Raw genomic sequence first — 143,595 nt, 5'->3', positions numbered from 1 at the left:
GAAAAGTTTTGAGTATTCCCAGCAAACCAGTAGCAAAATAAACAGCAGAGAGTCTTCAGCACCAGATGTGCTTGTGTGATTACAGTCTGAATTTACCTAGGGCTATTTAGGTTTGTTGGACTGCATTTGGTGCAGAGCCTCTCCATGCCTCAGTTTCCTCCTCATTTACAAAGGGTTAACTCTGACTCCAAGACAGCCAGAAGTTCCTATTTCCTCCTGTTTCCATCTCTTCCAACGGTAATAAGCAGGTCCCAGGAGGAAGGAAACCATCAGGCAAAAGCCATCACTCACATCAGCATTGCCAGCAGACACAGCACAAAAAGCTGCTCTCCCTGACCCCTTCTCCCCACTCAACACTGACACAGAATCTGATACAGCAGCGAGTACAGAGCCATCCCAGGCTCCAAGAGGCACCCTAACCTAGCACAGGGATGGGCCAGATCCTCCTGCCGGCCCCCAGGGTCCCACCTTCCATCAGAGCAGCCCCTCAGCCCCTGCACACAGCTCTGCATCTCACAGCTGCCACAGCAAGGGGGGAGAACACAGAACCATCTCCTGAGCTTCCACACATTCCTCTCCCAGCCCCACTCACTTGTTGGGAATCCACAAAATCAGAGGGTTTTGGGAAAGCTGCAAAAAGCAGGCCTCAGAGACAGCAGAACTGTGACTAGAGCTAAGCACCAGCCATGAGATTGGTCAGCAGAAAAATTATTTAAAGAGTAAAAAAACAAGGACAAATAGAACAGTGGTCTGTGTATTAATGCTTGTCTAGAATAACTGAGCTACAGAAAAGTTTACCTAGCAAGATATTAGGAAGTTTGAGGCTTAATAATGGAGCTCTGTGCATTGTGTTTTAAGGCTTACAAGCAGGTATTATATTCAAAATAAGCAAGCATTGTTTTAACCAAAGGTAGGTGTGCTTATAGTGGTTGGGTAGAACTACTGTCAATGTGCTTTTGCTTTGTGTGATTAGTCAAAAAACTTATAAAGTAAGTTATGACATTAAGTTCTTCATCTGCTGCCTGAGATGTGAGCTGGTGGCATCTTCCCATTGTCATAACCATGTAATGAGAGTGATACTGGAAAATAAACCAGCTCAAGGCACGTTCTACAGCAGCCCCATCCCGTTTGTGATTTGCGCATAGCCCCCAGCCGGCAATAGGAAAGAACCAGAGCAGAAGAAGAAAGATACAGCTCTGGTTTTTCCTTACAAGTAGCTGAACAAGCAAACACCCATCAGAGAGCCCTGCGAAGGCTCCCTTCTCTTACCTGCTTTTGGGAAACCTTCTTCTGGGTATTTTTGCTTGTTTCATTGCAACCTCAACCCACAACACATCTCTCTTGGTTGTTTTTCGATTCTTCCACTTGCCTAATAGCACAATCCCAAATCATGATCAAAAAACCCAAAACAAACAACACCAAGAAAGCAACAACAGGAAAAAAAAAAAAAACGAAATCAATAACCAAACCCTTTCTAACAGCAGCTATTTCCTTTTCCAGCCTCCCTTTAGTAAGTTCGGTGAGGAGGCAGCTTCCTCCAAGGCTCCCACCAGAGCTTCTTATCAATTAGGGTAATTGGCACCCAGCTGAGCCTATCTCCCAGCTGGGACCCATTAACACTCAATCAAGAGCAGCCCAGGCCCTGCTCCCCTCTCTGTCAGCGCCCAGCTCTGTGCACAAAGCCCTCTCGAGGCACTGGGGCTGTCCATCCATCCCTCCATCCCTCTGGAAGGGCAGGATGATGATAATGAGTGTGATGAGCAGGCAGAGCTCTGCTCGTGGCTGTTCTCAGCACCAGGGCCATGCAATTAGCCCTGCCCCCGTGTCACAGGCAGGACAGCACCGGCTTTTCGAGGGGAAGGTGGAGATCTGGGAATTGTGGGGTGCCCCAGGCAGGGCTGCCTTGCTCCTGATGGCATCAAGTGGGGGATCAGTCCCTGGTGCTCTCTGCTAAGCTCCAGGTCCAGTATCTTGTGCTTGTCAGAACAGCAGCTCTAATTTCCATGGCCCTGAGCACACCTAAGTCACCTTTTCAAGGGCTTTCTTCCTTTTATCTAATCACAAGGGTCAGAAAGCAAATAGCAGCTACCCGACAGGAAACAAAAGAGCTCCATAATCTTCTTTAACCTTGTGCTTTCTTTAAAGTCTGGATTTGCTTTGCTTGGCTGTTTGGAGCTGATGTCCTGGGACACTTTCAAGTGGTTGTATGAGGCAGAGGGCTGGCCCAGGTGTTTTCTGCGTCCTCTGTCCACCACTTCCATAGACTCCCCAAGGCTGCAGCCTCTATTAAACCTTATAGCCATGAAAACCAGAGAAACCAGCTTTCTTCTCCCTTCTCCTTGCCATGAAACCTCACTTGAAGCTGTCAGCATTGTGCTGAACCCCCCAGCTTCTCCCTGAACACCCTTTAAATCTCTCAAACCCATGGGCTCACATGGTTTGATCTGCTGTAGGAATGTGCTTTTTGTTGAAGGAGTTACAAAACTATCGTTTGCCTTCAAAATTATTTTTAGTGATTTTGTGTGCTCTTTCTACAATAGATTGACTTGCAGAAGAATGTAGAATACTTGCAGTGTGTTTGATACTTTAGGTTTTAAAAAACTCTTGTAGTTTGTTAGAAACGTAAGCTAGTCTATTGTCGGGTTTAGCTTCTTAAAGAATGCCTAGAGATGCAAATGCTTGTAAAAAATGTTTAATTACATCTGTTTGCATGCACCTGTCTCTTCCAGAGCCTTGTCTTGAGCAAACCCTTGCTCTCCTCTGTGATTTATTCCCGTGCCACACATCTCCAAACAGCACACCAAGGTCTGGTCTACTTTGAATACATACAGTGAAAATATCCATGTGCGTACAAAAGCAGGGGGACAGGGAAAGGGAAATTTGTCACATGGCCCTACAGCTCAGAGGCAGCCAGAATCCATTTCTGCTCCCTTGTTTCTGAAAATAACCGGCGCACATTTGACTTCAAAGCAATAAACAGCACAGACATTTCCCAGCCATATTTTTATCACTGTAGGAGAACACAGCAGGAGACTGGGTTAGTGTACAAGTTTTTCTCTCTGCTGCTCATGTTCTGGATGAATTGAAGCAGTACTTGCAGAAAAATTATCTGTTCCCAGGCAAAAATCGCTTTTCTTTGCCCCTTCCCTTCTCTGCTGTTTCACATCAAGCCATAGTCCCATCTCCCTGCTGCTGTCCAGCCCACGGGAGAGGGAGGGACTGGCACTGCTCTGGGAGATGGGCTCTCTGCCTGGTGTGTGGATACCATCTGTCTGGAGTGTCTGAAGTAATTTACTTCCCATTTTGAGGTGTTTGAGCTAATGATACTAATTTATGTCCAGCATATTATACTCCTAGGGATTCTTGTTGGGACTGACCTCCTGATCACTCTGCTACTTAAGCCTGACTGTATTCTGCTCGTGTTTTGAGGCCAGCCATGTGATGCCTGAAGCCCTTAATGACTGTGCTGCTGCTCTTGTGAGCAATCTCCTAATTGGCTGCCCTGCAGTCCCAATGCCAGAGCCCACTGACAGCACCACCCAGGACTGCTCAGTCACACAGTCCTCCTGTGTGCACCATGCCTGGCATTGCTGTGGGTGCAGGGAAGGGGATGTGGGTGTGCTCAGGGTGTCCCAGACCTCCCCAGCACAGACAGCAGTCAGTCCTTACATCAGTGAGCTCATTCACAGGGAACAGACTCTCCCCTGTAAGAGCTCTCTGAGGAATTCTGCACCAAACTGTGGGTCAGGGAGTGCTAACTCAGCCGAGGAGAAATGCACAACACATCTGGGACCTCATCTGGGCTCTGTGGGCTCCATTATTTCCACCCCATACAGATAATAACAAGAAAAGATGACTAAAGAGATGGCCAAATGTAGCCATGATATTTTCTGAAAAATCCTTACCTTAGGATTTTTCCTCCTGAGAAGCTGAGAGGCCTCAGGAACAAAATGTAAACAATGATTATCTGCTGCTGTGGAATGCAACAGGTGCATCTGTGATTGGTCTCATGTGGTTGTTTCTAATTAATGGCCAATCACAGTCCAGCTGTCCAGACTGTCTCAGTCACAAGCCTTTGTTATTCATTCTTTTTCTATTCTTAGTCAGCCTTCTGGTGAAATCCTTTCTTCTATTCTTTTGGTATAATTTTAATATAATATTTATCATAAAATAATAAATCAAGCCTTCTGAAACGTGGAGTGAAGATTCTCATCTCTTCCCTCTTCTTAAGACCCCTGTGAACACCATCACAGCCACACTGGCCTGGAAGTAAGAATCTCTGGAGATCTATGGCCATCCTCAACACTCACTCTTTCAGCAATCTCAGGAAAGATATTTAACCATGCTCTCTCTGGTTTCCCTCCTGCAGCACAGCTCATCTATCACACAAAAATATTGTGGCAGTTCAGGTTGTTCCTCGGGTGACTGTGAGCAATGCACCCCACTCTGCTCCCTCTGAGCTGCCCTACATCAGCCTGGGAGCCTGAATCTCCCCACGTGGCACATAAACCACAATTTATGGCAAGGCAGCAGCGTTTTCTAAGAGTCGTGCCCTAAAATTGAGCCAAAAAGTCATCGGACCCGTCCATAAAAACACAGGTTCTACATAAGGTTTCCTTTTGTATGAGTATGGACTGGGGAAGAGCAAGTATACACTTCTGGATGAAAAGTAAAAAATTATTTCTATTCTTCTCATTAGATAATTTTGGTATTAAAAAATTATTTCTATTCTTTCCATTAGATAATTTTTTGTATTAAAAAAAAAAATCACAGCTTCACCTATTGCTGAACTGCAGTGATTTTTAGGAAGAACTTGGCCAAAAAGGCAGGCAAAAATATCTCACCCAGGGGAGGAACATCTCTTCCCAAGGGAAGGAACAGGTGAAGGGGCCATGCAGCACCACATCAAAGCAGAGCTCCCCCCTTTGTAGTGCCATGAATGAGCCCCGTTTTGTGCTACTCACAAGTGGGTCCCGTGTGGAAGAGGCTCACACTGATTCTCCAGCCCATTTTTAAGGCTGCGGCAAAACCAATCAACTTGATGTCATCCACGGCTTTTGAGAGGCTGAGCGAGGATCTCCGGAGGGAACAATACAACCTGGAAAGCCCTCCTTCCTTTCAGCCTGCCCTGCACTTCCCCTCTCGCCTTGTTCTCCCTCTCCTCTTTATTAAGCCGCTTTTGTGGGCTTTCACCCATTCTCTCCAATAGTGAAAAAGTCCAAGCGAGCGAATCTCCTCCTCCTCTTTTTTTTTTCTTTTTTCTTTTTTTTTTTTTCTTTTTTCCCCTCCCTTTTCTCTTATCCTTTTTCTAAGTGTTCTTTCAGAGCCCTGGGGTCCCTGCCTGGCTGCTTTGTTGGCATTGTGCTGGCTGGGGCTGTGCAGGTGCAGGGGGTTTTGTCCGGCTGTTAAACACGGGATAATTAGCCAGAGGGAGGGGAAAGGGGCTGTGCAGCGGTTCCATTCATTACACTGAGACATTCAGGTTCTGCAGGATCCAGGATCTGCCCCATCCTGGCTGATTTCTGCCCCTGCTGTAAAACAGGAGATGTTTTGGGAGGCAGCATCACGGCTGGTGTGGTTCCATCGCCTCCTCTCCGCTTGTGTTTGCCACAATTGTGGAACACATCTCTGGTGGGAAAGATAAATTGCCATCAGCTCTCCACACTCCAGGAATGATGAAATGACATATTGGCTAAGGAAAATCCTCTTCAGGTTCTGCAGGATCTGGGATCTGCCCTATCCCGGCTTATTTCTGCCCTTGCTATAAAACAGGAGAGGTTTGGGAGGCAGCATCACGGCCAGTGTGGGTTCCATCACCTCCTCTCCGCTTGTGTTTGCCACATCTCTGGTGTAAGGATAAAATGCCATCAGCTCTTCCACACCTCAGGAATGGTGAAATGACACATTGGCTCAGGAAAGTCCTGTAAGAGAAACACAGCCTGCACATAAAACACCACAGACAGCGCCGGCATCGAGGGTAAATGAGTGAGGGTCTGCCCTGACTCTCTGATTGCAGTTTTTCTTTGCTAGCTCTCGTGAAAATAAATCTATAATGCACACCATATGCAGTTTACGTGGCATTGGGTCTGGATATTTATTTTGAAAGACAAGATTCTTCACTTAGTTTCGTCACTAAAAAAAGAAAGAAGAGGCATAAAACAAGCAAAAATGGGATTACTTTGACCCAAACCCAGGAGAGGTTTAGCAGCAATTCCACAAAGCAGCAGATATAAGTTTCATCCCAGGTATGGCTGTGTGCTTGCTGCGAGCTGTTTGGCACCAGCTGCCTCCAGAGCAGCCCTGGAACACTCATGGAACAAACCCAGCGATGGCCCAAGCCCAGGAGAGGGGCACAAACCCCCGGGAGCTGCTGGAAACAAAAAGGGAACTTGTTGAGAGTTGAGGACTCCACATCCCCTCGGGTCCTCCGACCTCATTTCCAGGGTGTGAGCTGCTCCTTATCCACACCTCCCATCTGTAAGCCCAGCCAGGTCAGAGCAAATCCCGTGTTGATTTAGCAGCATTTTACATTTACTTTGGACTCACGTTGTGCTGGTGTGAATAACTGCATAAGTGTCAGGCAATCAGGGGAGCAAAGATGTGCACGTAAAGCAAAATAAACCATGCAAAAATCTGGAAAGGAACAGTTCCAAAAAGTCACTCAAATATTTTTGATCTAAAGAAATTAAGCATTTACATTAAGACTAAGTGTCTAGGTGACAGCTGCAGATATTTCTCTTGCAGTCCAGGTCAGATTAAAAATCTCATCTTTTATTTCCTCCATCAAGTAAAGGATAGTTCAGCACAGTCTGTGTTTGTGGGACTTTTCCACAAAGGGTTTCAGGCAACATAAAACGTTCCTGGCACCATTTTCAGCCGTGTGTCCCAGAGACACTTAACTCTGTACTTAATTCAGGTTTAATAGGCTGCGATTATATTAAATAAATACCAGCTGAACTGATTATTTAATACCCAGTTATAGCTGTTTTAACAGCCATGCAATTGACTGTTACATCTCAATAAACGTATGTTTTTCATCGATCACCTAGTATTTTATTTCACATCCCATAATTTTCCTATATAACTCTATGACTTTGAAAGCATCGCCGGCAGTTGCCCCAGCTCTCCACGCTGGTCCTGTTGGCATCAGGAATGAGACCAAGAGCTGCTGCATTTCCAGGTGCTGCATTTCCAGGGCCTCTCTGCAGGTTGGGTGACTCCTTCCCACTCCTCCCTGGTGTTCAGGTGATGTAAAATCCCTCCCTGCATCCTTCCCAGCCCTGTCCAGCTGCTGCAGGCCGGTAACACAGCTGCATCCCTCCACCCCTGCGCTGGCCTCCCCGCAGGAAGTCAGAGATCATTCCGCTCTCAACAGGCTGTAAAGAGTTTTAAACCTTCAAGAGCCTCTAGAAACGTGTAATCCGGATTTTATCCTTTAAAATTCATAGTTCCTCGCCCACTGACGCTTCCCGACTGATATTTGTGCTCTCCCCTCCTTGCCTGCAGCTCTTCCCGAGGTGTTTGCTCAGCTGAGTGGCATCTTCATCCCGTTGCTGTCAGGCTTTTGGAATGATCATAAGATACATAAATAAGAAATTGTTTCTAAAAGCTGCATCTCTTTGCAGCCCAGGGAGGGGAGTAACAAGCACATTTTATAAAAGCACATTTGCTGAGGTCTCACACTTCAGAACCACAGAATACACTTGGATTGTGTGCAGAGCTGGTTTACCCCAAGTAATCCCTGCATTTCTCCAAAGACAGTGTCAAAATAAAAATGATACATGTGCAGATTTAATTACCTGCTGGTGTTGCTATAAACAAAATGGGTTTTTTAAGGGATACATTTTACGAAGGCTTTTAGCTGAGCATCCACAGAAAGTGCAGGCAAATTTCCATTTCCATGTATTATAGCAGTGGAATTTCCATGTTCCAACAGAAATTCACAGGGAAACAGCAAATAGCAGGTTGTTTGTCTGATTTGTGTGTGTCACTGCAAGGTCAGCGAGCCTGAAAATACAAATGTGATTCAAAAAGTGTCAGGGAAAAGAATAAAAAGATGTTTTGCACTATTTAGCACTGCCTGTTCTTTCAGAATAAAAAAGACAAACCCCTTTACATTCCTGGCTGTCACAAGCTGCACTTTCCTATTCAGATCCCAGCCCACCAAAGCCAGTAGTTATAAATGCTGAAGAGCCAATAAACAGTCCTCAGGATTTAGCCCTGGAGAAGCCCATGATAAGGAATAGACAATTCTTTGTTATTACCATACTTAGCCCCCTCCTTAAAATGCCCTGACACGATTTCTCAGGCAATAAATCAGCTTTCTTCTGCTGATGTGCTAAAGCCCATCTACATCCCATAAAAGCTTCTTTTTCCCCCCCACATTCAATATCCCTACGATGGCTTTAATCAAAGGCAAGAGCACGTGCATGAGAAGAGAAAATGCAGATCTTGCATTTCTGAGAAATAATTCTTTTTGCAACTTAATACTCCTCTGAGCAAGTGGAAAAGTCCCATCCTCACCCAGCCAACATGATCTTTATTTGCTTTATATTTTCCTGACACAGTCACAGCTCTGCACTGTTCCATCATATGGTAGAGGTATTAATTCACTATTTCCTGCATTATACAATCCCCACTTCCTTTCCAGTTTTCTCACCATAATGATGCTATAATAAAAAACAGAGGTAATAATGAAGTTGGAAAATAGTGTAATTTCTAGCTGGCTGGAATAGAGCAGAGCTCTGGAAGCTGCCTTGCTACTAACTTATTACATGAGGTTTTGAACAGGCTCTGAATGACTACCCATGAACTGCCTGGAGAATCTGCCAACACAGCATTACAGGATCTGCAGAGCAGCACACCAAGGACTGACTCACTGATGGACAGAGCCAGGTAGACCAAAGATTCAGCAGCTGGGGGTTGTGTTCAATTCCGACAGCAAAATTCCCCCAGATGGGGCAGATTTTGGGGTGAGTTATAGCTGCTGGGTGCTCCAGCACAGTGAGGATTCCTAGAGGTAGGAATTGCCTCTGCTCCCAAATTCCTCCTGCTGCACCACCTGGGTACTGCCACATCCCTGGCATGAGCTGTGCTCCTCCTGATTGCCCTGGAATAAACAGGATCTGAATCAGGACATTTAAATGAGGTTTTTAATGAGCAATTTGGAGATAACATTTCCTTTCAGCACGTCCAGAGACACACCTTTCCCTGTAAGCTCTGCCCCTCATGTGATTTTCAACACTTCATTCAAGCATCCACGACAATTCCTTATGCAGTTCCTTTTCCCAGAAGAGGTCCTCCTGATATTAAGATACTGATCTTCTGGCTGCCTGCAGCTTCCAGAACTCCCAACACCAGGGGAAAATGGCATTTCACAAGCTGGATGCTCCTGGGAAATGCAGAAATACCAAGGAGACAGCTTGGATGCTTTTCTCAACCAAGCAGAAGAAATGCCCTCGTGCTCCCACTGCACAGCCCCTGGAGCAAATGTGAGGGAGGAAATGCCATCTCCAGAAATTGTGACAATGACAGCTCCTTGTAACCAGCTGAATCAGGAATGGAGAAGTTTGGCAGGTACCAATGGAGAGCAGAGCATGGAGAAGGCTCTCTCAGTGCCAAGGATGATGCAGTTTTCAAGGTCTCTGTTCCAAAGGCCCCTCAAACTGCACCTCTGGGCTCACTCCCATCTTCCATCAGCCCCTTCCAAATGCCTCATTTTATGTCTCACCTTCCACCATGGGAGAGCAGAGTCAATCAGGACAGGCCTAGCCTTACCCTTCTCCAGCAGAACAGTGGATATACAGAGGAGAATTTACCTCTTCAGCTCTGCAGAGAACAGAACAGAAACACAAAATGTGGGATCTCTATTATGGACACCAGCTGAAGCCTCCCTCCATCACAGAGGTTACACTTTCACTACCCATGAGGAAAGGCTGGGCAGAGATGAAGAGGGGACAGGGGCTTTTGCCAAGCTCTGTGAGCTCACACTGAGCAGCCAGACCTGGATCTCATGCAGGGACACAAAAACCTCGTGTGGAAGAAAGTGTGAGAGCAAAACTGAAACAGGAGCCTGCAGCCCAGCCCTGCCCTGCTCCTGCAATTACAGAGAGCTTTGGGGGCCATAAACAGCACCCAGCTGGTTGCAGCACAGCCCAGAGCACTTGGGTTTCCGTGTCTGGAGTCTCTGCAAGCTTTGCAAGCAGGGATTTAATGGGGAAACACATTTGCACAGGTGAAGTTGAGCTGCAGCTGGGAGGAAGTGGTGGATGGCTGGATGGACAGAGTGGGATGGATGCAGGGACAGTGGAACTCTCACTGATCAAAATGCTGCTAACCCTGATTGCTAGCACAGCTGGAACTGAGCTCCTGGGGAGCAGGAGGGCTACAGTGCAGAGAAAAGTGGCATCCTGCACCCCCTCCCCACAATAAAGAGGTGCTGGGTGTTCTGCACTGTCAGAGCTCAGTACATCCCTTTGGATGTCCAGAGTTGCCAAGGACCCCGCCAGGGGAGTTCAGAGACCCTGATAGGCTGCCCAGAACACCTGGGGATTTGATTTCGACCCCTGGAGCAAGTTGCCAGCTTTGTATGAGGACCTGAAAGTCACAGACATTTGAATAGTGTAATAAGAAAATGATCACAGGGTGAAAATGTAGATTTTAGGATTCTTGGTATAGGGGTTATGGGGACAAGATGGAGGAATCTGGGCGTGTCCAACCTTTCTTCTTCTTCTTCTTCTTCTTCTTCTTCTTCTTGTTCTCCATTTTCTGCAGTGATGTTGGCACTTTGTGATTGGTTTAGAGTAGAAGTGCACTGTCTAACATAGGTGTTAGGTGTTGGGAATTAAGGGTAAATATGTTATACGTAGTTTGTAGTATAAAAGGACAACACAGAGTGCCTGTGGCTGCCCTGCTGAGCAGACCTCGGCTGGGCAGAAAGAAAATTTTATAGATAAGAATTAATAAACAACCTCAAGACCGAAAAGTGAAGAGTCCAGACTCGTTCTTCAGTTGCGCGGGCCGAAGCAGAGACACCCTGCACATCTCAGGGCAGCAATTATCAACCAAAACCCGAGACTGCACCCCTCAACTGGCTGCCAGCACTCTCCATAGGTCTGTGCACCTGTAGAGACAATTCCCCACAGTAGGAGCAGGTCCCAGAGTGCCTCAGCTGCTCCATGCATTGAACAGAAATGCACACCATCCATCTTCCCTCTGAGGGGGATTTCATGCCACCACTTCTGCTTTTTGATCCAGTGGCTGTCACCTGAAACAGCCAGTGCTGCCAAGCACAGCCACAAAGAGAGAGAGAGACACTTGCTTGGTGCAGCACTATTCAAAATATGCCCAAACACATGATGGATACAGTGCCTGAGTGTTTTGACCTTCAAACCTCTCCCTCAGCTTTTCCACAGTCTGCAGTCAGATATGATGGTTGTTTCATTTATTTGGGGTGTGTGGGCAGAGATAGGTGTCTGTTGACTGATGGTATCAGGCTGCATAATTTGCTTTTAATTTATATCTGTCCTCCCCAAGTGTCTAGTGGGGAGAATAAAATAGATCTGAGGATAAAAACAATGGCTTTGGGGCGGGAGGGATGCACAGAACACACAGTCCTCCTCTCCCCACACACGTCAGCCTCTGCTGAACACCTGAACCGACATCAACAACTCCTGTGGGCTTCAAACTATCATGTGAGCTAGGAAATTATGCCCACAAGGACACAGCACAGGGCATCTTGGAAAGGTGAGAGCAGCTGGTGGGATTGCCCAGCACCTGTGCCACCACAGGGACTGGCATTGGTCTGGAACTCATTCTTCAGATTGGTCTGGAACTCATTCTCCAGGCAATCTTTTTGAGACTTTGATTAAGACAACAATCTCTTCGTTTGTTGTTTCATTTACAGCTCCTTCTACTCTGCAAACATGACAGCAGCTTGTGTTTGCAGGGACTGGCAGAATGTGTTAATTAATCCTGAGATGCTGAGAATTCTCTCAGCCTTTGTAGTCACACCTGACCTCTGCATCTGCAGGAGAGCATTTTAATGCACTTATCACCAGATTCCATTGCAGCCATACTCAGCCATCCTGGCTGTCTTGGCCCTCTGGAAGCAGGCAGATGCCATCTCTGCCCTCCTCACCTACCCACACCCATCAGCAGCTCACCTTTCTCCACATGGGGGGAAGGACACAGGCACTGCCTGCCACCTTCACTGTGTGGCCACCTGTTTGCACTGGCAGATGAGTAATGCTGAATTCAAGCACAAGGGTAAAGCATCTCTGCTGGTCCCTGCCAGCATCCCTGCCTGTGCACAGGAAAAGTATCTGTGTCCTTTGCAGCCCAAGACATCCTTATATGACAGTGGTGATGAGCTGACTCTTTACTTTCTCTATAAAACATGTACCCAGATTTAAATTGTCCCTGTGCACAAAGCAGCACTGGTGCATTTAACCCCCCTGGATTCCCCTCTTTGCCATTCAAGGTTTCCCAGGACTCTCAGTTCATGACAGGCAAGAGCCCTTAATCATTCACACAGTGAATTAACTTGTCTGAATCCAGTGAAGATGAGGAGCCAGTATGTAAAAATGCTCCACGTAAGCCAAATGTTCATCCAGTTTGATTTGTTTTTAATGCCTCAGCTCACGTCAAGTCTCAGCTGGGATCTGACTGCTTATTTCCACTGACTGGGGTAAACCCAAATACCTCAAAGAGTCAGGGAGAAACATTCAAAATCATTTTAATAAGAGTGCTGGTCACTCCCAGCTCCAATGCTCACATTGGAAGGAAGGAACTCTTTTTCCTTTTTATCTCTCACTGTTTGCAACCTGGTCCTGCAAGAAAAGCATGGCCAGCAAGGAAAAAATATCCATCCCAACATCTGAACCTCTCCATGCCTTTGATACCTGACTTGACTCATTGCCTCATTACAAAGCACAGCAAGACTGTGAGCAAAACTGAAGGGGAGTCTGAGATCAGCAGAGATTTTGAGCTCCAGAAAGTAACAGCTGCTTAGAAATAAAGCTATTTGGAAGTAAAGTGAAGTAATTTAGCAGTCAAACAACATAAAGAAAGAAAAGTAAGGTCCAGAGTGGGATCAGAACCTTTTCAATGTCCATCAGAATTTGAATCCTGATCCAGCAGGTGGATGAGCCACCCAAGGGATGTGGTTCTATGAGAGGGTGAGCAGTCCAAGGAGCCAGGTCAATGCTCAGACAGAGAACAAAACTGTCATTTCAGCAGAGCTAGACAGAAAGTTACATTTGGTCATACAAAACAATCTCTTTTGCTCTTGGTGAGTGTTGGATCCCAGCAGTGGGTGAAGGACCCCCAGGTTTTCAGGTTTGCTCCATAGACAAGTGATTTTCAGGAGAGCTGGGATGGGGTGAGCCAAGCTCTGTACCAAATTAACTTGATAGCCAGCATTTGGTTATTCAAAGCTAGCAACTGTGGGAAGCCCTTAGAGACTTCTCCCTGGGGTATCTGCACTAGTTACCTAGAAACCCAGGCTGAGTTTTATGAGCAGAAAATATGTTGGGAGGCATGTTTGCCTCATCTGCTTTAAAAAAGAGCTATTTTCCCCTTTTCCCTACCCAGCAATTTCATTAGTTGAGAACTATTTATGGGCTTTAACTACCCCTGGATTTCCCAGCCTTAAGAACATCCCTTTCCACTTCCAGCATTGTGGCCTCACCCAGAAGCAATCTGTGCAAGCTTCCAAGGGATCCACAGGACTTTGTGTGAATAACAAACCCTTTATGGGCCCAATACCCCCTGCATGCTGTGCTGAGACCTTAGAGAGAGCTCCTTGTGAGACTGGTGGGGAGGGGAGGGTGGCAATGGTTGGGGCTGAGGGCAGCTGTCAGAACTCAGTGCATCCCTTTGGATGTCCAGAGTTGCTGGGGGGCTCAGAGACCCTGGCATGCTGCCCAGAACACCTGGGGATTTGATTCTGACCCCTGGAGCAAGTTGCCAGCTTTGTATGAGGACCTGAAAGTCACACAGGTTTGAATAGTATAATAAGAAAATGATCACAGGGTGAAAATGTAGATTTTAGGATTTTTGGTATGGGGGTTATGGGGACAAGATGGAGGAATCTGGGCGTGTCCAGCCTTTCTCCTTCTTCTTCTTGTTTTCCATTTTCTGCTGTGATGTGGGCACTTTGGGATTGGTTTAGAGTAGAAGTGCACTGTCTAACATAGGTGATAAGTATTGGGAATTAAGTGTAAATATGTTATATGTAGTTGTAGTATAAAAGGACAACACCACCCCGAGGGCGGTCAGAGTGCTTGTGGCTGCCCTGCTGAGCAGACCTCGGCTGGGCAGAAAGAAAATTTTATAGATAAGAATTAATAAACAACATCAAGACTGAAAAGTGAAGAGTCCAGACTCGTTCTTCAGTTGCGCAGGCCAAAGCAGAGACACCCTGCACATCTTGGGGCAGCAATTATCAACAGCAGCCCGAGAGGCAGCCAGCCCATGGTTGAACCCAGCGAGTTTTCCAGTTGATTATCCTCCCCTTTTGTCCAGGATGGGCTGAGATTTCCTTGCAGGCTGTTTGTTGACCATCACAGAGCAAGGAGCCCGCTGCCAGCGCTGGTTCTCCCCGCGCACAGAGCCATGGGCTGTGCCTGGCAGGAGCGATTTCCCAAAGTCAGAGCATCGCTTTAACAAAGCCCAAGGCAGGCTCGGTGGCTGGGAGGGAGGCCAGAGTGTTAGCCTTTCACCTCTGGAGGCCGTGGCTGACACCCTGGCTCAGGTTACCAAAGGAAGCAGCCCTGATGCGCTCCTCCCTCCGCAGCAGATGTGGGATCAGCATCCTGCATCCCTGCACAGCATCCCTGCAGAGCATCCCTGCAGAGCATCCCCGTCCTGGGGCTCCATTCCCGGGGAACCTGGCCAGGCTGACAGTTCCATGGCTACAAATTGCCACTGCAAAGCCAGCAGCACTCAAGGATGTGAAGGTGAAGACAGGCTGGGAAATATTTCCCCACTTATTTTCCGTGGGTTTGCTGATCTTTCTTCTCCGGTCCAGCTGGACCAACAAAAAATTTACTGACCCTTTCTCATTATATCATCCTAAAACTCTCTGTAGGTAAAAATATAGGAAAAAAATAGTTTAACTACAACCTAGTTAGGATCACCACATTTCTGTGGGGAACTCTGCTTTACATGTGCTGAGCTGCTGGGGGACTTATTTCTTTAATTACATCAGAAAGAAGCAAAAAGGATTGATTCTGAAAAAAAAAAAAAAAGCCCTGAACTCAAAAATCATCTCAAGCTCCTCAGACTGTTCCTGGACTTCTAAATTTCCTGCTTCCTGACTTCAAGAAAAGTGGGATTGCTGAGATTTGATTCATGGTGAGGTAAACATCCAGATGCTTTCAACACCAGGTTGGATGGGACATTAACCAACCTGCTCCAGTGGGAGGTATCCCTGCCCATGGCAGGACAGTGGAAACAGGGGAATTTTAAGGTCCCCTCCAACTGAAACCATGCTGTGATTCTCTGTGCAAGTGCCAGTGAAGGATGGGGCAGGAGGACAGCTGGAAGTGGGCTGCAAATTGAGTTACCAGAGGGGTTCACCCATTTTCAAGACCAGACTCATTGACCATGCACAAGATCAGTCCCCACACTTGTGTTCCAGGAGAAGACAATTAATCTCAGGTAGACCAAGCACACCAGAGGCTCATCCCTCCACCAGCACAAACCTCCAGGGGCTTGGTGACCCTGCCTTGATGTCCTGTGCCAGCTCAGACCTTGCACATCCCACTGTGGGTGCTCCCAGCAGACCTGCACGATGGATACAGACAGAGTAGAGACATCCAGTGTGAGCACAGGTCTGAATTTGGAGCTCTGGGCTTTTGAACCCACCCATCTGTCCATGCAGGCACCCCACAGGGGCTCAGTGAGTTTTTCCTGCTTTGCAGGAAGCAGGGACCACCATGGCTGTCCAGCAGACACGACCCACTGGTGCTATTTTAACTTTAGGTATTTCTTTTCCCTCCATGGAAGGAAAAAAACAAATACAAGACCTTTTGCACCTGGTGAGGAAGGGCTGTTTGTTTAGACAGCCAAATGAAGTCATCGCTGAGACACGATGCCCTCACACCCCCTTCAGTACTCACTTGCCAGAAACCATAATGGAGTGAAATGACCCATCACCATCCACAGCTGTCTGATACAGCCAGGAATGCTTCTGCCTCCTCCTCAGCCTCCTCCAACCACACAAAAGCCAAACTTATCATTGCCACTAAGCACAAACAAAAAAGTCATCTCCCTAGAACGAAAAGGAGGTGGAAATTGCTGCACAACCAATTTTTCCTGCAGATTGCCCTGTGAACCTTCTAATGAAGGCTGCAGCACTCGAGCCTGCCCTGCTCTGGGGTCTGGCCAAAGCATTACACTGACCCCCAGCCCAAGCAAAATTGCCCTAAAGAAGCTCCAGACTCCTCAAGACAAATGGAAAACTAAACATTTTTAATTTGCATTTTAAAACAAAGGCTGCTAATATCCAGACCATTAACTTGGCAGTGAGGCTTTCACAGCAAAACTTGTTACCCAGTGTGTGCTTTGTTGTCACTAAGGTGTATTAAACACTATTAATTGTGCTGCCTTGCTATTATGCTGTTTGGAGACTTGCCACAAGCCCTCTTCCGCCCAACCTGTATTATGCTGTGAACCTTGGAGGCATTTTAAACATCTCCTGCAAAATTCATGAATGTGAAAAGGAGCCTGTCGATGCTTCCAACATCTTGAGGGGATGGGGAGCCTTCCTGAAGCCCAGCTCAGTTCAGGGTTCATCCTTGGCAGCCACTACATCTCAATCCAAGCAGCCCAGCCCCATCTCAAGCCCTGATTGTTACCAAGGTCCATATGCACCTTCCTTCTAATGAATCCAGGCTTAGGGACATCTCATGCATTATTTACCGAGGGGTGCTTATTATGATTGCAGTGATTTAAGGCAGTTTGTTACAGGCACAGCTCTGAGTGATTGCGATCAATAGAAGAAACAAGAGCGAGCCAATCTGCATAGAACAGCAGCCCCGGTCCTCAGGGGCTGTGCCTCCCTGTTAACCCTTCCCAACCTGGCACAAAAGACAGACACAAAGAGCTGCTTCCCTCCCTCTTGCTCTCCACACTCCGTTCAGGGGTTCTGCAGCTGCTCCAGCTGTTTTTTAGGCAGGATCCCAGGTGCTGGCACAACATTCCTCATGGTATTTAAGGTGCACCTTGGATGTGGCTGTACTCCATCATTAGCACAGATCACGGCCCCTCCTTGAGGCCCCACATACAAAACCTCCATCTCTTTGCCCAGACACCAATTTAGAAACAATGGCTAAGTTGTTTCTAGCAATCTCTAGTTGAATTGCTAGAATTCAATTCTAGCGATTGAGATCCCAGGTTCAAGTCCTGAGGATGGCTAAGGCAGCAGGTATGAAGCAATTACTGCAGACAGGTAGCTGGACACTGATCCTGCCTGCCTGAAAGGTGGTGGGAGCTCCCTCAGCTAGAATGTAGAGTAGTTTTGTGACTTTCCGAGTTTACAGACTGAGAGGTCAAAACTCTTTGCACCTGGTACCTCCTAATGCACAGAATTATGGTTCAGCATTTGCTCTGTGCACCCTGGGAGCTGGAGCACATCTCTGGGCCAGCCAAGGTGACCCAGAGATGCTGCTGCAATGTCCCACCACAGCAGCACGAGGTCCCAAATGCCAGAAACTCCCTCCCTGAAGCACAGGGAGCAGGTAACTGTGTCCTCTGGGCAGGGCTGGGGTGTGGTTTAAGGACAACCAATAAACACTGCTGTGTGTTTATCCAAAACTGCTCACATGAGGTGACTCTGGAGGTGTCTTTCCCCACTGAGGACACCACTGGACTCAGCTCCCTTCACTTCTCCATCGGACCCAGCACAGGGGAAATATATTCATTACTTCCAAGGGGAAGCAAACAGGATGTCTGGACAAAGCACCGAATAAAAGGCTAATGACACAAATGGATATTTAATACAATGACTTCCTCTGATTATCCTATAAGGAAACACTTCAAATGCTGTCCATTTTCTACATCCTGCATCACTGCAACGTGGTTCAGAGGCTGGCAGGGAGTTTTCCACACCCCACACTGCTCAGGTGCCCTTACCTGCCTGCTGCAGACAGTTTGGCACATCATGTACAGCCTGGGGGGCTCTGCCAAGCAGCAGCATCGGAGCATTCTTCCCTCTCACCATCAGTGCTCAGCATCACCAGCACAGTGAGAAGGGTGACCAGGCACTGATCACCTTGCAAAGAAATCCCCAGTGATGCAGAGGAGACCAGAGTTACCTTTCTCCCTGCTCTCCATCCCTGGGATAGCCAGCAGAGCACCAGGAGCTGGGGATAACACTGCCCTGCCTGTGTTCAGCCCCCAGCCTGGCTCTCCAAAGGTCTGTGCCACAGCCTGAACCATCCCCAGGGCACCTCTGTGCTGGGGGGTCACTGAGCAAACAGAGTTTATCCCAAATCCCTGCTTAGATTGAAGCAAGGCAGGATTTCATTAGCACGGCACTTGTTCTGCTGCTGCTGTAATCTCTGGAGAACACACAACTGAAGCCTTTTGCTTCATAGCAACTGGAAGGAAGAGACAAGAACAAAGTAGTTCAGTTAAAAAAAAAAAAAAATTGTTTCCAGAGTCACCGTGACCCGATGATTGCTTTGGGTTAAACTAAATCCAACCCAATTGGCCAAGAGGCCACAGACATCACTATGTAGGATTAAGCTTAGATTTCTTTTTGCTGGTGAGAGAAGCCTGAAAAACTTCTCTGTAGAAATTACCTTTCATTTCTCTGTAATTTTTGATGTGAAAAATTCAAGTGAGAGTTGAGCTTTATATGGTTACTAAATAGCAAAATAATGACACCATTAGGAACACAAAGCTGAACGCAGAAAGTTCTTTTCTAGTTTAAAACTCATAGGTTTTGTTAACAGTTATTTCATTCCAATGTCTGGCCAGCACTTTGTTTAAAAGAGGTCTTTGTTAATATTTTGATTAAGTTAATAAACATTATTAGGCAAACTTGCCTCTACACAGCTAAGGAAGACCTCCTAGCAAAACCAGAAGAGAACATTTGACAGTCCTAGAAATTCTAAGATAAGGAAATACACAGGAAAAACAAAAAGGAAATTCCCTCAATATCAGCAGTCTTTAACCATCCCAGCAAAATTAAATACATAAATTAAATGAAGTCTAATTAAACAGCAAATTTTATTACAGGCTATTTTCAAGGCACTGTTCTTCCAATAAAGGAAATCTATAGTCTGGGGAGGAAGAGGAATACTTTCTAATGTCTTTTGAAGTCTGACTTTCTTCCAGCAATTTGTACACTGTTTGCTGGGATAATTCCACTGGAAAAAAAAATTAAAAGGAAAAACCAAACAAAACTAAAACCCCTTTTCATTTCTCAGCAACATCCTTGGGATATAACTTGCTTTCCTGATGCAATAAAGAAAGTTGTGCCCAATACAGCCATTGCTGGTAGTAATCAGAGTCTGGTATCTTTGTACATGGTGTGAATTATAGTTATTTCTGTAGCAGTGATGCAATAGCAGCTTTCTACCCATCTTGAGTTGTTCCTAAGCTCAAGGGAAAGAGGTTCATTCAATCCCATCTTTGCTGTACAGCTGCTTTAGGAAAGAAGCCAGTTAATGTTCCATCCCAGGCCAAGAAAAATAATTTTTAAGGATGAGATAAGAGAGAATTTGATCCTGTATTTACAGCCCCCATTGCAACAAAGGCCAAGGCAGCAGACCTGTGGGAAAGCCTCTCAGTCTCACAGAGCATCAGTGGCACCAAGAAATGTTTGCCCCAGAGCAATGCTCCTCCCAAACACCTTTCTGGAGCTGCACAAGGGATTAACCAGTCTCATTATTTGATAGCTCAAAGCTCCCTATTGATTCCCAACTACTGCTGACACTAAGGAATCACAATTAACTGTGGTCAGTTTTCCTGCTGGGACAAAGCTGCAGGCAGAGCTGTGCTCCCATCACCTGCTCACACAGCCTGACACCAACATTGAAATCAAGGTGCAAAATCAGGAAAACACCTTCAGTCAGATTCAAGGCCACCTCCTTCTTCTCCCACAGGAGCCCTGGGCTCCAGCCTGGGAACAAGTCCCTGTTGGCTCACAAAGGAGCTGTTTCCCCAGGCAGCAGCTGATGCTCAGCACAGGCTCAGGCACCTCCAGCTCACACAGCCCGACACCAACAGAGAAATCAAGGTGCAAAATCAGGAGAACACCTTCAACCAGATTCAAGGCCACCTCCTTCTTCTCCCACAGGCTCCATCACACCCTCCAGCCTGGGAACAAGCCCCTGTTTGCTCACAAAGGAGCTGTTTCCCGAGGCACAGCTGATGCTCAGCACGGACCCAGGCACCTCCAGCTGCTGGCGGCTGGCTCGGCACAGGAGGGGAAGAGTCACTGGGGCTCAGCAGCAAGATGGGACCTGCCCTTCTCCAGCTGCATCCGTTGTGCTCTTGGGGCCGGGCCAGGCTCGAGACAGAGGATCTGACGGGGTGGAAAAGGAAATTCTGAGCATTCCTCATCCAGAGTCTACATGCCAAGTGAAATGCAGCCACGGAGCGCTCGTCTGAGGGTTGGGAGAGCTGCAGGAATTGCAGTGGTTTAGAGCACTGCTGTTGAGCTGGGTCCAGAGGAACCAGGCTGCTTGGGGGATGAAATCATCAGCCTTCCAGTTGTACTGCTGCAACAGGTGAAATATCAGGGGGAATGTAAATCCCGGGATACACCCTCCAAATATTGAATTCTGGTCTAGGAAAAACACCTGCTCCAAAATGTTCTGAGCATGTGATTTTAATTTTCTATGACCTTTTTACATCTCTCCTTAGCCAGGCACAAAAATATCCTCCTCAGAAGAATTTCTGCCTGGAAATGATGGTCCTTTTTCCCCAAGTCCTTTTAAAGGGAAGAAAATTACTTGTCTTCCAGAAATATGCTGCTATGAACAAGCAGTGCATGAACTGCCTGTTAGGGGGAAGGAAAAAAAAATTCTTGTTCTGCATGAGGAATTCTTCAAATGCTCATCCATGCCCATCCCAGCTATATTCTGAACAACCTGATCTCATGGAAGATGGCCCTGCCCATGGTGGTGGGGTTGGAAATGGATGATCTTTAAGGTCCCTTCCAACTCAAATCATTCTGTGATTCTATCCTAACAAACATAACTGTAATGAGATTAAAACACAACAGCAGGAAAATCCAACATAAATGTGTGTGACCTTGCTAATTAACAGTTGAAAATATCAGCCCTTGGTTGCCTTCTGCCTCCTACCAGTGCATTATTAACTTTCTAAATGGAAATATCCCACGAGCAGAGTCATGGCTACTGTGATTACAGCATCATGATAAATGCCCTTTAGTGCCCCATCTGCCTTCAGAGGGTTTTGGGAGGGACTTTACTCCATCCCCGCAAGAACACCAGCTCCTTTTCATCCCCTAAAGCACTGTGTGGTTTGCGGGGTTGTTCCAGATCCAGTCACATCCCCTCAAGGACTGTTCACCCCAGGTAATTCTGGTCCCATGGTGTAGCTGGGGATCTGCAGGGATGAAGAACATAAAAACCACACAAATATATTCCTTTTATAAGAAATGTTGGAGAAAGGTCTGTTCAATATTCATCTCCAGGGGTGCCTGTCAAGTATCCCATGGACTCAATGATCCTTGTGGGTTCTTTCCAGCTCAGGACATGCTAATATTCTGGGTGCACTCAAACCTTTAAAACTTCCAGCATGGGGGAGCTGGAGGCAGCAACACTCCTGCCTTGGGGAGAGAAGACTCATCCCCCCTAAAACATAACCTGTACCTTCCCACCCCAGCCTGACAGCCAAAATATCAGCCAGAACCACTTCAGCACCTCACCCACTCTGTCCAAGGCTGCTGCTTTGATGGGCCAGCAGCTCTGGTCCAGGATGGCTTGGACAGAGCTCCCAGCCAGGTTTGGGTCCAGGCATTTCTGGCAAATGTACCTCTGATTCAACAACTCACTGGGTTTGGAGACCTGGCTTTTGAAAAAAGCTCAGCTGAAATCCCTAGGGAACAGAATGGAGAAGGGTGCCAACAGCCAAAGGGAAACAAATTGCTCAAAGACTCTTCCAGGAAGCTGGATCACGCTCTATTGGCATTGGCCACACAATGTTTTTTTCACCACAAAAATAATGTTCCTGCCACTGCTACCACTTATTTCACTCCAGCACTGGGAAAACACTCCTGTCTTTGTAAATCTGCTTCCTGAAAGGGTTCATAAGCCTCCCACTTGCACCATTCAGTGTGGGACTCATTCCAGGTGCATGGCCCAGGTGCACTCAGGGGTCACCTCTGGTTGTGGCTGTGTCACATCGGCTTGGAGTAAGGCGCAACCCTCTTTGGACACCTCTCCATTACTGTGAGCAGGAAGGAGGATGACCTTCAGGAGGGAGAACCCAAGAAAAGCAAAATGTGAGGCATCATTATTAGGGAATTCTCCAGAAATCTTAGTAACATACCCAAAACTCGAAGTGCCTAGAAATATAGGTGTATACTTCCACACTTCTGGTGTACTAGAGGTATAAATTATCCCCAAGCAGCTGATCTAAAAGCACTTCTGCTCCCACATGAAGAACAGTTTCAGGCTGAGATGACTGTGACTTGAGCAGGTCAAGCTGGGGGCACTGGCCCCACAAGAGAAATGGGTCACAGATCAAACATGCAGGAGGTTTGTGGTGGGGATGTCACTGACACTTTGTCCATCAAAGGGCTCAGTTAACAGCTGTACCTGCTGCCAGCAGCAATGCACCAATGCTGCCTAAATGGCTTTTGGTGTTTAAACTTGCTCACATGGATGCTTCTTTCAGCTGGATTTGTTACTCTCAACATCCTCACTAAACCATGCCATCAGTGCTCTCTACAAACTGAAGAAAAAGTCTCCTTTCAGGGCTGATTTCTGCCAAAACTGCTCAAACTCAAATTCACATTCCTCTAGCCAAAATGGCCAATGAAAAACTTTGGGATAAATATCAGTAGCAACTTGTATTTCTTGGGTAGAGCAGAAACCTCCCAAGGCAGGATAACCTACATGCCTGTGGGTGCAGCAGATGGAGCTTGTGCTGAGCTGGCACAGGGCTTGCTCTCTTGTTGAAGGACAAGTGACACCAGATCCGCAGCTTTTCTTCCACATTTCTTCACAGGAAACAGTTGGGCTCCAGGAACAGCCTTGCAGCACATGTGCTGGGGGTAAACAACTGCATTGCTTCTAAAACAGTGCAAACATGGGCCAAAAATCCTTGCCCTGAAAGGGTTTTTCCAGCCCTGTGTCCTGCGGTCCTGTTCCTTTGACCTTGCCTTTCTAACATTAACACATACCACACATTTTTCAAAAAGCAACCAGCAAAATGAGATATTTCACTGCATCTGATCCTCCCAGGGAGGGATGAGAACAAAACCTCCTAATGCACGTTAATCCCATCACTAGAGCACTGCTGAAAGATGGCTGATACTTGGGACAGGAGAAGGGATAGGAAAGGCTCCCACATCCCACCCTAGCAGTGGCTGCCTATCAGTGGATGGGGAAAATATTCTCAAATATAGTTTTTCCAGCATAAATAAGTCTGCAGCAAGGCTCACAAAGCAGGCAGCAGGCTCTGCAATCTGCCTGTGTAAGGTGTTGCCTCAGGCAAGGGGTGGCCGGGCAGTTTTTGGGTGATGGGAAGCAAACCACACTGGTTTTATTGGGTGATGGGAAGCAAATCTCACTGGGTTTTTTTGGGTGATGGGAAGCAAACCTCACTGAGTTTTTTGGGTGGTGGGAGGCAAACCTCACTGCTGTGCACATTTTGGGTCAAATCCCCTCCTCAGCAGGAACCCTTGTGTGTCCATCTCAGAAAAACCCAGAACAAGACAATTTGCATCCATGGGACTCTCAGCCACTGGACTGGGGGAGAAGAAAGCCTCTGGCAAATCCATTGAAATACCAAGAGAGCCTGGATGAAGGGTGAGACCTTCAACAGGAGGAAGGGAGAGTCAAGCAGCAATTTCCATCCTGGGGCCGGGGCAGGTGGCAGCAGCAGCAGCCGGGCTGAGCACAGACTTGTTCTCATTTTTGTCCTTTGACCTTCTCCCCTCAGCAGCTGAGCCTTGTTTACTGGCATTTCAGCAGCCCATCTCCTGTTTCCATTAACCCTCGGAGAGGTGGGAGGCACAGAAAGGAATGGGTTTGCACACTGGGTGGTTGGTGTGAAGGGCAGTGAGCTGCCCTCAGGACACACCACAGGCACAGATTTATCCATGGGGGAAGCACAGGGACAGCAGCCTGGCATGGGCTTGCTGCTTTGCCTGGTCCACAGCACGCTGGGAGAGGAACAGCAGTTCTGAGGGCTCTGGAGCCACCAGCTCTGCCTCTGATGCTGCACATCTGGGGGGCTTCACTCTTCTGACAATTAGACAGACAGTGTCAAAACCAGCCTTGCTCTGCCCTCAGGCTGTGTTTATTCAGCACAGAGATGAGACATTTCCAGCATTCCTCCACCAGCCTGACCTTGTAAGAGAATAAAATCTGAAGGATCTGTCCCCTGCAAATCACACCGTGGAGACTTCAATGCTCCTGAGCAGCCATGCTCCATGGGTTAAATCCAAGGGTTTAACAGAAAAACACAGGGAAAATATTGCCTTGCTGACACTGAGAGCCACTGAATGCAACTGATCTGAGCCACTTCTGGCCAAACAGATCAGAGATTATACCTGCTACAGGGAGGAAGGCACATCACTCACTCTCCCTCTTGATAACACTGCAGTTACCACAGCATGTCTGGTACCTGGGTTATAGATCAGGATTTTTTGTGGGGACAGTCCTGGGACAGTCCTGAGCCATCCTGGCTCTGAGGCAGGCCAGTTGATGTCCAATTAATTAATGCTCCAGGAGCACACATCCAGGAAAAGCCCTCCCAAGTATTTCCATTTTCAGCGCATAGTGAGAAATAAGCTCTGCTTCCCTGCAAAATAATTGAGGTTTGGTTTTGGGGTATTTATGTTTATGGATTTTTTGCTTATCTCTTGTCTTTTTCCTTTCTCTTTATGGAATCTATTAGTAGCAACAAAGAAGAAATTTCATCTTGCCAATTGCAAGGCATCAGCCCTCAGTTTGGAGAAACCCCACAACCACTCTCCAAGATAAATGCTGATTTTAATGACAAGCTGTCATGCAGTTATTCAGGCTGGACAGACAGACAGACTGAACCTCCTTCCACTCCTAAAGTGTTTCAGCCAGGTCACAGTCAGCCAGCCTGGCTTAGCTGTGGGTTTATTTGCCATACAGGGATGGTGAAGGGCACAGATTTATCATTATTTCTGCAAGCACAGGCTCCCCACCCTGTGCCTGGGAATTAACACATGGCACAAAGAACAAATTGAGGATTACAAGGACCCCTCAGTCCCTGCAGTGTCCTGCTCTGCTGCTGGCCCTGGGGACTGAACGCTCCCCTTGCCTTTGTCTGATCCACACTTGGGCAGGTGGCAGCCCCTGGCTGGACCAGACACCCTGCAAGCATCAGGGTGCTGATGAATATCCATCTAATTAGAATTAGGGATTCTCCAGACCAGCCCGTGGACTGCAGAAATTAGCTAGTTTATTCCAATAAAGATGCTAATACGGGGAGCTTTGTGAAGGGCGAGAAATTCCCATTGTCATTCAGAAGCAATTTGTAGCGGATTTGAAGCCTTTGAAAAGGTGACGTGCTGGTGGCTGGGTTTGTATAATACCCATCCCTGAAACTCACAGCTGAGCATTCTTCCCCTCCATATGCTGCAGTGCTGCCCAATTTGTATTCCCCGTTGTATTCCCTCGGTGAGGAGGCAGTGGAGCAGAGCAGGGAGTGAGAGGGGGTCAGTGGCAGTGCCACAGGGGAGGGTGATGTCCCAGGGATGGGGGGACATCAGCCCTGCACTGTGGGGCAGAAGGGTTTTGTGTAATTTCAAACTTGGCTGCATAGCCTGAAACGGGGAGAAAGGTCTAAGGTGCCTCCAGACATTTGTATTTATTATTTAATGCTTCTTTGGAGTCTTCACGCAATTTTGGTGATATTGTGACCCTCCACATTGCTCCTTTGCTTTTCGAGCTCAGATCTTCATTAATCTTTATTTCTAGTGATTGATGTTGAACACTATCTTTCCAGAACAATCCCAAAATCCTTGGCTGAACTTTTCAATTTAATTTAATTTTACCTCACCGCTCACTCCTCCCGAACTGGAGACTCTTCTGGTGGTGTCCTGCATGAATCTCCTGATGGAACTGAATTATCTGCGGAGGCCTAAGCTCTCCAGATTGTTTGGCAGGTGACTTTTTCCTCACCTTGTAGCCAGACTTGCCTCTAACGCACCAGTGTCTGCAGCAAACCTAATCAGCACTTTAGGAACAAAGCACTTGTGCAAACTGCAACCTAAACTCACATAAAACCCTAATGCCTCCCTAAGCTCCTCTCCGTGGATCGCTCAAGGAGACATAACGATGTCAAAATGTTTCTCTAACAGCTGCCTGGAAACGGAGGTGGAGCTCTGCAGCACGGCAAAGGACTATTTTTGTGGAGAGGGCATCCTCTTGCCACTGACGTTCCATCCTCTGCTCTTTCCATCCCGTGACATGGAGTCAAGGAATGACAGCAGAAGCCGTGAGCAGCTGGGGCTGCTCTCCAGAAGCCCAGATGCACTTGACTCCTGTCCATCTCCCTGTCTCTGCAGCTTTATCCATGCACAGCCTGGCACTGAGTCTCACATTTGCTGTGGATTGCATTGCTCTGTTAAGTCCATTAAGTGCCAGGGGTTGCTCTACTGTAAATGTCACTCCAAGGCTCTCAGTCAGGTATTTCAACCCGTGCCTAAATTTAAACACAGCATGGCCATGCTGAACCCAGAGGACTACTCCCATGCCTGCTGCAAATTCTTTAAGGTCAGACAGTTTAGAAGCACAGGTGAGGGAGGAGAAATATTTCCACCTGCTCAGGATCCTGCCTTTGCCCATAGGCCATGGCCCTGCTTAGGAGAGGACAACACTGCCCAGGTCAGAGCCCATAAATGCTTACTTTCAGCCACACTGAAGAGTTTCACATCTCTAGGAATGAGACAATCAGCAGCTGCAACTGAACCAGTACCAGGTTTTGATGCTCGAAGCAAGCATCAGTTTAAAAGTAATAGGTAGAAGAATATTAATAAATAGCTGCCTAGGCAAAAAGGAGGTTTGGTCCCCAGCCAGGGCAGCTGATGCATCTGTGGGATGTTGTTGGCTGTGCAGCCTGGCTTGCCATGGGTCCCTTGTGTGACCAGAGCACAGATGAGGATCACACAGAGTAGGAGAGCAGTCTTGGCTGAGCTCAACTTTGTACTCTGAAATAAGCTAAATTCAGCTCTGAAACCCCCTGAGTAGGGATTACAGAATCTGTTTGTGATCACAAAGTGCTACATAATTGTAACTGAATACTTCTTTTTCTTATCTTATTTGCAATGTCAATATGAACTTTAATTAAAAGGAGGGGAAAAAATGTTTCTCAGACATTTTGGCCAGCACTGAAGCAATGCTTTACATTATCTACCCAGAAAGAATAGCTTCACTAGCAACACAATGAATTTTTTTAACCTCTTGAAAAACAGAGCAAAGATAGTATTTTATTTTTGGTTTCCAACTAGCTTAATTTTCTATGTGGGGCTCAGAACTGGGGAATTTTCTCTGGTTCTGGATGAGGATGGGGCCATGGTACCTTCCTATCAAATGCAATAGGGAAAGGAGAAAAGAATCAGTATCACCAAAATGTCCAAAATAGGTCAATCAGGCTCAAGCGAAGGAAAAGTGTAAAGATGAGGACAGAGACCCAGCAGCACATGGTCACAACACCCCCACACTGAAGCTTCCACAGGGAAGAGGGGAAAGGAAAGGTTACTGTGCTCCAGGCAGCAAAAGCTTGGCCTGGCAGTCCATCCCTCACTCCAGTCTGGTGACATCCACAACCTTCCCATGGTGTAGAAACCCCACAGGCACCCCACAAAACACAGGTGTGACCTGTGAGTATAGGTGTTGGTAGCTTTGTGCACTGGAGGGATGAACAGATCCCCCTGCTCCCCAGCTCATCTCCTCGGTGGCTCTAGCTTTAGCTCTGCAGCTCAGGCTCTTTGGACCCCCATTTTAGTGCACTGAATGCAGGAGAGGGGCTGGAAGGAAGAATGCCCTCCCTTGGGGACACAGGTTTCCCAGTGCCACCATCAGCCCTACCAATACAGCTGGGTTGTCACCTCCTGAATGGTGCCATTGTTCCTGCCTCCAAAACAAAACAGACACAGGAGGCGTTTCCACCCAAAGAAAACCAGTTTCCACTGGTGACTTCTTCCCCCCTTGCTCGAGAATCCTCCCTCCCTTTCAGGGCCCCTGTAGCTTTCCTTTGTGCCTCTTCCAGGATGAAAAGAGGTAGTCATTGATTGTATTAATAATTCAGGGCCTAATCTCACAGACGGGTGTTCACAGCCCGTGAGGTGGCAATCTTTCATCTCGAGATCAGGATCAGCCAGATCTTTTAGAGGTCAAGGAAGATAGCTGCAGCATGGAAAATGCCTTCAAAATAATAGGTTTAGGCAATCCTCATGCATGGATGGAAATGGCAGATGAAAAGCTTGTGTGTCTCATGGCCTCAGTTGCACCTGCATGTCAGCCTGGTAATGCCCAAAAACTACTGAAGATGATTTCCATCAGTGTCAGTGAGCTGTGATCTCTGCCACATATCCCATGGCACGGGGGCTGGAACTGGATGATCTTTAAGGTCCCTTCCAACCCAAACCATTCTATGATTCTACGGCATACGCCAACCCATCAATATTCCCCAGGTCACCTGAGTCCTCCTGCTTCTCAGGACAGCCACCTGCCTCCTGATAATGGGTCTCATGTTCCTCTCCTCCCATGGCCAAGCTCCTCCTTTAACTGCCTGTTCACTCACGTTGTCTTAATCATACTTGGAAGGACAAACTCTACTGGTGCTGTTTGCTTGTTTGGTTTGTGGCCAGGAAGGTCCCTGCGCAGGCAGAGTGGCAAATTCATCTCCAGGGCTAATAAACTGCTCACAGGCCCTAAACTGGGGATTCACCAGACAAGCAAAGAAATGAGAAATCTGAATATGCTGGATCTAATTTTAACCTGGGGCCAAAATTTACATCAGTACTCCTGGAGTTTCCCTGCAAGGACAATGAAGGCCTTTTCTTGCCCCAGGACCCTCAGTCATCCCCACCACTGCCCTGCCAGCTGGGTGCTGCTGTCACCACCGGGGCTGAGCTCCCCACAAGGTGCCCATGCAGGGCCGTTGCTGCTCTCGCACCTCGCAGGGAGTTTATGGAGGAAATGGCAAGGTCAAAGACATGCACCTTGCACCTGGAACTGGAGGTGCCAACTCCTGTTGTGATGCCAAACATTAACGGGTGCGCCGATAAGAGCCGGGGGAAGCGGCCAGCGGAGACTTCTGAGAGTTCCCACGAATGCAGCTGTGCCTTGGTGGAGCCTCCCCACTCTGGGGCTCCTGGCTCCCAACAGGATCCGGGCCCAGCACCAATTTGCTGCTGCTGCAATGCTCTGCTGCTGTTACCAAGGCACCTCAGCGCCCCGTGCATTAGCATTCTTCTGTCTTGTGCTTTGTCTTCTCAGGGAAGCCCTTCCCCAGCCCAGCCAGAGCTGCTGTGGTGGCGGTGGCAGTGCCCCCCAGCCAGCAGGGGCACAGTCCCCAGAGCTGGGATTAGTAACGCTCCAGTGTACAGTATTTTACAGCCTGGGACTCGCGCCCGACCCACTGTGCACACCTGCAGGAAGGCCTGGCCTTGCCATCGCTTCTCCCCCCTCCTCTTTGTCTGCTGCATTCACTTGGGCTCCTCTGAACAAGCAGTTTACCTTCTCCCAGGCAGGGGCTGTGCCTGGTTTCCTGTCTGTGCAGCATCCCAAGCCTGACAGAAGCTGCTCTGTCTCTTCTGTGGTGTCCAGACATCAGAGTATCCAGAGCTGAGGACTGATTTGCAAATAATTATTACGGAAGGAAGCCGTTCCTTCTATAACTGATAACTTATTTGGTATACATCAGGCTTTCCCCAGTCTTCTCTCTGTTCCTGCTTTAATAACCCATCCCCAAACACGTTGTTCCTTTGTCAGGACTATACACTCACTGTGCCCACATTTAAGAGAAAGCCCTCTTTGATGGCAAGGTTTCTGTAGCAGGGCTGTTTAGATTTGTTGTGATTAAATCACATCCATTTTCTAATTTGTACTTTACACACACTCAAATCCCTCCTTAAGCCTGAGCTGTACAGGCACATTTTGTCTTCGCTGCTGACTTAATCAAGCAGTGGAGAGCTGCTGTGCGCTCTCTGCACTCGCTGTCTCTTGCACACAGAGGAGAAAGGGGAGAAAGAAACACTTTGCAAAGAGCTGCTATTATCCACGCGCTACGGCGACGGCATATTTAGTGTTTGTGGCTCTGGGGCTGCAGTAATTAATTGTGTGTCTGACACTTGGGTTGGCACAGCCCAGCACCCAGAGCTTTCCCATCGCCCTGGTACCCGTGCCTGCCAAAACCAGCCCCCACAGGCCTCTCCCCAGGAGTGCTGGGGGGACTGGAGGGCGAGCTGCCACACTGCCCAGCTCTCGGCAATATTGGGTGTGGGGCAGCTGGGCTGGGCAGCTACACTGAGAGGCTGAGAGCAGCCTGGGGTCTCCATCCCTTCCCCATCGCACACTTCTGCTGAGGGTCGTCCTCCCGCCCCCAGTGCCAGTCTTTGTCACCATTCCCCATCAATGTAAAGATGCTCTCAGGGGCTGGACAGGGGGGTGCCCCCCAAACCCCACTTCCCTCCCCTTCATCCCCTCCTGCTGCAGGTGGAGCATCCCCGCCACTCCGGGAAAACCCTGAAATCCTCCTCCACGTCCCCCAGCCCTGTCTGCCTGCACACGGAGAGGGGGTGCTGGGGGTCGGGGGTGTTCCAGCAGAGACCCCACAGCCCCCCCTTTCGCAGGGCTGCGCCTCCCTCCTTCGCTCGCTCGCTCCCTCCCTCCGCCGCTCCTTGCGAACGACGCTGCCCAGCGTGCGCGGAGGGAAGGAGGGAGGAGGGAGAAGGGAAGGAGGGAGGAGGGAGGGGACCTCCCTATCTGGCTCTATCTCCTCGGCTGCCTCTCACATGCTCCGGGAGGGCGATGCGGCTCCCCGCGTCCCGCTGAGCGAGGCCGCCTGCACCCCGCCGGGGCTGCCCGCAGGGCGGGGGGCTGCCCGCGCCCCTGGGCCTCCACCGCCCCGCCACCCCCGCTGACACCCGTGGGGGCTTTTACTCTTTTGTTTCATTTGGGTTTTATTTTATTTCGTTTTTTATTTTTGTTTTATCTACCTTTCTTGGAAAAAAGAATATAAAACAAAAGCCGCCGCTGCCTGCACCGACCCCCGCGGGGCTGGAGAGGCTGATGCGGCCGCCAAGGTAAGCGGGGAGGGGGCTGAGGACCCCCCGGCCGCATGTCCCCCGGTTCCCTGCATGGCCCTTCCTCCTCCGGACCTGTTGAGGCTCCCGGTCCCCTCCTGGCTCCCCCTTTCCCGGCCGTTTCTATAAAGAACCTGGATTATTCCCGCTTCCCCCTGCCCGGCTCGGCGCTAGCTGGCATGCATGAGGTTATTCATTTATCCTCCCTTCTGATGGTTGCCACTAAAGCTGCTCCCTGCTGCGCTAAGTCAGTCGAGTAATTCCTTGCAGACCACTGATGAGAACTGTAAACATCCTCCCCAATATTTCCCCCCTTTCCCTCGGATTGCTCATCCCGGGGCTGATCGCGGTTATCGGGACCGGAGCGGGGACACAAAGCTCTCCCTGGTTCCGAAGTGCCTGGGGGGTTTAGGAGCCCCGAGGGGAGGAGGGCGGGGGGTGACAGCTGGACAGATGTGGGACACGGCTGGGACGGGCACATCTGTGCAGGGAGAGGACGGGCAGCAGGAGTGCGGCAGGGCAGCGGGAGCGACTCCGTTCCTGATGTCCTGAGACCGTAAATAGCCCAAAAATCTCCTCCAGGAGACGGGGGGGACAGAATAAAGCCCCCAGACAGGACAGGTCAAACGCACCCGGCAGAGCAGCCCCTGTCCGAGCTTCCACTCTGGGACATGCACGTTGCCCTTCCTAAAAACTCCATATATTTATGGAAACCGGGCTGCGTTTGCAAGACAGGTGCTTTTTTGTTGTGGTGGTGGTTGTGAGGCAGGAGATGAAAGTTTGGTGTTGTTTTGATGTGATTCTTGATTGCTGCCTGTTGGAGTAATTGCATCGCAATTGCTCAGAGGTAGAATCAATTTCCCCAAATTGAGATTTTAATGGGAGCTCGCAAGCTGCTGTTATGTCATGTGGTTTAAGGCGGCGTTGGATTGCATTTATTTTATAAACTGGATACTTTTGCAGGCGGCGCAGGGATAACAGCACCACCCAGTGGGGCCGCAGCCCCGGCCCAGCCCAATCCCAGTACAGCCCAGTACCAGCCCAGTTTATCCCAGTCCCAGCTCAGCTCCAACCCTGCCTTAGTCCCAGCTCAAGCCCCAGCCTTAATCCCAGCCCAACCCTAACCCAGCCCAGCCCCGAGCCAGGCACGCCCGGGAGGACTCCTGGTGCCAACTCCACGATGCTCCCTCTTCACAAAAACTCCCATTTCCCTGGCCAAAATACCCTCAGAAGTGCTAGATTAAAGTTGTTTGGGTTTGGGGGTTTTCCCCCCATAAGAAGGAATGTCTCTTTCTCAGATATTCAGGACATTTTAAATCAGCTGAGGTCACTGTCACTCAGTGCCTCACAACTGAGAATGCAGGAAAGGCATCCTGTGTTGGGTTGTATTTCTGGCCACTGCTGCTGCAAATTGACAGAAGGAGACCTGGCAAGGCTGATTGGGTTTCACAGAGCTTTTTCCAGAGGATCCTTCAAACAGCCCTTGCTCAAAGGGCTGCAGATGTAGGCTTGCAAACACTCGATGCCATCTCCCACCTTTAAATAGGATGGAGGAGATGTCCTTAGCTGACCTGTCAGTCAGAGGAGGGGAATTGGTGAGCTATGTTTGCACTTTCTCGACATGTCAGGAGCTTTTAAAAGCAGCAGAGAAAAACTGTCCCATCACACAGTCTGGCTTCTGTCTCTGCTCATAAGCACCCTGTTCTCTGCAATTCTCCTGGTGTCCCTGCCCATGGCAGGGGAGTCAGAACTAGATGTTCTTTAAGAGCCCTTCCAACTCCAACCATTCTGTGATTCTGTGATTCTGATCATTTTTTGGCAGTTCAGACTTAGCCATCTTTTCTGCTGAGCTGACTTTTGGCCATTTGAACTTGCTCTAGGGAACCTCCCAGCCCTTCTTCTGTTTTTGCTTAGAAGGGAGCCCAGATGTGAAGAAGATACACTACAGAGATACTGCTTGATATCTACCCCAAAGAGGAGACTGGGCCAGGCAGACCAGCTGCCTGCAGAGAATGAAATATACAGCTGGTGAATTCCAGCCAGCCCTCCAAACCCTGCCGAGCAAGGGATGGTTACATGTTCCCATGTGTACGAATTAGGCCTTGCCCCCCCAGGGCTTTGCAGGCTAGGGAAAGGGAGAGACACAAATGAGTGTTAACAAGTCCAAAAAATAGAAGTCAATGTGATGAACTCTATTTGCCTTAAAATATCCCTGCTTGTTTTGTTTTCTGTCATGGGTAAGACTGGGAGTTCTCCACCAGCCCATCTTCCCTTCCCCTTATACAGCCTGGCTGTTTCTCAGCATTTAGAGGTGATTTTTATGGCTGTGGGCTTGGAGCAGGCAATTTGAGGAGAGAAGGTTACCCACTGTGACTTCAGTGGGGGTTGCTGATAATCAGTTAATCTGCAGATGCAAGGATGCAGGTCAACAAAGAGTTCTTACATTTCATTTACTGGTGGCACAAAGATGTAATTTTTTTCCACCTTTCACAACTGGCCTCTTTTTACACAGCCAGGTTGGTGAGGCTGATGGAAAGGAGGATTTAGATAAACCAACAAACTTCTCTCTGCACTTTGCTATGCAAGAGTGGGTCACCCTTCGAAGCCCAGCTCTGTGCCATCCCCTCTGCCTGCCCCATCCCACTGATGCCAAAGTTCAGTGCAGGGCACTAAGGAGATCTCAGGAAGACATTTTCCTGCTCTACCTGCAAGGAAATACTGATAGGGAAGAAGTTTAGATGCGTATTTGGCAGCTTGGAATGATGAGTAAAAGGAAGGTCTTTAAATTTCACTGCAGATATCAGAGGTGGCTTTACTGCATAAGATGTTGGGGTATGTTTGGTTCTTCTTATTCAGGTTTTTTCTTTAGTAAGGGAATTGTTCAGTGCACAAATGTTTGCTTTTATTTTCACAAACATTTTGGGATCAGTTGTCAAACCTCTCCAGGCAACAACTAGGGGGTTTCCGTTCCAAACTTCCTTTCTTCCTCCTTTAAGGAGCAGCTTGCTTTTTGCTGCTCGCCCCAAACACACACATATCCCTGCAGAGCGTTTCAGGATTAGCTTCCTGCAGGAGTGATTATGGCTTATCCCAGACAAGCCACGAGTTGAACACCGTGTCCTGAGGCAGAGCAGGAGTGTGGAGATAGTGGTGTGAAAAGTGGCCGCACAGAAAGTTCACGGGAGAGTCAGGAGCAGACCAGGAGCCCCGACATCCACTCCTCTAACTACCAGTTGCAGCCCTCAGAAATACCCATGTTTACTATTTTAGCCATATAATTACAGGTAGTGAATGATTCCATTAGGAAGGCTGTGAGGGCAGCCCTCATCTGCAAACCTCTGGCTTCAAATCAGCCACATTCACTCAGCCCCACTGAAGCCCCCAGCCACGCAGGGCAGAGAAAAGGAAAGTTCAGCCCAGCTGAGTGTCCCATGGGATCTGAGAGTCCTCCAGCATCCTGCAAATGCCTCGGAGAAGGCTGTGATTTGCATGTCAGCTCTCCACAGTGACAGCAAACACGGCAACAAGGTGCAGATGACCACGGAGGTGCCTGTGCCCCGGAGCTGAGCCGCTGCCGTGGTTGCATGTCAGCGGTGGGTGGTTTCCCACATTCTGTTTGCAAGGAGCATCAGGCTCAGCCCTGCCTGAACAGGGAGTCCTGCATGGGCTTTGAGAAGGAAAGAAGTTGGGGGAAAGGCAGTAGTTCCACATTTCCAAGCCTAGCTATCCCCATAAAGCAGGGCACAAATTTGAATTTCACACAGCATCTGATTCAGAAGAGATTTAAAGTCCAGAGATTTGATTCAGCTAAACAAAAGGTGAAGTTTATTTCAAAACCGTGTAAGGGGGAGCAGGATTTCAGAAACACACCTTATTTGGGGCCTTTTCCTCCCCGAAGTTACGGTTTGGACACATCTGTTGTTTTCTCCAGCGAAATCCGCTGCTTTGATCAGTGCCAAGAACAGCAATCCCATTTGCAATGCATGATGCAACGGAGCAAAATCAAGGAGAAATTTTTACAAACTGGAGCCAGGGGCATCCGACCGTTGCTTTATGGCAGCACAGTTTTCCCTACACCAAAGGCAGAATTTCCATCAAGGGTCTTATTTTAACTGTAATGCCTCAGACTGGATTCCAGGCTATCACTGCAATGTGTCAGCCTGCCCCAAAACGGCAATACCAAAGTGGTGCTTTAGGTCAAACCATCAAAGCAGCCTCGCAGCAGCTATTTAACAGCTGGGTTTTAAAAGTTCGTAATTCAGATGGGGTTTTTTTAGTTAAACAGATCGTGTTAGATGTCATCAGGCAGGATAACAGCAGAAATTATGATTTTTATTTTGAAATAAAAGCAAAAGTCGCATTGCAAGAGGAGAGGGTGGGAGCAAGAGGAAGGGGTTTGAGGTCTGGAATGCCATCCCCTGGATCTCCTCCCCCTTCCCTGGGCTCTCCCCAGCTCACAGACCCTCTCTCTCCTCCCCCTAGGCCCCTTCCAGCTCCAGCTGCCTACACATCCCATCAGCAGGCATTTCTTCTTGGGTGGTAGGAGCAGCTGGCAGGGTTTGGACATACTTGCCCCTGTTTGACATCCCCCACAAAGAGGTGCTTCGAGTCGGCGTTCCTCCCACACTGCCTCTGCTACAGGTCTGGATCCGGCCTGCCAGCTTTCATCTCCTGCCCAGCTCTGCCCACTCTGGCAGCTCCTCTGCACACAGAGCTCCCTCTGACTTTAGTGGACACCATCTGAGCACAGCTCTAGGACCAGCAGGACCAAGGCAGATATTCCGTTAGGCAGGCAGGGCCACAGGATTTTTGGATCCCATCTGGGTCCCAGATGGAAAAGCTGCAGTGTTTTAATTCCTGTTGCAGCTTGGATAAAGCCCCAGAGAAGTTCCTCCTTCTTTGGAGGCATAGGGGCTCACTCCCCTCATGGAGAAATAGATAGGTGTTAAAATAGATCTTTGCTTCTTGGATATCTATTCCCATCTCCTTTTCCTTCTCTAATGGGATATTTTTTGTACTGAATAACAGATTGAATCCATGACAGGAAGGAGATCACAAACTACTATTAGAGATTTTTAAGCCACACCCACTCAAAAAAGCATCCTTAAGGATGTTTATGAGCTAGAAGAGGAGGTTTCCAAGAATAATTAGAAGAAATGTCAAGGAGTATCCCAGCCTATACCAACCTGCAGGAGGAAAGAAGCATGGTCTTACAGAGTTGGGAGAAGGGTGGTGTAAAAGAACCAGCATCCTTTTATTTTTTTGCATAAGAACCCCAAAAGAAAGGAGATGAAACATCCGGATGGCAAGGGGACACGCCATCAAAGGGGAGCTAATGATCCAAAACAGGGAAGTCATTAAAGCCTACACCCGTGGGCACCCTCATTCAGAAGTGGTCTTAGTTCACTGTGGCTAAAACATCCCTCAAGGGGAATTGTTAAGAGATCCAAGCTAAGTGGATGCCTTCCTCCCAGCCTAGCCCTCTCATGGGTGGCACAGACCCCTGGGATGGTGAGGATGCGGATCCAGTCTGCTCACCTCCACACAGTGTGGCATTGCAGGAGGGAGAAAAGAGCAGGATCTTGAAACCCAGCAGGCAAACGCCTGTGTGCTCCAAGCTGCTGTTCCATCTGATGGTCTGTGAGCAGGCAGGGCAATCCCAGGGTTGGTGCCTGCCTGGGACTGCCCAGAGGGTCTCTAAGGGAGGCTTAAAAGTGAGACCCTGGGACAATCCTACCAACATAATTAGTGAGACTTCACCCCAGTGAACATCCAGGTCTGTAAGTGCACAGGAGGCAGTAGTGGTGGCCCTGAGTGAGTTTAGGTATTGTTATTCATCTCTATCTGTCCTTGGTGGGCTGGCAGCTGGATTTGGGCACCTGACAGCCATGCCCCTATGCAAGGAGTGCCAGTCTAATGATAAGGATCTATGAGAGTTGCTGTTTCTGAGTCACCTGGGGTTACTTCACCCTGCCAGTGCAGGTGCGGGTGAATGACCTGGAACTGTTGTGAAACTCTCACCTACCATGGTGCCAGGGCTGGGAAGATATGGAGGAGCTCCATGTGCTGGGGGAACACCATCCCCCAGCAGGCTGGAGACCTCAGTGATGCTGTCACAACCCCTACCCTGCACCAGCTGCCTAAAGCCTCCCTGCCTCAGTTTCCCTCCTGTGCTGTACCACAGCCCCTTTACCCCAAACTGCTTAATTTTTGGGCGCAAGATCCCAGGGCCAGGCTACCCTGTTCTTTGGATCAAAGGGCTCTTGGAAGGCCCATGGGAGAGGGGCAGGGAAGGCACAGTGTGTGTTGAGAACCGATGGGGTGGGAGAAAGTCCCTCTCCCAAAGTGCCACCAGAGCTGCGATGCTGGCACACATCAAGAGCCCTTCCTTTACCCATCCTGCGTGAGACCACCGCCACCCCCTTCCCTGGGGGCACACACAGCAGATCTTGGTGGCCCCATCCCCATCTCCAGCCCCCTCTCCGGGTCCCTCCCCGGCTCTTTCTGGCCGCTCCTCCCAGCCGGGCTCCCATGGCCGCGGCCGCTCCCGCCCCTTCCCGCAGCATGGCCGGGGAGGCGGGCGCGCTCGGAGGAGGAGGCGCAGCGCAGGATGCAGGCATTGGGAGGCAGCGGGATGATTGATGGCTGGGGCTGGGTTGGAATGGGAGGGAACGGAGAGGAGGAGGAGGAGGAGGAGAAGAAGGAGAAAAAGTCTGTGTAATCTTTCGGTGCAGAGCCCGGAGCTGGGGCCGCCCGTGCCTGCCGCGCTCCGCGGAGTCATGCGGGGCTTTTGATTTCATTTTTTTCCCCCAAGTTCTTTCGATTGATTTATTTTTCCCTTTTTTCTCCCCTTTCCTCTCTCCCCTTGTCCTTTTTTTTTTTTTTCCTTTTTAAACTCTTCTTCCAGGGAGAGGATAGTGGTTAAAGCTCGAGCTGGATGGATGGGTATGGGGAGAGGGGCAGGATCCACAGCCCTGGGACTTTTCCAAATCCTCCCTGTCTTTCTCTGCATCTTCCCTTCAGGTAAGGAACAGCCTCTTTATTTTGCAGACTTTTTCCTTGTGTTTCTGGCAGCCCTTGGATCGCCGCCCCCGTTCCCCTGTCCCTGGGCCTCTTTCCCTCTCCCTCTCCTCGCAGCAGTTTGCCACATGTTTAAAATAAGCAAGTGGGGCTCGGTTTTGGTGCGTGCACCCCCAATTCCCCGCTCCCCAAGCAGTCGCGGTGGGTGTTTCTCCTTGACCTCATCTTCTTTGTCTCCCCGCTCCTCATCCCACAAGGAAGGAGATGGTGGAAATCAAAGCGGCGAAGGCAGCCGGGAGGAGGGAGGTGTTCCTGACAGCGCCAGGTTACCTCGTTCTGCCCTTCCCGGCTGCCGCGAAGGGAAGGGGGGACACCGGTGGGGTGACCCACGTATGAACACCTCCATTGGAAATATCTACCGTGGGAGCGGTGTGTGCTCCACGCTGCGAGCCGCCGCGGCGGGCAGAGCCGGGGAGCGGTCTCGGAGGGGCTCGGGGGGTGTTTGCGGTGTGGTTTGGGGTCGGTGGGGGCCCGGGGGTCGCACCCCACAGAGCGCGGGGGGAGCGCGGCCGCGGGGCGCACCTGGGCGGGCGGGGGATGCGCGGGCGCTCCGGGCGGCCGCCCCTTCTCGCTCAGCGCCGCACGGCTCCGGGGGCTCGGCAGCCTCGTTTGCTCGGAAAACTTGTCCCTGGCTGGGCCGGGAGCTGTTGTGCTGTCCGAGGGCGGGATGGCAACCAAATGGTCCCGCGAGCATCGGCACCCCCGGGCCGGCCGCTCGCACCCGCCGCGGGGCTCGGCCCCCCCGCCGCCCCCGGCCCCGATGTTTGTATTGTGTCAGAAAAGGGGAGAATTTCAGAATTACAGCTGAAAACGCCATCTGTTTCCAATGAATCCCCCATAGTTTTTCACAATGTTTTTGGCAGATCTCTGCCTGCAAATTCCTTCAAGCCCTGAGTGCTTGTTTTTGTTGGGGGAGGGGAAACCCAGTCCACAGAGGCGGATTTGTTCCTTCCAAAACTCTCCAGTTTCTTTACCTCTTTTTTTTTTTTTTTCACTTGCAAGGGGGGGAAAAAATTGAGAGAAAGCAGGAGGGCGAAGGAAAAACTCTTAAGGCTTGAATCTCCCTATCTCCCTTTTTGTTTTTGTAAAATTTTCATTTGTAAAAAAAAAAATCTAATTTATTAATTTTAAAATCTCCTCTGCCTTTCTTTTGCATAACCGTAGGTGAAGTAGTCTTGCACACACATGTAGGAAATAAATAAATAACTGCTTTACGCCCTTCCTCCCATCTTTGCCCTCTTCGCCCTCTTCCAGGAAGACCTTTTCAACGCTGCCCTTAGCACCGAGGTGTCTCTCTGGGCCCCACTCTTCCCACGAACCTTCCCAGCAGGCTGGAAACTGAACCCCCTGTTTTTTGTTTTTTTTTTTTTCTGGAAACTCTGTAGCTGCTCCCTTATGTGTTGCTTAACGCCCTTTTTGGAGCGGTTGAGTTGCAGAGCGTCGAGGCTGTGAGATTTACGGTGCAAGAAAGAACTTGATAGGAGATCTGGCTGGCTGCTTTGTTTGATTCTCCCTTCAGCAGTCAAATAAGGTGCAAAGAACTGGCAGAACGAGGCGATCCAGAGCCCGCGGGAGCGGGGCGCAGGCGGAGACGGGGCTCCCCGTGCCGTGGGCTGCGAGCAGGCTGGGGGCTTTTTAAAAACCTTTGTGGGTGGGAAGGTAGGGAAAAAGGGGGATTTATTCCCTGCCATGTCCTTTTTGCCCCTTCTTCCCTGTGCTTCCTGGGAATTTGTGGGTTCCCAGCGCCAAGGAGGCTGGGGGCCTTTTAGAAACCTTTGTGGGTGGGAAGGTAGGGAAAAAGAGGGGTTTATTCCCTGCCATGTCCTTGTTGCCCCTTTTTCCCTATGCATCCTGGGAATTTGTGGGTTCCCAGCCGGTTCGCAGCACCAAGGAGTCTGGGGGCTTTTTAAAAAGCTTTATGGGTGGGAAGGTAGGGAAAAAGAAGGGTTTATTCCCTGCCATATCCTTTTTCCCTATAGTTCCTGGGAATTTGTGGGTTCCCAGCAGCACCAAGGAGGCCTCGCAGCCCTCCTGGGAGCCCCAGGTGAGCAGGGCCGCTGGAGGCTGCCCAAGCGGGCGCTCGGCGTGTCAGATCAGTGCCTCGCCGAGTCCTGCCCTATTTATTTATTTGCTTAACCCCCCCTACGCTCGCAGCCCGGGCTGGATTCCCACTTGTGCTGCTCGCACACTGGTGGCTTCGCCCTGCTGCCTCCTGGGCAGCCCCAGCATCCTGTGCCCTTGGGCTGGGTGCTCTGGCCCTAGGTCAGGGTGACCGTGAGGCAGCTGGGGAAGGAGGTCTGGGCAGAGCATGCCACTGGCTCATTGTTTCCTTGGCAGAAATTCTCCTTGGAGCTTGAGCCAAGTCCCAGTGTTGGATGCTCATGGGTGCTCTCCCAGCTGAGACCCTGAGCTCCTGGGTGAACCAAACCTGTGCCTCCCAGTACAGGCTGTGCTTCGTTTTCTTGCAAATCCTTTTGTACTTCCAGAATCTGGCCCCCAGTGTTTTTGCCCCAGGTGTGGCAAGCCCAGGTTTGCTTTGGCTTTCCCTGTTTGTTTCCAGCTTGGCTGTTCTGGCTGTAATGCACTTCTGCCTCTGTAAAAATTTGGAGTTTTCTGCTCTTGGTCCATCCAGACAGTGCAGTGGTTTCCAGATAAGGATCCAACCTTGTTGAAGGGTTGTCAGTAAATGGCTTTTGTCTCAGCAGCAGGAAGGTGATGGCATTATTAAGCCAAAATTGAAATGGTTTAGAGGCTAAAATAACCCCCAGAGTGCTGTGAACATGGAGCCCATCCTGGGCAAGGTGGAGGCAGAGGAGGAACGCGCCTGTGCGGGATGTTGTCAGGGCAGAGAAGAAGGGAGGGATTCAAACGTAAACCTGGAAATATTTTGGCTTCCCTGTTTTGTTGCAAGCTTGGAGCTGGTCTTGTACTTGGAACAGGGAGATCTCTGCCATTGCCAGCAAGGCACGTTTTGGGGCTGGAAGGAGGCGCCTTGTTTTTGTTGTAGATGGGGTGGATATGTTGCTTTTTTCCACAGAAAATCATGGAATTCCTGGCCCTTGGTTACTGGGGACAAGGCAATGTTAGGAGTGACTGGGTTTATCATGGGAACAGTGGAGGTTTCTTTCTCTGTGGCATGGACAGCTGTGCTGAGTCGGATGTGCACATGAAAGTGCTCACAGGGCTGGGCAACCATAAAAACTTCCTGGCCTGGGGGCTCTTCTTGGGCTGTGCCCTGACCTGCTGTCCCTGGAGAGCCAGGCTGCGGCCCCAGTGACAATGAGCTTTGTGGTCTCTCTTCTGGCTCCCTGATGGGCACAGCCCATAAAGCATCCTCCGTAGGCTCTGGCGGGGCAGTGTGTGGCCCAAGCAAGCCCCTCCTCAGCCTGTCAGTCCTTCAGGGGATCCCACAGCCAAGCCCTACTGCTCCCAAGGGATAAGTGTTGGTGAGACAGTGAAAGAGGTCAAAGATGAGGGCTTTTGATCCATCTGGATGAGTTTGATTTGGTCTGATTTGCTTTTCCTGTTGGAGCAGACACCAGACTTGGAGTAAGGGGGAGTGAAGGAAGCCGGGACCAAAAGAGCCTCAGGGTCCCAGGTGGTTGGAAGAGGGCTGGGATGAGCTCAGGGCTGCTGGAATCCAGGAGTGATGTGTGCTGGGGTGATGGAGAAGGGGTTTGGGGGAAAATGGGGGTTGCATGGAGATGCTGCTGTGGTGGGCAGATGAGGGGTGCCCTGACCTGTGTCTGGCTGTCCTTGCAAATCCTATCCTGATGCCACAGATCAGGAGTGAGCTGTGCAGGCAAGGTCCTGCCTGACCGTGCACAGCATCCAGAGTGCACTTGTTAGAGGAGAGCTCCTAAATGCCTTTAAAAAGCTCTGTAGCCTGCACTTGGCAGCTACTGGGATGAAAAGAAGAGGATATTTATTCCCTTGTCTGTGAGCTCTCAAAATAACAGTGCGTTCGATTGTAGCCTCAAGATTGCTTTGCACTCAAGTGCAGCCCGGCTGAGTAAATCACTGCTCCACCAGCTGAAATTCCTGCAGCAAGGGGGAGAATTGAATTATAGCCAACTGCAAAACCAGATGCCATCCCCTTGATGAAGTCATCGGGCTCTCACTGCAGAGAACAAGCTGGCTCCGACACACACACAGCCCTGGTAGGCGCAGACTGAGCCGCTCTGTCTGACTCTGCCGTGGTGTGTGGGGTGGCCAGGGTCTCATGTCCCCACAGCTGCAGGGACAGCAGGTCCTTCAGAAGGGTGTTGAGTCCCACTTTGTACTACATGAGCATCCAGAAGTGTTTGGCCATTCAGTTCCTAGCAAGCAGAGCTGTCCCTGACGTACAGGTTTTATGGGTCAGGCAGAGAGCAAGCTTCACTTGAGGCCAAAGAATTTTCTCCTCCCTTGGTTTCCTCTCCTTCCTGGACAGCTGTTGACTTTGGTCCCCAAAGCCTTAGTAATGATCTATGGCATTTTGGGTTTTGGACAAGCTACCTTTTTCTCCTGCTGTGTGACACACTCCAGCTGGCCCTTTCTGAGATGACAGGGGCATGTGGCAGGACATGACTCCAAACTTTGCCAGCCCACAGTGATGAGAAAGAATCACTGTGCTGGGGTACAAGTGGGACTGGGGGAGAGGGTTCCAGTTAGAAAGTTACTTTTTCTTCTTAAATTTAAAACCTGAGTCCAGGAGAGGCAGCATTTAAAAAGCAAATAAACCTCTGAAGGTCTGTGGCTGTGAAAGATGAACAGACTCTGTGGCTTCCATGGGGTATGAGCGATAGGGAGCGAATCTCGGTGCTCGGTGGGAGCCCAGCCTGCAGGAATGGATCCCCAGGGTCCCCTGCATCCCCAGGTGGGGCTCCAGCATCAGTCAGGTGTCTTGATGGGCTTGTGGGGCTGCTGCCTTCCAGCCGGGCAGCTGCCACCCCACGCCCTGCTCAAGCCAACGCCTCCGATTGAGATGCCGCAATTTTTTGGCAGACATCTAATTGTATAAATTTGCCTCATCCAGATTTATGTGCTCCGGGCTTTTCTCCATCTCCTCGTTTTGTATCTCATTTACCTCTGCGTTTGAAGGGTTGAAATTTCACAAGAGCACAGTGGGGATGATTATTCCTAGAGGGAATCCACACCTGTGAGCAGAAAGCGTTTCCCTGCCAGCCCCGCCGCGGCCCGGGCGAGGGGGAGGAGGGCGAGGGACCCGCTGCCACACCTGGGGGGCCCCCAGGCACTGGTGGGTGGCAGCGCTGCCTTCAAAGGCTCCCTGGGAAAACAGCTTTGGCGTGGGGAGAGAGATGTCTGCTGGAAACCTGAAACACTCGGCGGCGGGGGTGGCTGGCAGAGGTGGCCTTATCCAGGGACCGCTGCTCCAGAGGGATGGGGACATGAATGGCTGAGGAGGAAGGCGAGGGTGATGCTTCATGCAGGGCATGAGAGTGCAAATTCACCTCTCTTCCCACGGTGCTCATCTTGGGTGAAAGCTTTAACATCCTTTAGTGTCCTCATCTCTAAACTGGACCATTTGCCTGAGGAAATTTACCAGCTCTTGGGAACTGTTGGTGAAAGTGTCCGGGTGCACTCCCAATGGGTAAAGTCAGGTGTGCAGCTCCAGAAAGGCTTCCTAAGCTGCAGCACCCAGTGCTGCTGAGCGCCAGCTTTGTTAGTGCCCTTCTGCAGATGAAGAGTCAGAGATCGCTGCTTATCCTTCCCTCCCTGCTCATGCTCCATCCACCAGCTCATGGAAGAGTAAAACCTGCATCTCCTGAACCCACCTAATGGCCCCGCATACTCTGAGCAGGCAAAAGCTCAGCAGCTGTGGCAAAGGCAAGGCCCAAATCCCAGGAGGAAGATTCAAGAACAAAGTCTGTGATTCTGTTGCTGTGCTGGTTCCCCCTCTCAGCCCATCGTGCCTACTGAACTCCCCAAGGTTTGCTGGTAGTTCTCAGAGCTGCACGGCCCTGGCTGGCAGCTCCATGGGTATCTGCTCACCCTTCTCCCTGCACATGGATGCTGAGGTGAGCCTGGAGGAGCATTGCTGGCTGGGGGCTGGGAGAGCTGCCCTGGCTGGCGCAGAGCATGCCGGGTCAGCCGAAAGCCGAGTCTGGAGCCAAAAGAGCTGACTAAGTGACAGCAGCGATCAAGGGCTCCTTCGGCGGCGTGCAGCAGTTTGTGCTGGAGCTGCTGAAGACACTGACTCTGCTGGTTTCCTGCCTGTACTTGCCCCGTGTCTCTGTGATGCCTGCAGAGGAGAGATGGGGGGCCGTGAACTCGGTGCTGAGGACAGAAAGGAGGTGGCCATGGCAGGTCCTCCAGAATATTTAGTGATTGACACGGGCTGAAACGAGAAAAATCCTTCTGTGTCCCTCTTCTGACTTCAAGGAGCTGGTTTCTCCTTCACCCAGCATTCTCTCGAGCAAGACAAGGACTGGGTTTAAGGAAGCTGCATGGTTTGAGGTGTGCTCTGGGGTACGTCTAAATCACTTTATTGTACACAAAGTAGGGCCTTTGCCTGGATTTAGTGCATTTGCTGCTTTTGCCAGTGGAAATGAGCACATAACCTCGGCCCCAGCGTTTAAGGTGGCCCCTCCGCCCCAACCTCCCAACGCGCAGCCTTGCAAAATAGGAGCCCCAGCTCTTTAAGAGAGTCAGGTTTATTTTTCTCCTTCAGTCCCCTCCTCCTGGTCCTCCCCCCACTTCAGTGCAACTGAAACCTGATCTAATCCCTTTGCACATGGGTAATTTATTGGTCTATTGGGCTTTTCTTGATGGCAAATTGCATTGTCTTTCTTCCTGGGTTGAGGCTTTGGAGCAGTTTGCTGCATTCCTGCAGCTCTTTTCTCAGGGCTGATCTTTCACACCCCCTCTGAGCACAGTCAAATCAGTTTTATTGGGCCTCTTTGTTATGCAAACAAGGCAATAATAACCAGGCTATTATTCTGCAAGATTGTGCTTGATTAACAGTTCAAAGGAGGTCGCTGGAAGAGCCCGGCGCTGCCTTCCCGCACAAATCCTTTCACCGAGGCTGGGTCAGGTGGCCCTTGGGTCTCGCTCGCCCCGCGGTGCCCCGTGGGGTGCGGCAGAGCTGTCCCCGCCCGTGACATCCCATCCATCAGGGCTGCCCCAATCGCTCCTTTCTCTCCCTGGTGTGACAAGGCGCCGGCTGATCCGTGTCATAAAATAGAATCGCACAATGATTTGGGTTGGAAGGGGCCTTTAGAGGTCACCCCGTCCAACCCCCCTTCCATGGGCAGGGATCTCTTCAATGTCTCCGGGGGTGGGACACCCACCACCTCTCTGGGCAACCTCTGCCAGGGTGCTGCCAGCACCCTAATTGTAAAAAAATTCTTTCTTTGTATCTAATCTCACAACCCTCATGGGCATCAAATGTGGGTCCAGCATGGCCACCATGAGGAATGGCTCATGGGGACAACCCTTGGGACAGGAGCAGCACAAGGGGCTGCATACAAAGCACAATGTTCATTCCCTCAGTTTTTGCTGGGGACTCCTGATACCTTGCTGGAAGCAGTCCCTTGTGCCGTGTTTTTAAGGAGCACTGTGATTTATATTTTTTTTTAACACTTTTGGGGTCGTTTTCATGCTGGTGGTGACTGCTGTCTGCCTGTGAGCAGAGCAGCCCACATCTCCTTGAAGCTGGCAGATGTTGCTGGTATTTAGCACCTTGGAGAATCGTGCCTTTCCTATTGAGGTGTCAGCATAAATATGTTTATTTAGATTACTTAAATAAATATGTGTTTAGGAGCCTAAGTCAGGGTGCTCAGATCTGAGGCCAAAGGTAATTACGTTTTACTGTGTTCTCCAAAAAGGCCCTTTACTGCCTGTGTGAGGCTTGCACATCTACACTTCAATCCATGTATTTGGAAAAACGCGGGATGATGTATTTGCATCACATGTGGGTGATGAAATACTTTCCAGCCCGTTAGGAACCAAGAGGATATTAAAAAACATTGCTTAGCAGTGAACACTTTAAAATTAACAGGTCTGGTGAATGTGCATTCAGGAGTCTTAAAAGAATTGGCTTTTGCTTACAGAAATTAATTTCCAGTAATTCTCTTTGTTACAGGAATTACAGGAGAACAGATGAAATGTTGGTTTTGTGCTAGTTTTCTGTAAGAGCCTGATTTGGGTAAATGAAACCCAGGTTACTTGACACCCACTGAAAGGAGAATAGGGGGGCACTGATAATTAAATGCTGTTAAAGTTAGATGTGTGCATATGTTGAAACACTTAATTTGACATCAGGTTATGCAATGTACTGATGATGAGGGCATCTGATACCCCAGAGCCCTGAGTGTGTGTTTGGTGGTCCATGGCATGTTTTTGAATGGAGGACCAGGGCTTTCCAAACCAGGAGCTCAGGAAAAGGTCACAATTCATTCATTGCCTGCTCAATGGGATGTCCTGGTTAAAGGGCTGACCTCGGCAGAGTTGTGAGCGTGTTTTTATCCTCGTGTCCTGTCGGGGTGGCAGGTTGTGCAGGAAACAAGGCTGCTGGAGGGAGATCTGATGGTGGGGCTGGGCAAACACCTTCCAGCGAGAACTTAAAAGTGCAAACCGTTTAGCTTATCTGGAGGATTGACAAGGGACTTGATTGCAGTGTGTAAATATCTTTGTGGGAAACACACTCGTCACTAACGGACCTTTTACTGCTTTGGAGAAAATCGCTGGTTCTTTTTATGTCCTTACAATGAAGTCAGATAAAATCCACTTAGAACCAAGACCCGTGTTTTGTGAAGGTGATAAACTCCTGAAACAGCCTGCCCGGGAACGGGGTGGCTTTTCAGTGGGCACAGACCTTACGGGAAATGTCCCTGAACAGATGGGGGAAGTGGGAGGGGGCTGTCCTAGTCCAGGTGGTTTTCTGATTTTTTTTCTGGCTTTAGCTTTCTGAAACCGTTGGTTTAGAGACAACAAAGGAAATTTTGTTCTCTGGTTTGAGTGGCACCTTTCAAGGCCTTGAAAGAAGATCATGGGGAGGGTTGGGAGGTGGCTTGGAGGGGTTGAAGTCACCTGTGTGAGATGAAGGCTGCTCTGCCATGGACGAGAAATCACCCAGACCTGGGGATGTCTCACAGACCCCAGGAGAGCCTTGCTAGGTTCCTGCTTGAGAGGGATTTGTTTCCATGCTAAGTCATCTGTGGTTGAAAAACAGAACCATTGTGAGTCGATGGAAAATAGATTATGCGAAATTGAATAAACATCGTTTCTTGGCCAGGGTACAAATGAGCCTGCACCACTGTGCCAAAGCTGCTGCCAGAGGGGACGAGGCAAGGCTGCTTGGGAGGGGTGAGGGTCGTGTTCGCTTTCCTCCACAGCCTTTGTCAGCTCTGCTCCCTCTCCAGCAGCGTGAGGGGTTTGCCATGAGGGTGGCTGGGGAAGTGTCCATGGAAAGGCCAGGCACACATAGGCCCCGCTCACACAGCGCCGGGGCACCTGGATTGGGAGATCTGGCCTTATATGGGGCCCTGAGCGAAACAGCCAGAAGGGGCTCGGTGCCAAAAGTGCAGCGATAACATCGCAGGGCAGAACGCTCCCCCTTCAGGCGCAGGGAGGAAGGAGATGGGCTTCCCTGCCCTCCCTTCGCTTGGGGCTTTTTAATTCAGGACCTTATAAAGTCATGTGTGACCCCGGGCAGGGCAGCAGTGGGGGATGCTCAGCTGGATGTGGGGGGCTGTTCAGCAGGGTCCTCTCTGTCCAGTCTGCATCTCCTCGTCCAAGCAAGTGAAGCAAGCCCTTAAAGAGCAAGAGGTTGTGGGTTTGTTCCTACTAAAAAAATCCTCTCTACACAGCAGCTGAAGAGCTGGAGCAGGCTAAGTGCTCTGCAAGCTGCTCCCGGGATGATGGGATGCTTTGTGTAGGGCATCCTGGTGCCTTGCTGAGCTGTGGGGTGTGTGTGGCTCCTGTGTGTCCAGGGATGTGTCCTCCAGCTTCTCCTGGGGCTGTGCAGGCAGGTCGGCCTGCAGTGACAGCACCTTCTGCCACATGGAACCCCAAGGCATCCTCAAGCTGCACATTAACATAACAACTAGGAGAGCAATGACTTTAATTGCCTGATGCCACAAGGGTTTGGGATAACCAGCAGTGGTGGCACTGGTCACACTCCTGCCGTGCTGCGCCTTCTATTATGATAGTCATGGAAAACCACACTCCTGGGATGAACAAGAGAGGGATGTGAAATGATAAATATTTTTAAATTTGACCCCTACATGCAGAGATATGAGCCCATGTCCCAGGTCAGAACCTTGTTGTTGAGTCACTTCTGGTCAATGATGAGTTAAAGGCTTTCCACAGAACTTCTTGCAGGTTCAAGTGGGATGCTGCCAAGACAAAACAGCTCCTGGGTTCTCGGTGCTGTTGCTAGCATCTGAGTTTATTAAACATGAATTTTAAAACTGTGAGGAACCTGTCACCATTTCCTATTTGCACTTTAGTCTTCTTCAAAACAGAGAGGAGACTGGCTTATTTCTCACAGCCAAACTGCTCAGTGTTTTATAGTCTTAAGTCTCCCTTTCTGATTTTCCAGCACCAACTCTGTTTAGGTTTCCAGCTCTGTGATGTTTAAAACTCAAACATACTGTTTTCTCTGAAACAATACTGGGTTTTGTAACTTTCTTTCTAAACAAATCTGAGATACTTTTGGCACGGATGCCCTGCCAAGCTCCTTCTAAACAAGCCCCAAGACAGGAATATATGGGTACGCCTGCAAAAGGCACCATGAAAGCATCTGGAAATGGTGGGACTTGTCTTTTCCTCCTGCTGCCTTTTCTGCCTGAACCCATCCTGTTCCCAAGCACTCTGAGGGAGTCGATTAAAGAGGAGAGGAAGGAAAATGCCGTGAATTTTAAGTAGTGTGGGCCTGGGTTCACCCAGCAAGACTCCAAATTGGCAGGGCCAGAGCAGTGTCTGCGACATTCAGCGATGGCCATGTGCTTTTCGCATAGCTGCTTTCAAGTCTGCTCCGGGGAAGCCACACTGCCCCAGGGAGCAGACGTTGTGTGTGGGGGGAAGAAGCAGGATCTGAATTTTTTTGCCTTCCTCTGCCTTGCCAGGAAGCACCAGGGCTGCGGCTGAGCCCGGCAAAGGCCCTGCAGCCTCTGGCTTTGCTCCTCCTGGGCAGCGCACAGCGGGTGGGAAGGGAAGGCAAGGCGGGGGCTCGCTGGCATCCCTGCACCTGCTGTGCCGGTTTTTCTCCTCCAGCTCTTGTTCTCTCTCAGCGAGCCGTGGTGGGGAACAGGCTCCCAGGGCTGGGCAGAGCCACACAGATGTCAAAAAGAGGTTTTTTGGCTCCCATTTCTTTCTGGAGGCTCAGGCAAAAGTGCTGCAGCGTCACTGCTGTGGTGCTGGTGATGGTGGATGGCCTCTGGCCATGCTGCGGGGTGGATCGTGACTCTGGTCCTGCTCTAACCTGGGCACAGTGCTTGTGATGCTGCTCTGTTTTCCCAAGCTCATAAAGGAGGAAAAGGGAGAGAACTTTGTGCTGGTAGAGATCAGTCTGGACACAGTGTCCAGTAACTCAACCAACACAGAGCTTAGAATGTCAAACCCTAAAAGGGCATTAAAAACCCCATTGCATTAACGATCCTCCCTCATCACTGCTTATGAATATATCCCATTCTTCCACATCATGGTTTCCCCCCATGATCATTCATCTAAAGGCTGCATGTTCTTTCCCTTTTTGGCTTCAATCGGGGCAGATCCTGTTGGTTTCTTCGGCTTTGATGCATGAGAGTTGGGTCATGTGAGAGGGTCACGTCTGGTGAGCGAGGCCCCGTCACGCGGCCGGGCCGGTGTCATGAGTTTGGGCAGCGGGAGGGGGATGCGGCCTCAGGATGGGCTAGAGTTGGGCAAACCAGCACTGACCCCCTTGTTTCTGTTGCCCTCCCACAGTGACATCTCCATGCAAGATCCTCAAGTGCAACTCTGAGTTCTGGGCGGCCACGTCGGGCTCGCACCACCTGGGCGCGGAGGAGGCGCCCGAGTTCTGCACGGCGCTGCGGGCCTACGCGCACTGCACGCGCCGCACCGCCCGCACCTGCAGGGGAGACCTGGCCTACCACTCGGCCGTGCATGGCATAGACGATCTCATGGTGCAGCACAACTGCTCCAAGGATGGCCCCACGTCCCAGCCCCGCCTCCGGACATTGCCCCCCGGGGACAGCCAGGAGCGCTCCGACAGCCCCGAGATCTGCCACTACGAGAAGAGCTTCCACAAGCACTCGGCCGCCCCCAACTACACCCACTGCGGCCTCTTTGGGGACCCCCACCTCAGGACTTTCACGGACACTTTCCAGACCTGCAAGGTGCAGGGGGCTTGGCCGCTCATAGACAATAACTACCTGAATGTGCAGGTCACCAACACGCCCGTGCTGCCCGGCTCCTCAGCCACCGCCACCAGCAAGGTGAGCCTTGTCCCCCTGGGCAGAGGTGGGCAAGGGCAGAGAGGCTTCAGAGCAGCTTTTCTTTCCTCTGTGTCTTCCCCCATTTCCACATCTGTTTGGGGAGGGTAAGACAGAGCATGAGCTCCTCTGAATTTGAATGTCTGGCCCTCAATATCAGATGTCCATCCTTCTTTTGTCTCCAGCCTTCACTGAAATGTGGTTCTTGTTGAGCACATCCAGCCCCATCACAGCAAGCAGGCTGAGGTGCAGGTGCTGGACCTCAGGGGGCCTTCATGGCCAAGCCAGGTATTGCAAATTAAGAGGACTCCCACCATGGGATTGCTGTGAACAGCCACATCAGGAATGGTGCTGACACCTCTTGGGGGACCCCCAAGGCCCATGCAAACCCCAGGACTGCTCTTCAGGGAGGCTCCAGCTTGCAGAAAAAGCCTGGAGGGAGCTGAGCTCCTCACACTGCCTTCCCCTCTAGCCAGGCTTGTAATTGTCTCTGTGGTTTCCAGCCAAGTCAAGACATATTGTGGGGAACAGTCTGTACTGGAGGTGCTTTGACAGACTAAATAAACATCCTGAAGGTACAAGGCAAACACGGAGAGCCCAAGGGAAAATGTGCTGCTGTGATACAGCAGGACTTGTGTGTCACAGGCTCAGCTTCAGGAGGGACCTGGAGCTGAGGAGCTGGTGTGCTGCCCCTTGTGCAGAACTCTAAAGCTAACAGGGCACTTTTTGTGCTAAAGAAAGAGGGCGGCTCAGCAGGAGGCATGCTCTTGCTTTTGGAAAATGTCCTGTCCCACCATGTCTGGGAGTTCTGCTTCTCCCTGTGTGTGGGGAGAGGAGAGAAGCACGTGTAGGACAGGGGCTGCTTCTCTGCTCTCATGTCACCCCTTTATGCTGAGCTGGAACTGGCAGTGAGGTTCTGACCTGTCCCAGATAAACCCCCTAAAAGATACTTATCTGATGTCCTTACCTGCTAAAACACATCAAAACCTGCTGAAGGTTGCAAGGAAGTCTGCCTTGAGGAAAGTGGTCCTTAAGGATCCCAGGACCTGCTGGGATCGCAGGATCACCATCTTAATTGAGCTTTTCTCTTCTTATCTGCCTCAGAGGCTTGTGGTGAGGAGGGATTAGTCATGAGATCTGCAGCGTGAGCTGTGGGAAGCACTGCTGTGGGCACTGTGCTGCTGGAAACCATGGGAGCACTCAGTCCTTGGGGCTCTGTGTGTTCTCTGCTCTCTTCTCCAGCCCCACCCCACTCTGGCCAGGTCTCAGTCTCCCCATTCACAGTGCCCACATGGCAGGAGATCCCCTTTGCCTCTTCTCCCTCATGGGCAGAAAGGTGCAAGAGCAAATCTGCAAGAGCTGAGAGAGGAAACGTAGTTTGTACTGTTTGTACATGCAAATTCTACTCATTTTCCTCCCCAAGTCTTCCCTCCAAAAGCCAGGCCAGCAAGGGAAGAGCAAGCACTGAGGTCCTTCTCTGGAAGGGGCCTGTGTTTGAGCCCAGCCAGGGGTGAGGAGGCATGTTGGGCTGTGTTTGTGTCATAGAATCACAGAATCATTAAGGCTGGGAAAAACCTCTTTAAGATTGAGTCCAGGCATTAACCCAGCAGTACCAAGGCCACCCTGAAGTCACCCCTAGAAGGGCTACCCCACTGGAGCAGGCTGAACACATGTGCCTGTGGGGCTGAGATGGAGCAGGACATGTTTGAGGGCCCATGGGAGAAATCCTGTTGGTCTGCACTTGGTTAGGGAAACAAATTGGTCCAGCCCTTGGGATGTAAATGTCATGGGAGTCAGAAGAGAAGCTCCACCGCCTCCAAGGGAGTCAGGGCTCATCCCTGCTGCCATCTGCCAGCCCTGGAGGCGAGGCAGTGCTGCGTGCACGGGCATGCTGCCACAGGCCTGTGAGCAGGGATACTCCACCCAGCTCCAGCTGCAAGGAAGCTCCTCTGCTGGGCCTGGAGATAACAGGCAGATCCAGGTGGTGCATTCAGTCAGGCCTCTGGGTCTTGGGTCTCTACATAACGTTCTCACCCTTTGGCTGGAGCACGATCACCATGTGTGGAGGGCTGAAAGTCAGGGCCACTTCTTAGGATGAAGGACTGTGAGAATGAAAGTCATGCTCGTGTCTGGAGTGAGCATCCAGCCCTTCCACCTCCCACCCCACTGCTGGCATCTCTCACGTAGTCATCACTGGCTGTAACCATGCTCATTTTCCTCCCCCACAGCTCACCATCATCTTCAAGAGCTTCCAGGAGTGTGTGGAGCAGAAGGTGTATCAGGCAGAGATGGACGAGCTCCCCGCCGCCTTTGTCGATGGCTCCAAGAATGGAGGGGACAAGCACGGGGCCAACAGCCTGAAGATCACGGAGAAGGTGTCGGGCCAGCACATCGAGATCCAGGCCAAGTACATCGGTACCACCATCGTGGTGAGGCAGGTGGGCCGCTACCTCACCTTCGCCGTGCGCATGCCGGAGGAGGTGGTCAACGCCGTGGAGGACAGGGACAGCCAGGGCCTCTACCTGTGCCTCCGTGGCTGCCCAGCCAACCAGCAGATTGACTTCCAGGCCGTGCGCTCGGCCCAGGCCACAGAGGGCCGGGCCCGCAGGAAGGGGCCCAGCCTGCCCGCCCCGCCTGAGGCCTTCACCTATGAGACAGCCACGGCCAAGTGCAGGGAGAAGCTGCCCGTGGAGGACCTCTACTTCCAGTCCTGTGTCTTTGACCTCCTCACCACGGGGGATGTCAATTTCATGCTGGCTGCTTACTATGCCTTTGAGGACGTGAAAATGCTTCACTCCAACAAGGACAAGCTGCACCTCTATGAAAGGACACGGGTGCTGAGCCCTGGCAACACGGCGCCCACAGGAACGCATCCCGCCCTCTGGGTAGCACTGCTGTGTTTGTGTTGGCTGTGCTTGTTATAGAGGTTTGCTCCTTCACACCTTGGAGAGAAGGGAAAGGGGAGCAGGAGGCAGCCAGAGATGAGATGCAGGTGTTGGAAAACGAGAGGTTGGACATCAGAGCCACGCGGGTTGTCCTCAACTCAGTCTCTCTCTTGGTGCAAGTCCTCCATCTTCCCAGCTCTTGCCTGGGAGCAATGTGCTGCCAATGGGACCAGACAGGAGTTTTTTTGCTGGACTGTACCTTGTCTGGACCTTGCTCACTTCCCCCTCCTCCTGCTGCCATTCGAGGGGGTGCTGGGGAGCCCTTGTAGCACTCCCCTGGTCCCAGCCATGCACATGGTGACTGTGACACTGGCGTGTGTGAACATGGCTTTGTCTGCAGAGAGCAGAGCCCACGAGGAGCAGTGAGACAGGACCAGCACAGCAGGGCAGGATGCCTGGCTCACCAGGGCTGGGCTCTGCTTTTCCTGCTCTGCCCACAGCCCTGCTGTTGCAGAAGGTGCTGCAAGGGGCCAAAATGGTGGGCAGTGATCCCATGCTTGCTTGGCTGCTGGTGCCAGGCACCTTCTGGGTGGAAGGAGGACACGTTCCTCAAGCCTTGGCCTGCATTTTTTGTGGTTCAAAGGCCTCCCCTGTTTTAGCCAGTTCACCTGGCTGATTTCACTCAGTAGTTTGATTCCTGTCTCCCTTGTCTCTGCCTGGACCCACCATGGACTCTTGATGGCAACGGGAGAAACCTGGCCAGTATTCAAGGGGTTTCTGCAACTTCTGCCCAGCATTGGATGAGTTCCTCACACCGTTCACTCCCTGGTCCCCTGACACTGGCAGCAGGGTGGCTGCTCAGTGGGAGACCCAACTGCACCTCCCTCCAGCCCCTCCCCGCCTGTGGCATGGCCTGGGATGGAGCAGGAGCATGGTGCTCTTTATTTTTGCTGCTAGGTCTCTGCTCTGCTCCCCATCCTGGGGCCGCGACTTGCAACCCCATTGCAGACCAGTTGCACCTTAAGCCCTTGAGGGCTTGAATCAGAAATGGGGCGATGTCAGAATTCAGCCAGGAGATGGGATGCAGCAGAGGACCCCCCCAGCTGCCTCCTGATGTCTGTTCCCTGCCTCAAAACCATCCATAATCTCCTTCCCCCACCACATAGTGCTGCCCATCTTCTCCACTCCGTGTTCCTCTGTGGTTCACCCCATGGCTCACTGAACAAACATCAGGACCACCTTTGGTCTGCGCCTTCAAGACCTCCTGGTGGGTTTCCCCCACCTTTCCTCAGGGGGAAGTTCCCAGAAACAAGCCCCAAAACACATGTCACACTTGGGGCACCTCCTGCTGTCAAAAGGGAGGTCTCTGGGCGTGATGAGACAAGCTAGCACCAAAAGAGGTGGGAACAGGCTTGGTTTGGCAGTCTGAACTGGTGCCAAGAGGCAGCCTGGTGTAAATACTGAACATGACTATTCATTGTGTCCTTACAGCTCTAGAGCTCCATTTGTAAAGCAGCAGAGAAATGCAAACTTGTGTCAATTGATGTAATTTATATTGTCTCTTTAATATATAGAGCCCTGGCATTGATCTCGTGTGACTGTACAGATGAAAAGATGTAATTGGTTTTTAAATGTTTAAGGAAAGAAAAGAAACAAAAAGATGTGTTTACTACTTTGCTCCTTGCTTTGTTTGCTGATGCCCCAGATACTCTGTTTAGGGAGATTTTGAAATAAGGATATCACAGTTTGGAGGTGCTGAGGGGAGCCAGCCACTGGACCACGGCACTGGACAGTTTCATTTCCCAATGCACTAATGCTCAGCCAGGCTGATTTGGACTTTCCTTTGTTCTAGAGAAAACAAATTTTTATCTTCTCTAGAAGTTTAAAACACACTTTTTAAAAGCTAAAATCTGTCTCTGGGCAAAGAGGTTTACCCCATAGCTAAATGCAGCTGTGCACAGCCTCCCTCTGAGCACACCGTGCTGCTTGAAAGCTGCCTGAGCTGGCCCAGCCACAGCGTGCTAACAGGTCAATAATCCCCTTAAGAGCTCCCCTTCCTATAAAACAATCACCCCACAGCATGGCACGCTGTGGTTTGGGGACAGTTTCCATCCAAGGAAAGTCTGGTTATGGCTTGGCTCATTCCCTCTGTCCAGATGGGTGCTCCAGTGGTGGCTGGTGGTGTGAGGTGGTTGTTGGGGTATCCCTGTTTTAGAAGCAAACAGTGAAGCACTTTATTTTGGTTGTGTTTGACCCAGTTCTGGTTAAAGGTGAAGTGTGGCCAAGAAGGACCCGATACTTGGAAACAAATAAAACAAAAAAAATACATAGGCAAAGGAGGGACATGCTGAAAATGGCCCCCCAGCTCCTCCCTGTGCTGAGACCCACGGGAGTGTCACTGCCTGTAAATATTGTAAATTATTTATTGAGAGAAACACAAGTAAAGTTTGAGGTTTTTTTGACAATAAACGAGTGGGTCTCGCTTTGTTCCCCATGTGTGTTGCCTGGTGCTGTTCTCCACTCAGGATGAAGTGTTGCCCCATTTCTGCACTCACTCCTAAGCAGCTTTCTTCCACCTGAAGGACCCTCTGACAGCTCATTTCTGTCCTGAATCCTACTGAGAATTTCACTCTGGAGTTCAATTTATCTATAGCCAAATGATAAAATTAAAAAGGGGATGGGGGTGAAAAAAAAAATTATATATGGGGGTAATAGACCATTACAGCCCTGCTTCTCTGGGAAGGGAAATGTGCAGCAATGGGGTCCCAGTGGGTATCACCACGCCTCCCCTGGTCACCACAGCAGATTGGGGTGTATATCCCAGTAATGGCAATTCCTCCCTTTGTTGGGCAGCTCTCCTGTCCCTGCTGGGTTTGTTGCTGCCCTCTAATGAGGAAAAACAAAATTGCATTTTTTTTTCTCCTGTTAAATTTTCCGGTTTTGAAATCTGAAGGGACTCATTGTCCCAGCAGCTGGGGACAGGGAGCTGCTGAGGGCAGGTGGGGCACCCACACCAGCTCAAAACACATTATTTGGGTGAATCCATGCAGTGATCCCCAGCACCAGAGATGTGATGGACATCTGGCCTTCCCCTCATTCAAAGCCCAGAGAACTGAGCAGTGTTTGGAAACATCCAAATCCACTCCCTCTGCCACTCCTTGCATGGGAGAAATGGCTAAATCTGAAAATTCATCTGCAAAGTGTCCAGAGTGCAGGGGCCAGGGGTCTCCCTCACTGACTATTCTGCTAGGAGGTCACCAATTGTGCCCTGCTGTCCAGCCTGGGGCAGTGAGCAGGCAGCCCCTGCATGTTCCAGTGGGACCAAGTGCTGATGTGACCCCTGAGGCACAGCAATGCCACGTCCCCATTAACCACACAAGACAGTAAATCATCCCCAGGAGCTAAGTGGGGATGTGCAGGGACATTGGTGGTGGCAGTGGTGGCCTTGTGGCACCTGGGAGAGGTTCAGATTGCTCTCCAGACCATGTTGAGGGCCGGTGAGGGGGCAGCCCCTGGGGGATCCAGGGCCCCATCCCATCACTCTGTGATGGGCAGCAGCTCAAGTGCCACCACCTGGGGCCTGAGCCCCACTTTGGCTGTGCCTGCCCATGCCCTGGCCTTTGGCCACTGTCCTGGGCTCTGAGTGCTTGGGGTGAGGCAGGACCAGCTATCCAGGAGCAGCCACAATGCAGAGGAATGTTGCTCACCAAAAATGAGCTTTTTGCTAGGAACCAGCTCCCTCTAGAGGGTCTGCCCCTCTGTAAAGCACAGCCCTGTCCCCTGACTGGGGTGGGTGCAAGGCAGGGTTGGGGGAGACACCTGGCAGCATCAGGGTGCTCACATCCTTACCTGCCTGCTTAAATAAAAATAAAAATGTTTAAAAAGTCACTGGTAGACTTCTGGTAGATTGACCCAGGCACGTACAGCCAGCCCAGCTCCCTGAGCCCCTGTGCCTCCCTGCAGCTGAGCCCCATGGCCAACAGCCAGTCACTCTTTCCATTAGGAAATCCATTTTTCAGGAGCATATAACTCAGCTGTGAAATTTCACTCTTGGCTGAAACTTGGCTCAGCAGCAGAGAGACTGGGAAGGGCTGGACCCAGTGGCTACAGGTGTGAAAAGTGCGTTTTACAATGAGCTTTTATAACTTGGGAGAAACAGCTCCAATCCCTGCTCTGTGTGGGCCTCAGTGTGAGCAGTGCAGGGTAAAGACCAAACCAAAGCAGCCACTGGATGCCATCACATCCCACCTGGAGAGGCACATCCTGCCCAGGAGGGGCTGGGGACAGAGAGGAGAACTCACTGATGCAGCAGCAGCAACACTTCTCCTAGAGAAAGGGGAATTCTCCCCAGAAAAGGTAAAAAAGAAAATTTACACATCCACAGAGATCCATAAAACACAGAGGTGGGATAAACACATAATCATCAGTATCATCTCAGTGAAATCCTGGTGGGTCTGGGTTAGAGAATGTACAGCTCCTTCTGATCAGGTGGAAATTCCCATCTGAAGAAGCTTCCAAGTCTTTATCAGCACAGACTGTGAAACTATGCAAAAACAGCCAAGCAGAACATGCTTGTTCCTGCACAGTGAAAATATCCATGGTGGCTTGGCTGTGGATGGCAGGAAAGGGCCCTGTGATCCCAAACCAGCCCCCAGAGACACCACGCTGGGGCCCTTCTGAAAATCTCAGTAACACTTTTTAATATACAAGAATCAAAAGTACAGCAGTTTTACAATGTAGGAAAATTTCATACATACTATATAAACAACATATTTACATCAGAAATCACTAGGACAGTGGCATTTCTTTCACAAATATAAATTAATATTAATTACTGTTTTTAGTCAACAGGTTTAAAAGTCCGTATTTTTACAGTAAGAGTCCTTCTCTCCCCTGAGGGGAGGCAGAGGTGGGGAGGAAACGGGTGAAAGCAGAAAAATATTTTTGTGTGGATCACAAACCATTCACACAAGGACTTCAGCACTCGGTTCTGTGTCCATTTTGGTTGGGACCACATCGCCTGTCCCCACAGCAAGTTTTGGTCTGCAGGATTTCCACCATGTGAACTTGTAACTTTACACCATCTCCAAAGCGGTCAGGCTGAAAAACTCTTTTCTTTTTTTTTTTAATTTAAATTGAACCCCAGCAAGTTACTGCTATTTTCTGCAAAGAGGTTGGAGGGAATCCCACAGGTGGTTAGGAAGGAAGAGCTGTACCAAAGCTGTCACAAACACCACAGGGAAGTTCATGGCTGTGAATGTGTCCCCTCTGATCCCACTCCTGTCCCCATGACTGTGTTTGGTTGTGGTCCCTATGCTGAGGGGACATAAAATGCATAAGTGTGTGTGTGTGTGCTCAGGGAAGACTTTCTCCCAAATCTCCTTCTCCAGCTTCACTAAAGCCAAACCCAGCAAACATTCACCCATCATGAGTGGACGTGATGTGACTCCAACATCAGGCTAAAGTGACAGTGGGGACAGCTCTCCAGTGGATATGGGTAAAGCTTTTGCTGTTGCACAAGAAGGAAATCCCAACCAACCTCAGATAAGCAGAAAACCCCCACATCTCAACACAGAAAATGCCTCTTGCTGGGATCCAAAGTTCTCCTGCACCAGCCCTCACACTGGTTGCCAGTATTGCCTTTGCTACACGAGTATGGCACAAACTTCCCACCGTGACAGCACCGTGACAAAAACAGCAATTCTCTTTGCCCCTCTGAGGCCACCTCCATTTTCACATTAAAAGCTAATACCTCTGAAAAGAAAGGACCTCTTTGTTGAATACCACAGCCTGCAATCACAGCTTAGTGGGAAACACCACGGAAAGGTGCTCTCTCCACACCTCCCACCCCTCGAGGGGGACTGTGGAAGACTTGCCTTCACCTCACCCTGCACAGGTAAACACAAGTGTAACACTATCAGGGCAGCAGATGCCCCAAGGAAACAAAACTGCCCTGAATTCGGTGGAAATCTTGCAACATAAAAACAAAAGGGGAACAAAACACTTCCTGTGTGTCCCCTTGGAGCAGCGGGATGGGGAGGAGTGATGGCAGCAGATTTCCAGGGATACACTGCATGGAGGAGTTTTAGTGTCAGTTTGCATGCACCTTCCAAGGCACTGCCTGGAGTCAGGAAGCCAGCCCTGAACACCCATCTGCCCTCAGTCTTTTGGGGAAGGGACATCACAGCTTATTAGAGTCAAATACTGGCATCTTAATAGGAGGCCCAGCTTCTGTGCCCTGCCAAACAGGAGTCTGGAACAGCCTGGTCTTTAATACTGAGCTCTGGGTGGTGGTGGTGATGGTGATGCAGCCCCCGACACCATGCTCAGGGCAGCCTTTGTGGTCTCCAGGGAACTCCAACCTGAAAAATTATCACCCAAGGTGCTTCTGGCCAGCAGGATGTGCACACCAACCCCTCACCACACCAGTGTCCAGGATGGATGCTGGTTTGCAACAAATACTGTGGTTTGAATACTTGGAGTGTTTGCCCTGAAGTTCACTGAGCTGGGCTGCACATTCCTCTTTTCCCTCTGCCACGCTGGGCTCTAAGACATTTGCTCCAAGGAATTCCTCATTCTGTCCCTGCTCACTGAGGTGCAAAGTCCTCAGGTTCATTTCCAATTTAGACAAACAAAAGGTCTATAAGTGCAGGTACTTTTAGCAATTCAGAGTCACTGCTGACTGCTGGAAGGTGACCATTCCCTGAGCAGTGATCACTCCACTGGATTCCTATTTCACTTTGCTGTACATCCCCTATCCTTCAGTCACAGTAAAGGTTTGTGATCACTGCTTTTTGAAGCACAGAGAGAAATGATTTGCCCAAAGACCAGAGGCAGGAAGATTAGGAGTTCCAGTATCCCCAGAGCCATCTTTTGATCTTGCACCTCCCAGCCAGCATCTATTAGTTCCTGGACCACCCAAGCTGCCCATGCCAGAAGAGAAGAGTTTTGTTATGAACTTCTGAGCCCTGTCCACTGGGAAATACTGTTCTCATCCCAATTTCTTTCCTGATGGTTAGAAGTGAACTAAGCCTTTTGCTGGCCTTTTTTTCCCAGCTCACACTTACCCCCAGAGTCAAGATTTGCCAGTTCCAGCCCTGGAGAAGGGAGGAAGATCCCCCCACCTCTTCTGTTGCAGGGGACACAACAGCAATCAAAGCAGAGCCAGTTTCTTGAAATGGATAAAGACATGAAAATGATAACATGGCCAGGAAAGTGATGGATTGTCACCAGCATGGCTCCAGCTCCTCTGGAATCATTCTGCAGGGACATCAAGGCCCTCTTTCAACCAAGTTTGGCTGCTGAGGGACTTTCCTGTCCCTCCTTGAACATATCTTCCCATTGCACCATGCTGGTGACACACAAATCCCAGCCCAACCAGTTCATCCCCAACCCCAAAGCAGCATCTGTCACGTAACATCAAGTCATATCAGGCACACAGCCTTCTGCACCATCCTAAGCAGCATCAATCTGCCTTCTCCTTCTGAGGAAACACTGGCTGGGGAAAAACTCCCTTGGGTCCATTGGACTGAGGAAAACAAAAACAAAACAACAAACGAGGCAGCAAGGCTGGTTCCATGACAGAACAGTTCAATGGTAAAAAAGGGGAAAGGAAATGGGAATCTAAACCAGAATCAAGAACTAGGGAAAATCTTCCTCCACCCACTCCCCCAAATTCCTCCTTGACCCAGCCAGATGATAGCAGCATGTTCAGAGTTTCTGGTTGCTGGCTTGGAGAAAGCAGCCACCGTCGCACCAGTCCCAGGATCTCGGACGTGCCCTTCGCCCTCTCCGTCGCTCTACGCTTTCCGAATGTTCCAGTTATAATCTGGATTGTTTTTCTGTTCCAATGACCTATCCAGAGGTGACCTGTGATCGAGAGGTGACTTGGAATCGTGGGGGGATTTCTGCGAGGGGGGCGAGCGAGGGTCCGACACCGGAGGGTGGGATGGAGGGAGGGGCTGTTTGTAATCGCCCAGTTTGTCTGTGTGGAAGGACCGGTAGTGGTCCGAGGGTCCTTGCCCGTGGTAGCCCATAGGTGGCCTGTGGTCAGACATCCTCCTGAAATCCTGCTGGTGGTAGTTCTGAGGCCTGAAGTCCTCGGACCGCCGGCGTTTGGAATCGTGGTGGTGCCTGTGCAGAGAGAAATGGATGGAGATCAGCTCCCCAAGCCCACTGAGGTGAGGGCAATGTCTTAGGTTGGAAATGGGTGTGTGTATTCTATTCCTATCTGTGGAGCGGTTACCTTCTTAGTTACCTTCTTACTTTTCCTTTATCTCTTCCACAACCAATCCTCCCTCTGGGAAATACTCTTCTGTTAATGGCCCAGTGAGTGTCACTGAGTGACTGATAAAATTACATCATCCCACTGGGAGAAGCTCCGCCCAGGGGGAGGAGCCAAGCAATCCTATCTGGATATAATCAGAGGTTTGGAGCACCACAGGCATCCTTTTCCACTGGATTCCCAGAAGAGCAGTGTTTTTGACGGGATTCCCAGAGGAGCAGCCTTTTTCCCATTGGATTCCCAGAGGAGCAGCCTTTTTCCCACGGGATTCCCAGAGGAGCAGACTTTTCCCACTGGATTCCCAGAGGAAGACCAGGCTTATCTACACTATCACTGGAGGTTCTACTACTTTCCTTCAGAAGAAGACTACACCCTTCTACAGGACCACTGCTCCAACAAAACCACACCTGGCACTGCAGGGGGGCTGCAGCCACCATTTAATGGGACTGCTGACATCCACAGGGTGTCAGCTCTATTCTGACTCTGTCAGTGTTATTTTGTATTACTGCACTGTTTATTTCGTTTTTTATTTTCTTCCCTAACAAAAAACTGTTATTCCTGCTCCCGTATCTTTGCCATAATTCCAAAATTACACCAATTCAGAGGGAGGGGTTTACATTTTCCATTTCAGGGGAGGCCCTGCCTTGCTCAGCAGACCCCTGTGTGTCCAGACGCAGTCAGACCGTCGCTCACCTGTCGTAGTAGTCGCGGTGGCCGCGGTGGTCGCGGTCGCTGTTGTACTGCTCGTAGGGCCGCTTGCGGGACAGGTTGTTTGGTCGGTAGTTGCCAGAGCTGCGGTGGGGGTCCCCCCGCGAGCGCCGCTCCCCGTAGTGGTGGTCCTTGTACCAGTGCTGCTCGTACTGGTGGTGCCGCTCCCCGCCCCACATCTGGTTGCTGTTGCCGCCATAGTTGAACTTTCGATCCCTCTGCCAGTCTCCTCGGTCTGCCGTGAGCAAAGAGCACCTCTGAGTCTCTGTCGTGATTTGGTTTGAGCCCATTTGCTTCCCTGAATTCTCTAAATAACAGCTATTGACACCCCTTTAACTTTCTCCTCCCTAAACAATGTGGGCCCATTTTATTATTTGAATTTCTGTCACAGACATCTTTCATGAAAAATCCTTTCCTTAGGATTTTTCCTCCTGAGAAGCTGAGAGGCCTCAGGAACAAAATGTAAACAATGATTATCTGCTGCTGTGGAATGCAACAGGTGCATCTGTGATTGGCCCATGTGGTTGTTTCTAATTAATGGCCAGTCACAGTCATCTGGCTCAGACAGAGAGCCTGAGCCACAAGCCTTTGTTATGATTCCTTCTTTTTCTATTCTTAGCTAGCCTTCTGATGAAATCTTTTCTTCTACTCTTTTAGTATAGTTTAAATATATCATAAAATAATATCAAGCCTTCTGAAACATGAAGTCAGATCCTCATCTCTTCCCTCATCCTAAGACCCCGGTGAACAAATTTCTTTATCACTATTTCTTTATCATCCTCACAAATCTTACTCATATTCTTTTCCTCACTACATCACCACGTTTTCTAGCCCAGCAGTAAGTACAGTGGCAGCATATGTTCTATCCCATCCCCTTTAAACCTGAGCAGCCACAAGTCCCAGAAGGATTTGTGTCCAGGAGTGTTAGGTCAGAAGGGAAGGTTTCTCCTGGCCTGCCAGCCTGGCTCACCTGTGTTGCTGAAATGTCTCTTGTTTGGGTGGCCGTAGTTGTCCCGGGGGTGGCCGTGCATCTGCTGCTGGGTGTGGGAAGGGGGCATGTGGATCTTCTGGGAGTGAGGATTGTGAGGCACATGGGACTGGGACATTACGGAATCGCGGCTGGAGCCTGATGGCTCTGGGCGGAACGGCTTCTTCATGCTGGACATGTCCTCCTTCTTCTTCTGCTCCTGCAAGGGGGAACAGAGGGATACAGCTCAGCTGCTCTCCCACCAGAAGAGCAGGACTGTGAGCCAGGCTTGTCTGCCAGGTTCTGGATTTTCCTGCCTCTTTGAGGTGAGCCAACTCTGTGCTCAAGAATGGCACAAACGTGGTGGAGGACAGGCAGAGTTTGGCAGCTCTGCTTCTACACCTGATCTCTACAGGGCAGCATGCCCAGGCTTTTCACTCCACAGGGAACTGAACATCACATACCACACCAAACAATGCTTTTGCTTGGTCAGGACAGCCAGGACAAAGTGACCAGAAATACCACATAGAAAAGAAGGCAAATGCAATCAGACTGTTTAGACGTTGAGAAAATCACAGTGACAACAACAAAGAACACCCACGGTAAGAGGCAGAAAGAATTGGCACTTCCAGTGCAACAACTTTTAAGGACAGAAATTAAAGGGAAAGCACTTCATGTCTCACCTCCTCTTCCTGTGATCTTTTCTTATGAGCCATCTTATAGAGTTTGTGTAGTTTTCTGGCATCAAATTCTGTGAATTTTGACACAAATATCCATAGGTTCCTAGAAGGACACAAACATTTTCTGTTAAGTGCTACAGCAGCAGTTTAACTGCCAATGACTTCCAAACCAACATCAAATTCCTTCTACCCTTTCGGGAAAACAGTCTCAGCTCGGGACAGGATGATCAGGAGGGCTGGAAACATATTCTTCAAAGTAAAATAAAGAGGTTTGGAGTGGTTTGTATGATTTAGCTTTGAAATCAGTTTTAATGAAACTAGGACAACTGGAAGACAAAACATTTGTCCGGGACTGGTGATGGAAGACCATCCCTGGAGGTGTTCAAGGTTCAGGCTGAATGGAGCAATCTGGTCTAGTGAACTGTGTCCCTGCCCATGGCAGGGGGTTGGAACTGGGTGTTTTTAACCCAAACCATTCCATAATTCTGTGAATTTGTAGGCTGAGTGGAGCAGAAATCACAAGATTTCATGGGTTAAATAAGAGGCAAATGGCACATCCATCCACAAAATATCCAGCATCCTCTGACTACCATTTCAAAATACCTAGACCAGCTAAGGAAAACAAAATGATCCCTCACCTTCTCCACAGCTTGATGTGATCCTGGTCAGTGTAGGCTTTAAGGCACTCAGAGATGCGATCACCGATTTTCAGGAGGCAGTTTCGTGTGTGCTCCAGCTGTTCTTGGACTGTCAGTCCCTTATCAGGCTTATCAAGTTGCTTCAGTGCTTTTTTGACTGGTCTCATCCTTTCCTTGCACTTGAAAGAACAACAGAGAGGAGAAAGTGATTAATTTGGCAGAGGGCTCTACATCATTGCCCTGTTAATTGAAAAGAAGCTTGTTTAGCTTTATCTGGCCATTAGGCAAGGAGAAATCAGCTATAAAATAGCAAATTGTTAGACAAGCTGCAGACAATCATCAATAAAAGACAAGATTTTCCCCACCTCCACTGCCCCTGCCTTTTAGGAGGGAACAATTTGCTTTGCAAGCAGTAATCACACATAGTCTGTCCCTGCATGGATCCCATGGCAGGCAGGGAAGTACATCCAAGCCTCCACACACTGAACCAGCCATTTCAGCTGAAAAACTGCTCAATTCAATCCTGTCCAATCCCATCTTTGGTCACTTTAATGCTTGCTTTTACCAAAACTAGCAGATATGAGATGAAAGCACCCTGGTTTTCGGCCTGGGCACATCAACACCATGCACAGATAAGGATTCAGACAGGTTTTTTGACTGCCTGCCTGGATCTTTTGTACATCACAGAAGGAAAGTTAAAGAAAAAGACAAAAAACCCCACAGGACCTTCAACAATACAGAGATTTGCACTGAGAGAACTGCTTTTAAGAAGTGGTATTTCAGCCAAGGAGAATCTGCCATGACAATTTTACTAAAAGGCAATTTTTACAATGAGCCTTCTGGGCATGTTTGCTGTGAGAGCATTTACACAGCTCTGCACCTCCAACAAGGTCACCCTCAAAACTCCCCTGCTTTTCCTGGCCTGAAAGAACTTCAGTGGCTCCTTGGCTTCTACAAGAGAGGGAATGTAAGGCTGCAGGGTGCTCTGTAACTTCGCTGGGCTCTCAGCACTGCCCTCCCATTTCCCAAGGAAAATACAAAATACTCACTATGCTGAATGTTTCTTGGTCCAGATCATCATCCTCATCTTCTCCAATGGGGATTGGCTCGCTCCCTGCAGTGATGTGGACAGGACCCTGTGATCTCTTCCCTTTACTTCCAGATTTGGCCTCTGCACCTTTAGGCTTTACAGGGACAAATTACACACATCACACAATGAGCCAGGATGGAGGATCCCCAGTGACCCAGCTAACAACCTCCACACTATTGTTACTGGCAGCTGCTAAACCTGGGCACTGTTCCTACAACTTTCCTCCCAAAATCTCCAACTGTTGAGCTGCAATGGCTCTGTTTAACTTTATGTCATCCATGAGGGAGAAGTCAGAGCCAACAGTTTGGACATGAACACAATATTCACACTCATGGGGAGAAACCAATGTTGAAGACTTGGAAGAGAGGTTAAAATAAAGAGTATCTCTCCCTTGCAAAGGACAGAGCTCAGGGTAGTCTCATGTCTACAAACATCTGCAACTTTATGTGATATCACTAGCTCTCAAATCATGGCCTGTTCATGTACATTTTTACCTATATGACTTACTTGCAGTCAAAGCCACACCAAAAATCTCTGGAAAGCAAACTTTCCCCTACATAGGCAACAAAACTTAGTTTGCACTTATGACCTCAGTGTCAAAACACACTGGGCATGTAGTACATACCTGTTCCTTGGACAGGTACTTCAGGTCATTATTATGGAAGCTTTTACCCCCCTTCCAATTTGCACCCAGCCTCAGGGCAGTTGTACCCAAAATTCAAGAGACATTTGAGTCTCCAGCATACCAGTGATGTTGAAATACTCATTCTGTTGAGTCCTGAACAGTGACAATGACAACTTACAGTCTTGATGGTGTGGACACTTGGGTCATTGGGTGAGTTTAAATTAAAGGGGAATACAGACAAGGACCTGCCAATCCTGTGATAAATCACAGCTGGACAGAACTTTGATCTGAGTGCTCCAGGCTCTTTCCTTAGCATCAGCTCTGTGGCCATATCCATGTCACAGGGACAGCTGTACTTTAAAGGCAGCCTGACAAAATCTCTTCCGTTCTGGTCACATTCCATGAAGCTTTAGGACATATTACATTTTCTACTTTTTATGGCAATTCAGAAGGGCTGAAAAAGGGATACCCCCTCATCCCACAGGGCCTTTAATGAATCCTAAGTCCCACAGTTTGTCCTGCTCAGGGTCTTCCCTATCATGCTGCTCCTGAAAGTATCCCATACCTTCTCTTTCTTGTCTTTTGTCTTCTTTTTCTCCTTATCGCTCTCCTTTTCTTTCTTAGAGGATGTCTGTTTTTCCTTGTTCTCTTTGTTCTCTTTCTTCTTCTGTTTCTTTTTCACTGGGCTCTTGTCCAAGCCATCCTCCTAGAATATCAGTCACAGCACAAAGCTGGAGTCCCTCACCTCATGTACATTTTCTTCCATAAAACATCCTTAAAACACAGGCAACTTTTGAGGTCCATCCAGATTTACCCTCACACCTCTTTAGGCAGACATCGAGCCCTGCTCAAGCAGCTGCCATCCCCCCAGAGGTGACAAAAGGGTATGAAAAGCAGAGCAGCCCCACTCTGTGACAAGCTGGCAAGCTGCAGAGCAGCCCTGCTCTCCTGTGCCAGCTGCACTCCAGAACGATCAGCCCCTGAGGTAGATACTGATCAGCACACGAACAAAAAGCCTCAGACTGCAAGCCAAACCACTCAAAGTCTGAACATTTTCTAAGCAACAGCATGACCTTGGTAAACTCCAGCCTCACCACGGGCTGACGTGCCCAAAAGGAGAGGGAAACAATTCTTCTTTCTCTCCTTTATAAGGGCAACAGGCTTTGTCCTGAGACAACCTTTCCCCCGAGTCAATGTGTGGATGTTTGTGGCCATTCTGGGATGCCCCAAATCCCTTAAAGCACTGAGCTGAAAGAATAGGTGGGAAAGGTCCTTCTTTCACACCAATAGCTGTATGGGTGGTTTTGTGAGTTTGCCAATCCTGTGGGAATTCACTCTTAGTGTCTCTGATTCCTGGGGGCTTTGCTGGGAATGCTTCCCAAGGTGAGGTTGGGCAGCAACAGCAGAGCCCAAGGAAACCTGGAAAAGCCACCAAGGCTGACTCACCTTGACTTCACCCTCTTCTGACTGGTTGTCTGAGTGCCGAGGAGAGGAGAGCTCATTCCCATGCTCATCTTTGACTTTGGGAGCCTTGTTCTCCTTCTTCACTCGGGGTTTCCTCTTCTTTAGCTTGCCCTGGTAAAAACACAGAACAAGTCAGGGAAAGCAAATAGCTACAGCTGCTTCCTGGGGACATTTCCCATCTCCTGAACATTGTGCAAACAGCTGCAGGTCCTGCAGGCTGGCAGGAAACCTGATGAGCCCAAATCCTTCAGTAAGAGCAGTAATAACCTGCCTCTTATTAATTATCATTTAAATGAGAATTATCACAATGTAATCAGACAATAGGTCCATATTCCTTCATAGAAATGATGTCTGGTGATCTGAGAGAACACAGGGTGTCTCCTGCCATCAGCCAACCACTCCCCCTGAAAGCCCCAGAATCAAGAGGCCACATCTCACCTCTTCCCCGTCTTTCATGTTTTCTTTCTTGTCCAGATCTTTTTTCAGCAGTTTCAGTAGATAATCAACTCGGGTCTGGAGCTGTTTTCCCTGAGGTTTCTTATCTGTCTCAACTGGTAGGATCTTTAATAAAGCAGAAAAAAAATAATATATATACACCTATAGGCACAAAACTTGACAAAAGATTTACACATTAGCAGCAGCCCTTCCAGGCCCAGCAAAGGGCAGAAGATGCTGCACCTTCTGGGGGAACAAGAAGGCTCAAGCCTTCCTTCCCCCTGTCCCTGTCTGGCCAAAGGCAAAGCTCCTACCCAGCAAGCATCCCTGCCCTTGGAATCCTATACAATTTAAAAGATCCCAAAGCTTGCTAAGCCTTGCAAGCTTGCTAAGGTCTCTTGAAGGAAAAACAAATCCTTCACAAGCTATATTTGGGACTTTGAGTTGCCAAACTGAGTCCACTGGCCTTGACACCTCGGATTTGTTTGTGGCAGCTTGGTCACAGCAGCCCAGTCACTCTGGTAACCTGAGACATTGCTACAGCAGGGGCACAGATGCACAATTTTTAGTGGAAAACAAGGCTGAAAGGTGACACTTTGTGGAGGAAATAGCTCAGCTTGCCAGCTAGGTTTGCTACACACTTCACTGGAAAATGGGTGGCGTGTTTCAGGCAGCTGTTTCCATTGCAAAATGCCTTTCTGAGCTCCACACATGGAGGGCTCTCGGGCAGAGCCTGATCTCTGCTAAAAGCACCAGCAGGGGTGTCAGGGGAATGCTGCAGGCTGGCAGCAAAGCTGGTGTGCAGACTCCCAGTGCTCCTCAGCCCTGTGCTGCAGTTTCCACACTCTTTCCACCACACTGACACAACGGATGGCGGATTATTTTTAACCCAGATCATTTCAACATGGTGCCTGTAAACTGTTCTTGTGGGGATGACTGAGGAACAGAGGAACTAGATGGAGGCTTTCCAGCTGGCTGTGCTGCCATTCCCAGTCCCAGTCGTGTAACCATACCCTCAAAGCTAACACGGACCAGCCTTGACATAAGCACTGTCAAATCTGTGAGAAATTATTTCCACTCAGAAATTCCCACTCAGCTTCTTGTGAGATGCTCAAGGAAACATCAAGCCACAGCCTCTTCCATCCTGTGCATGGAACCACACATGTCAGCACTGTATCAATTGAGTGTGGTTCACCTGGTACTGCCCACCAAACAACACAACTCTGCCTTCCATCCAGCACGCAACATTCCATGAAGGCCACTCTTTTCCTCATTATCACTGATCATAGTTTTTGGAGTAGTTACAACCATAAACATCTGTTTCTGGAGTACATGAGGTGTGTTTGCTATGAGCAATGGGCCCAGTGGAAGCAGCAAGCAAAGCCACCTACCTTATCAGACAGCTTCAGCTCCGGGTCTGTTTTAATCAGCTCCCAGTTTCCATAGCCATGCTCGTAAATTCCCACCAACAAGCGAGAATCCTCCTCCACTCCCCAGTCTACATCAAAATGAGCAGCTTTGACACGGCACGTCAGGCGGTACCTAAAGGCATTGCAAACACTGCTTTTAATGCTGTGGAGGATAAAGGAAATCCACACATCCAAGCTATTCTCTTCCCACTACAAAATCCAAACTCCCTGAGCCTCTTACTGTGTTGCCTACTTAGCCAAACTCACTTCTTCCTTTCCTCTGGGTCCGAGGGAATGGATTTGTGCAGCATTTCAAACTCCTCCTCGTGCTGGATGATGGATTTCACATTGACTTGGACACCAGAAATCTTGATGGTAGGACCTCGTCTCTTTCCAGGTCCTTTCCCTGCTCAGCAATAAAACACAGCATTAATTAAAGGAACTCTTACAGAAGGAAGTGTCTCTGTAAAATGGCTCCACAGACAGTGATCAAGACCTTGCCTGCAACCTCTTATTTAAACATAAGGCCCAAAATATAAGTTTTCTTCCACTAACTCACTTAGATCTGCAATTTAAACACCTCCCAGTACCATTTTCTTAAAAATACTTCTAAGTACACTGGAGCTGTTGATTCTGCAGTCTTGGTCAGCTGCAACAGGCAGAGACCCAGCAGGAAATCCATCCCTGACTCTGTATGTCCAAACAAACAGCAAAGAGCAGGCAGACAGAGAGTGGGTGGTGATTCCAGCTCTGGGAATTGCTGTGGGCCCAGCTTTACTGTGGAGTACACAGCACCAGTTTGATTTCCAGTTAAAATAAGATCTGCTTTGCTTTGTAGCCCAGCATTCCATGAGTTGGTCACTTCAGCCTCTCCCCACAAAAACTCATGTCCAGCAGAAGCCAACAGACCCAAGAGGCACTGTCCAGTCGTTACAATGTCACCTCCCTGTCCAACACTGGAATGGTTTCCTCACAAGCTCCATGGAACACTCCCAAAACCACCCTAACAACCCCCTGGCCTACCTTCTGCTGGATTTTCCTTCAGCTGCTCCTCATATTCCTGCATTGCTGACACACAGCTGTTGTGGATGAGCTCCCCCAAACGCTTCAGGTCAGCCACAGACTTGTCCACCAGCTCAGCATCCCGGGCAATGCACTCCAGCCTGGGGAACAGGGACAGCTTTGTGTGAGGTACAGCAGCTCCTCTCTCAATCATTTCCTATTCCATTGTTTCACAGCTCAGTGCTGTACACATGTGAATGTATAAAACATGCACGAGGAAACAACCCAGGTTTGTCTTTATTTTGGGTCTAACAGCTGCAGTGCAGATGTAGAAAAACTGATCCAATCATGTGGATTTTTTAGTACCAAAGCAAAGGTGAGAACTGTCTGTCTTGGGGACAACAGGGACCCTCTGTGACTGTCCAGTATTCCCTCAGGCTTTTTCAGTTCCACATTAACTCCATTTGATGGTCCAAAGCTGCCATCTGCTGTCCCTTTTGCCTGCCTGAAGTTAGTAACATCAACACTCACATGCAAGCCTTGTGTTTCATACCAGGAGAGCTGAACCAGCTGAAAAATCACTGAATTTCTCCTATAATACATTCAGAGAACTCTGCCTCAGCCCTGAGACCTTTCTAAAGCCAGATCCATGTTTAAGGATGGTGCCTCTCTTTGTTTCCCTTCAGGAGGGACAGAGCATGGAAAGACACTCCCAATCCAGTCCTGAGGCTAACGTGCACAGAGGAGCTTGGCAAGTGTTTTGGGCAGCATTTGTTGTTCTGACAGCTGCTCCCTCTCCTCTCTGGGCAGAGTGGGAATGCCCCAAGGGCAGGACTGTGCCAGCAGGACCCTGCTGTGTCACAGCCTGGCACCACCACTGCTCCAGCTGGTTTTCAGCCAGCATTCATCAGTGCCCATCAAGAGAGGCACCAGGGAGTGCCCAGCAGTGCCTGGGGTCTGTGGCAGGGCAGCAAGGCTTGTGCTGTCTGTGTCAAACACCCAGAGCAATGAGTGCTGCAGTGCTCAGGAGCACAATGTGCCTCCATGGTCACCCCTGGAGGAGAGCCAGGTTGGGACTCACCTTTCAAGAGGCAATCCAAACTTCTTGTAAGCCTTGATAAACCTAAGGAGAAAAAGAAATTAAAAAACTAAAATAGCTGCCATAAAAAGTAGGTCCTATATCACAAATGTGCTTGAATATATTAATTACAGCCTGTCACATTATCACCCTTGCATTCCCCACTGAGCAGCTCAGCATCCCTCAGCACTGGGAAGCCTCATCCATTAGCCCCCACAAAGAGTTTTGTGACCTTGGCTGAAGAAGAACACAACATTGTTATGAATGTTGAGTGTTTGACAGATGAGGGGTAAAAAAGAAAAGGAGAGTGGTTACTGTAGGGCAAAGAAAAAAAAAAATAGAAGAAAGCATTGGCTCACACCATGTTGGTAATTATTAACTTCATTTTTCCAGGAAGAAAAGAGGCATTAAATCAATGTCATTAGTAATTTTAAAGCTTGGGCTGTAAATGTAGCAACCCATCACAGAAGAGCCAAATGTGGCTCGATCCATCACAGAGGTTTGCAGATGAGGTTTGCTATTTATTTTCATGTCTTATTTTTATTGTGAAAATCCCTGCTGTGGCTAACACATCTTTAGAGCAAGAGTTGCTGCAATCAAACATTGCCTTGAGCTGGAATAGACACAATGGCTACAACTACAGGTTATTTTTTAAATGAATTAATTTTCTGCCTTCTTATTTTCATTTTGTATACTTTCAGCCCCTTTCTGCTACATCACAATAACCTAAATGGTTGTTATATTGCATATTATAACATGTCCTCCTGCTCCATGGTTTCAAGATGGTTATGAGGCAGCTGTCACAGCCCAAAAATTCTGTTATCTCCTGCTTAAAAATACATCAGCTCAGAGATAGAGATTTAAGGAAAACTCATAACTCCCTCACTTCCATCTTTGGCTGAACATCTGGGTAGAGCTGTTAAGACAAAGATCTCTGGGAAAGACTCAAGAATTAGAAGATAAAATATTCTGAAATTCAGTCTCTGGCTGACATCAGACACTGACACATTCAGATCAACAGGACCAGTGCTTCTCATGAGGTCATTTTGTCAGAGCCTGCCTTTCACTGAGAGCTTAAATCAGCAGCATGACTGCCAGAAAAGTGTCAGGAAGGCCAGAGCCCTTGGCTTCTCCAGCTCATGGCACCTAAGACCTCACATGTTATACAGCATGAGCTCCATCCACTTGGCCCACAAAGGGCACTTACAGCATGGATTAATTTTAGGAAGGCACCAGCTTCACTGTAGCCTGGCTAAAGACAATCCAGTCCATTCGGCACTGACCTGAATGCACAGGTCGTCAGCTGGGATCAAACTGAGCTATATAAAGGTGCAGAAGCTGTGCCAGTGAACCAGCTCTGCCCAACCACTGACGTGCTTACAGGTGAACACATCCTGGATTGATCTGGGATTTTCCCCACCTGCATGGGGTTTCTATATTTGTTTTCTTGTGCCCAGCACTGACCTCCTGATTTCAGCATCAGTAAATCCTTCCACGGTGTCTTTCCTGACACTCCGAGGGCGTCCCCGGCGCTTGGGTCTCTTCTCGTCGTCGGTGTCGTCGGTCTCGCTTTCTGACCCAGATGATCTCTGAAGCCTCCTCTTGGTCTCTGCATCAGATTCACTGTCATTTGTCTGAGCCTGCAGGTACCAGAGAAACAGCAGGACAGTTATCAACTGCCCATCTAATCAGCTAGCAACCTTTTCTGTCCCTCCGTGCACTGGCACAATTTAATGGACTGTAAACCACCTGAGCATCTGTTCCTGAAGATGCAGGAGCCCCTGTGGCCAGCCCAGAGAGGCTGCACAATGGTGGTCATCCTCCTTTTACAGCCACCAGTTTCACAATTGCATTTTGATCTACTAAAAGATGTTAAAATATTGATTTCCATAAATAAATAAACCATTCCATAAACCGTAGTTTATGCCACGGTCCCTTAGACTATTTTGAAAGCCAGGACACCTCAGAAATTAATCTGCATTCATCCAACATGAATTATCCTTCTCTGTGTTTTTCACATCAATGTTTTTCTCCAGCTCACCCCACAGAACAGTTCTAACCCCTTTAAAGTCCCACATCCCAGCAGAGCATCCTTGCACAGTCAGCTTTCTTTTGGATTGGGGTAGATCCCATTACATAAAGAAGAACTTGGGAAGACACCATCTCTTTTGCTCCTCAGGATCCAGATTTAGGCAATAGCCACACAGGGAGCTAGAGAGCCCAAGGAAAAGAGACAGCCAAAAAATGGCAAATCTGCAGCAAAATCCAATACAATTGGGTGCTTTGCCTTGTGGTCACTGCAAATTCTTTTGGTTTTGCCTGCTAAGGTGAGATGAGTCACACCAAGTCCAGTCTGGGCCCTCAGGCTGCATCCCAAACCATTGGTGCAATGCACAGCGCCAACAAGAGGTCACTGTGCTACCTCTGTGCTTTATCCCAACCAGCTTTGGAGTGGGAAAGATGCTCAGATGGCAGGGAGGCCTCCCCTGAGCATTCCCTTTGTCAGTTCTCTCCTCCAGCCTCTCATCCCCTCATGATGGGTTGTACCTTCTTCGTTGAGCTCCGGATTCGAGGCAGCATGTAGATTTCCTCCAATTCTTTCTGCCTTTCTTCCTCCTCCACCTTTTTCCTCTGCTCTTCTGGAATGATATCATCCCAGTCCTTCTGGGACCGCTCATCCAGCTCTGTCTCTTCCTCCTCCATGGTTGCAAAGTTGGCAACCTTTTACAAGCAAAGGAGAAGTTTTAGCAATTCCCTCCCCTGGCAGGAACACCCCAGAGCTGTCTGCTAAGCCTCAACTCCTTCTCCACAGGAATTCTGCCAACACTTCCATAACTACTCCATAATTGATCCCTATGCCACTACATTCCTGGCTCCTTGCCCTTCTTTGGACTAACAGCTTTTGAGGAAGTACGTGCAGTTTAAGGAGTACTGCTGAGTATTTGTAAATTATTGGGTTTGTTTCCAAATTTGGTAAATTCTGCATTTTATTCACAGCCTTCAAAACCACGTTCCTGAAGTTAAATTAATACCTACCTCAGGGGGGGTTTGGAACTGGGTGATCTCTAAGTTTCCTTCCAACCCAAACCATTCTGTGATTCTGAGATCTGTGCGAGGTATTCCTACCTGTTACTGACCTCAGGGTGTGGGGAGCCACATTCCCAAACCCAGCACAGAGCCTGGGGGTGTCCATACCTTGAACTGTGAGAGCAGCTCGTCGGTGGCACTGGTGGACACCTCATTCTCCCGGGTTTCAGCCAGACGCAGAATCTCGTCGATGTCCATCTCCTGCCAGTCAGGGAGAAGGAGGGATAAAGCAGAGGGTGCCAGGCACAGCAGGATGTAAGAGGCTTTGAGAACAGGCTGGTGTGCTGATATGAGCTAAATAAAGTGCAAATGTCTGCAGGGTGTCATCCCAGAGGGCAGGGATGAACTGTCTCAAGTGGGACAGCAAAGTACAAATAAGGTGACAACAAAAGGAAAGGACCATCAGGGCTGAACAATGGGGAAAATTTCTAGGCAGTGAGATGTATGAACTGTAGACTGTTTCCCTGAGGAGAACTCTGCTGTTCGGGCCATTAAGAGAATTGGTCAAAACACTCAATGCTAAACTGTCAAGCAATGTTGTACTGAGGCAGGAGAGAGCAACCTGTTCACTGCACTGTGCTGACCCTGCCTCGCTCAGAACCACCAAAAAAGGTGCTGAGCAAGTGAGAGGAGCCTTCAGCAGGCTGTGCTGTCACTAGCTAATAATCCTCAGAAGAGAAGGGACTCCCTGGGTGACCATTACCTTTTAATCCCCAACAACAAGGCTCTCCTCAAACCCTGATCCCACAATCCCAGACTCTGCTTCCAGCTTCTCCAGACTCCCACATGTGCTATTCACCAATTACTCTAATGCACAGGGCAAGAACAAAGCAGCAGCAACCACACACAGTCCTTATTGCAGACCTGGAGAGCACTATAAACTGCTATGTGATTTCAATTTCAAACTACCTGAGGCTCTGACTCTTCCCCTTCCAGCTCCTTGAAAAGATCTTCAGCTCCAAACTTCAAAATAGCTGTCAGCTCCTCTTTGTTGAAGGGATTTGAGCTGCAAGAAGAAAAGAAGGAAAAGGTGTTTTCAGCTGCTCAGTCAGAACTGCTACAGCACAAAACCATACCAAAATTTTTCCCAATTGAAGCAAGGAGTAAGTTTTCTACCCAGGACTATATAAAGCTTTGTTATTATTCTCTTTCCTGCTCCAGCACAGACAAAGACTGCAATGGGAACCACCTCCATCTACTGGGGGAAATGAAGAGAATCTGAGGTCACTGCCAAAATGCAGCTGTTCCACAGCCAGGTTCCCTCAGACCAGGATGATCTCTGGGTGAGAGACAGAAGCAAAAGCAAGTGGTGCCCTAAAACTAATTTTAAATGTCTGTTCATCTTTATCCTATGTATCCAAATAAATGGCTGCAGAAGCCAAATCAGTGGAAGCTGCCATGATTTATTAGCCTTCTGCCCTGTACCCTATCAAATAAATCTGGGAAATGCCAGCAGGGGAGACTGGTTATGCCACGTGCTCCAGGCATTTCTGCCTCCTGACACAGCCACGTACTTGGATCTCCCAGAGTTGTTGTCCAGAACAGTCCTGCCAGTGGTGTCCATACGCTGGATAACCAAATGGTCCAGCACCATTTTCTTCTTGGCTCTCTCAATGATCTCCTCCTCCACTGTCCCCTTGGTGACCAGGCGGTAAATGTTCACCTGAGAGGCAAAAAGAGACCACAGCTATTTCCTGCACGGGCTCTGCTGACACAGCAATGCATCCCTCAGCTGCTTTCACTGGGCTGCTGACATTGTCTCTTCATGCACAGATGCACAGATGTGCTTTTTCAGAAGAAAAACAAACACATTCTCTCTGTATCCAGTTAAAATAAGGATAATTAACACAGATGCTGTAGTGTGCCTAAGCACAGAGCAAATATCTTCTGAAACAATTGCTCTGAATTCAAACTAGCACCAAACTAGCTTTTCACATATCTAATAATCCCTAGAAAAGGTGGATATTATACTTTTTAAATTTTTCAGGGCAAGAAAGAACAGAGTCCACTAGGACTAGGCTGAGAAGTGCAATGCCATGGGTTGGGTTCTGGGTATGCTCAAAACCAAGATAAAGACTTGGCACCTGGCAAATCTGGGCTGCTTTTAGTCTCCTACTTTTTTAAATGAGATTCCCTCGGGCAGCACTCTCTGGACCAAGGACTGGCCCATGTTTTCAGAAGCTTTGGTGAGGTGAGAGGGTGTTTAGGTGCACACACTGAAGCCACAGTGATAGAACCCAGCAGCTCTCCTGACCTGCTTCTTTTGTCCGATCCGATGGGCTCGGGCCTGAGCCTGAAGATCATTCTGGGGGTTCCAGTCCGAGTCAAAGATAACAACAGTATCAGCAGATGCCAAATTAATTCCCAGCCCTCCAGCTCTTGTTGACAACAAGAAACAGAAATCCTGGGAAGGAAAAAATAAAAAACATCCATGAGTTAACCAGCTTGTAACTGTGGGCATAAAATAGCAGTGGTGACTCAAAAGCTGTAAAAGGGAAGGCTCTGTTGCACTCATGCTTCTTAAAGCAGAAAAAGGATTTCCTTCTCATATTTCCTTCCCTTTCCTGTTCATGCAGGCTGAGCAGCACCAGCCTTTAAGCCCAGACCCAGGGTGAGGCAGTGCTGGCCCAGCTGAAGGGATGAATCAATTTGGGAGAGCAACCCAAGCAGCTCAAGGCAGGGGTGCCTTGTAGTCATTTCTGAAGGTCAGACCCTGTTGCTCACCAGGCTCCTACAAAGGCAGCAGGCAAACACCTGCTTTTTGCTGCCTGAATCCTGTTAGGAGTGAGATCAGCAATGAACAGGCTGTGCCATCTAAGTGCCAAGATGCCTGAGCCCCCATAGATGTCCTCAGGACAGGGAAAAGGGCAGGTTCTATGGGCTTTCTTTCTCTTTCCCCCTCACACTTCCTTTTGTTAACTTTTCTACAACCACAATTCCTCAGAATCCCTGTGTGAGCCAAGAATCCTGCTCCAGCCCAAGCTCCTGGAGTGAGGAAAGGTATTTCTCACAGCTGGGCTGACTGACACAAAAACAAGTGTCCTGCACCAGTCACTGTGAGTCAGCAAGCCCAGATGAGAGGTTTCAGATGCCCTCTCCTATTACACTGGAGACTTTCACCTCCAGCACTGGAATCCATCGCTTGCCAACACTTAAAATCCTTCTTTTGCCTCTGTCATTTCATATTCAAAACCAGCTTCAGATTGGAATCACTCAGCAACCATGTCATTCTCCAGACCAATAGGGAGAGAATTACTAAATTTTGGCTCTTCCCAGCCTCTTCAGGAGGAACTTTCTGGAAATGTGACTTGCTGCCCTGCTCCTTGGATGTGAGAGATTTCAAGTAATATGAAATATGGAAAGCCTGCCATATCCACGTCTTTAAAAGACCCCCAGGTGTCAGTGCCAAGCTGTGGCTCAGCCACAAACCCTCTGCCCAGCCTGTGGTACCTCGGAGCCGTCGGCGTTGAAGTGATCCAGCGCCTGCTTTCGGATCTCCCCCTTGATCGAGCCGTCCAAGCGCTGCAAAAACCAACAACAGTGAGAAAAGAGAGAAGGTAAAGGAGCCCTGAGGCACTGCTGCACCCGAGTGCTGCCAGCCCTGCAGCCCCCTGTGCTGCCTGCAGCGTTTAATTGTTAAAAATAGCCACCAATTAAAAATATCTGTGCTGTGTCACAAGGGCTGGGGGATGCTCGGGGAGCAGGCACAGGGCGGGTGACACGGCAGCTCCCGTTACAGGCTGCCAGCCAGGCTCCCTGTGCTCACTGTCCTCGGGGTTTATCACATGACACAGCCCAAACAGGGCCTGTCAGAGCAGTTCTGCAGAGATGGGGCCATCCTGAAAGGAAGGGACATCCCAGTTCCTTCCAGTAAGTGCCACCTGTAATCCCAGCCACAAACCTCTGGGGAACTCAGTGAATCCCACTGCTCAAGCTCCCTCCACTTTTTTCCACACTTTCAAGGGGACCCCACTGTTTTCCATGCTGATGTTTCTCACCTGAAAAGGGTAGTGCTTGATAGTCAGGTACTCTGCCAAGATGTCCAGCATCCTCACCATCTGGGAGAAGATCAGCACTCTGTTGCCTCTCTCACGCAGCCTGGTCAGCAGCTTGTCCAAGAGAATCAGCTTTCCACTGCTCCTGATCAAAGACTGAAGAAATAACCATCATTTCCAATCTTACCCTTATGTACATCACACAGAGACCTGCACAGACCTGCTCCTTTTGGGGTCATTCATCTCTTGTACATCCATTATCTAATAATCTGGATTTACACAGCAGAGCCCACACTCACAATGAATCACACAAGACAAATTGTACACTGCCCACAGTTCCTGCTCTAGAAGGCCATAAAATGTTCCCTACAATAGAATTGCAGGGCTGGGAGTTCAAATGGCTTAGCTGTGAGAGCTATTTTTGAAGAAGAAGCCACAGAAGATAAAGCTTCACCAGATATTATCAAAAGAATGAAATTTAAGGAAAAGAGGTGGTGGCCAAGGACACCACTCACCTGCAGGGTCTCAAGGCCATTCTCTCTCTCATTTTCCTCAGGAGGTTTGATAAGGTAGCAATGGTTGCAGCACTTTTTCAATTCCATCACAATATTCAGGAAACCAGATGTGCTTCCCCTTGTTCCCTTTGAAAGAGCTTTGTAGTTTCTTGTCAAAATCCACCTGCAGGCAGGAAAATTAAAGTCGGGATCATTACTCATTGCAGAGCAGAGCCTTGGAGGAACAAAACCTTCAGAAACAGCTCATTCAGGCATCAGTCTACTCGCCTGCCTCCATTTCTCCTCACCTCTCTTACAGGATGCTCTTTCCTCTCTAAAAACCTTGACTTTCCTATTGATATCCTATTGATTATCCTATTGATATCACTGTTTAATATTGAACAGCATCCCAACTTTGTGCATATTGTCACTCCCCCAGGAAAGACACAACCTCTGTCTTGCAAAACTGGCCAGTTGAACTGGATCACTCTACAAAAACATCCTCCAGAAGGAGAGATATCAGCTCCTCTACCTCATATCTCTGCTGGGAAGCTCCCAGTACTACAGGTGATGTTGTCTCACTGCTCTCTGAAGGCCACAGGATGCACAGAACACTGGAACACACTGCCAATGCCCACAGAAAGATGTGCCCATTTCCACTGGCACTGCCAGTAACCCATTCAGTGACTCACTTGTAGTACTGCTTCTGCAGAGCAGACATTTCCACCCGCAGGATCTGCTCCACTTTGGCTGGCAAGGATTTCTCCACATCCTTCTTCACCCTGCGCAGCAGGAACGGCTCCAGGACTTTGTGAAGGCTCTGGTAGCCATTCTCTCTTCCTTTCCCGTGATCCTCCTCAAAATCCTCCCAGAACTCAAACCTGGCAACAGAAAGGAGGAGAAGGGAGGTGTCAGAATGCCTCTTGTCTTATGGCACCAAAGAGCAGCTGTTGGATGCACTCCTGCTGCACCACAAACAGGAGAGCAGCACTTTAATGGAAACACGGTGGAAGTTACCAGATTCACTCTGCTCTGGTTAACTGAACAGATTGCTGGCAAAGCTAGAAGATCTCTGGGCTTAGACACCTTCCTAACATCTTATATTTGAGCTACACACTGACTCCCAGGACCCAAAATCCCAAGTTTCCCACTATTTCACTCTGCTGGCATTTACCTGGCAGCAGTTTCTGAACTTTCCATGGTGCCTCCCCCAGGCACAGCTTTGACAACTGGACTGATTTACCCTGCTCTGAAGGCTCTTTTGGGATTGTTGCTTCCTCTGACAGCTTCTTTGAAATGTGGAGATCTGCTCTCCTCCACTTAGGAGACCTCAAGCCTCTTCTTCACTCTTTAGGTCATCCAACAAAAAGAATTTGGGGGACAGCTCTCCTTGCAGTCAAACATAATTTCAGTGAGCTTTGGGGCATGCCTGACTTAGCCTCAGAGATGCCCAGAGCTCATTTCATTTTAAAGGAAACAAAACATTTGTTACACTGTGGACACACAATCAGACAGACAGCACCCCCAGAGCTGCCATGAAATGGCTGGCAGAGGTGCCTGAACCACAGTGCACTGGAAAGCTCAGAAATGGCTGAAATGATTCCTTCAAACAAGTTTAGCTTTTTAGAGAAGGCTGGAAGACAGCAGACAGATTTGAAAGGCATGTATCAGGTTTCCCCATTCAGTTTGCTGCCAGAAATACTCCTCATGTTAGTTATTTAACCTTTGACTTTCCCCTCTAATATCTGTTCTCCTATCATTGCTGTCACACCACTGAGTTTAACTCAGGGATTTCTGCCATCCTGCACTCCCTTGAGCCTCCTTAACAGACAAGAATGGAACAGAGACACTTCTTGGAAGGCCTGGAAGGAGACTCACTTCTCTGGCATGATGAAGTGCAGCAGGGACCAGAGCTCCTTGAGAGAGTTCTGAAGGGGGGTGCCGGTGATCAGCAGCCTGTGGTTGGACTTGAAATCAATCAAGGTTTTGTAGAGCAAGGAGTCGTCGTTTTTCAGCCGATGGGCTTCGTCCACACCCAGAAAGGCCCAGTTAATGCTTCCCAAGACAGTCTGGAGGAAAAGAAGGAAAAAACAGAGATGGTGGGTCAGACAGGCCCCACCACCTTGCACATGTGTGTCTCCAAGGCAGGAAGCCCTGCACTGTGCGTGTCCCTGTGGCTGCACCCTCACAGGATCTTCTTGCTAACAAAATTTGGGGACCAGGGTGCCTTCCCAGAAAGGAAAAGGTGAAAATCAGCCATGCTGTACAACACTCCTGCTGTATCTCAATAGGTCTGCAGCAAGTACACCTATCCTGGAGAAGCACAGTCCTTCCCCAGCTCCTTATTCCCCCCTTTCTCCATGCCCTTGGGGCCCTGGGTAGCACCGGTCCCACTGGAGCAAGAACAGGAGAGCAAATGAACAAGCCTAAAAAGTTCAGATAATCCAAGAATTTTGATTTAAATTCTTTTTCTTTTTTTTTTTTTAAGCTTTCAGTTTTTTGTAGGACTCAGTGATACACTGACAGGGATGATGCATATTTCCTAAGCAGACAGATTTCTTGTAGATGTAAAAATGTAAATACTGTTAACACTGTGGCCAGAGGTTCAGTCTAATGTTTTGTCCTCTTAACAAGCCTAAATTAAACCAGGAAAAAATCCAGGTACTGCTGGATCCTGCCAGATGTCTTACATGTAAAATAAAATAGCACAACTGTGCAGTACAAGAGTGATGACACTGCAAAATGTGTCCCACATTCCCACATTTGCTTACAAATGTGGAAGGAAATGCAAATAGTGGCTGTAGATATCCATCACCACAGAGGGAAGAGGTGAAACCCACTAGCTGAGAACTGGCTTTCTCCTTTGAAAATGAGAGAAAGTCTAAATAAAAACATTCTTGGAGTAATGACTCACCTTATCCTTCAGGAGGATCTCATAGGTTGTGATAAGTGCATTGAATTTCAATCTTTTAGACTGAGAATGGATCCACTCATATTCACGTATCTGTGAGGGGATACAAAGTTAACTTGAACACGTGTTATCAAAAGAAAGAGTTAACAGTTGTTATTTTAGTGTAACTGTAAGCCAGAGACTCCAACCAAGTCCAAACCCCTGTTGTGCCATTTCATGAGCTCAAGGCGCTCAAGCAACAATTTGTTTTAGTGCACACATGGTTCAACTGCCCTTGCACAGGTAACAAAATGAGGTTAACTTGCTGTTGTGACATTAATGAACACATCACCTCACTGCAGACACCACTGGAGTCCCAACACTTGTGTGCTCCATTGTCTGAATAATCCCAAATACTGAAGACAACCATTTTACACTGCTGCACTTCTCACTGCATGTTTCACTCCAGATCAGCGCTGGCTCTGAGAGAAGCCAGTGCTCCTGCACTCACTCCAAGAGGCAAAATAAAGCACAAAATTCCCTGTAGCAGGGAGTTACACCCACACACTCAGCCACACCAGCTCCAGCTGCCTGCATGCTGCCAGCACTATCCAGCTGACTGTGTGTCACACACACCACACACAAGCTGCTGCTGTGCACCCAGTGCTTCTCCCTGAGCCCTCACCCTTTGCTCTCTGATTACACACCATGTTCCTGCTCATGAGGTCTCCAATGTAAACCACCACGTTTATCTCGGGGGCCCACACTTCAAACTCCCTCTGCCAGGAGGTGAGGGTGGACAGGGGCACCACCACCAGGAAAGGGCCATAGAGCTGGTGCTGATGGAACAGGTATGACAGGAATGATATTGTCTGAATGGTCTTGCCCAGTCCCATTTCATCAGCCAGGATCACGCTGTTGTTCCTGAGGAAGAGGAGAACAAACAGAAATGCTGTCTGAGTGCATGTTTCTGCCACTATTTGTAGCCCCACGTTTCTCTTCACAGAGAAAAGCAAGGCACAATTCTTGCCAAGAATATTTCTGGGATTCACATTCTCTGAACCTCAGAGAAAGAAAACACAATTCTTATCACTTGCTGTGCCTGTGTTTGTGCAAAAGTAGAATGCAATATGGAGATTGTTTGCCCAAAGTGATGCTGTTTTCTTTCCTTGGTCTATCAGGGCCAAGTGTGTGTGTGTGTGTCAGGACTGTGGGCTGACAGTCATGAGATTCAGAGCAGTGTGTGCAGAGCTGAGTGCTTGGCAGATTCAGTTTAGATGTAATGTAATAAAGTATAGAATAATATAGTATAATAAAGTAATTAATTAGCCTTCTGATAAGATGGAGTCAGATGCAATCATTTCTCTCTCCCCTAGCTGGGTTTCACAGCACAGCTATAACTACTAATTTACTGTGCTCCACATGAACAGCAATCCACAACAAGGACAGAGAGGGGCAGTGCAAAAACAGCTATTTGAACACTTCAGGGACAGCCAGTCTGAACATGGCACAATAACGTGCAAAAATTAACTATGATGACTCCAAACTGAAGGAAAACAGGCAGAGGGGAATCAGTGGCCTAATTTTAGAAGGACATCTCTCAAAGACTTCAATAAGCATATAAGCACACTGAGCCAGAAACCCTTTTTTCCCATTAAGTCAATGGAAATCTAGAGCTTATATGTACCAAGCTCAGCCAAATCCATCATGTGAACAAGCCCAGACAGGGAAAACGCTTTTTGTTTTCACACAAGGTTTCTTAAGTTCATGCTTTAGGTAGTTCCTGCTTGCAGTGTCTGCAATGCAGCTGGACATGACAACATTTGAAATCCTCCAAGCTGCAGAAGGAGGGTGGGTAAAGACCTCACTTGAAAGGGAGGTGTGCTAAATCCTTCAGGGACAAAAAAGGCCCAGAATGAACATGCCAGGCTGTGCACATACTTGCACCAGGAGTGAGCCAGCCAGTTGAGGCCCTCCAGCTGGTAATCGCGCAGCTCCAGGTTCTCCCCGCCGATGTACGAGGGCTGCTTCTTCAAGGCAACAAACCTCGGCCTCTGCTTCAGCACCTGAAATAAAACCTGCCTTAAGTCCACTGAAGAGAAAGACAGAACTCTCAGTGGCTGAAAGGCTGAAAATTCAGCAATGAAACTGATGAATTTAGCAAAGAGTGAGAATCTCTTCACTGGTTCGAGTGAAGAGAACTTCACCTCCATCCACATTTTCCTAGCCAGTGCTTGTGTCTGCATTTCTGGTGATTTGCCTGCTGCCCTCTGGTTTATGATCAGGGCTCTGAGTCCCCCAGGAGTGTAGTAAGCTGCACAAAATACCCAGGAGTCAGAACAAGCTCCACTTCCTTCTTTGTCCTCTTTTAGTTTTTCTCCCATTATTTTCTGTCTCTCTCCTTCACTGTATCAGCATCTTGCAGGCTTCCTCTTTTCCCAGGTGTGCTGTTTTTTCATCCAACTGATATTAAAACTGCTGCAGCTCCTTCTGAGGAGGAAGCACTTTGCAAGGATTAATTAAGCCTCCCACTCCCCAGGGAGACATAACGTTCTCACTGTGCACAGAGTAAATGAAACTCAAAGGGCTTCACATCTCTGCTTGAAGTGCAATGCAAGAACAGCAAACAACCCTTCAAACGCAGGTGGGAGGATGGGAAAAATGTTCCCTGACATTTATCCTGACAAAACTTCACGCTCCCACTGCTTGCATCTTCCCCCAGCAAAGGAGAGAAGCCAGCAAACCTTGCAGTCACGGGTGGGAATGGTCTTGGAGTTGTTCCTGCTGTTGAAGCTGTCGATGCAGTGCTGGAATTTCTTGCTGATCAGAGCCTCATCTTCCCAGCTGCACTCAGCATAGGGCAGCCCCATCCATTTGCACAGGTATTCAGGGTCATTCGAGGATGTTTTGCGACTGTTTGCTGTAAAATATGCAAAAAAAAAAAGCCCAAACCTCAGCACCTGTAGCTGAGCAGCTGAACCACAAGCATGGTTCGCAGGCTGACCTGCCCAGACAGCCACAAAACAGGTCTTGGTTCATAGCAAAAGTGTAGAGAGACCAAAAAAAAAGTGCTTTTACCTGGGAAATCGGAATGTCCTGTGGCAGACTTGCTGGTCTTCACAGCTGTGTTGGGAGAGAGAAGGGAAGGGAGGGTTGGAATGCTGGCAGCCAGCAGAGGGAGCAGGGCAGGCCACCACTGCCTCACACCCACGGTTTTACAGGAATTGTACTGGAAATAGCTTACACAGCTCTCCAAGCCAATTCCCAAAGCAACTGGGCGTTGGCACCTCTGACTGAAATTGCTGTGATATTACTAAAGTGCTCAGTAAGTTCTGGTTTTATTTTTATTAATTAATCATGAAAATCTCGCCCCTGAGCTGCCTTGCAGCCTAACCACATCCTCAACCACACCACAGAAAAGGGACCTCACAAAAGCCAGGCCCATGCTGCTGCTTTGGAAACAAACATCCTGCATCCAAAGGGCTGGAGACAAAGAAATTCAGCAGCAACAATTTCAGCAACCTGTTGGAAACTAGTGTGTCATCCCATACTCCAGGCAAGGAAAGTCCCTGATTTGTATTGCCTGTTTGCAAGCACAAATACAAATCTGTAAACCTGCATTTCTGCTGTCCAAATTCCTAAATTTCACACAATGAATTACAGTAAACACCATGGGGTTTTCTTCAGGGATATTGGACAGGGAAGAAGAGAGAGCTGCACACTCATTCTGCTGTCACATGGAATAAAGTTCCCATTCCTAATTCATCCCTTTACCAAGGTCTTGGCTCCACTTACCTATTACCCTCTCCACTATTTGATACTGTTTGTTTAGCTCTGAAGCCAGCTCTTGTTGGCAGTTGAAATATTCTACATCTTCAGGTGATACCTTGCCCAGCCTAGATGCAAAATAATTCAAAACAAAACAAAATACTATAATGCTTCTGTCACAGTGCTCACGGATGTTGCATATAGAAAATCTACTTTCCTATATGGTTCTGTCATTCAGACAAGTCACAGGGGCAAATTACTGTAATATGACATGTTTCTTAAATTTCCTAAAATTGCAGATTATTGCTGAGAAGCAAATGTCACAGATGTTCAGATTGTCTCCCTGTTAAATGCTGCCTTATTCTGATGTAAGAAATCAGTCTTAAAACAGGAACCAAATGGAGATGGAAGCTGCTACTCCAGCTTTAGTACTTTGGAAAGGCACTGTAGCTCCCTTATAGTTCTTGGGGAAGCTGGACATAAACTGATGCAAATTCTTGCACACAGAGAAGCCCATAATTAACAAGGGTTAATAAGGCTGTAAGCCCTCATGGCACCTCCTGGGCCAGGTGAGTCTGTGCACCAATTATTTGTTATCAGCCTTCCCAATTCTTAAGGCTAAGAAGTGGCAATAGTGTGGATTTCATGCCTTGTCCTCTCCATTTTCCAGCCATCCACACCACAAATATCATTTCTGTGTGGGGGGATGTTCCTCAGCAGGCGAAGAGAGACCAGAGTGCACATGAAACACACTTTGTAAGAAGAAATCAAACATTTTCAGTCATGACTCCTCAAACCTCAGGCTAAACACAACTTGCCCAAGGCTGAATCACTGCTTGAAGCGAAGCCTACCATTGCTTGATCTCCTCCTCTTTTTTCTTGAAGTTCTCCAGCTTTTTGAGGCCCTTCACTTTCTGCTGCTGCAGGGACTCCTCGCTCTCCCACGTGCTGTGGATGTATGACCAGCCCTTCCACTTGATGAGGTACTGGACCTCCCCCTCGTCCTTCTCAGGGTCGAAGTCGGCGCTGGGGTTCCCGTTGGCCTCGGTCACGTACACGGTGGTGGAAGCTCCAATGGCTGCAAGAGACACCAGCCTGCCCTTGGTACCCTCCTGACCCACCACTGGGCATCAGCTGCATTACCCTTCTAATATATCTTTTGTGGGACCACAAAGAACACCCAAAAGATTCTGCAAACCTAGAAGGCAGGCACACAAAAGTTCTCTGTGCAACCAAATATTTTTAAATCTGTCACAAGTAGCTTTTCTTTAAGTATAATTCAAAGGCCTCTTGAAAATGTTCACAACCATTCAGTTTCACAAAAAACATTTTTGTAAGGCTTTGAGAAGAAAACACTGGCTTTATTTTCATTATGACTTTGCCAATGGGACTATGAAAACTGACTCTCTTAGATCTGTTTTATATTTCAAAGCAGAGAAAAGCAGGAATTGCAGAACAATGGCTGCATCTTTAAAATGTGTGCAGGCTAAATGGAAACTGCCGAGCACATAAACTATAGAGATTTTAGGATTTTAAATATTATATGTTACAGAAGCTATTACATATTACAAGATGTAACTAAGAAGCATAGAGGAAAAGACAAAAAGCACTGAAACAACCTTGGCCCCACTTTGAAGTTGCAAAAGCATTGCACCAGTTCAAGAGAAATAAAGGCTTCTTCCAGAACCACGCACCTCCCTTTTTTCCAAGCCTGATGTCCAAGACTTTCTCAATAGTTTCACTGTTGTCTTGCTGTTCATCAGCTCCTTCCCCAGTCATCTCTATCAGGTCATCAGAATCCGTCTCAAAATCATCATCCTCTTTGTAGCTGAGTAAGATCAAAACCAAACTGATATAAACCCTTTGACTCTTCCAAGCCCACCAACACAGAATGGCTCAGACTGGAGCAGCTTCTCCAGCATTTATGCTGTGCTTCAGTGCACGTTCAGCACACACGTCTTAGGTCATCCACTCCGTATTTTTCCCCAAGACACTCAGCTGCACTTTACCAGACTAATCCTCTATCTGGCCCATATGGCTTTTCTGATCATGGCCAACATCAGGTGATTCATAAGGTGGAACAATCCCTGCAGCAGAAGCAAGGCCATAACATAGAAGGTCTCCACTACTAAGGGAAAGATTATTCTGTGGAGGTTGCAGAGCATGAAAAGGCTGCATGGGACTGCACTTCTCATCTTTGGTGCATGTTTAACCACCACCAAATATCATTTGGATGGCTCTTTGCAAGTCCCTTATTGGGACTGCCTGAAAGGTGAGAAGGTACATTGAGGAATGGATAAAGCTTTACTCCACCCTGGCTCAACACACTGTCCCCAGCCACCCTCAGACAATTGGTCCAGTCCAGCACAGCTGCTCCCTTTTGCTCATTTTCATCTATTATTTGCAATGATCAATCTCATCTGAGAGTGCTTTAGAAATATTATGCAAGCATCCTCAAGTTTCTCTAAGGAGGGACTGGTAAATGTTTCCTCTTTCACAGAGAGCAAAATGAGACAAACCTTGGATGTGCCCAGCAGGAACCTGCCCGAAGAGCCACACCTCAGCCTGAAGGAACCAGTGCCCCCTTCCCCAGCCAGCTCTCACCCCAAACCAACCCCACACTTCTTCACACCTGACATTTTTGGCCGCTCTTCGCCGAGTTTGTCTCTTGGGGGTCTCATCGTCTTCGTCATCATCGTCATCTTCAGACGAGTCTGGTTTCTTCCTCTTCCCACGCTGGATTTTGTGGGGCTTTTTAACACCAGCTTTGGCCACTGTTCTAAAATAAGAGTTAATAAAGCCATAATACAGCATGGTTTATGTACATATCCACTTTAATAAGTCCTTAAGGAAGCACAGATCTCAAATATTAGACTCCTAAGGGATTTAATCTGCTCTAACTATCATGAAAACCACTCCAGTGCTCACTGGAGCATGAGATGGGGAGATGAGGGAATAACTCGGCCATAGATTTATTAGGTCACAAACAAAGGTAATATTGCAGGGAAAATTCATTAGTGACAAATAGGGATTTCCTCTCCACACAGCACAGGCAGAAAGAGACTAAACCAACCACTCCTTACCTCCTCTGGACAGGTCTTCTTGCTTTAATTTTCTTCGGCTCAGGCTCACTCTCTCCACTGGTGCCTTGCTCCCCTCCATCTTCATCCTCTTCTCCAGCAGAAACCTCTCTTTTCCATTTGATTCTGTGGTCAGAAATGTAGGTCATGTAGGGCAACAATATTTCTACACAAATACTTGGCTGAGCAAACCATCAGGTCCATAATTACAGGAAAAAAGTTCAAAATTCTATCCTTGGCTGTTCAGTGATGTGCAGGGGGGATGTTGTGTTGTGACTCTCTGCTTTTAGGAGGGGGTCTCAGTCACCTGGAGCTTTGCTCACACAATGTTAGGACTGCCCTGAGTGAGAGCAGCTCTTACCACACGTGCTGGTGGCAGAGTTGTATCGCTCAAACCTGGGTGGGCAAGGGCTTTGACTGATGATTTTTTTTCCTCTACTTCTGCATTTTTTGAGAGGGGCTGGAAGGATCTGAAGAGAAGCGCTCACTGTCACAGAGCATGAGCCACAACGTGCAGAGTTACATGAGCTCCTTGGAGCCCAGAAAATGGAACAAGACTCCTGCCATGGAAATTCTCCTGCCAATTCAAGTTTCCAAGCGTGAAGCCAAGTCACACTGTACATTGGTGGAAGGAAACTCATTCTCTGGGGACAACTAGGAACAAAGCTGCAGCTCCAAAATGACTTTTGGAGGAGCCTCTTCTCTTTCCAATAGGACATGGAGGGTCCACAAGGATCACTGCCCTTGCCCAGGACAGGTTCATACTACCACAGTCCTCCTTGTGCTTTATCACCTTCCTTCCTACACTGATGGGAACAACTAATTCAAGAGTTAAAAGACAAGATGCAGGAGAAAGCAAGTAGTATCATGTGGTTCTGTTTAGATTTTCTCCATCAGACAGCTCATAGTTCCCTACTCCAGTTTAGTGTATGGAAAAACTAGAAGGTACCTATTAGATGGTAATAGAATATGACTGTAAGTGAACTCAAGTTATGGTGCTTAGACATCCAAAGCATTCTTTATGGAAGTTCTTTTGTCTTAACACGGGGTTATAAAAGATAAAAGAAGATAATAATTTGGTATTTTATTCTCAGTTAATCAAAAAGGTGGGAGGAGAAGGCATTAAACTGTTTTAAGTGTCTCTGAAGGAGAATCAGTAATCTGATGGAAAAGTGAAAGACTGACAACAGAAAGTGAACCTGACTCATTCAGATTCCATCACATGCACAGTAGGAACGTACAAACAAAGGTTGGAAATTGCATCCATCTATAGATTACATTCACACTTCAATTTTAGTAATCCAAAGTATTATTAAAATATTTATTTTACAAGCTCACCATGTTGACAACTCCCATCAAACAATCCAATGCACTACTGTTCTGAGAAATAAACCAAAGCATCACCACTCAAAACCCTTTCCCTAGAAACTTACTTTCTTTTCAACTGCTTCTGGCGTCTTCTTTTTGGGCTCTCATTTTCAGACTCGCTACTTGCCTTTAATTGAAAAGAAAGAAAATCAAGTTGTAGGCTTCACTGTGGGCTGGCTCCTGAAGGATGCAAGTGAAACACGTGCTGGAGGGTCCTTTCCCTGCAGCCTGAAGGACACTGGTGCAGAGCAGCTGCCTCCCAGCACAGCCACCTCAGCTGCTCAGCCCTGCTGCTCTGCTCTCAGTGTGAGGAAGAAAACCCTGCAGGAATCCTGGAGAGCTCTACAACATCACCCATCTTGAAGTGCCTGAGCTCAGGAGCCATCCATCCCCCAGCACCAACCCCAGTGCCCAACAGACACCATGGCATCAGGCAGACCTGCAGTGTGTGCAACACCCCAGGGATTGCAAACCCACGGGTGAATTTATCCCAACAATTGCATCATGATCTCTGCCTTCATTGCACAAACTTCTTACAAGGAATGAAATAAAATGTTGTAAAAAGGCAATAATCTCATCAGAATTATCCTTTTCTTGCTGTTGGGTTTTTTCTCCCACAGCAAGTCACCAAGGACCTCACTGTGTCAGAGCTGTGTCCTGCTGCTTTCCTTCCTCCCAGTTCTACAGTCTCCACCAGTGAATTCTCTTTAGCTAAATATATCTAGAGCTATTCTAACTGCTTGCTGTACTATTCTAAAAGTGGGCGTCACGAATTCCCACAGACCAGGATAGCTAAAATAATCTCTTTATGCTGGTTGCACACAACCCCATTTTCATAAAAACTAGTCAACCATGAAAACAGATCACCACACAGATAACGTGACTTCTCCTTAGCCTCCCCCAGAAAACACAAATAGGCAGGGACAAAACTGAAGAAACCCATGTGAGATTTCTAAAGAAGTATTAAAATGACAGAAGTAGCCTCCAAGATTACTTGCTCCACACACTTACTGGAAATCTTCCACTTGTGGCTGCTTTCTGACACAATATTCAGCTTTGGCCCCAGGCACTGTCTGTCCATCACTATGGGTAGCACAGTTTGCATCCCCTGACAGCCGCACTGCCCTCCTGGACAGAGCTCACACAGCTGTGCACACTCTGAGGAATGGTGTGAGCTGTAACATGCACCCTTCATTCCCATTTTCCAGCTTTCCTTCTACCCACAGAAACTTCTGTCTCACTTGCATCAGTGTATTCACTAAAATACTGGATGCCATGTCTGACCATGAGCTTTCCTGGATGTGGTGTCAGAGTTGCATGTGGCACAATAACATCTTTTGCACAATATCTTACTACAAACACGTGTTCATCCACCTGTGTCAGGGCCCTGCATGAAATCCCTGTCTCATTTACCAGCCATGAAGCAAGTGCCTGGCAAACACCATGGAGAGCCCTACCCACCCTTGCAACACAAGCCAAGCATTCCATAGGTTTCAGTTTTGACACACAAAATTTAAAAGTTTTCCTCAATTTTCCCTTTCTCTTTTAATCTCTTATCCACTTTCTGAAGCTTTTCCACTCCAATCATTGGGCATGATTTTAACAGCTGCCCCTCAGGGCATGTTTACTTTTGCTGTCTTTTGGCAAGCCACAGGCAAAGAGAGGTAGATTTCTCTTCTGCTCTGTGTCAGAGATCACACTGGGAGAAAACCAAATACAACCTTTAGCTCTTTGAAATTAACTCCACTGTTGTGCCAAAATGCCATTTTCCAAGTTTCTAGTGTCTAATGTCTGTACTCTCCCGCTGCTCTGTCACTTGTCTCTACAAAGCTGATGATTACCTCCAAATGACTTGACTTTTCCTCCCCTCTTCCACCTTGAAAAATGTAACTTGTGACTGCAGCTCAGCCACCTTCTCTTACATATTTCAAAGACAGCATTGTCTGTTTTGATGTGTCAAGCCCAGCCCTATCTCCTCTGACTGACACAGCCAGTCTCTACCTTGAGTCATCTGCCTGCCTTGTGCTCCCACATCCCGCCCCATCCCAGAATGGAGTAAATTCCTTGTTTAGGAAGCACAGAGGGCAGCCAGAGAGCCAGGCTATGCCAGGTGCAGAGCATGCCACTGAGGCTCTGTCTGCCCACCACCAGCACCAGAACACACTGGTTGGGAAATCACTTTGCAATTTGAGTTTTTGTAATGTCACCCCCCCAGATGACACAAGCTAGACTGGCAAAGTCCATCCCCAGTCCCAGTGGGGATTTTGTCAGCCCAGCATGAGATGCTGGGGTCACAGTGCTTGCTCCAGAGCCCAAGTGCCAGTGCTGCCCTGCTGGGTGCTGCTGCTATGGCCAAGGGGAAAGACAAGCCTGGCTCCCCCTTATCAAAATGTGCCCAACTTAATCCTGCACCACTGCTTTGAGCTAGACTAGGATCTGGCCTCTTACAATTTCCTCATCTCCAGCCTTCCCTCTCCATGCCTCACTGACTCCTCCCATCAATTCTTTCCCTCTCCCAGCACATAAAGTGCACACACTTTTACCAGATTAATTGCACTGTATTTTGCCATGGAGCAACACTGAACAAACATAATGATGTTTGCATGCAGCACCAAGCAGAGCAACACAGAGCAATTCAAAGTTCTGCTCCTATAAATTATCCAGGAGTGTCCTTGCCACTAGCCCAGGCTGGGAGAAATGGAGATTCCAGGCCATTGGAGAGGAGGTCCAGGTGAGCCTCTGGAGCTCATACTAGGAAAGATAATGACTTACTTAAACAGAGCCAGAAGTATTTTATACTAAAGTAAAAGTGAGAATTTGCTCATTGCAGGCTTAACAGAGGGCAAACTGGAAGAAGAAAAGCTGGAGAATCTCAGCTAACCAGGTTAGTTTTATGTCTGCTGAGCTTCTTTCCCAGTGAAACCAGTAGTGTTTGAATTTTCAGCAAACACATGAGGCAAAGCATTGACCAAAATGCAAATGAGCAGATTTTTTTCCAATAAGAAAACCAGCTGTATTTTTAGAACACACTGGTGCGTGACTTCTGGCCTCTCTCTGACAGAAAAAAATACGCTGACATTTGTCACCAATTTCAATCTGAAACTATTCTTTTTATAGTAAAAAGACTGTGTCTGGTTGGGGCACATTGATTTCTCAACTGGCCCATAATCATAGAATCATGGAATGATAAAAAGGTTTGAGTTGGAAGGGACCTTAAAGATCATTCAGTTCCAACTCTCTGCCACGGGCAGGGACACTTTCCACTAGACCAGGTTGCTCAGAGCCCCATCCAACCTGGCCTTGTACACTTCCAGGGATGTGGAATTGGGCACCCTGTGTCAGGGTCTGACCACCCTCACAGCGCAGAATTTCCTTTATATATCTAACCTAAATCTCTCCCATTTCAATTTAGATACTCTGAAAGGCACCTGGTTCTGCACACCTCACATCCCCTGGCTGCAACCTGAAGCTGATTTATGAACTGCAAAGAAAATGCCTGGGGAAGTAGTGTTTTTACTAAAAAACTCACACCTTCTCTTGTTCCTGGAGACAACTCTGGGCCTCTGAACAGATCTGTGCTCCTATGCAAAGCTGAACTTTCGCTTCCCCAGTGGCTCAGCCCATGCCTGGATATTGATCACGAGTTATTACCCTCCCTGATCACACCTCAGACACCTGCACAAGGAACCCAGAAATCCTCAGAAGGTAACCATGTCTAACACACAAATAACCCTACCCAGAGTGCTGCTCTCAGAGGACACAGTGATTGAGCAGGGCCCCAAAACCTGAATCACTTCCACCTCTGTGCAGGTGAATCACGGGGCAGCACAGGGGTAGTTCATCCACCCTTGCTCTGGTCTCTGAGCCTCACACACTGCCTGCACCATGCTCTTTGAGAAGCATTAGAGAAGAGGGCAATGACAAGCCCTCAGACACTGTGCTGGAAGTCCCAAGCAGCAAACAAGAGGTGCAGGTCACTGGAGACAGGATTAACCCTGTGAAGGCAAAAAGCATCTTCAGATGTGCCTTGGGTTTCTGCCCCCTCCAGCAGCAGCAAGGAGTGCTCAGCATCACACAGGCTTGAACTATGCTATCTCCTCTCTCTTGGTGTCTTCCAAAAGCAAGGTTTTCCATCTCCTTCTGCTCTCTGCGAGGCCCCAGCACTGTGCTCCTGACAGCTCACACCCTCCAACAGACTCCTGCAGATGGGAGCTGCCCTGTGGGGACCAGTCAGTGTTGCTTTGGGGAGAGGGGTGAGGGCATGCTCTAATTTTTTTAATTTCAGCTGTTTCACAGAAATTGCAGTGAGGGTCATTTGGAGGTCCTTTGGGGTGGTCTTTTTTTTTGTTTTTTACAATATTTTGTGGTATAGCAAAGTTTTCGCATCTCAGATTTTAATTTTTTTTTTTATTTTACCTTAAGTAGTAGGAAATAAAGATACTGAAAAAGAAAACAACATTTGCAAAACCACGTAATATTGTAAAACAAAAAAAGAAGGGACTTACCTGTGCCCCTAAGAGGGGGTGAGTGGAGCTCTGGGGTGGGTGTGAGGTTGCTGGCACAGTGCATGCCGGGGCATCGCACAGAGGGGCCCAGCCTCTGCCAACTTGAAAAGGAAAACAAAAGCTACGTCAATGGAGCACCCTGAGCCCCCTCCTGAGCTCTGCTCTGTGGGACAGCCAGCACAGGAGTCTGGGGGGCAGCTGGTGGCACTGCGGTGCCACCAAGGCTCAGCAATAACACACCAGAGCAAGGAGCTGGAGACCTGCGCGTCACCCCTAGAGCATCCAAACACATCCTGGTGGCAAAGCACAGCCTGAGTCAGACAGCACCACTGGGCCCCTGCTCTGCTCAAAGTCTGCTGCTTATCTCCAGATTCCCAGCCCCAAGCTCCCCACAGATGCCTCTCTCTGGTTCTCTTTCCCCTATGCTATAGCTACCTGACCTTCCTGCAGACCTGCAGGTGAAATGCTCCATGTAGAAAACCTGTCAGATGTAAACGAAGGCGGAACCTGATTTCTGCATCTTCAGAAAAAAACCCAACAGGGTTCTGAAACAGGAACAATTAGGTTTGGCTGCCAGGCTCTGACCACTGTCACCTTCAACTGAAGCATAAAAGACTCCCCAATGTTCAACCAAAGGAAAGTAATGGGTCATAAAGCTGCACACACAGAAATGTATTTATTAGTGGGATTCATTCCAGGACGGGCAATAATGACTGTTTTGTTGCTATGAGGTGTTTCTGGGAACTTTCTTTTATTCCTGGTTGGATTTGTGTTGTATTTTGGTCTCGTTCTGTTTTTTTTAATTACACAGACTCCTCTCCAGGATATTCCTACAGCAGAGCAGACTTGCATTATGCCCCATTGCAGCAATCAGATCAGTGCATGCAGATGTCAGCCCAGGCAGTGTCCAGCTCACTCCAGAGGTCTCAGGCCAAGGATCCAGCTGCAGGATCTGTGAGATCCAATATCCATGCACCAAACTGGGACTCAGTGTTTACAAGGCAATGCAGTTGAGACCTCCCTTTCCTCTTTGTGCTTGGTTGGTTTTATATGTTCAGTAATCCCTCATCCTTTTTTTTTTCCTTACCTCATCTTTTATATTAAATCGTGACGGTTCTTGTCTGCTTCGGTTTGACCTCCTAACCCCATAAACATCAGGATATTCTTCCCACATCTGCAAAATAAACAGACCATCAGAAGGCCTGCTTCACCCCAATTTTTGACATTTTAGAGAAGTTTGATGGTGGCTTAAAAAAAATCAACCAAAAACCATTAGGGAATTAGCAACCAGCAGATGGACAGTTTAAAAACTGGCTGGAAAGATTATTATTATTATTTTGGGATATCTGACACCTTTCTAAAGTGGCATGTGTTATCTCAGGGTTATCTTTACAGTGATCCATCTTTCCACTGAGGCACAAATCACTCTCCAGCTCACACAGGCTGAAGGACAGTGTTGAGGTAACCAGCCCTCTGCAGCACCGGTGCCAAAGGAATGGAGGCAACACCTTGGACGTGGAATGAACAGACCTAACAACTCAGCAGGGCAATTCTCTGTCACTAACAGCTTCCAGCACAATTCCTTTCCTGTGGAAAGCCCCACCACCAGCCTGGAGACATGGCCAGCTGCAGCTTCAAAGGTGAATTCTGTGGGCCAGCCTGGATGGCAAATGGAGCAAGATACCCTGTCATTTGGCAAGGCAAGGCAGTGGCTGCTGGTTCCTTTCCTGAATGCACTGATGGGAATGTGGTTTGGCAGTGCAGGACACATGGATGTGCAGAGGTGACTGCTGGCAATGGCTGTGCTCTTTGCTGTAAAACGAGGCCCTCACCGGTTCAATACACTGAGTATAAGAGCATGCAATTGTTCTTGTGGATGGGCAGGAGAAGGAGACACAAAAAAGGATGCCCTGAGGGGGATGAATGCAGAGCTGTGTTGGTGACACAGGACACAAGAGTTATAGGGCAGACACAAACCACCACCATGCCCCTCTAATTCCTACACCAGCAATTCCTCTCTCCCTCAGCAGAGCTCTTAGTTCTCTATATCATTAATTTTCTTCTGCTTCTTTCTCCTTCCAATCCTCAAATACCTCTGCATGCCACTGGCAGGAAAAGGAAATCGAACTATGCTGTGATGGGATTGAGAGTGTGATGGATATGAGGCTGCAGCCCAGCAATTTTTCTGCCTCTGTTAAAGCAGTAATGGGATAAGGGACAGACTGTGACAATGTGTTATCTGTTGGGCATGCAAGCACTGAGGTACATTCTCATGAAAGAATAAACTCTCAAATTTAAATTTAATGCTCCCTCCCCAAACCATTTGAAGAACTTGTTTTTTCATCTATTAAATGGCATGGGTTTTGAATGTGGGAGCAACTTCCATGACAAATCTTAATAGCACAGATTAACCTCGCCTTTATGGGTGTATCTAGGCAAATACCAAATAAACAATAATAATTAATTGCATTGGTTATTCAAGGGGAAGATGTATCAACATGCCTAGGTTAGACCTAGCTAAGGAAGACACCCATTAACAGAGAAATTAAGGAAGGGAGAGGCTTTCTTATTAAAGGGTGTCTTGACCTTTTCATGTTTCACCCGTGCTAATTATCACCCTGGGTATGGATGCACTTCCTCACAGGATAATGTTAACATTTATTGTTAGGGACATGCTCTTAGAATCCTTCAGAGGGAGAGAAGACTTCCTTTGGTGCACACTTATCAACAATAGACCACAGATTTTATTATGGTGTTACCACAACTGCCTTATAAACTCATCCTCCCTTGCCAGTCTAAACACTGGAGGATTTAACCACTAACTGAGCCAGCAGCCTGGAGCTTTGGGGAGTGAGAAGGTGGTAACAAAATCCTTTATTTCTTCCTGGCAGGTCCGTGGGGAGCACAGGCTGGAAGCACTGCCCTTCCTCCTTATCCTTTACACACACACAGCACCTTTCTCCATAAAACTCACTCTGAGGAGCAAGCTGTGCCCAGTGCAACCCACGGCTAAGAACAACAGGATGGTTACACACCACAAACAAACAAACAAAGCTGACCTAACCAGACTTTTCTCCTTCCAAGTGAACTCAGTTCACTGAGCTCCTGTCTCCAAATGGTATTTGGGCTCCTCTTTCTCACCTCACACTGCCCTGTGTTAGTCAGGTGTCTCCATCCCTCAGGTAAAGCAGGTACCTGAGGGATACTGCTCATGGTATCCCCCTACACACCCTTCTGCCCTGGGGTGTGCAGAGGGATACCATGAGCAGTAACACCCATAATTCCACTTCCTGCTGTACAGTAAGTGGAGGGAAAACCTGACTATTTGAGGGGAGGAGCTGGGGGAAAAAACAAAACCAAAACCAAAAAACACAACAAAGAAGCACTGTTCTGTTCTGGACTTAATAAATAATAGAAGTTCTTTTTTTTTTTTTCTCCTATGCTTTTTTGAGAGGAAGAGTGATGTAAAAAAACCAAAGTGGTTCAAACTTCAAACCCTAGACAAACTTCAAACCTTTTTCCTGCGTATTTATCACATGGGGAAGGCTTTACTGCTTCTGAGAGAGAGACAGAATAGAGGAGTGGAAAGACAGAGGGAGAGGATGAAATGACAGGATCATGTACTGATGACAGGCACCTGCCCCTCATTCACACCAGTCAGCCCTGCCACCATCTACTTGGTGCCCCAGGGGTTGTTCCACAAACACAGCAGCTCCTGCTCTCCAGGTGACAGCAGCAGGGCTCCAGCACACAGCCCAAACAGCCCCTGGGGACACTGGAGGTCACAGGCTGTTTGGTCCATGTGCAAAGTGGCCAGGAAGTTGGTCACAGCTTCACTGAGGTCCTGCTGCCTGACCTTCCGTGGTGGGGACAGGAGTAACGTGTCCGTGCAGAGCAGCAGGGGCAATACCTTTTTAACATCTGCTATCCTTTCCTTCTTAGAGGCTGGTTTTTCTTTGGTTTCAGGAGGGGTCTGCTGGGATTTGGAACCCGTTGATTCACTTTCGGATTCAGACTGACTCTCAGAGGACTCGGAGCTGCTGTTTGACTCGCTGCCCTGCTCACTTTCAGACTGGCTTGCAGAGTCAGAGCCAGAGGCTTCTTCGGATGCCGAGTGACTAATGGTAGAGAAAGAAGAGGTTACATTTTAACTGCACTGACACAGCTGTCAAATACGCAGGGAGCAAACCTGAGACACATCCTGAGCCACAACAACAGGTTTGGAAAAGCCTGAATGCAAGTGTGGACCCTGTGTGTACACCCCACACTGGCATTCTGCAGCAGAGGCAATACTTTCCCAGGACTGGCAGTGAACACAGGTGAGAGTGCAGCCCCAAAAATCCCTGTCCAGGATCTCCTGCTCATCACCAGAACAAAAGCAGTGGAGGTAGGTGAGGAGAAGCATCAGCAGTACCAGCAGCACAGGTTCTCCTGGGAGGCTCTGGGTGTCTTGGAGCGAGGCAGAGAAAGGCACAGCAGGGGCTGCAGCATCCACAGACCATCCTGCTACATTAAAGATGAGCAGCTGTTCCAGCACGGCTCTCCACTGCATCCCTGCAAGGCCAGTGGTTCCAAATAAACCTGATACCCGCTTTCTGGAAGAGGCCAATATCAAAAACGCTATGCCCATAATACCATGAATGAAGTCAAATGTAATGTTTTTTGCAAAAATAATTAATTCAGCAACAGGGAAGAAGAAAGCTTATATGGGCTTATGGCTGGGGCAGCTCCTCTTTAAAGGATTACACCAGAGCTGTGCAGGCTGCATTTCTCAAGCCAATAATGGGAGAGCAGAACACTAAGTAGGTGTAGTTCCCCCGCTTTTTTTTCTTTTTTTTTTGTATCTTTATATAAAAATGGGTTAACACCCAGTGTATCCCCTTAAATAAAAGCTCCTCAACAAAACAATGAGAAGCCAAACTATTTTAGGTGGCCAAAATATTCAAATACCTTTGCCCAATCACTCCCAACATATATATTTTTTATTTTAAGAGCCAAAAACCAAACTGAAATCTCAGGACACCTTACCACATGTATGCTGCAAGGCAGCATTCAAACCCCACTGCCACAAACAAAACCACAGTGACAATGCCACAAACTTTTGGAACAAGGAGCACCCCTTTCCCAGTCAGCTTTCCACTGGCAGCCGGACGTGTTTGTGATATTTAAAGATTCATTTAGGTACAACACTATGAAAGAAGAGTCAGGAAAACTCTGCAGAGGAATTAAACAGATTTTTTATTTTTTTTTCTACTTTTGTACAAAAAGTGACAAAGCACATGAAAGGCTTTGCTCAGATTTCATGATTCAAGGGGGAAACAATACAAAGAAAAATTAAAAAAAAAAAAAAAAAAAGAACCCAAACAAAAACCAACCCAAAGCAAGCATGTGCACATGTACATTTCCATCCGACTCCGCAGGGTTACCATGTGGATGCCCGGAGGGAGCGCGGCCCGTCCCTCTCCCGGCCGGGCAAATCCCGGGATCGCGGTTGTGGGCCGGGAGGCGGGCAGGGGGCAGCACCCGCGCGCCCTCAGGCGCCGCCGCCGCCATTTCGTGACCGCCCCTCCGCCGCCATCTTGCGACCGCGGGGCTGAGCCCGATCCCGGGGATGCATCCCTGGGATGGATCCCTGGCACTGCCCCGGGGAAGGGGAACCGTGGGGAGCGCGGGCCTCCGAACCTGAGGGGGCACAGAGCCCCTTCCTCAAGGAGCGGGGGCAGCCATCACCCATGGCTGCTGTTTCACCGTCCCAGCCTGGGTGTGAGGGAGCTGGGTTATCACATTGTGTCCTGCAGGCAGGGCTGGAAATTCAGATTGAACCACGGCCATCTCAGGCTGCCCAGGCCCTGTCCATGGATGGAGGTTATCCATGAGAACTAAAGGCACAGTGTCCCACTACACCCCTTGTTCTGTGGGCTTTACAACAGTTCCCCCCCCCTTGTCCACCACAGCTCTCCATTGCCACAGCCATGACCTGTGGTGGTGCCACAGCCATAAACCACGGTAGTGCCACACTGCTCCTGGCAATGGCACTCCAGCAGCTCTGGGGACAGATGGTGTCCATGGGCAGGGCTCAGCAGGCACCATCCCACTGGGCCTCCACAAAGAAATGGGATCTGGAGGCATCAGGCCCTGCTTGAGGCATTTTGGTGTCTCATGTCCCACTGGGACGCATGGAAGAGGAAGCCAGTTTTTCCTTCAATCAGATTTCTGAGCTGGAATAGGAATTTTAATAGCCCAGGCAAGACTGAGGCCAGACAGCTCTGACAGTATTTGTTTAGAGGCAGAACAGTAATTGCTGTCCTCTTCCTGCTCTGGAGCTCTTTGTTCGTCAAAGCCTTAAGCTTTATTTCAAGGACACAGGGACACAGGCTCTCTGCACATCAAGAGCCACATGTGCTTTATCCACAACATTGTCTGAACACTAATTCTTTTTTTCAGGCTGTGAACTGTGCCATCTGAAAAGAGGGAGACTTCTCTGATGGCATACACATCTGTATGTGCAGATATTTGCCTGCACACCTGCTTCCCCTAGTAAGGAAAGAAACACAGATGAGAAGTGGTAATGTCCTTTTGAAGGCTGTTGCAAATAATGTATTTTTTTATTAAAGAACAACCTGTTATTGAGGCAAAATGTGTTTATCTTCTTTTCTATGTTGATCAGATAAAAAATAACTGAAAGGCCTGTTTTCATAAAAGAATCCTTTCTAACTGTCACTGGGACAATCAGGAAGCATTTCTACCTGCCAACAGAATATAATGTACTAGCAACATTAGATGTCAAATCAGGCCTAACACTGTATACACCTAGAGACCTCTTTTCAGAAGTTATTTCTGGAATTTGTCCTGGTTTAATACCCCTGAGTTAGCATCCAAACAAGACCTACTTCCAATTAAACTAATAGTAAGAAATAAGCTATAATTATTTGTCACAAAAATCACAATTCAGCCAGACCACTCTCCTCCAAAAACACCCATGAACATGAAAAGAAAGCAACAGATGGACCATTGGTAATTTCTTTGAAGAAACTAAAAAAAAAAAAAGTTGAGATCTGCAAAGACTCAGCCAAATACATTCCTCTGGTTTCTAAGAAGTACTTTAGGCTGTAAGTCTGGTTTAATTAAGAGCTTGCTGCTGACTTGAAGGGGAGCAAAACTAAATCATTCCTTACCAAGAAGGACATTATCCTTCCAAGAAATAAGTAGCTGAAAGGCAGCGATAAGACCCTTTACAGTGAGGCGTCTGAATTTAAAAGGCAATTACCACATGACTGAAGCCTCCAGACTTTGCATTTAATATTTCACATATGACTTCCTTTTATAGGGGATCATCTTTGCAAACAGCAAATCATTTGATAAGTTCTCAGCAAGAACTAACAGTAGATCTGCTTCCAGAAGGTGTCAGACAGCTGAAAAAATGACCCCAATATGCATTTGTGAAATCAGGAACTGACTGGGGAATGGCTCTAACTGGGACCATTCTGCCCCAGCGTTTAAAATGTGGCTTTTGAGGGACAGAACTTTAATTCAGACAGGGGAATAAAGGAGGATTAATAACCCAACACCCTCCCACAAGCAAAGCTCCTCCCAGCTTTAAGAACTGTTGGGAATGTTTTGAATCTAAACAAGTTTGAATCCCAACAGCAACATTCCACTGGGCTTCGCAATCTCTGCAGGGATTCGGCAGCAGCAAAACCACCCTGTGAAGGCTGGAGAAGAACCTTGGCAGATTATCCCATGGCTGGATAACATCGGGGGCTGGGTGACAGCAGGAACCGTTATATTTAACTCCTGTGCATTGCTGGCCACAGCGTCAGAGTGCTGGGGGTAAGTGACACCCAGGTGCACACCAGCAGCTCACTGGCACCAGAATGCCCCAGCAGGTGGCTGGGACACAGCCCCTCCCTGCTCACCGTGTTCCCAGCACTGGCTGGACCTGCTGGGCTTCCTGATACCACACCTGGACAGCCCAGAGAAACAGCAGCTCACTGCCAGCTTAAGCCCAGGCAGGACCAAGCCTTTACAGTAACAGGAACAGTGGAAATAAACTGCACTTGGCAGTGCAGGTGAGTTGCAGAGTGGACAATGTAACAATAGCTTGGACTCAATGATCTCAGGGGTCTTTTCCAATCTCATAGATCCTGAGAAGAGGGTGAGCAGCCCAGGGTTGGAGGAGCTGCTGGGTCAGCCCAAGGATGTCTGGCAGAGCCAACTCCACCCAAGAGGGGCTCCTGAGCCCCCACAGCTCTTCCAGCTGCCACTCCCATCCACCAGCAGAACCAACCTGAGATTTACTCCAAAGCATAGAGCAGCAAGGCCTGTGCAAGCCACCAACTTAAAACTATTTAAACAGATCTGTCTTCCTAAAGTGACCTGTACAAACTGTGGGACACACAAGCATGGTGACAAACCACAGAAAGGGCAAACACATCGACTGAGATGAGGACTGGCTGCTGTTAAACATTTCCTTTTAATATCTGATCTATAAATGTGATGTTCCCTATTATGAAAAGAAACTATTTACAAGAACATGTAGTGACAGGACAGATAGGAATGGCTTCAAACTGAAAGGAAGTAGGTTTAGATTAAATATTAGGAAAAATTCCTTGCTGTGAGCTTGCTGAGGCACTGGAGCAGGTTGCCCAGACAGGTTGTGAATGCCCCATTCCCTGGAAGCATTTTGAGGCAGGTTGGATGGGGCTGTTGAGCAGCCTGGTCTAGGGGAAGGTGTCCCTGCCTATGGCAGGGAGGTTGGAATGAGATGATCTTTGAGTTCCCTTCCAACCCAAACCATTCTATGTTTCTATATAAACATATATGAAATGGCTACATATATTGCAAATACAAACAGGCACCATCAATGTTGATATGTGCACTCTAGTCACAGGGTAGCTGTAAAAAGGCACTAAACTAAATTTAACCTTTAGGCTAAACAAGCCAGGGAGAAGAACACAAGATGGGCTCTAGTTACAGATCAGTAGATAAAGAGAAGATAATACGGGTAGCACAGAGGACTGAGCAAATACCACAGTAATCATAGACAAAGCCATACAGACACTGCACATGGAGTGTGCAGAAGAGCCAAGCAAAGGACAGATTGTGACACTGAATATAAATGCATTCCTAGCTTTTTCAGTTCCCTTGATTTTATTCTGAAAGTCTGCTAAAAAGTGATTGGTGCTTGCCTGTCTCCCAAGGCAAAGATTTTCTTAGTGAGAAGCCTTGAGATGGGTCATTTGGTGAAAGAGCTTTTCCCAGTTTATTACCTGCAGGGAAAAGTAGAAATGGGGGGAAGGGAAGGGAAGGAAGAAAAATACTCCTGCTCCTCTACTCTCCATACTTATGCATGGTATTTTTAACCATTGATCTTCGAGCAAGAACTTAAACTAGAATATTCTAAACACAACCAGGCTCCTCATACTGTTTAGGAGTGAGTCTCAAACAACTCTGTATACTCAAAATACGGTTTGTATAAATCTGGGCCAGCCTTAAATGGGCACAACAAACTCCCATGGTGATAGGGCTGGCCCTTCCAGATTACCAACAAGTTCTTCAAAGCAGCATAAAAATATTTCCCTAACTTCATTTTATGATCAGCAACTTTTTTTCCCCCCTTAAACAGGCATGTGAGAAGTTCTCATGGAGAATACACCTGTGTCTGCAAACTTCCAGCCTATTCTGGCCACTGCTACTTACCTCAGCACAGGGCTCCCAAATGCCAAAGGCAGAGCTAAATATATCCCGCCCTGCTCTGCTACAGCTCAGCAAAGCACATTGGGCTATCCTGAATGATACAGACTTTCCAAAAGCTGGTGGGTCTTTTTATTCCACTAGGAAGACACTATATGCTGTGTATGCATAAGCAAGCAAAAAGAGCAATTCATTCATGACAGGGAGAGCTGGCTCTCTGGCCCTCTGATCTTTAAGCCAGAGGCTGAAAATGCTTGGGATGTCTAGTGGGGACAGAGAAAAAAAAAGAAAGAAAAAAAAAAAAAAACCAGCAGAGGGACAAAAGGAGTCAAAACCTGTCTGGTTGATTAAGGAGCACCATTGATAATCTCCAAGGCAGCATCCTTCCCTTTCCCTGCCCAGAAAGGGGAGAACAATTGCAGTTCCCAGGGTTTGAAAGGGCCCATCTCTCCCTCGCCGGGAGGCAGCCAAGCATTTCCGAAGCGTTTCCGGGCTCCACATCCCACAGCAGCGGGCGGAGCGCGGCTGCTCCTGGCAGCTCCCAGCCCCTCCTCACGCCAAGCCAAGGAGAGGAGCAGGAGCCGGGGGTGCAGCCCTTCCTCAGACAGCGGGCAGGGCTGTCCCTGTGCCTCCGCCCTTCCCATTCCAATCCCGCTGCTCCATGGCCCCCAGGGACAGCCAGGCTGAGCCCAGCGGCGGCACAAAGGGGACTCTGCACACTGGTGCAGCCCACTGGCAAAGGACATGTGGATGCGTGAGAGGGCAGGAGTGTGCACACACAATTAGTACTGAAAAAGTGGGTGCTTTTTCTCCCTTAACATTTGTAAACTTCCTTTAAAACTTCTCCGATTAAAGACATGGAGTGTATATGGAAATTTAGGACCCAAATGCCATTAACAGGACCATGATGGTGCAGAAATTCCTTTATGGTTCCAGGTGACCTGCAGTTCAGAATAAGGGAGCCTGACCTGGCCTGAGGGGGTTATTCCAAGTGACTCTTAAAAGCTGTTTTTAACCAAGAGATGTAAGCCTAAAGTTTTACAGACAGCCCATTGCATTGAAATCTCAACTGGTGACAACTCTGCAGTGAAGTACAGAGATGCTCCCCATCAGAGAGATGCAAACGACTCCTATAATTAACGTATTAGCAATTCTATTAAGTCATCTATACCTAACAATAACACTTGCAAGAAACATAAATACTTGCAACACAGCTTTTTCCTAAGGAGTCGTGTGTTCTGGAGTCAGTGGATTCTCGACATTGCAACACCCTTGTTCATAGCTGGGGTAAAGGTTGGTGAGCAATGAAGTGTTAAGCGTCCCATCCCATCCCGTCTGTGGAGCTTGGCAGACACAGCACTAAGCCCTGCCAAGATCAAACGCCATGCCAGCACTTCCAGCACAATACGAGAAAGGAATCTGAGATCACTGTTAAAAACTTTTTAATTTTTAACCCTTATCAGACAAGGTAAGAAAAGCACGTGTAGTACAGAGTAGGTTATCTCAGCCCACAGGTAAATATAAAGGAAGGTGAAGATTGAAAATTATAATTTAGCAGCAGGGCTACACAAGCTGTAATGTAAAATAAGCTGCTGCACATTTGGAAAGAATCAGCAACATTTGTCTCATTATATCCAAAAGATACTCCCTGCTCTAAGAAAATGAGGCATTAACAGTGTGACAGACTTACAAAAGCTTCACTGCAAGTCACTAGGGGTAGACTTTTTCTCTGGGCTTTTTTTCTTTCAATTCTCCTGTACAGGATCTAGAAGGGGCTTTACATACACACCAGCACCTACTGAAAGAGCATCTTCACGTGGCATTTTAGCACATGTCTATTAATAAAAGCACACCAGAAAGATTGATGTAAGACACCATGTCAGTAGAACAGCACATCCTTTGCTGGAAGGCTGCTTCTGTCTAATTATGGTAATCCAGGCCTTCCCCTCCCCCAGTGCTGTGCTGTTTGTATTTATTTTCCTTGAAGGAGAGGAGAGATAAAGCAGAACACAAGCTTTCTCCAACCATTATCAGCTCCTTCCTGAGCTGGATTTCAGCTAGGGGCAAGGAGAGATTTAGAAGCCTTTTCCATCTCCAGAACTTAGCAGCCTAATTTAACATTGCAATTCCTGCTGGGACAGTGGTGTGCAACCTGAAACAAGATGGAGTGGATACACACACCTCCAGGTTATGTATCAGGAGATGCAGTGACAATGTAAGCTGCCAAACCCACCCAAAGCAGGTTTACTTGGGCTGTCTCGAGTTCAAAAGCACCCAGTCCGTGGCATGGGAAGCTTCAGTTCAGTCCCTAAGACTCCTGCTTGCTGTCTCAGGTACTTCACCTGCTCCTCAACACCAGCACTGATAAACCTCAATTAAGAGATGCCCCAGTATAAAAACTCCTCAGAGACAAGTCTGGCAGCTCAGTAACCTACCAGTGCTATGAGCAACTCTCTGTGGGGTGAAACACCCCAAGACAGGAATTGGATTATCCCTATACCGAATAGGGAGATTGAAATGAAACATCAAGGCCTTCCTGGCCCTCCTTCCGAGCCCTGTCAAGGCTGCCAGTGGAAGTGTTTGTTTGAACACAGAAATGTGGTTATGGCAGCGCCAGCGCTGCTCCCGAGGCACAGCCGGGATCTGCGTTCTCGGAAACGCCACCACCGAGCCACAGCTGGCACCAACACTGCAGGAAGTGGGGAAGGTGCAGATAAGGGCAACTGCTGCCCTCAGAGTGCGGCAGGTGAAACATCAACCCGACAGAAAGGGGAACAGGCTCCAGTGTGCCATCTGAACCACCCTGCCTTGGCTGGAGGCGCTCCTGGAGTTGGGAACATGCCTGCACACACGTGCACCCGGCCATGCAACGCCCCAGCCCCAGCACAGGCTGTGCCACACAAACTGGGTTACACAATTACCCAGGTGAGCTCTTCATTCCCATTTTCCAATTTTTATTCAGCAAGTCATGCATTTTAGAGAATCTATGCAATTTGATTAATTAGCTTAAGATATTTAACTAAAAAAAAAAAAAAAAAGAACAATCCAGAAAACAATGAACTACAGCTAAATGTAGCCTCTTGCAGTTGGTGATCTCTTTTTATAGCACTGTATATACTGTATCCATCTCTGGCAGCAATCACAAAACAGGGAACAGAGGAGTTGAAAGCCTCAGGATTGTGAATGCGTAATTAGATGAGACACTTCCTTCACGAGGGTAATGTGAAACAGAAGTAACAAAGCAAAACAAGAACAATCTCCTTTGTGCTGCACACAGATTACATCATGATTCATATGAATTCCTTGCACATTATTCCTTTTGTGTCCCGCACTGATCAAGCATTTTTCCTTTTCAAAAAAGCTCTGGACAGCTTCACAAAGGGTTAAAGCTTAAAAAGGGAGAGAGAAAAAAAAATCCTTGTTGAAGAATGCGGCGGTGCAAATGAAACTGAAAGCCTCGGCACATGCACATGGCCACAACAGCTAAAAAATAACTCGTCACCCGGATAAAACCTTGAAACCCACAGTGTGAGGCATTTTAACCCAGATAAAACTTTGAAACCCAAAGTTTGAGGCATTTTAACAAATGCGTTCAATGTTTCTACTCAGCTGAGAGAAAATCAGTGGCAAAATACACACTGAAAGCAAACTGAATTTTGGTGATTTAAGGATACTGAAAGCTGTGCATCTCTTTAAAAAATAAAAGGGGAAAAAAAGACAAAAAAAAAAAAACGACAGATGTTCCGGGAATACTATGGCATTCTACAATTCCTTTTGAAGTTTAAAAAAAGAAAAAAAAAATAAAAAAAGAAAAGAAAAAATCCGCAGCAAAAAATAGCCCTGCTTCTTTTCAAGTGCCTGCTGAAAATAGCTGGCAGTATTAAAATGAAAGCCCGTTAAAATGAAGCAGAGCGAGCCCACGCCCGGCAGAGCAGCGGAAGCGGGGGGAGGCCGCGGCAGCCGCCGCTCCCGGCCCGCTCCGCTCCCGGGGGCCCGCGCGGCGCGCGCAGCCAATGGCGGCGCGGCCGGCGCAGGGCGGCCTTTGAACCCCGCGGCCGCTTCCCGCGGCGCCCGAGCGGTGCGGCACAAAGAACAGCCATTTTGTGACAGCGCCGGCCAACGCCGCCCGCCACAGCCGCCCGCCCCGGGCCCGCCGCTGCCCCGGCCACAACGGGCTGCCCCCTGCTCCCCGCGCCACACACCGGGGGCAGTTTGTGCCTAACGCGATCGTTTCCCTCCTTTTCCCCCCCGCCGGCCAAACGCTGGTTCGTGTGCACCGACATCTCCATAAAATGGCTGCCACGTCAGGCGAGGGTGTTGTGCTGCGCAAAGCCCTGCGCTGGGAGGTGGCTGCTGAGCAAAAACAGCCATTTCAGACCTCGGAGCTCCAGCCCTGCACAGAAAATGGCCCGGGAGCTAATCCACTACAAGCTATTTTTCCCCCCAAAAAAGATGTTTTAATGCTAGAGAAGCCCAGAGCTGGATACAGACACAAGGGCTGGCCCAGCCTTGCAGGGTCTGCAGCTCAAACCATTCCCACGCGGGTATTTCTGAAGTGGGAGAGCAACTGCAACAGATACAGGCCAAGGTAAAGGAAAACTACGTATCTATCCCATGCCTGTTACTTGCTATCCCTGCAAACTCACTCCTGGGCTTCAGGGGGGCCCCAGCCTGCCCCTGGCCTCTGCACTTCCCATGGGGACCAACCATGGATGATGTACCTTCACATTACCTTTCACACATGCAGCACAGAAGATGCTAGAAAATACAGCAGATTGTGTTCAATTACAATTATGCAAATCTCAGGCACACAGGTGGGGGTCAGCAGGAACTGCAGCAGACCCAGAGCAACTTTTACCTTGGGCAAAGTTGCATGAAATCCCTCAGCTCCAAGTTGGATTTACTGTCAAAGCACAAAGGACAGGTGTTGCTGGGCACCTGGAGAGGCAGGAGTACAAGCCTCAGCTTACAAACTGTAAAGAGTTAACACCATTTCTCTCTCCAAGAATAAACTGTCTGCTTTGGGACAATTCTCAGGCATTTCTGTTTATTCCACACAGGCCTTTGTATTCCCTTAGAACTGGAAAAGGAGTCAGTTCCTCAGTTAGGGCACTACAGTGGTGTGCAAGAACTGTATTTTCTTCCACTCCCAGGTGAATGGCACCGGCCACATCCCCCTCCTCCACCACCCAGGGTTCCCACCAGGACTGTGCAGCTTCCATGTCCAGGTACTTCCATGGATACCAAGCTGGTCTCAGCAGCGTGAGAAGCGCAGACACCGGTACATTTTGGGGTTTCAATACAGCAAAGTGGTGGCTTTACTTCCTAGAAATCATTTCCCCTACTTCAGGTCAACCTCAGGAAGTAAAGCCCATTTTATGACATTGAGCTGACTCACACCTCACAAATAAGCTCAACAGGGTTCACTTGCAAATATCCTGTGCTCAATTGTTCCCACACTTCAGGTGTGCTGGTGTCACACACAGCAGGTTAATTCAGAGGAAAAAAAATGTGAAGGGGGAGAAGGGGAACCTCACACAACAGGTGTTAAATGTAAATGATCAATTATGATAAATAACCTTTCAATGAAAACCCCAAAAGCACACAAGACACTATGCAAATCTCATACCCCTAAGGACAAAACCCCCTGTGGGACTCCTGCTACATGGCTCAGATTTTAGCTCCTATTCCTTCCCAACACTGGTAAAATACTTTCAATTTCCTCAACAAATTATGTCAATTGCTGCTCTTGTTGATAATATCCACTTCAAAAAAGCATAAAAAAATACATAATCTGCAAAATAATTTTTATACATGGTGACTTTTTACATAATATTTTGTGTGCAGCATTTACAGTAAAGAAAGCTCAGTATGAAAATCTGATGTGTTTTTAACCTGCATTATTAGAAAAGCTCAGTTTAAGTGCTTCAACAATCCCTGAGGCTAATTTAGTTATTAATAATTTCAAATTAAACAATCTTACCCACATTTATTTTAGAATTTAAAATTTGACTGCATTTTCAATACACCCGGAATACCATCCAAGTTTATATTAGAAGGTTACAATAATTTGATAATAATATATAGCCACACTATTTCAAGTTCATGTGCTTAAGGAAGGTTAAATACTGGACATCAAGAATAGTATTCAAACACCTGAACATCACATAGAGCACATGTGATACAACAGACAGTTCAGAGTTCTTTTTTATTAATGTCGGTTAAAAATGCAGGAAGACAACACCAGAGAAAAAGAAACAGACCAAGATTCAACTGAAATTAACAAAATGCAAAACTCAGTGATATTTACAAACCAAAACCAAAAATGCATGTAGTTTAATTTCCAATTTTTGGAAGAGCCGACCTTTTAAATATAAAATGAGCGATTTGATAATTGTACTTCTGCATTCCCAGCAAACAAACATTTTCAGTATTTCATACTTTTCCCACATCAAGGTTAAGTTTCTAAAAATCTGTAAAGAATCTCATTACTTGATAAAAGTAAATAAAAATACTCTGAGCAAAAATACGTTAAACAAAACAAGCAAATCATTTGGTGCCTCTTGTTAACAATCCCAGTATATGTTTTATGATACAAAATGCCATCACCAGCAGGACAAAGTCTGGTTAAATTGTATAAAAATATTCTAAAATACCTCCACAGAATCAAAGTTCTACAAGCCCAAATAAAATTTGAAGTAAGAGGTATCCGACAAACAGGCACTTTCCAGTTTATATTTTAAAATAAGCTTTTTTTCATTCATGTAACTTTTTCTTGTGCCTATTTACTATAATTTACTACTACACCAGGCTTCTGTATGGCCCTCAGTTAAAGTTTAGACTTCTGAGATTCTTCAAAGAAAAATTTGCCTTGTATGTAAAATGGTGCAATGCAGCAATGGCTAAACCGACAAGGTCATTTTTCACAGCACAAAAAACCTAAAAACTGAAATTCAAAAGCTGGAAAAACATCATACAGGGGCAAGGGCTGCCCTGAATAAAGGTACAGTACCTTTTGCCTAGGACATGGGCCCTTAAGTCACAACACAAGTTTCAGAAATTGCTACCAAAAAAAATTAGGGTGTGGCATGCTAACAATCTCAAGGTCATTCCTTAAAAAGGAAGCAAAATCAGTAAAATGTTTTCTATTAAGCACTGACAGTAACCCAAGGCTGTCAAAGTAAACAGGGTATTCACAGGTTTTACAAAAAAAAAAAAAAAAAGAAAGTTGATAGGTCATACCTCGATGCATTGCTGTGGACTGAACCCTCCTCTCCTTGGCTTTTGTCCTTATTTCTCATCATCTTTTTATTCTTAAATATTAAAAGGGGGTCAGGGGTGTCTGTTTGCTTTGAAGTCCTGTGCCCAGGTATTTACTGTCAAAAGTTGAAAGAAAGGTAAGGTCCCAGTTCGTTTCACTGGCTTTCATTATCAGGAACAAAGTCCTGACGCTGCAATGATATTGTTATAACAATACACAGCACTGATCAACACGGCAAACCGGAGATTTAAAACAAATAATCATTTTTACAAGAAAAATCCGAGAATAAACACAGGAGAGGAGCATCCTGCAAACTTTCCCAAAGTAACACTGGATGCAAATAATCTCTGTATCTTATTGCGTCATCCCAATACAGCACAAATCGGTCGAAAATCAAAGTATTCAAAACGGCAGAAATCTAAAAATTATTATTATTAATTGCTCACCTACCTGATCCATGCACCGCCGCCAGGACCAAGTCGATATTAGTTTCGGGTAGTGGAAAAACATCGGATCCAAAATATTTGTAATTATACCGATAAAATACAAATTTCAGAAAATGAAAAAAAAATATATATTCTAATCCCAAAAATATGCTGCCGATAAAGCAAAAGAAGCGGTAATTAGTACAAAAATGTCCGGGGGAAAAAGCTCATTAGGAGAGCGCACAAAAATGGAGGTACGCCATGGCTTCTAAGCTGGAAAAACAACGACCTGGGCTCTCTCCACGGCTTCTTCTTTCCAGCAAGGCACGAAAAGGGAGCCCTCAAAAGCTGCTTTTCTGCCCGAAAAAGGTCCGCTCGGCCCCCGATTAGTGCCTAGGAGAGGCAAGGGGCTGTGGGGGCCCCCTGAGGCTGCCTGAAAGTTAGGGAAAGTTGCGTAAAGTGTTGGGGAAGGCACGGAGCTGAGCGCGCTCTCTCTAAGGCACAGCCGCCATCTAGAGCTCCTTCCCAGCTCTGAGCTCTGCCTTTGATTGACACTCTCTACATTTACCCCACAACTCAGGTGATGTACCATAGACCCACCCCTTCATTTCTACCAAAAAAAGAGAGAGCCTCCACCTAAAGGGTGCCTGCTACCCCACAGCCCTGGCTCCTTCCAACTACCCCAGCTCAAGGGGCACCTTAACCCCATGTGGCTCAGGCACCCTTTGGAAGCCAGAAAGAAATGGAATTTGTGCCTTTTGTTTTAAAGATTTGTTAAATATTTCAGTGCCTGGGCTAAAATTACTTCCTCCCTGGACAGGAAGTGGTGCTGTTACAAGCCATTTTGAAGGCATGGAAGTGGAGCTCACAGCCATGCAGGCAGCAGCAGCCCACCCTGGGGTCACCCCACCCAAGGGGCAGCTTCCCCCCAGTTTGGAGGCAGAACCCCCAGACAAGAGCTCTTCCCTCTGCCCCCCAGTGCTGCACTGGCAGGGGGGGACAGCAGCATCAGCCGCTCCCAAGCCAAGCCCACAGAGCTGAGATTGCCCTGCAGCTCCACAGCGCCTCCCTAGTGGTTCCCCCAACAACTCAAATGCAGCTGCCACAGCACTGCCACCAGCTACACCAAGGCACTGCACCCAAGGCAGTCCAACACCACCAAACTGCTCGTTTCTAATGCACTTTCTTAACCCATTCATGCTCATTAACAGATTTTAACAGAACAAATTAATTTTAAAGCTGCACAATAGTCAAGCTGCACAACTGCAAATCAATCAATGGACATCTCCAACACAACATCCTGGAATTGAGAGGATCTATCACCAAGGAATGGAGGTGATCCAAGTACCCCCTGACCACCTGATTCTGACTACCAGTTGTCTTCCACGACCAAAACCAACCCCTCAAAGCACAAGAACATCTTGCATATTCATAAGCATCACAACAAGACAAGAGCCACCAGCCACTGGGGGACCACTGGAGGACAAAGGGGCAATGGGCTAGTTTGGGGTTCTGTGGGAACATCCATGGCTCAGCACCCCAACAGCCCAAAACCATTGGCTTCGGCCAGTAGAACCAACACATCCCCTTTAATTCCTCCAGGGCCCTGCCATTTATCTCCTACAACCATCCATCCTCTTTCCACAAGGGGCTTCATTAGGAACTCCCCAATGCCACAAGCCATTGAAAAAAATTCCACTTTACCAATTATTCACAGAAGACTCCTTGCATCTCAAGTGCAAGAATTAAAAAAACCACAATGCAAGACCATTCCAAACATTTTCTGGTAAGACTAAAGAAATCCACTCATTTGAATGAGAACCATTCATGGTGGTCCCAGAATCCAACTCCACCATAAAAACACATGGCAAAACCAAACTGGGGCAAGTGTGCACCACCAAAATGGCTGGATGGAACAGGTATGAGCAACTCATCATGGCAAAAATGGGCATTTCCAAAAAAGTCTGAGCAAGGCAAATGGTTAAACACGGACAATGAACAGGATTTTGTTTGGGTTTTCAAATACAATTTCAAGATTCTCTCAGCACCAAGTTCACCATCTTGACCCTCCAGCACAAAACAAAGACAACTTTGAGTTTCAGGTGAAACATACAGAAAAGAAATGCCTACAGTTAAATTATTAGATCCACCCAGACACCTGTAAGGAAATAATGACTTTGAATATTGGAACCATTTTAGAATTAATTTGCAAAGGTTAATATGTCATCTGTAGCCATATCAAAAATAACTAATTGTCTCTCACCAACATGGCAGAGTATTGTGACACTAAGGCTACATGCAAGAGCAGTGAAGCACATTGGACACTTGCACAGAACAATTTTAAGACCAAAGAGACTGCTCAGGAAGTCTGTAGTCCAGGAAATCTGTTGAAAAGTTTCTGTACCCACACACAACCCAAGAACATACCTAAAAAAGTTACACAAAACATTCAAGTACTCTTTTTATTGTCTTATTTTCTCAGCCTTCAATTGGTATCAATTCCATCTTAAAATAACTTCACAAAGTTCAGCAGCAGTGCCCTGACAATAGGCCAAGTACTGAAAACCCCTCATATTAAGCACCTGAATGAACAAGCCAGCGAATAAAAATTCATTGGAAGTCATGGCAAAGTGAACATAATTTGCAAATGAAAACCACATTTGATACCAAGTATAGCACAAAATTTTACCTTGCCTCCAGTACTTAGCTAAAGTATTTCTCAGTTTAATAGCAACCAAAAATGTAACCCACTTCAGTATCAACTCAGTAAAAAATATTCAGCCAGAAAGGACAAACACAAAGTGTGAAATAAACCAAAACCTTTTATTTAAAGTCACTTTATAAATTACATTTTCTCAAAAGCAGTAGCAACAGATCTTTTACCAAATTAATTTGCCTGTCATGCAAAAACAACCCAAAAGGAAAATTTTGCCACCCAGTTCTCAAACAGATCCCATCACTGGATATCACTGATTAATTGAAATGCAAAGTCCATTTTGATAGGATGATCACAACCCAGATCTTCTCTGGTTTAATAACATGAGAGTCCACGTTTTAACATCCTTTTCTTGGACAGACATCCCAGCACTCATGCATTAGTCCATTTCCTCAACCTCTCATTCCCCAGTGGAACTGCCATCTTGGTGTCTCATTCGCAGACTCCTTTTGACACTCTTCATCTGAATGGATTCTTTATGAAAAATTAGAAGAAAAATGCTGTTGGAATACACATCATTGCTTTAAACTAAGACATTCAACTACTGTACCTTGAAGATAATTTAAACATGTAACTGATGCTTCATTCCATGTAACACAGTCCACAATATCTATTTTCATCAGAAACAATATCAAATAATCAATTCAAGAATTAAAAAAAAAAAGAAAATTTAACCAAAACTATAAAAAAAGTGGGAGAAAATATTAGAAGTCCAAGAACCCTTTCAGGATCCATGAATTCCATTTGAAATTTTTAAACCACTAGAGAAATCCGTGGTGGGAAATCAAAGAAATTTGCTCTTGCAACCATTTTCATGGCACTGGCCCATCCCCTGGAACTGACATTGCTTAGCAGAACACCAAGGTTCTTGTAACATACCAAAATTTTTAACAAAGTACTATTCAAGCTCCTTTCTTCAAAGACAAAGATCCATCAAAACCAATGAAAACTGGTTTCTTATAGACAGATGGTGACTGGACACAAGACATTCCACCATCTTAACCCAGTTTTCCAGCTCATGAAAGATGTACAGTGCAACAGCACACACACAAGCAAATGGAATGGCTGGTTTAGTTACTGGTGGGAAAGGACACACCAGAAATCAGACAAAAATGGTCACAAGTCACCCTAGCTACCTTCAGCAAGGCTCCAGAGCCATATTCCAACTGCACCCATCATGGAACTGCAACCAAGCCACAGGTGAGTGACAAACCAAACTGAACAAACAGCATCCACATGGATAAACACAAACCCAATGTTCCCATCTTCCTATCTTCTTCCAAGAAATGTAAGCTCAATTTGCTTCAAGTAAAACCTTACTCCTCCTCACATGCAAAACTTGGGTACAGAAGTTACTAAGTGTTAAGAACATCATTTTGAAACCAATACTGACTGTAGGCTGACATGCAAAAAGGGTTTTGAAATGCCTTCATGATTTTGAGTGTCTGCACTCCAACATCAATTTCTGGTTTTGCATATGTAGAGGTTTAACCTCATTTTAGTCTGAAAACCAACTTCACCACCACTCTGCTCCCTGCTAATCCTGGGCAGATTCTGCCAAGGGATGCAGAAATTACCCACAGCCCAGCAAAAACCAGTGGGGCCATCTAGTGGTCTCTGCCTCAGCATCCCAGCTTGCCCAGTCTCACCTCAAAACAACCACTTACAGCAAAGCAAAGAGCACTGGAAGCAGGGCAAGAAGCCCCAGTGTGACTTTCACAAGGGCCCATGTTTTATGCTCCTCTATAGACTTCCTTGTTTTAAACACAACGGGAAAGTCCTGCACATAGAAGTGCAATATGGCATCTGGTAATTTCACTTTGCATTGTAAAACATGCATAGCTGCAGGAGTGTTCAAGCCCAGGACACTCCTGCTTTCAGAAACAGAACTTCCAAGTTTAAAGAAATGCTCTGTTTCAAACATTCAACTCATCCTCAGTTAAGACAATGTATTAAGTAAAGGTGTTTTTCCTTCACACTAAGCTGGTTTTGGGGTTGCTTTAGGTTTGGTTTGGGGTTTTTTTCCCAGTTCTCACCAAATTAATTTCAAATCTATTTAGGCATTTGAAGATTAATTAAAATTTTGAATGTTTTTTCACGGTAATTCCTTGACCGAAGTATCAAAACATGAAAAAAACCCCCACAAAGTTGTCCATTATTGACACAATCAAACACTCTGAAGTACTAACATACATACATACAGTGGAAACCCCAAAAATAAGATCATTAAAATTATTTTTAGTTATTTTCAATAAGCTTAAAATATAGAAATGCAATTACTGACATCAGCTTTCCCCACCTCTAAAAAAGGTAATTTAGTTATGTATTAGTCACCCTTTAAAAGGCTCTTTCCAGCTGGGTTAGCCCTGGTGCCTCAGACACTCACAGGATCTGCCAAAAGCAATCTCAGGGCAAATTTCCCTGCTCGGTTCACCTACGTTGGCTTGGACCAAGAACTCCACAAGTCACCTCATGACCTTCATCTTAAATGCTTCTCTAAACCTTGTAAAATAATTAGCAGTAAACAGAACTGATGAGGTATTATAATTAAGAACACCTTCATGTTCTCCAAGCTATTATACATCAAAAAGATGCCCCAGGAATGGCCAAAACATTAACAGCAACCTCTACACTTGTGAAATTTACATTTGCTTTAGAAGATTTCAGTGTTTGTTTACTTATGAATTAAGGCATATTTTACTAAGCAATGTCAATAATGTTATAAAAATACACTCCTCCATGAAGACATATGCAGTGATCCTACACTTGAGGTAGATACTGAAAAACCCATTTTTTTCTCTAGATGACATGAGTCTACCATTCCTTCTGTAAAATGAATGAGGCATCTGCCCGTTACTCAAGGTTCTGTTATCTACTAGTTACTGGTTTGGTTTCCACCACTGATATTTTGGCCATGATAAATCAGGGACCTGGGTAGTCCTGTCACCCTGACAAAGTTTCCTTCAAACCACTGGTAACATGTTGGCACTTCATGCCATCCATTCCAAACCTGCCTAAAGGCTCAAGGCAACAATTACAAAACATCTGAGTTTACAAAGTTTTTCTCTTCAGTTTTTTTTTGCCATTATTTGTTGCTGTATTAAAAGATCACAACAGTAAGAGACATTGCTTATGGCCAAACCCAGGCTTCAGCCATTTCAGGTCCACTGTGACCCTGCATTCCTTAAAGGGTGAGCCTGAAGCCCAGCAGGTACAATTGCCATGCATTAGGAGACCAATACATTTACAAACTATTCCAGAATGAAACCTGAGGTTTAGACTCTTAACCAAGGTGACCTACTTGGGAAAGGGAATTCACTCCAACAGAGGGAGCAGAATGGACAAAATGAGGTTCTGAGCAAACCAAACCTCAAGTTCTGCACTTCAAAGTTCATTAAAGCAAGGTTTTACTCTCAACAACACCCCTGGTAACTTTTACACTGAAGGAGTGCTCTCTATTGGCAGCTAAGTCCATTATTTTATTCTGTACCATCTTTAGCAAGGACTAAGTGCTCTGGACAGCCCTAAATCTGCTTTTACCACCATCAGATGTTCATTAAGCAGAGCAGTAAAAGCCCAACTCGTGTAGGTTTGGGTATTTTTAGGTAAGAAAGGGTATTTGCCAGGTTTGTCAGATTTCAAGGTCAATTCCAGATAACATGTGGCTTTATTCACAAATGCACTCCTTTGTGGGTATTGCTTTAAATAATAAATTTTATTGCATGAAGCAAAGTATGCCAACTTTAATAAAGCCCCTGCTCTTTTCAAGTATTTCCTCTCTTCTCTTAAAAAAGAGAGTTAAAAATAAAAATCAGTGCTTCAACTAAACACCATGTTAACCAGAGAATGCAACGTCAGACCTTTCACATTGCAATACTTTCAACAACTGCTTTTTGAAACAACTTATTTGTATACAACTATTTCAACAAAGTCATAAGGGTTTCACATTCACCTCTTCCTTTTAGGTAAGGATTGTAAACCAGAAAAGGATGGAATAATTACTCAGTGTGTAACTGAAAAGCCAAGTTCTACTCAAAGAGCCACATCTGACAATAGCTAATTTACAGCCCAATGAAAAAACAAAAATGCACACAGGAAGATGTAGCAATCACACAAAGATTAATATTAAAATGGAACATGAGTCACATGTTTAGAGATTCTAGCAGGTGACTGGGGCTAGGAAGGCATCAGTGGATAGCATAGGAAGTGTTTTGAGGAATAGCTAGAGAAGAAACATATGAAGAAATATACTGCTCAACACACACCTGCAGTGGGAAAAACAGCTTAAGATTTCTGAAAGAACAAAGTAATAAAACATACAGACAATAGTAGTAGAAGAAATTAAATACTTATCAAAAATGATTTTGTGTACACACATTAAAAATTAATTCTTTAAATCCGTATCTTTCGCTACATCTCTTTCTACTTCTTTTGCTTCAGGACCGAAAACTCAAATGATAAAATTGGTCCAAAATAAAATGGGCCCAGAAGCAGCAGGAGGCCAGACTGACAGCTTGGCAAGGCTTGCAGCATCTCCCACAAACTGCTTTTCCTTTTCAGAAGGGCTCCATGTTAGGCTGCACACCATGGAGTGGAAGAGCAGCACAGGACTTCAGAGCACAAATCCAGCTTCTCTCCCAGCACCTGAGGCAGTGCAGAAGGCAGGGGCTGCTGGAGGGCTCTGCTAACAAACACAGCCATGGCACAGCTAAAATTCACTGTCATCCAGCCACTAAATTAGTGGATTTGCATCTTGGAACATTTTCCCACGCTATATGAAGCCCAAGGAAGGCCTTGCTCAATCAGGTAGCGAGTCAGACTAAAAGAAATTGTCTCTTAAAGAAAAGCATATATTCCAGAGCACAGTGCTACAGGAATAGAGCTTCACATAAAAAAGTTAACCCATGTACACAAAATGCAATGGATGACCTAATTAAATATGCAGAATCAAGGAGTCTGAATTTGAAGCAGTGAGAAAGACAAAAAGACTGGGTCTTTCCACAAGCAACTCTTTAAAGAGTCACAAAATGTGCCAGAGACAACAAAAGGTCAAGACCAAATCCCTTTAAGGAAATGGAAAAAAAATCTGTCCCTATATTCATCCAGTATACAACTGAATTAATTTACCTACTCAAGCCTGCCAACTTTATGTTTTGACTATATGAGGAATGATTTCAAGTCTATCAGCTAGCAGTTTAATTTTAAAAAAATACAGGAAACTGTACTGGCATTTATCATTTTGTGCAAAGCCAAAGTTTTATGAATGAAGAACAGAAACAGAACAATTGTAGAACAGGAGACAGTTACTGCCTGCTCAAAGGCTCCCACTGATCCTGACAGAAGCATAAGGACAACACAAGATGCTTGTACAGCAAGTTCTTCCTATACTTTCCACACCATTTGTTATCCAAATTGTGTGTAGTACCTCTCTAGAGACAGACATCTGCATACCAAAAACCCTTCTGAACGAGCACAACTATGATAGAAAAGTTCTCAGTGCAATCTGGAGTCAAATCATGGAAGCCCCCAGACCTACAATCAGCTCTGAAAGCTGTTCTGCAGGCAGCCAGGGAGAGAGCACTATCCAAGCACTGCTCACTTCCCCAGGGCCAGCAGGAGTGACCCAGGCTCCTTTTCAGCTTTTCTGAAACAACATGCACACATGGCCACACACTAATGACCTTCAGAATGTATTCAGCCAAAGCCTTCAGCCACTTAAACATTACAGCCGTGTGTGCTTGCTGGGCCGTTATTAAAGCTAAAAAGTAAATGTTATTAGGAATAACAACTTACCAGTGCTTCAACCAAGAGCAGCTATTTTGCTTACAGTGAGTAAATCAGTTCCTCAACACGTCTGTAGGGAAAATGGGATATTAAAACACTTGAATTAAAATAAATTTAAAAATAAAAGAGATCTAGACCTTGAGGTCTACAAGACCAAGCACTAGCTTTTATTACAAAAGCCCTCATAAAAAAAACAAACAAAAAACCCCCCCCACAAATACAAAAACCCCAACCATTCCCAGCTCACAGCATGTGCTACTAGAGCTATTTTTATAAAAAAATTAAAGTATCACTTAAGGAACCTGTTATTAAAGAACCTGGAAACAACCCAAGAAATTCAGACCCAATCCACAAATTCATCGAGAAGAAACAACAAAAAAATATATTCTTTGAAGTTTTTCAAAAAGATCAACCAGGCATCAAGTAGAAATATGCTTAAGCAAACTAACTTGCCCTTCACAATAGAAAATAAAATGCTCTTTTTATTGAGAGGAGGTATCTGCTGGATGGAGGGCAATTATGTAACATTTATGTAGAACAAACTATCTACGCTATCTCAAAGTTACTCACGTATGGGCAAGGTTCAAATGTGGAAATCTGACCCTGAAAATGCCTACTGGCAATCTGTATCAATAAATTCCTAATCATAGTTACCTTAAGCAAAGGTAGAAAGAACCTAAAACACTAAAACAACTGATGAACCCCCTTTTCAGGGTGAATTTCAACTACATGAAACAAAGCGTTCAAGTTTACCGTCCTGACACATACAAGCAAACCACGTCCCTTGTCATCTTTCAGAATCTACTTATATTGAAATACAGCCTCAAATACATAAAAGTTAATGAACCTATCCAGTGACAGCGTACTGTGCAATCCTCTAAATTCTTCTCTTCCACTTGACAGCTACTCAGAGGTAGAGAAAGAAATATGGCATGAGGAGGATAGCAATTTCTTTGTTGACGTAATTTACTTGAAACTCTTATTATGGAAAAAGACTTTAAAAAGGGAAATGGCAGTAGGCTGGCATAAAGATGTAGAATATCCTAATGCATGTGAAAGAGGTTTAAAATGTATTAATGGTATTTTTAAATGTATGTATTTGAATGTGCACAAGCAGCTGCTACTAAATGGAAGCACAGAACTTCTGATAAGTGCCCATCCACCATTTTAGAAGGAACACAACATGGCTGCTGGACCCTGATCAGCCATGAGGCATCCATCAGTCATCCAAGGCATGGAAATTGAACCAGGGAAACAAGTGTTACTTGGGCCCTTTGAATCATTTCACTCAAAAAGGCCACTTAGAAACTACAATCTATATCAAGGCAGGTAAAATTAATGACTGGAGGACTTTGAGTTTACAGCTCTCAGCCATTTTTAATAATTCTTGGCACAGCCACACATCCATCACTGCTTCCAAGTCGGTTTTTGTTTTTAGTTCTAGAGCCGGCACACAGCTATGGTAGTTTGACAGAAACTTTACTGAGGGTAATATTTAACATGGCTGCCACCACAAAGCACCATCCTCTAATGACAGTGTTATGAAGACTCCACCGGAGTTTTGTTCTTCTGACCTCAGTACACTTGTGCAAACGGAATCTTTGGTGTGTCAGAGTGGTATCGTGCAGTAGTAGTGACACTTCTCTTCTTGGAAGTGAGTGGATACACCAAACAATGAGTTTTGTAAAAGCAGCATGAGGATATTGATAATATATTAAATTTCATTCACATTATTTTTTCATGACTGTAGAATACTCCCCCGGTATTTTGAGTCTTTAATTTTTACATCCGAAACACATTCACTCTTGAACTACAGAATAAATCACCAAAGCTACAGGTTTATGTCACAAGCCAAAAACAAGAGCTTGGGAATACAAGTCATAGCTGAAAGAGAACAACTTTTCATGTTAACAGCTGTATTTCATGTATCTAATGTCAAAATTTTTAATCAGACTACCTACTATAATTGTTGAAGTCTGGATGATTAAAAAAATCCATCCCCTATTTAAAAATAAACATGAATTTACTTTCTCTAGGTTATCTATCTAACAGCTGTGGCTTATTTTTGTATTAAATTACAGACACTCCAAGTACAGTACAGCCTATCACACAAAACATGCCCAGCATCATAGGTGCATGGCTCCTTCCCCCAAAGACTGACACTAACCATCACACAGTGCATCTCCTTTTTCAGCAAGGTGGGGTCAGACACCCAAAAGCTATGAGCTGGTATCGCATTTTCTAATTTCTCTTGTATTATTTAATTAACAAAGTATTTTGGCAAAGATGATGCGTATCACCACCTCAATGTTCTTCCATGTACGCTGTCAATGCTACCAGAATCTATGCTATGAGAATATTGAACAGGGGTTTGTGTCCCCACAGAGGAACAGCTTCCTCCACCGAGGAGGTTTGGGCTCAAGCTGAGAGATTCTCCTTGAGCCCCGCCAACCCTCACGAGCACACTGCAGCGTAGCCATGAACCTGGAACTTCTCTCAAGTCCCACTAGTGTGCATCTAACACACTGAGGTCTACTTTCCTAGAGGGGAAGGCACTGTGAGCTGAAAATAAGTTGTCCTTGCAAGAAAAGGCAGCTCTGAAGAGCTCACAAAAGTTAAAGCTGTTTTTACTGTAATGTCTATTCAGCATTAGGACAATACTGGAAAGATGCAAGACCGTTAAGACCAAAGTGCTGAATTCCATCGTTATCATAAAACACCCAGGTCAGGCAAGATCTGCTCTTGAGCACTGTGATTTTCTAAATTTTACTTCGCTACTCTTTTTTTGTTAAGAGCAGATCAGTTAGAAATTGCAGATTCAGACATTTCAGAATTTAATACCAAGAATATAAGTCAAGTGTGACAGGTTCAATCCCATCAGCGTTATCAGACTTTTGTGTGACCCAAGCTGGGCTTGCCTTTATCGTAACAGACTGTGCAGTATCTGTGATTTTTGACCCTCTAAACTAAAAACTTACGTGGGATTTTAGATATGCCCGGTTGTTCTTAAGGTATGAGATAATTTCTAACACAAACTTCTAGTTCTCACACTTGCCATCACACAGTCACACGATGAAGTTGCAGGAACATTCTGACATATCACCTTGCTCGTTAGCTGTGTTTGCTGCAGGACATCCATGATGGTGGCACATGTCCAATATCTATAAATATAATTTGAACTCTACCTTGAACATCAGCAGTGACTCACTGCAGATAAAGGTTTATTACAACCTGAAGAGACATTTTTGTAAAGCTTATGGAAAATTGTGTACAATCTCTTTTCTGTGAAGAGACTGAAGGCTTTAGCCAAGCCAAAAAGAAAACCAGCTGCACTCAGGTAGGGGCTCACAATTGTATTATTTGGTTATCATGATGCATTATGTAACTTGAAAAAGCAAATCATGAAAAGTATTTTTGGGAATCCTGATACATGTGTCCTCGTGAAGACGCCTTACGCTCTGAGGTCCTGAGTATGCACAGAAGTACACGAGCACGGGAAGCTGTGAAAAGGAACCAGTTAAGACAGGCAAACAGGATCCCCCACTTTTAATTACAGAGTGCTAAAAGCCTAACTCAAAGGTTACACTGATCCTAAAAGCAGAATCTGAAGTGTAAAAACAAAAGATAAACATTAAAAAGATGCTTTGTTTACACTGCAAGGAGAGCAAGATAGCTTGTAACAACTGGGTACCACTTTAGGCTTTTAGAAAAAAATTTACACCAAAACCAGAATTTTAAAGTTTATTGTATAAGCAATTTCTTGAAAAGGAAAAGCTTATGAGCGACCCTTGCTAATAAACCAATACCTTGAACTAAAGAAAAACATTCCTGAAGTTTGATTAGACAATATCCTTAGGAGATGACAATCCTCTGGCTTCACCACATGTCAACATGGTCATAGCAGATTGTTAAAAAGTTGTACTTGTGAGTGAACATAAAATCTTCAATGATGCAGGAGACATGAACATTGCTGTAGTACGTACATACTAACAATTTCCATATGCATCAAGCTCAAAAGAAAATAAATTCAACAAGCTAAAACACTTAACTTAAATGTTTAATGTTTATTTTGAAAAAACTGTTTCCAGGATGATTAAAAAACAAAAAACATAAACTAAACAAAACCCCACAGCAGTGTAACATACCTGGCATGCACAGTACAGAATTTTGCTCAAGGTCTTTTGCCCAACCAGTCATCTGAATCTTTGGAAGAACCATATCCAGTAACAGCCCTTAAAGATAAAAAACAACAAAACCAGGTTTGTCTGAAACAAGGTACACACAAGCTCTTCAAGTCTTAACATTTTTGACTGATAAACTTTCTGAAAACACGTAAAGGAAATGTCTTTGAATAAAGCAAAGTTTTACCAACAGTACAAAAGCCATATCCTATCGTTGTTAAGCATTAGTCCCCAAAAACACAAAACAGGCCCCCAAAAATCTCCTTTTCTATGAATTCCCGAAGTCTTGGGTTACTACCTTCAAATACAAATTCTACAATTTCCCCAAACATTAATGCTACAAACTCATTAAGTAAAAAACGAAAATAATTTCCAAGTTTAATGCGGGTTTTCACTGGTGAAACAGGACCTACAGAACTTCAGTTTATATGCAAATGCTGTTCTTTTCCACCAAATACAATAAATGTATATAGCACCCATATATGATAAAAATAAACAGTCCACTTATTAAATAGCCTTACTAAACTGAAATTGATACCCAAGCAGCACATAAGTGACATTATATGAAGACAATCTACCTGTAACTGCAAAGAAAAGCTTTTTACAAGTCAAGACAATTTATAAAATGTGTCCCCTCCATATAAAAATGATATTTCTTTCTTCTTCTTCACATCTGCACAGTAGCAAAAAGGCAATTTCCAGTTTCAAAAAAAATAAAACAAGGAAATGAATACATTAACACAAGGTATAAGCATTCTTACCTAAGGAAAATAAGGCATGAACGAATCCTCTGGAAGCTAGTCAGGAAATACGGTTCTGTTCACGAAATCCTACCTGAAAAACAAAGTATGGAAATTTTCAGTATTTTGCTTTAGAAAAGCAGCATTAGTCATATGTCTGAAATCTATCAATCTTTAGATAATTATTAAGTTGAGAAAAACTTATGATCACAGTAACTGTCTTTTGAGCTGAACTGTGAAAAATTAAAGTATGAGGGGCTGTACATTGTTGGTTTAAGAAAAACCCACTGGAGGTGAGTGACTGACACACAACATGCATGATCTGGGTTTTTCATGAAGAACTGCAGTCAGCTCTTCTGTCTCCCATTACTTTAATTTTGAAAGACTTAAAGCTAAAATTCCAATTTAAGGGTTTTTTTTTACTCAGTAATTTATCACACAATATCCCTCAGCCCTTTTACTTTTTTTTCCACATTAAAATCTTTAGCAGTACACTATACAAAATTAAATAAAACCTTTGCTGATAGCAAGGTTATTTTAAAATGGCTTCTGTCATCAGCTTCTCTGAATTTTAAGTCCTAAGTTATTTCATCTCCCAAAAAAAACATCTTTTTTGCCCTTTAGAAAACAGTTTTAAAGCCTTCAGCTTCTTTAACCTTTAATCAGATCTCAAACTACATTCTTTTAACACAAGGAACACCATATTTGCACAACCTCTAGCCAACTTTTCTTGCCTTTTGTGAAAAGCCAGAACATTTTATTTTGCAGCAATTGTATCTATCACCAGCATTACTTCATACTCTAGAAGTGTAGAATCATTCTGTAAATATACAATTCTAAAAACCATTTTTATGCTGGATTAAAAGATGTATAAATTCAAACACCTACACCTTAAACATAAAAAACCCGCTGCAGAAGTATTAAATAAAACACATTATGAATTGCAAGTAATTTATTTTCTGGACAATCACCTGCTAATTTATTTATATTTTATTAGAATAAACCAGTCAAAACTGTTCAAAAATTATCCTGTAATATACTTAAGACAAATCCAGCAGACACCCACCTAAAGCTAGAACTTTCTTTAGGGCAAAGTGTGTATGCCAGAACCTGTTCTACGCTGCAGAACTGTTGCTGGGGTTATAAAACCACCATAATCCAAATCTAAAATAAAGCCACCGAACACTTGGCATAAAGGTGACACAAGTCCAGTGGTTGCTAAAACTTCTATTTCCAAAAAAAGGGCTAACTTCAATTGTTGCAATGACAGATTCTTATTTGCAGAGGAAGTACCGAAAAATGTACATTTACCTCCAACTGCAGTATTTAAAATCTGCACAAGAGTTTTATAACCTTGCACAAGCGTACACCATTAAAAGCCAACAAATATGGCTATACACAACCTCCAATTAAAACGAAAGTTTTTAGTATTTACCTTTTGCTCTTCTACAGAGACTTTTTATATATTTAAAATTACAATTTTACCCTTAAATTGGTAATTGCTGAACGCAAGCCAACCCAAAACAAACGTCAGCCATTACATTTAAACTTGCATTTTAGAAAGTCTTGCAATTGGTCTTGTATAACTTCTAAATTATCAGAACACCGAGAGGACGATTAAAATGTTTTGTAAAGAGAAGTAACTGTGAGATCTCTGAAAACCCTACAAACTGAATAATAAAAACAAACGTGATACCCATTAAATGCTTTTTAAAAGCTTTCCATGTCAGACACAAACTCATCAGTTTCCTTATCGTGTAATTCGTATTTAAGTAACTCTTTTCTTTTAGTAGTGTCGCCTAAATCACAACTGTAGTATTTTGCCAACTTTAAACGGTAGACTTGGCATGACCGAGCTTTGTTTTTCTCAAGCTTTTAAGTTTCTACACTACCGTTTTAATTGCAAAATCAAATTTGCACGTAATTCCTAGGAGTTTTCTTTTAAACTTCTGCACCTGAATTGCTGCTTCTCCAGTGAAATCAATTTCTCTCTATTGTTTCATAAAGTACCGAACGGTCTCATCTGCAGCCCGTTTCTCTTACTGGTTTACAAAGAGTTAAAAGCCAACACCCCACAGAAAAACCACTCCAAGTTTTATTTTTAAGAGAAAAGGACATGGCGTCTTTGTTCTTATAAACTACGAAAACATATCCCCATCCGACCAGCGACGGGCAAGAAACGCTCTTTACACAGACACGGAGCTAAACATTTCAGTGATGCTGTCGTACAGCCTTCACCTCTCCCCCCTCCCCGCACTGCTGCATTGGAGTTCCAGGCTGGTTTGCAGATACCCCCTCGCACGCTGCGCTGGGGGGAACCGGTCTGCAGGCCCCCCTGTGCTCGGTGCTGCACAAGGGAGCCAAAACCCGCCGGGGCTGTCCCCGGGGCTGCATCGGGGACAGGGCGTGCGGAGCCTCCCGGGTGCTGCAGGAGAGCGAAGGCAGCGCCCGCAGCCGCCGAGGGTCACCGGGGCTCCCCGTGTCCCGCCGCTGCCCCTCAGCCCAGCCGGGTGTCGGGCACGGACGGGGGTCCCCGAGGGTACCCGCAGGTCCCCTCAGCGAGCGGCGGGGGGGGAAGGAGGGGGCAGGGGGAGCCAGCGCCCCCTCCCCCTCCCGGCTCCAAGGACATTTTGTTTTTCCTCCCAAGGACAAAGGACAATGAGGAGCCCGGAGACTCCGGCACTTACCCGGCTAAGAGCAGCCCGCTGACAGGCACCCGGGGCCCCGAGGACGGGGCGCTGCTCCCGGCTCTCCCTGCCCGCGGCCAAGGGCGGCCCCGCGCCCGCCCGGCGAGGGAGCGGCGCGGGCAGCGCTCGGCAGCCCGGCGCCATTGCTGCCCGACCGTCGGCAGCCCCGCTCGGCAGCCCGGCTCGCCGCCCTGCGAAGCCCCGGAGCCCACAGAGCGCCGGGCCCGATTTGGCGCCCGGGAGCGGCACCGAGAGCGCCCGCCGGGCGTCTCCGGCGCGAGCGGCGGGGACAGCGCCGGCAGACGGGCGGGAGCTGCGGCTGCTCCCCGGCCATCTTGTGCTGTGTGTGTGAGGGAGCCTCCGCCGTCTCCTCTCAACTCCTTGCTCCCCTCCCCCCGCACAACATGGCCGCCCGGTCGCTCCTCACTGCGGCGGGGAAGGGGCGGCACCGAGCGCGCGCCCCGCCCCTCCCCGCCCTCGGTTGCGCGCGCGCCGCGCGCCGCTCCCCATTGGCCTCCCCCCGCCCGGGCCCCGCGCGCTCCGGCGCCGCGGCCTCCCATTGGCCTGCGCTCCCCGCCTCGGCCGCCCCCCATTGGCTCCCGCCGCCTCCTCGCGCGCCGGCCGCAGCAGCCGCCCCTCAGGGGGAGGCGGGAGCGGGAGCAGGAGCGGCCGCCGCCCCCTCCCAGCCCCACCTGGCCGGGCCGACCCACCTGAACTGGCCAGCACAGCCCTGACCCCGGCGGGCCCGAGCGCTGCCAGACCCCACTGCAGACACTGCTCATGCTGCCACTGCCGGCCTGCACTGACACACAGCGGGGTGCAGCCCCCTGAGCTGGCTGCTGGCGCCCGCAGCTCACGGCCCCGTTTGCCGCCATTCCACAAACACCACCTCTGCTATCTGCCCTTGACATGAGCCAGGGACAGCTCACCCGGCAGGGTCCCCACGGAGATGGGGGGCCTCGAACCCCTCTATTCCGATGGGATACACCCCGATGTTGTGCACCCTCAGTTCCAGAGCCCGGCTGGGGCACAGAGCCAGCACAACCCAGTCACCTGCCCGTCTGCCACATCAATCCTCCATAACTGCTGCTCAGAAACAGATGCACAAATAAAACTAACTATCCTGCTTTTTTCAGCCAACACCATAGAAACTCATAGTGTGCCAGCCTCACCAGGACACTGTCTCCTGTTTTGACTAGAGCCATGGAAACCACTACTGATATCAACACGATGGAAAGGCATCCCTCACATTCCTGGTCACTGCCATGAATCCTGTACCAGCCCCAGTTATGGTGCCCTCTGCAAGAAGCACACACAGCAAACATGACAGAACTGATATTTATATCAGTTTTACTGATAGAAAGTTTCACTTCGGCAGTCACTTTGAATAATATGCACACCTTTCACCTTCTTTCATTCATCTAGGTGACTCCATTAAAAGCAGAAAGAAATTGTCTACGTTTTCTTTTTTCATATGAATGAACCTGGGTAATTATGACAGGATTAAATTAACAATACTTCAAATGATTATGGAAGGCCTCAGGATCCAGTCTGGCACTAGAGATCACACAGTTGGACTTTGGCAGCTCTCTCCAGAGCTGAGTCCTGGAAAAACCACGAGGAAGTGACCAGCTGAAAAGAATGAATCCCTATGATTTTGAGCCAAGAGTTGTATTTCCTTTCAAAATACAGAGCAAAGATGAACCCGTGTACAGGACAGCTGGGAATATCTACTACTTGTAGACAGTGGTGTTACCATCTTCAGAGAAGGGATGGTGATGTCCCACATAAAGGTGCCACAGCATGGGAACCTCCAGTCAAGGAATCAGTGGTGGTACAAAAGAGATGATGCAGCTTCTCACTGAAAAGGGGCAAAATGCCAATTTTTTAAAAAGCTTTTTTGAATGCCTTTTTTTTATTGAAGTTCTAGTCTACGGAGACTATGGATAGCAGAAAGCCTGTTCTGCTATCCATACTTCTTTCCCATTTAGATTCCTGCAAAGGCCAATCCTCTTGCTCTCAGTGGAGCTGCTCAGCTATAACTGTATCTAAAGGTGCCTGCATGGACAGAACTCAGAGGTTTTCCTCCTTGGAAAACCATCAGCAGTGAAAAAAGAGGGAAGGATGAAGCAGGATCCAGATGAAAGCAAGGTGTAGCAACAGCACTTCTCCTTATGTCAGCATTTTCAGACAATCCTGAACTTCACAGCAAAGACCAAGATTAGAAATTCCATGTAAAATTCCAGCCTTTCTCTTGTTTATTCTCAAAACACAAGAACGTTTCTAGCAGAATATGTGCATGATCACTTGCAATAACCAGATGAAAGGGAGAAAAGAGCTCAGAGATTCTAGACATAATAGTGCCTTGTAAGAGTAGTGTGATTCCAGCCAGGAGAGTTGAGATTGTGCCTGAACAAGACCTAACCTGTGTGCTCAGACTGTTATCTGATTTTCTCTAGCTGTACCAGACTGTCTAGTCTAATAGACTGTTCCTCTTAAAAATACCCAACATAACAACCCTATGCAAATTTATAGATAAATGTTTCTGGAAGTCTGTTACTACTGCTGCTATGTGTAACCAAAAAATTACTCAAAGTCTAATATCTTTATTAAATATGTGCAGCACTGCTCTTTTGCTTCCTGGGCACCAAGACCTGAAGCAGCTCTGAAAATCCTTCCACAAGTATCCATGACCTCCTCCATTCCTTGCCTTGAGCAGTTGCATGGAGGTGAACACAAGCACAGTCACTCTGCAGAGCCATGGTGTTGCTGTTCCTTACCAGGAACAGACTGTTTGCATTCTTCTTCCTAATGAAACAGTGGAACAAAATTCTCATTCCTACTGCCTCTGCAGTTACCCCATTTTTTCCCTCCTAAATTCAGCATTTCTACACTGTCATTTCCTCTATGAAGTTCATTCCTTCTTTTTCAGATAACACATTTTCTTCCTTTGTGTATCATTAGACCAAACACTTCAGCCATATTTTATGAACCACATGTCTGAAAATAATGACACAAGTTAATGTTTCCATTACTAATTTGGGAACTATTTTCTGAGATTGTGTCTGTGGCTGGAATTCCAGATGGAGGCACAGAACCTGACTTTCTGGTACTCTGTTTTCTTCTAGAACCTTCCTTCCTTCCGCCAGCCCCATGTTATTATCCCTTAGGGACAACATAGAAAGGCACACTGTGATCCCACAGGGCAGTGTCCCTGTCCCAACCTGCCCTCTGTACAAGAGGACACCAAAAGGTTGGTGAAGCAGTTTATTCTTTGTTATACAGCATGGCCCACAGATCTTTGGAGACACAAATATAATGGAAAGACAAATATTGGACAAAATGGTTGGAAAAGCAAATATTGGACAAAATGGTTAAGTATTATAACTGCCTTTTGAAGTAGAAAACAGGAGTCTGAACAAGACTGAAGAAAAGTCACCAAACTTTTCTTCAACCAAACCTCTCACTTTTCAGAAGAAATCAATGCCAATTTCCTAGGCCCTAGGCCAAACAGAATAGTTTAGAGTACTTGCACAGAGAATATGCAAACAGGATATGGAATGCCCTTTGAGCACAGCGAGCTGTTTGTGGGAGGCATTTAACTTCCTGTGAACTGGGTGTTTATTGAAGTTATCACTTTGTCCTGAATCAGGCAGGGGCTCTATTTTCAGATTTTGTACATAACCTGTAACATGTTGGTCAAACAATCTGCTTTTTTTTTTCCTCCCCCATTCTGTTTCCTTCCTCAGTAATTGACTATTAAAATCACAGTAACTGCTCAAGTAGGTACAAATTCACCTTCTAAGCATGGAACCACATTCCCTGTGTGACTGGTGAAGATGATTCTGGTGTATTGATCCCAGCTAAAGCTTTTTGCTAATGTCACAAGCAATAAACCCTGCAGCAGCAAGGATAAAACTCAGTTGTAGCAATGATCATACTCATGCTGCTCATTCTGCTCCAAGTCTGGAACTGGAGCTGAAATCCAGACTTTTGCTCCAGCCGGTAATGAATAATTGCAAACACATCGACACACATAAAGAGAACTTTTACATATGCCCTTTTTGTTCCTGGGCTTTAACACCGAAAACTGAGATTATGTTAATATGGGGGGTTTGCTGGCACTTCTGTGGGGCTCATGTTCAGAACGATGAACCTTGTGAGCAGCCAAAAAAAGATTTATTACTATGAATAATTAGAAACAAATTCTTATCAGTGTTATAAACATATGGTAAAGAAAAAAATCTTTCAATCTAAGCCAAACCCCAGTGTTTTTTCAATTTATTCAGAATGAAGCCATTTTAACCAAGATTCAGCTCTGTCTATTCCTGCTTTCAAAGAAAAGTAAGTTATTAATAAAAAGTAGAAAGATGAAATGGAAGTCAGAAATGGATTCAACATATTTTTTGGGCCTTAATGGTCTCTCTGAAGCAAATTTTTATCTTGTTGGTCACAATGTATCAAAGAGTCAGTACCGTTACTGTTCACATGATCTTGTGTCCTGAGATCAAAGTTTAGATTTAAGAGCTCCTTAACAACCGACACACCTCGCTGTTTCAGTTTTGCATGAGTTCCTGTGTACAATAATGCAAATTGCAGACCAGCAACTATTGTCTAGTGAGAGGATTAATTATTATGCTTTATATTAACTCCGCTAGGGACTATAAACACATTTTTCTTGGGAAATCAAATCCACTTTTCTTACGGAGGTTTGAGACTTTTAGTTCTTCGTTTTTATTACAGATCATCTTCAAAACTAACCCTTGTTGCCATCTTAACTGGAGGCAGGAAATAGAGACCATCTCAGTCAAGGTATTTATGCTGTATTTGGTCATTGACTAACACACAGCTATTGCCTTAAATGGCAGCCTTAGAGGTATAAGAAAGCCAGAAAGAAGCAGTAGTCCTTATTCTGGTGAAATCTTAGGAGAGTTTAAAACTCTAGACTGTTTCAAACTTAAATAATGTGGGTGATAGGATAATAATATGTTTAATTGCTTCTTAAAGTAAACCACTGGAGCTTGGAACAACAAATCTGTTTTCTTTCCCCCCCTTTTTTAGCCCCTACTTCTTGTATGGAATGTTCTGTTTCTTCAAGGTCACTTTTTAGGTAACACACTATTCTGCTTGGCTTGGAAAACTTTTATAAGAGGACTGGGACATGGTAGAAAAATACTGACCATTTTACTTGTCTCCACTTAGACACTGACATTTATAAAACTGTTAACAAGGTATTACATGTCTCCTTACATGAAAAAATTATTGCTTACTGCTGACATCACCTGTGAAAGCAAATAAGAAATTAAAGTGCACCTTTCCCGGGGACTGTAATGCCAGAGACAGAGCACACCAAGGCAGGTGCTGTGACCTGGCTTACACACTTGAACTGATCAAGTTCCCTGCCTGCAAACGTGCAGGACTGGAACCACACAAGGATTAGACGTGGTGATAGGGTTTAAAATCACTTTAAATGATAGAAGCTGCAAGCAGTGTTCTTTATCTCACCATTCTGGCTGGAAACAGTCTGCAGAGTCACGGGAGTGTTTTATAGTCATTGTTTTATCAAGAGTTTGTTTAAAAAAAAAAACCAACAAAAAACATCAGCACAATTAAGGGAGCCTAATCCCATCTTACATTTCAAAATATATACTGTTCTCTCATTTTCCAATATGTTATGGAATTGTTACATAATGAGTCAGAACATTTTATAACTTTTAAGCCAAATCTTCAGAATATCTGACTTTAAATGTAGCTGCAAAATTTGTAGAAGATCTAGACAATGAAATTAATTTTTTTGTAAGTTCAGATATTTTGGAATTCTAGTATGATTACTTCCCTATGCACATTTAAAGCTCATTTTCCAAAGGCATTTACCTGACCATCCTTGAAACTTATTTCCTGCAAAAGCCAGTAAAGCTTGATTGCTTAAGTGTTTAAGGAATACAATCAGAAAGGGAAAAACAGGATTAGCACAAATATGTGTTTACACGACAAAATCGAGGACAAAATAAAATTACAACTATGAGTGTAAAAATTTTTTATTTTTACACTCTCTCCATTTGAGTTCTAGTGGAGACTTTGGAAAGTTCTGATGATGATTGTAACAACAACTATATTTTCTTGGTACATCTCCTTGGAGTTTTGGAGGCAAAGGGTTTCATACTGGCCTTGCAAACATGAGGAATTTCACTCAGACTGAACAAGATAAATTACAGCTACTCTAGAATGAAAAGAAAAACAGCCCAGGTCTCCAAAACCACGAGTATAGAACTGGGATTTTTATTTCAAGCAAGTTCCAAGCCTGTTTCTATAATGATCTTCATTCTTGTCTCCCGTGTGCAGCTGGCACCATAGGGCATTTATTGATTGGTATATAAAAGTTGACAAAATGATGCATTATTCAGTAAATTGCCACATGCAGGGAAAAGAAATGGTACCTTTTTTTCTGTAATCTTACAAGCATATACTTTTTTTATTTCATAGACAGTGACAAAGCACTGAATCACCCTGTTGTAGTGCACCATATATATAAGAGCACTTATGTAGTAGCTCAAAACAAACTTCTTCGTATTTGTCAATACTTGCTAGATGTGGAGTCCAATTTTTGCTGTAGTGAGGCACCAACACACTTGGATTAGAATGTCACCTGAACAGAAACAGCTCGTGTCAGGCTGATGTTTCCTATGAGCTTTTAAATTTTCTTTTAAAGTCAATTCATTATAAACTGGCCCCTGCCAGAACTTCACCCAACTCAGAAAGCTCATCAGCCCAGGGACTAGAGCAGCTCTGGGCATGTCAGGCACATAAACTCCAGAATTACCAGCTTTAACTACTGCAGACAAGAGATTTTCACCCTGAAACAAATACTCCTCTTCTCTCTGACCAACCAGTAAGGGTGACAATCTTGTCTCAGCTTAAAACCATTCACAGTGCACGTTTTTTTTTAATAGTCGAAATTTTATATTAGGTGGTGAGCTGTGACAAAACATAAGCAGCCCTAGAAAACACTGCTGGTACAATCCTGTACAAAATTAGGTCAATGGCTTTTTGTGCAATTAAAGCAGCAGAGCAAACACAAGACATCTTGGCTGAGACATGCACAGTGCTTGATCGCCACCTGAAAAATCTGACTGTCACCTTCATTGCCATTTCACCCAGAGGAAGATCCCAACAAGGTTCTATGTGCCCAAAACAAGATTTATTTTCTTCAAGATTTAATCATGCATCTAACCAGAATCTATCACTTCTCTCTACAAATGTGTCTTAAGTGTAGAAACATTTACTTTAATGACAAAAGCTGAGAATTTGATCTCTTCTTGTCACTCTAAACACATGGGACATAAGTTATGTGCCTGTGCCTTTAATTCAGGGCTGAGTAATTACATTTAGCCTGTGGAATCACTCCAGTTTTTTCTTGGTGTCTAAACTGAATGTTGTCCTAAGGATTTGGAAGCACATGAAGTGAATTAGGGATGAACATGTACGGCAGTACTTGGAAAATGCAACTGAAGTGAACTAATCCAGTCTGTAGAAGGGAAAGAAAACCTGAAACAGAGGTCTAAATTTCAAGAGTAAGAGCAAGCACGTTGTAGCTTTGCACATACAGATATAATTGCAACACCATTATTTTAATTTTTCCCAACACTTCTTTTTCATTCATGTTTTTATTAATAATGGCAAAACAAAGAATATAAATTGTGCTAGGTACTTCACCTCTTATTCCTCTCCTTCAGTATGCCTTTAAAAACCTTCCCTAAAACAGAATATTGGCTATGAAGAGACTAGATATGAGACAGAAGCAGAAACAAACAGGTCAAAATAAAATGCTTTTAATTTAGAAACTATCTCAGATTTTCTTGTAACGAGGCACACATGCTACTGATATTAAACAGTACATTTATATTCTCCAACCTGGGGTGCAATACAAAGGAAACCATAGAACACTTTGGGAAAAAAAATGTGTGGAGAGCATAAGTTCGTATGTGTAGGAGCTAAAGGCAAATGCTTGAATAATTTACAATCATAACATGCATGAAAATGAAACACTGTGACTTTAATAACTAGCTTTTTTTCCCCCTCCTTAAACTCCCATTATTAAGCTATTGTGCTCCAGGCTAGCATATCAGGTGCTGATAATGAACATTCAGGCACAAGACTTCTCCTGCACAAACGAAAACTGTTCTGCTCAAAAGATTAATAAAGGATTATCTTCTTGTATATACATATATACATATACACACACACACACACTGAACAGAATTAAAATTGTAACCAAAATTGGAATGTTGAAGTCTACTCAAGTGCTGTTAATAATGTAGAATTAAGATTAGGGAAAAACATAACCTAATTAAGAGGTTCCAAAAGGCACATTAATATATGCTGAAAAAGTGGTTTTTAGATAGGGAAACTATTTTATGCTTTATATTATCATTATAAGGCACAGTCTTAGACAAACAAACCAAGGATATACACAAATGTCATGCTAGAGTTCTACATTTATTGCTGGTCATCAGTGCACTGCACCCAGGTTATGTTTGAACTGCAGATGGAAAGTAACCTTAAAAGAGTAAAAAAGGGCAATCAAGAAAAATAATAGTCGTGAGATGGCAAAGAGGCTTTTCTGTAATAAAGGAATCGTGGTCTGAAAGAAATCTTTGCAGGTGACAAGCTTAAAAAGGAACCTTCAGACCCAGAGCGAGGAGATCAAAGACCTTGCAAAATTCAGCTGCACGTAACATGGAGGAGTCTTAAATATGACTAATACTCCTTGAAAACCTAGCTGGGATTTGATTACTGTGGCTGGAAGTTTTCAAGTCTTTTGTGAGCAGTTGAAATAATGACGGCTGCATTCCTGGGAGTCAGCAGCCCCACACCCAAGTCTGCTGCACTGGTGCAGCATCCCAATCCCACACCATATTCCCACAGAGGCTGCAACATTTCTGAGCTACACATTACACACTGGTCAGCTGGCTACAGGATGGTCATTGATGAGTCAGCAAGGAAAATAAACAGAGACCCTCTGCACTCATTTGTAGCTCTTCTTTTAGAAGATGCACTGATTTATCACTATAACATGCAGCCTTCCCCAAAGTGCAGAACCTCTAGAACAGAAATTTGTTGAAACTGAAGGTCAGATCAAAAGCTCCAGGCCTTTAACAGCACCATTTCATGAGCTCTGCCTCCTTAAGAAGCCAGGAGGAAAAAATACAGCGACATGAAAAATAAATGAGCAGCTTTTCCTGACTCTGAAAGCAGAAAATAATGACATGAAACCAAAATCAAATGCAGCACTATCAGTTGTATTCCCAAATGCCAGCATTAATTCTCCCTCTTCCAGCTCCCAGAGACTTGTTAAACAAATGAGCCTTATAATGCATTTTGCAAGTGAAAGGTCCCGGAGTGGTAAAAAGTCAACTCCCATACCAAAAGCCCTTAATGAAAATGCTGCAGCTTATTCCAGGAGTTCTGCACTGAAGGGCATCAGCCTGAGCTCGCTCCTGCCACAATTCCTATTTTCTCCTTTGATCAAAAGAGCACTTCTGCAGCACTAGCAATAGTCTGGGCTTTTAGATCAAAACTGGCATCTCAAAACCTGCAAGTCAAGTCAGCTCGTGTAAATCACAAAAGGCCGGTTTCGTGTGTGCACAGACCAGTCAGACTTTTTTTTTTTTTTTTTTTTTGTAGCAGAAAAAAATCCTCTATTTAAAACATTCCTGATGTACCACATTTTCCCTGCACACCTGGGCTGGGCGTACAGCCTGGTTATCCTCCCCACACAGTTCGTGGCGTTTTTGGAACCACGTACGCCTCTAAGAATTTTTTGTCCGCTGGAGAGAGACCTGATTTTGCTTGCATACTGTGACAGCCTCAGAATTTTTCCCCTTTTCCCTGGTTTTCCTCGCTTGTCGTAACTTTTTTCCTTTAAGTTTAAAAAACAAAACCCTATGGACTGAACGAGGATGAATAAGCCTCTCCCTTCAAACCAAGGGGAAAAACCTTAAACCCGAACTGCACGAACACAACATGTCTCCTCTCGCTGCATTAATGCCGCCTCACGAAATGGCGCCTGCCTCTGCAGACAGCTGCCTCAAAACGCCCACGGCTCCTCGGGAAAACAGAAATGCAACTTCTTTTTCTGTTTGTTATTTTCCTCGTAAAGCGTTTATTTCTCTCTCTTGACATTCAGCCTCTCGGCTCCCCCGCAAAGCCGAAAGCTGACGGGGAGAGCTCTCCTTCATAAAACGGCCTTTCCCCTCCGCTTTCGGAGCCCCCCCGGGACTGCTCCCCGCACGGGCCTGGGTGTGTGGGGCTGTGGGCTCCGGCCCCTGCACACTGTAAATAAATGTGCCGATTCAGCCGCTATCGCCACGATCTTGCCTTTCCAGAATTTTCTCCCTCCGCTTCCCAAATATAAAAGGAGTTTTTGTGCTGAACACGGAGCGGGAGCGGTGACGGGCTCGGCGCAGGGCGCCATGTGGTATTTGGTTTCTCTACAGTACATGTTTTTATAATGAAGGGGGAAGGGAAGGAAGGGAGCTGCTCCTACCAGCATGCCAATAATCTGTTGCAAAGGGCTGGAGCGCTCAGAGCCAATTAGTGCTCCTGTTAACCATTTAAGTGCGGAAACAAAGCCAGGCCGGGCGCACAGTCCGCGGGATTCGAGACAGAAAAGACCGTGGGGGTTCCCAGGGCATCGTGTTCGTACAGATCTTTTCATAGATGCATATTTCCTATACTTTAATAATAAATACTTTCGATAGACAAACAGCTATATCCTGCACACGTACACCACACAGTTTTAATGGAAGCTGGATGTGCTGGCCTGTGGTGGAACGATGAAAGCCACCCACAGGAGGTGCATTTCCGATACGGATAGCAGGTCCCTGCCACAGGAATAGCAAATCCATGCTGTCCATGGCGGGCTGGAAAGGGTCAGAGTGCTGCTCTGCCCAAGAACAGATGTGTCACTATAACATCTCCCAGCAATGCTGCTGTGGGTGGAAAAACACCGTAAGGTGGGACGAGCTCTAGGAAAGCAATGGCAGAGTCTGTCTCCCTCTAAATGTGATGTCTCCACCATCCAGACAGCACTACCCTGCACCAGTCTTGTTTTTTCAACCCCTTAACCACATCAGAACAAGACCAAAAAAATATAAAATTATTTTTACATGCTGCAGTGTGATTTGTTATAAACCTTTAAAGCCTGAGGCAGGCCAGCTCGTGGCTTGTTATGTGTCACTGAACAAGCCAGGGAAGAAGCTGCACAGGGAATTCTCAGCCTCGATCTTTTTCTCTGGGGGCAAGTCTGAACATTGCCAGAGAGCACAGACAAATTAGTCCTAAAGTACAGCCACAGTAACCTGCTCCCGCTGGACCCAGCGGGTCAGTAAACCTATTTTTGTCCTCCTTTTTTATCCCGTGACGTAGCAGTGAATATTGGATCAGACTCCCAGGGATGCCAGGAGGAGCAGCAGAGTTTGTACAGCTCACTGAAGTGCCCAGGGTGCCAAAAGCAGGCTCTGCACCACAGCTCAGCAGCCCTGGCAAGAAGCAGACTTTATTTGCTTGTAAGGGGCTGCAGCAGCGCTGCAGGTCTGCTCCCACCTCAGGCAAGCTTTGCAGTGCACACGAAAGGCATATTCGAACATCACTATCTTCTCTAAAAGATGAAGTTAAATTTTCCTAGTTGCCATGGATAAAGTCCAGTGTCCTTGAAAGTTGCAGGTTGCCCCGTCTGAAGTGCTGTACCAAGGCTAACACTGTAACACATCCCACTTTTAAGCTCTAGGAAAGATTCCGTCTAAAGTATAACTTTACATTCAAATTAAAAACATTGGGGACCAGGGGGAGGAAACATATGGGTAAGAAACTAGCAGATTATTTAGGCATGTGAGCTGTGAGAGCACAGGCAATACAAAAGCTCTCTTGTTCCTGCTGCCTCCCACAGCTGCATTCACTAAATATATCCCGGGCTGAGAGCTGCATTTCTCCACCCCTTCCTCAGCCCAATCGCGTTTGCACAAACACCACCCAGGTCCCTTCGGACAGGCAGTGAGGCAGCAGCGATGCCCTAGTTACAGTCGGCATGAAGAACACCAGCGACTAATCGTGTCTGCAACAGGGTGAAATTGTTACATCCACACCTTTTTTTGGGGAGGGAGTCCATGCAGCTGATCTATATTTAACTTAAACCCAGGGTGGTTTGTTCTCTATAAGGATACACCCCATTTGTATGACAGAATCAGTTACTATTATTCCCATCAGATGATTTTCAATAGTTTATGGAGAGGGGGAAAAAAGGCAGAATAGCCACCTCTATAAAAAAAGAATTCACTGAATCCACCTCCGGGCAGATGTGGAGGAGAGCAATGGTCTTGGGGACTGGCTGTCCCCTAGAGAGTTTTACCCAGTTTTACCTTCCATTGAGTCTCTGATCATATATACATTTGGGGGGGGAAAGAGATATCACTGAATTTCTATAGGACTGAGGTGCTCCCTCCACAACCTCCATTCTGCTCCTCGCATTTCTCCCATCCACACTTTGCATTCTTTACCCTCAAGGACACATCCTTTGGCCTGGCACAGCAGAACCTTGCTCCCAACTGCAGCCTTGAGACACTGCTGCAGTCACAGCAACAGAGGGAAGAGCTGCCCCCTCTCATATAGTGAATTCTATAGCAGATCAAATTGTGGCAGAAAAAAAAAAAGTTATCTTTCCTCACTTCCAAGCTGTGAACCAGCAGGGATTTTGACCCTCCTGGTCTCTGCTTCTTCCTTTCCTCACAGTTCCCTGTTTCTTCAACACCTCCAGTTCCACTAGCAGCGCAGCAAATTTGACAGAATCTGGTCAATTTTTCAAGCTTTCTCATTTTAAGAAGTCAGTGGGAGCACACTATCTTGCAATCAAACCTCACAGGAGGGAGAATTAAATATCTCATGCATGACCTTAATCCATAGGATTTTGCAGATAGTTTCTCTTGTAATCTCAATACCCAGAGCTTATTACACATTCAAAACGTATCTGTAGCCTCAGAACATTTTGCAACAAAAGAAACTCAAATTCATTTTGATATAATTATGCAGTCACACCAGTCACATGCTTGCTATGGAATAAATATAAATACTAGGCTTTTGGGAATAACTTGCAGATTTATAGTGCTAAAAAAAAAAACCAAAACCAACACAAGAATGAAACCATCTATTATATATGGAAAAAAGATCAGGTTTAGATGTCAGATTTCAGCCAAGGAAAATGGCACAATTATGAAGTCTTATATATTTTTTTTCAATCTGCAAAACATAAAAGAGAGAGCTCAAACTGATACTTAGGCCTCTCCATAAAGTAAGGACCTCATTTTCTAAAGCAGGAATATCATTCAAGGCATTTAGAAACCTTTGAAATCAGATAATTCATTCACAAAATGGCCACAGGTCCCTAAGCTTAAAGCTAGAGAAGTTAGAAAACTGTGCTCTGGGGTTTGTGTCTTTCTAGCACGTTTTTTCTTTCTCTGCTTTTCTTGCCTTCCTGAAACAAAATGACCTCAAAGACTGTTCTAATTATGTCGTTGGAAATTGTCTCTTTTAATTGGGGACGTTGCTATTCAAGAGCCACACCCTGCTGCCCTGGTGGTGCTGGAAACCAGCCTCGCTCACTGGGGACAGGCTGGGGGTCTGCCTGCTCTGATCTCTGATCTCCTGTGGTCCTCAGGATCCCGTGGATTCTGGACCACATGTGGGAATACATTTTCCCATCTCTGTGCTTTTAAAAAGGGAATACAAAGCGTGAAACCAGATGTTAAACCTGAGCTCTCCAGAGAAGCCACAGGAGCGTGAGTTACCTTCAACAGCACTGCAGTTCCAAAAGCAAACAAAGGCATAAGGGGCTGGGATGGAAGGTTTCATCCCTCAAAGAAAGCAGTGACTCACCCACATTCCTAACTGCACAAACAAGGGAGGCAAACCCTCCTCTGGCAGTCAGGATCCTCCACATTTTCCTGTGTGGAGCAAATCCCAAGCAGAGGTGACTGTGGTGGTGTGTTAGAGCAGACACAGCACAGGGCGGATGTATTTTGGAAAGGGATCCTCTTTTGCACACCTCTGTGTTTATGTGCCTTCTTGAAAAATAAAGAGTTCCCAAGTACTGCTTTTCACTTCTGAAAACACACTGAAAAAGGGCTACTTCTAACAACTGGTTTTTAAGATCCAAACCCATCTTTTCTCACATACCTTTCTTTTTAATACTAAGAGGCAGTAGTTTACTTTAAAAAATCCAAACAAACAAACAAAAAACAATTCAAGGACAGATAAAACAAATCCAAAAGTTCACTGAGCAGAGAGCCAAGCAGTGTGTAACATGGATAAGGTGCTGATTCTAACCATCAATCTACCCATGTGGGAAATTTTGACCTAGGGATGTGGAAACTCACCTTCCCAAACGTCTGCTTGGTTGTTCCCATCAGACAAGGCACACTTCACTGATGGAGGACCAGCATATTCCAGGTGATGGATGGCATGGAGCCAGGCTGCTAAACACGCCCTGCTCCACCCTTCCTGCATGGCTCTCCCAGAGGTGGGGACACTGTGCAGGTCCCCAGATGGCCGGGGCATCAATGGAGCTGCTGGGTGGTACCAACAGAGCCCTCAGCAGCAGGGATGAGGA

General features: G+C 46.9%; 2 protein-coding genes across 2 annotated transcripts; one reads left to right on the top strand and one right to left on the bottom strand.

Annotated features, from left to right (window-relative positions):
* The first annotated feature begins 31,163 nt into the window (after nt 1-31,163).
* Nucleotides 31,164-56,376, top strand: RGMA (repulsive guidance molecule BMP co-receptor a). Its single transcript, XM_064721863.1, has 4 exons — nt 31,164-31,498; nt 38,406-38,521; nt 50,489-51,000; nt 53,226-56,376. Exons 1-4 carry the CDS (start codon nt 31,485-31,487, stop codon nt 53,919-53,921), a joined length of 1,338 nt encoding a protein of 445 aa, XP_064577933.1. The 5' UTR covers nt 31,164-31,484; the 3' UTR covers nt 53,922-56,376.
* A 2,186-nt stretch (nt 56,377-58,562) lies between these two features.
* On the bottom strand, nt 58,563-129,364 carry CHD2 (chromodomain helicase DNA binding protein 2). The gene is made up of 43 exons (XM_064721862.1): nt 128,937-129,364; nt 126,271-126,343; nt 125,474-125,560; nt 121,338-121,398; nt 112,854-116,018; nt 112,385-112,518; nt 99,360-99,567; nt 96,537-96,623; nt 91,010-91,071; nt 89,580-89,702; nt 89,129-89,275; nt 88,191-88,324; nt 87,349-87,574; nt 86,524-86,624; nt 85,807-85,851; nt 85,473-85,648; nt 84,670-84,794; nt 83,436-83,652; nt 82,753-82,842; nt 81,717-81,907; nt 80,531-80,719; nt 79,860-80,022; nt 79,348-79,500; nt 78,800-78,871; nt 77,604-77,753; nt 76,864-77,012; nt 76,259-76,355; nt 75,458-75,550; nt 74,810-74,983; nt 73,727-73,902; nt 72,266-72,307; nt 71,206-71,345; nt 70,450-70,588; nt 70,165-70,315; nt 68,777-68,899; nt 68,321-68,449; nt 67,440-67,580; nt 66,209-66,343; nt 65,160-65,338; nt 64,525-64,624; nt 63,845-64,061; nt 62,860-63,109; nt 58,563-62,015 (listed from the first exon to the last, which is right to left on the bottom strand). Exons 6-43 carry the CDS (start codon nt 112,444-112,446, stop codon nt 61,682-61,684), a joined length of 5,490 nt encoding a protein of 1,829 aa, XP_064577932.1. The 5' UTR covers nt 112,447-112,518; nt 112,854-116,018; nt 121,338-121,398; nt 125,474-125,560; nt 126,271-126,343; nt 128,937-129,364; the 3' UTR covers nt 58,563-61,681.
* Nucleotides 129,365-143,595: the final 14,231 nt, after the last annotated feature.

Source organism: Zonotrichia leucophrys, chromosome 10 (genome assembly GCF_028769735.1).
Source record: "Zonotrichia leucophrys gambelii isolate GWCS_2022_RI chromosome 10, RI_Zleu_2.0, whole genome shotgun sequence".
Taxonomy (NCBI): Eukaryota; Metazoa; Chordata; class Aves; order Passeriformes; family Passerellidae; genus Zonotrichia; species Zonotrichia leucophrys.
The sequence above is the reverse complement of the archived record's forward strand: the minus strand, read 5'-3'. Positions and strand labels throughout refer to the sequence as shown.

Coding starts and splice junctions, on each gene's coding strand:
- CHD2 (XM_064721862.1), bottom strand. CDS start 112,446: ATGATGAGAAATAAGGACAAAAGCCAAGGAGAGGAGGGTTCAGTCCAC. Junction 88,325..89,128: donor AGAGCGGCCAAAAATGTCAG/GTGTGAAGAAGT, acceptor GATCTTACTCAG/CTACAAAGAGGATGATGATT. Junction 80,720..81,716: donor CACTTCATCATGCCAGAGAA/GTGAGTCTCCTT, acceptor TTCTGTTGCCAG/GTTTGAGTTCTGGGAGGATT.
- RGMA (XM_064721863.1), top strand. Junction 38,522..50,488: donor TCTCTGCATCTTCCCTTCAG/GTAAGGAACAGC, acceptor GCCCTCCCACAG/TGACATCTCCATGCAAGATC. Junction 51,001..53,225: donor CAGCCACCGCCACCAGCAAG/GTGAGCCTTGTC, acceptor CCTCCCCCACAG/CTCACCATCATCTTCAAGAG.